We start from the raw sequence: 144,179 nt of genomic DNA on the forward strand, positions 1-144,179 counted from the left end.
GATCATTTTCCAGGGTTCTCTGCTGTCTCCCCACTGGATCCCTTATTTGCAACCCCCGTCCCCCTTTATCATCCCCCTGTAATCTCTGAAATTCTGGGGTCTGTGGTCCCTGCCACAGCTGAGGGGCTGGCCTTCTGTTGTTCTGGTAGGCTCCACCCACCATCCCAGGACTTAATAGGCTGCTCTAGTTTCAATTGGGTAGAGTGTTCTTCCTCCAGTCCAACCCTCTGCTGTTGTGTGATGCTTTTACCCTCCGGGATGGGGAAAGTGATAGGGTAGCTTTATACAGTTAGCATACAGAGTTTGTACGAAAGCACTTTGAGATGGCGGGTGGGGTATCGTTAAAGCCCGGGGCTGGGAACTCAGGAAACCTGCATTCAGTTCCTTCATCTGCTGCAGACTATTGAATGGGAATAATTATACTTCCTTTTCTCCCACGCCTCGTCTATTCAGAGTGCAAATTCTTCCACGCAAGGTCTGTCTCTTAGGGCTTGTCTCCTCGTCTGTCCCAGCGATTTATCTAAATCGATAGAAAAAATAATGTAGCCTTTTTTGCACACTAGCACCTAGAGGGATAACTAGACCCACACTAGGGGATTGCATTGACCAAAGTACACCTTCTTTCCCCCTACTGGTTTAGCTAAATTGGTACAAACCTGTGTAGCCCCATCCGAGCTCTGTATCTGAATACTGCCGATCGCAATAGGGTCCTGATCTCCGGTGGGGGCCTCCATAAATAATAATAAGCAGTGACAGGATCTAATAAGATCAAACTGGACTGATTTCAAGGAAGTCCTGTGGCCTGTGTTAAGCAGGAGGTCAGAGTAGATGATGACAGTGATCCCTTTAATTAATCTATTAATGTGTCTGGCTGACATGTGCTGTATACATCTCCAGTCTACTCTGTTATCTACTTGATTAGTTACCTCCCTCATTTCCGCATACTGATTGAGACAGTTTGGCACAGAGGCTTCCAAAAATGATCACCTGATACAGGTTTAACCAGCATGCCTTAGAATTGCTGTTTCACATTAGGACCCTGACAAACCCTGCATGACTGCAAGGATCACCCCCAGCACCTGCATGAAGCCCATTCAAGGGGGGGGGCAGGGGGCAGGTTAGAGACAACATCAGCTTTGCAAAAGCCTTGCAGACTGCTTGGGAGCTGTCTCTCTCGCTTGGCCATTGGTTGGTGATTCTGTGCCAGCATGACGAAGGGCCCCTCGCTCTTTTTGTCGCTATGGCTTTCAACGGGGCTGCGTGTCGCTCGGATCAGTTTGGAATGGAAAGTTCCTGTAAAGAAGAGTTTCATCTCTGGGTGCTTCCTCTTCCAGTAGCTGTGGGGAAAATAGGCAGTTCCGCCTCTGGCTTCACTTGAAACGCGTTTCCGTTGGCCGAGGCTGTGAAGCTGAGTTCTCACCCATATCAGCTTTTCTTGTGGTTGCGTCGGGGTTTTTTCCCCCCCCGCCCATGCAACCACGGGCTAAAGTCATGCAACCGGGTGCAAAGGCACATCTGAAGAATCACTCAGCATCAGAACTCTCTCACATGCTGCGTGCCTAATTCTGTGCAAGCGGCTTAGCGCTCCAGGCAGGGACTGGCTTTCTGAGCTGCATTTGTGCAGCACGCAGCTGGCATCTCGGCATGGGGGGGACGCAAAATAATAAATAAAAAGCGTGGCAGGCCTCCCGAGCCCAGGAAGCTAGGCCGACGTTTTCACTGCAATCTGTGGCGTTGCTTTTCAGCTGTAATTGTGACACAGTGTTTGTGGACGCTGAGGGACTTTGTTCTTGTTTAATAGGCTTGGGAGTAGTGGGTCCAGCAGTCTGCTAGGCACCGGCATCCCTGACATCTATTCGTTTTTTTCTGCAACTGACATGCTACCGTGTGTAGCCTTGGCCAGTTCATTTAGGGTTTGCTACACATTTTGCTGGAGTCTTTCCATTCATTTCTTTAGGCTTTAGATTGGGCCCTGTGCCTCAGTTTACCCATCGGTCAGGCAGTGATCATGCGGCTTGACTTCACAGCCGATGTGTGAGGTGCCGTTAATAAAGGGGCTGAGTTCTGTTCTCAGAATTGCTGGTGTCACTCTGGAGTCATGCCATGGATTTCAGTGGAATAGCTCCGGCTTTACACCACCTTATTTTAGATTGGGAGCTTGGCCCAATTTTTTGTCTGCTGTTCAAGAGCAGAATTTCCTGAGCCGGTGGGTTATGAAAACACACCGTTCTTAAATGTCTAGCACCTCAGAATTCTGCAAAGGGGGAGGTCAAAAATCAGGCCTGTAATGAGAAGCCAGTTTCCACCTGAGGTATGGACCTGTCTCAGCAACTCCGTCTTTACATAGCCTGGGACATTTCAGCTCTTTTGCGGTGCACACAAGTTTGTGTGGAGCTGAGCTATGGGCTAAAGTCACTTAAAAACCAGATTGATCTGGTCTCTCTGGCAATGCGTAGGGTCTGCTGTTTGGCATGGGGGAGATACCCCCCTAGCCCATGCGTTCTCTTGGGAGGATGGTGATAGAGAAAAAGGGGGGGTTTTCAGCACTATGCCCCGCCAGGCACGTTTCCTTGGGCGTGATTCTCTTTTCTCACCGGCATGAAGCGGGGCTGACGCCATTGGAATCAGTGTTATGTGAGTATAAAACCCATTAGGCGCAGGCCCTCTTGCGCCAGTCAGTCCACTGCATACATTCTCTGTGCGTACTCCATCCAAAGGGACGTTTAAAATAAAGGGTGTGTGTGTGTGGGGGGGCAATCTGGAGTAGAGCTTGATCACATTGGGTGCTGAGCACCCTCTGCTTTCCAATGCAAATTCAGTACAAGTAGATGCTCTGTGCCTCAGTTTCCCCATCTGTAAAATGGAGCCAATTATCCTTACACAGCCCTCAGGGTGTGAGTTAAATGCCTTAGTGGGCCAAACCTCTAGCTTGTGTAAATGAGCAGAGCTCCGACGACGAGCTGAGGACTTGCTTGTAGCTCCTCAGGGGTCAGGCACTGGGGCCAGGGGAAGCGTTGGGATTGAGTCTGTGTATTTGGACAACACTGGTGAGCAGCACGAGGAAATCGAACAGGCGGGAGGCACCGCAGAGACTTGTAACCATACATTTATTATTCCACGTGGAAAGGCCTTAAAATGATTACACAGATGCCTGACAAGATAATCACGTACATTTGATAAGAACATCGACGTTTATAATAGAAAAGCAGAACTGGCCACTTCGCTATGGCTTCTTACAAACTCGAGTCCACCTATTCACAAGATAGGCTAAGAAGAGGGGGTCTGATCCTGCGCTCGCTGAAGCTAAAAGCAGCAGACTCCTGCTAATGACTTCAGTGGGAGCAGACCCCCGCCCCTCCCCAGTGACAAGTGCTACAGGTAAAAAGATGGGTTACATATTAAATATAGGGAGTTACCTTCAAGTAGGCCTGGTATATTACACAAATAACCACATTATTTGGTGTTACTAGCATTTTTGCAATGTCCATCATAAAATTCCATTTAAACAAAACAAATCTCTGCCATCTTTAGCTACAGAAAGAGCGTCCTTCTAGTCTCATTTTTTTGGTTGTTTCTGGCTTTGACCCTGCACACACAAGTATAGGAAGCATTATTAAGAACTGGATCCTTCAACATATTTAAGAATTATATTATTCTAACAAATAAGACCAAAAAATTAGATTTTACAGTTAAATATTTCATAAGCCAGACAAAGGTTTTACTGTACAAGCGATTGTGCATTTAAAAAAAAAAACAACAAAAAAGCAAATGATAGTGCAAAGCAAATTCTTTTGGCCAGTTTTGCGACCATTTGCATAAAATTGAGGTGTCTGTATTTACACCTTCATATGACAATATGTCATAAAGGAACATAGTTGCAGATATATATATATTTTTTTGGTTTTAAATACTCCATGAACACCATTAAATTGGTATGAAGAATTCCTTATTTTCTTTGTGCTTTCTATCAGTGGAACTATTGTACTGATAAACTTGAACGCATCAGAAGACAGGCTGCCATAGTCCAGTTTGACAGACAGATAGCAATCAAGAGGCATGGGCTTGCTGTTTGCTAAGGCAAGTGGAGTTTGCAGTTTTTAAATCCATGAGTGGTCATTGCAGCTTTACAACTAAATCTAGGTACATATGATTTGATGTCCCAATCCCATATTTAAATGGTAATGCATTTTATGTCACTTGATTGCTGGAAAGATACCCACTGAGATTTGACAAGCCAACCATCTTTGCTTTAGCTGTGGTGCATAGGATGGGATTTTCAAAGGCGCTCAAGGTCTCATTGAAATTCAACCTTAACTCACTCAAACATAAGCAGCCAGATGCCAAATAATTCTCATGATAACTTAAAAAAACCCACTGAGTAGTAGGAGTTTCATAATCAGTTAAGGGAAAAAAAGGGGCAACTCTTGGCTTGTTCTACATCACCTTGCCGGAGAGATGCTTACCGCTTGGCTTGTTCTACATCACCCTGCCAGAGGGATGCTTACCGCTTGGCTTGTTCTACATCGCCCTGCCGGAGAGATGCTTACCCCCAGCCACGGGCTCTGTTAAATACTCACAGGGTTAGTATGAATTTAGAACTATGCTTCAGCATTATTATTAATATATCTCCTCTGAAGTGGCCACATAACTAGAGGAGACCTCTAGTTCACATCCTGAAGCACCCAACTCCCACGGGGTCTTCCTATTTAATAGGACTGGGAATCTAATTCTAAGCCCTGACTCTCCATCACCCTTCGCCGTGTGCAGTCATTTACACCAGTGCAAAGTGGAGGGAAAATGCTTCTGCTTTAGTAGCCTTTTGTATCCATTAACACAGGAGCAGGACCCCCCTCTGCTTAAAGTACCTCTTGCAACACACAAGTCCTGGGTTCTGTTCCCATCCCTGCCACCGGTGTGCTACATTCAGTGACCTAGAGTGGGAGCTCTTACAACCCAGCTGCCGGCTGAAGTGGCAAACTGTTATCCAGGCAAACGTACCTTATTCACAGGAGTCGTCTCATCGTCTTCAATGGAACAACTAGTGTGAGTAAGGTTATGTTAGGACCAGGCCCTAATTCCTGTTTGAAGCACAGGGAACTAATTTATGTCAGCTAGCAATGCGGAGGGGCAGCGTGGTCCAGGGAGATCCCAAGGACCCAGGAATGCTGGCTTCTAGCCCAGACTCTGCCACAGAGCTCCTGTGTGATGTCCCCTGTTTACTTCCCTACGCGTTGTCTATTTCAGTTGTAAGGTCACTGTGGAGGATAGTCACTATGTATCTGTACAGCACTCAGCACGATGGGGCGTAATCTCCGCCGAGGCCTCTAGCGGCTGCTCTGTTACCAGTGGTAAGCGTGGGTCAGGAGTGCCACTGTATGTGGCCTTCAACGAATCCCTCTACCTCAATTTACCTGTCTGTAAAATGGGGATAATAACAGTGCCCTAAATCACCACAGGGGTTGTGATACGAGGCATAATTATGCTAAGCACTTTGAGATGAGAAGTGCTATATAGTATGATTTCATTTGTCTAAAATAAAGCCAGGGGGTTACGTTTTATTTAAAATTGAGGGGTCAGTCAAATCTCAGTCAGTACTTCAAGAATCAGCCGACAATCTCTTTTCTTTAAGCACAAACGCATGGTGTGTAGAGCCACTCTGGGTGTAAAAATGGATGCGAATCATAAAATAAATACTAAGTATTGCCACAGCTGCCTGCGTTCCACCTGGAAATGAGCGAGGAGAAGCCGCTACGCTGGATTTCATATAATTCCAAAGGCTTCCGCGTCCTCTTTGCAGCAAACGTGTTTGTAAGTGCACCTCACACGCTGGATTGTCCCAAACGCCTTCTTCGTCTCGGACGCAACCATCGAGACTAACTAGAAGTAGCAAGGAATTAACGTCCAGGTCAGGACGAAAGGAAAACACATTGTGTTAAAAAATTACATCTCATGTAAACATATGGGAAGGGGATTGGGGAGGTCGTCAAGCGTGGGATCAGCCATGTTACTGTTGAAAACAAACAAACAAACAAAAATCACAATACAACCACTTTCAAAATCATATCACAGCACTTGTTCACATGGCTGATACCTGCTCACTCGCTAGCAATGTTCTTCAGAGCCTTAACTGCGTCAGCGAGAGCCAGTCACACCTGTTTTGCTGTAAACAAGACTCACGTCTCAGCTGATGCGGGCAGCTCTGGTTTGTTTGGTGATTAAAGGCCCTTTTCCGGAGGGGGCGAGTGGCTAAGGCTTCTTAGTTCGTTCTTCCTGCATTTGCAGAGAGATGGACTGGCTGATTTCTGGGGCCTTTTTAAAATTTTCTCTTAACACCTATGATTCTGCAGGAGGACAGGGGTTTTTTTGGTTAAGAGCGAGATGATGGATAGGCATTCTGAACATAGCCACAGCTGGGCAATTAACAAACATCTGATTCCACACACTCCTATATACAATCCACCCATTTCAAAGTGACCAAAGGAACCTCACTGAGTGACCAATTCAAGCCTTGTGGACGTGTGTTTTGAACTGTATACAGCTCTGGTCCATCTTTGCTTGCCAATTACCTATATTGGTGAGGGAAGGATCCTGATTTGCCTTCAGATTGGGAGACGTCCCGTGCTAGGCCTCATTTTGATCTATTTGCGATTGACAGGAGTAACACATTGATGGGCGTTTTATTTGGTTCAAGTTACACGTGCCTCCTTGAGTCCTTCCTAGTAGGGTCTCCAGACAGATTCATCCATCCTCCCGGTAGTCGTCATGGCTGTAGGCGAGTTACTGTGACTACCATCCGCATCAACGCCATCATTCTGATTAGCAAGGTTGGGATTCATTAAGTTGTTGCCCACTGAGGCACTCGTGCAGGAGGACAGCATCCTTGTGGGTGAGCGCTCACCTCCCGCCACCATGGAGAATTGGTACGATCCGGACGACGTACCGTAGTACAAATGGTAAGGGGAAGGGTTGGTTTGGAAGGGTCCACTTTGGTTCTGGGTGGAGCCAGGGTAGGGTGGCGGAAGGTAAGTGTGGTGGAAGCGGGTCGTGGTGGGCATGCTGGTCATGCTGATGCCACTGATCCCTGAGGCTGAGGGCGTCGCGGGGTAAGGGAAGGCCGCTGACATCGCGCCGGGGTAATGCATCCGGGGGTCGGAAAACCTGGTCTCGGTCAGGGTCGGCAGTGTGGGAAAGGAGCGATCAAACTGACGTGGGTCAGAGAAGGGGCTCAGATCCGACGTGCCTGTTTGCAAGAAAAAAGAACATTGGCTGGTTAGGCTTTTCCTGCTGGAAAACAAAGACCACAGCTGACGGGCGCAGCTTTAGGGTGTACTTGGGGCTGACGCTTAACGGGAGAGTGAGTGATTTGTCCAAACAGGGTCCTGTGAGCAACAAGTCCAAAGGTCTATTCCTGCCTCTGCAACAGGAAAAAAGCCACACTGATCTAAACACCTTTATACGGATAGAACTGCATCCACACCATGGGACTGCACTGACTCCATAAAGGGATTGCATCCACACTTACGGGACTGCACTGACTTAACTGTATTGGTTTCTAAACTGGGTACAAAAGTGATAGGAAAACTGGGTGCAGACCAGCCCTCGCAACCAGCATTAGGCCTATCGTTATCCTTTCTCAATGGCGAGAGGATTGCAGCCTTTACTCAAATCAATCCGTGAAACAGAAGACATTCTAACCTATGCCTCATAAATAAACAATTTAGGAATGTGAACAACAAAACACAAAGTAGGGATCTAACACCAATCAGCAGTTGCGTAACAAAGTTGTTTTGCCTAGTAGCTAGAGCACCGGACAAGGGCTTAGGAAACCTGGGTTTTATGCCTGCCTCTGGTCTGCTGAGTGATCGTGTGCAAGTTACTTCAGCTCCCTGTGCCTCAGTTTCCCTATCTATAAAATGGGGCCAATGTGCTTGGTAAAAGCTCTTTGAGTTCTACTGATGGGGAGGGTGAGGTATCTTTGCTTGTATACTCTGCACAGCACTGTATGGTACTCTACAGCATGGTTCACAGCCTGGTGTTGGTGCAGTCGTCCTTGCGTCTCCAGCACAAGAAATAAAATTCACAGTAAGAGGCACGTCCTAAATCTGCAGTTAAGCAGAGTTGTGGAAGCTACAAAAAGTCATTTGTTTAGGCCAGTCCGGTTTCCTGCCCTAAAAGCTGTTGTTTCTTATCCACGAAAGAACGGGGATAAGCTTATTTCTCTAGTGGTTTATCCGTCTCCAGCAGAAAAAAAAAAAGCTATAAACACAAAAAAATTGTTTAGCCATTGCGTGGGCTGTGTAGCAAATAAACCGGCACAGGGCCCCAGACAGCCAGTCCCTGAGCCAGTCAGTCAGGCCCCCTTGGTGTACACACACGCACAAACAGAGCCAGGGAGGGAAAGCCGGAGTCTAGGCCAGGTCGTTAAGCCTTCGTGTGGGTGGCCTGTTCAGGCTGATAGCATCAGGGGATGGAGCTGATAAACATACAGCTGAAAGCTCCCAGGCTGAGCCACCATGTCCCTGCTGCTTTTTGCCTCTGAGGGGATATAAAAAGAGTGGAAAACTTGGTCCTTCTGGCCGAAAGTCTGATGGAGGGGCAGGGAGGCCGATATAAAGGGGCGTCCCCTCTAATTCCCTCAGACATTGGGGCAGCCCCCATCTGTTTGGGGGGAGGTCAAGGAAATTGTCCACCACTGCAAACCCAAAGGATTTCCCAGGCAGACCAAGCTAGGAAAGGGAGTCCAAGATGGCATAGTTCCCAGGGGAGCACTGGTCCTTCTCATGACTGTGCCAGACTTCGGCGGCTGCCTTAAGATCTGTGGCTTCTCCCCCTGGATTCCAGCACGTCTGTGGGCTTGGGGGACCTGCTACAAAGCAAAGATGAGCCGAGGTGGTATGAGTCACTGCAAAGCCCAGGTGCTCAAGGGCCGAGTGTTGCCCACCCTGGGTTGACCCGCCTGCAGTTCATTGCGTGGGGAGGGCAAGAGTTAGCCTCATGGTTCTTGCCACAATGGTGAAAGCTGCTGCTGGGCCAGTTACAACCTCACAGCCCCTGTGGGTGGGTCAGAGAGTGGGCAAGACGTCTTCCCAGCATCTCCACTTCTGGGCCCTTGAACTATTCCTGTTCTAACCGAGCAGCAGCAGGAGAATGGAGCTGGCCAAAGGAGGTACAAGAAAGGGGCTTCCCTCAGCCCCATTCCAAACACCACCTTTGCGGGAGACTACAGTGGAAAGCAGCTCTCCTCAGACCCATGGTCTCCATGCAACATGTCCTTAGAGTCCCAGCCCGAGCCACAGGCTGGCTAGCCCCACTGCTTTCAATGGAGTGGCACCCCCTTACACCAGCTCTGAATCTGGCCCATAGGGTCAACCCTGGCTGCTCTTTCTCAATCCCTGGACCAGAACACTGTCGTTTTTTCACTGTAGCTTTTTTCTGTCATGACAAAATACAAGTGATGGGATCTTTCTCCATACACGTCTACACCGAGGGCGCTTTGTAGGTTGCACTGTATCCCTATGATATGAGCGTCCTGATCACCAAACAGTGACATGTTAATGGATTAGGAGGAGGGCAATAATACACTTAGAAGCTGTGTTTCTGATCTGCCTTACACGCGTGTGATTCGACTAACTTTTATAGCTTAACTCCTGATTTGCACTGGTCTAAGCAGCTGGTCTAAAGCTACAGCCCACAATCAGAGCTGGCCTGTGGCTTTGTATCAGAAGCAGAATTAGAACAATGAGATCCTTGCAAGCGGGTAGGAGCGGAGACTTATTTTAAAGGGGAGCAGATAGATTAGGCTACCCAGGGGTGGATGTGAGGTGCAGTGTAGGTACACTGCCTTTTTCTTAAATATGAGGCTAATAAATAAAGCCCAACCTTGATAGTGCTTTTTCAACCCAAAATGCTTTACAAATTATATGTATATATTGTAAAGCAGAACAAAATCCATCCATCCACCACCAAAATACAGCCCAGCAATGTTACTCAGCAGTTTGGGACGGGAAGTGAAGAAGAGGGTCCTGTCTTACCATGAATGCAGGGGGGGAATCTTAGGGCAGGAGAAGGGAATTATTCATGTTGGAATTTGTCCAGTATCTCCTGGCTAACACCCTTATGCTACTGGGAAAGGCACTGTGCGATTGTTAACCATTGCAAATGACCGAAGGACCTTCACTTTACATCTTATCCTAAAGGCAGGACCTCTGGCTGCACAATATCCTCCCAGGAAGCCATGAATCCACAAAAGAGATCTCCCATTCGAGCATTGGACTGTCTAGACCTGCTTAGCTTTTGACACCTGATAAGTTCCCAATACAAGAAGATGGTACGGCTGCGTAAAAGGAACCGAGCCGTTCTGCAATAAGGGGAAGAGCACCACCTATTGCATCACAGCCCGTGGGGGGCCCCCCCTCCCCATCGCTTCCTGCACATGCAATTTCATTTGTCATCTTTGGACTCTTCTCAGGGAAGCAGCCTCCAAATTTGCTACATTTCTCCCAGGGTTAGGCCATCCCTAGGAATTCAGCTTCACCCGGTCGTCCAATACAGATGGTGACCATCTCACTTCAGATGGTGAGCAGACCCACCAAGCCATGTACCACGAGCTGAGCCAAGAGGGAGTTACCTCCCTTCATTATATTTCATATACCCATAAATAACAGTCCATAAAAAGCAAATTGAAATAAAAGATAAGTTCTCAGGGCGCATTTCCCTTTGCCTCCATAATATACTCAAAAGGGGGTTATTTTTAAGCCAACTTCTTATTGGTCTATACTTGCACCGCTTGGGAATCCATACTTGCTACTATTTAGATGCAACTGTATCAAAGTGTTAATTAAAGGCCCTGTGCAGGGAGCTCTATGGAAAAGGACATGGGTAGAATATGAGGGTTGGATGGGACCTCAGGTGGTCATCTAGTCTAACCCCCTACTCAAAGCAGGACCAATCCCCAGTTTTGGGCCAGAACCCTAAATGGCTGCCTCAAGGATTGAACTCACATCCCTGGGTTTAAGCAGGCCAATGCTCAAACCACTGAGCTATCCCTCCCCCATAGATAGGTCTATGGAAACTCCTTCTACGGCATGCAAATACTGCTAGCTTTCCAGGTGTCAGCTCTTACACCTCAGAACAAGCCAGTGACACAGAGATAATGAGCCAGATGCAATGGAATTAAACCAGGGCTGAATCTGGATCGGTATGCTGCCCTCTGTACATAATGCATGCTCATTAGCATTGAGTCCTTGCATGTTAAGTAGTGGTATGAGTCTCATCTTGACTCAACTTAAACTACAATGTACACTTTGCAGGCTCGCTGCAACACACCTACGCCTCTTAGACAACTGTCTATATCTATACACCTCTGACCGCCGAAATACAGCCACCTCAGTGCCGGCATGCCACAGTGCAGAGCGGTTTAACCAGGAAGTGAAGACGCATATCTTAGCCATCTGAAACTATGGAAGGAACAGGAGGGGGCTGGACCTAACTCCTCATGCTGGAATTTAGCCAGGAGACCTGTGCTAACATCATGCTTGCAAACAGTGGTCAGGACCTGAGTTTAACGTCTTATCCGGAAGAAGGTTTCAGCTTTTACAGAGCAGCAGTAAAACTAGCCCTGATTGTTTGTTTTTTTAATTCTCATCCTTCATCTCTGGGGGCGTTGTCCTGCCAGGAAAATCCAAACAGTGGCCACGGAACAACACACCACCTCCCTGTATAATGGCATTCTTTGTGTTCTGATTCCCCACTCCCCCCCCCATCCCACCCACCTTTCTAATACAAAGGGGGGGAAATGGCGCCATCCTGGAGCTGTAGACACTTTACACCGCCAGCCAACTGGAAAGTGGGAAATATCCTTAGGGCAGATCCTGCCCAAACAGGGCAGATGGGGGAGGTTGACGGGCTGTAGGGATGGGAAAAAGTTTCCTAGTGTGCTGAATAGCAGTGTTAGCTCTGTTTATAGCCACTCTTGGGTTGTATAACAACCTCCCAGGGATCAGAACGGGTGTGCTGCGGATTAGCGCTCCCACGGAATATCCCCGACTGCTTGGGTGCCCGTTGCCTGCACTCCCGGACCGGGCAAGGCCCCGCTTTGCACAGCCACGTGTACGACTAGGTATCATCAGGCCTTTACGGCTGTGATAGCACCCATTCCAACAAGGAGTTAACACAAACTCCGGGCTTTAAGCTCAGGTTTTCTGAGGGGAAAGGCATTACCCGCCAGGCCTTACCGATTGAAGCTTTTTGTCCCTCACCGAGAGACACACTAAGGGGTAACTGAGTAAGGGACATGTGTCTATATTGCCTGCAAGCCACTGCCCCACCGTGCTAGCCAAACCCTGCCCCAGGCTGTCAAAACTGCAGCTGCTGAATGAGCGACAGCCCCTAGCGACAGAATGGGACACGGGCTGGACAGAAGTGGGGCTGGTGTAGTGAAGCTAAAGCAATGCAGGTGTAACACACCAGTGACTGCGTGCTACAGGTCCCCCCACTGTGCCACCCCACAGATAATATGAGCTGCTATGATCCGGCCCCTGCCTAGGGAACCTTGTCTCTGGTGCGCCCGATGTAGCCGCTCCTGCCTTTCGTTCCGGCAGGCTCCTGTTCAACCTGTGGTGCGTTAGCCAAAGTAAGAGTCATCCCGTAAGCCTGGCATGCGTCATGTGGCTAGACAGCCCCGTGGCTCGCACCCAGAGCCCACCCTGAGACCGAATCAGGCCTGTGCCTGGATGCTCTTCCCACGCTGCAGTGTTTGGCACCAGACCTGCCTTGCACAGGCCGCTCTGTGGACTGTGCCAAGCGGCACTCAGCCGCCAACTGATGCGATGTTGGGGTGCATCTTTGGGCCACTGTGGGGAGAGTGTTCCTACTTTCACACGGGACACTGGACTCTGGCCCCACTTGGACTTGATCAAAGGACCCTCGGCTACAAACCCTGCAGCTCTCCCATGCTGGGTGACCGGCTCTTTGTGAAGCACTAGTCGCTTTTATGTCAGGCCTCTTTTCCAAGCGGCGCCCATCAGATGGCAATACCCCTGCAAAGTGATCAACACCTGGACGAGAGCTGACATTCTGTCCGCTAGAGGGCAGTGGTGCACACAGACCCCATTCCGGACACTTTTAGACAACGACACACAGGTTGCAAGTGGAGACAAAAGATGATCTTGTGGCAAAGACACCGTCCGGGAGCTCTGGATTCACTTCCCAACTCTGCTGCAGCCTCTCTGTATCACTGTGAACACGTTATTTAGTCTCCCCCTGCCTCAGTGTCCCCCATAAAATGGAGATACTAATAATATATTATTTCCCCCATCCAGGGTCAGGCTCGTCTGTTTAGACTGTGAGCTCTGTGTGGCGGGAACTCTCTCTAAGTATGTGTACGTACAGTGCCTAGCACAATGGGACCCTGCTCTCAGTTGCGGGCTCTAGGCCCCGCTGTCATACGTATAATGGTGAACCTGTGTTTCTGCAGCATTCAGCCAACTCTATCCCACAAGAACAAACCGAACAACAGAGCCTGAAGTTTTATACAAGTAATAAGCACAATTAGTTCGCAAACGATGAACTGGAATTCATCACCAAGCTAAAATTTTCCCTACATATTTGCTGGGCATCATTGTCCTCTAATGAAATTTGGATGCATGTTCATCTTGCCCGAGTTCCTAGTCTGCTCCTGCTGCTCTCAGAAGAGTCACCCCTGACGTTCTGAATCATAATAGACTTGACAAGTTCCAAATAGAACAGCTGTATTAATTTCAGGTTTCAGAGTCACAGCCGTGTTAGTCTGTGTTCGCAAAAAAAAAAGGAGTACTTGTGGCACCTTAGAGACTAACCAGTTTATTTGAGCATAAACTTTCGTGAGCTACAGCTCACTTCATCGGATGCATACTGTGGAAAGTGTAGAAGATCTTTTTATATACACACAAAGCATGAAAAAATACCTCCTCCCACCCCACTCTCCTGCTGGTAATAGCTTATCTAAAGTGACCACTCTCCTTACAATGTGTATGATAATCAAGGTGGGCCATTTCCAGCACAAATCCAGGGTTTAACAAAAACGTCTGGGGGGGGGGTAGGAAAAAACAAGGGGAAATAGGTTACCTTGCATAATGACTTAGAGACTGGGAGTGGCTAAGTCATTATGTAAGGTAACCTATTTCCCCTTGTTTTTTCCAACCCCCCCCGCCCCCCGACGTTCTTGTTAAACCCTGGATTTGTGCTGGAAATGGCCCACCGTGATTATCATACACATTGTAAGGAGAGTGATCACTTTAGATAAGCTATTACCAGCAGGAGAGTGGGTGGGAGGAGGTATTTTTTCATGCTTTGTGTGTATATAAAAAGATCTTCTACACTTTCCACAGTATGCATCCGATGAAGTGAGCTGTAGCTCACGAAAGCTTATGCTCAAATAAATTGGTCAGTCTCTAAGGTGCCACAAGTACTCCTTTTCTTTTAGCTGTATTAATGTATTAGCTGTATTGACACGGTCTCCCACAGTATTCTTGTCAGCAAGTTAAAGAAGTACGGGCTGGATGAATGCACTATAAGGTGGGTAGAAAGCTGGCTAGATTGTCGGGCTCAACGGGTAGTGATCAATGGCTCCATGTCTAGTTGGCAGCTGGTATCAAGTGGAGTGCCCCAGGGGTCGGTCCTGGGGCCGGTTTTGTTCAATATCTTCATAAATGATCTGGAGGATGGTGTGGATTGCACTCTCAGCAAATTTGCGGATGATACTAAACTGGGAGGAGTGGTAGATACGCTGGAGGGCAGGGATAGGATACAGAGGGACCTAGACAAATTGGAGGATTGGGCCAAAAGAAATCTGATGCGGTTCAATAAGGATAAGTGCAGGGTCCTGCACTTAGGACGGAAGAACCCAATGCACAGCTACAGACTAGGGACCGACTGGCTAGGCAGCAGTTCTGCGGAAAAGGACCTGGGGTGACAGTGGACGAGAAGCTGGATATGAGTCAGCAGTGTGCCCTTGTTGCCAAGAAGGCCAATGACATTTTGGGATGTATAAGTAGGGGCATAGCAAGCAGATCGAGGGATGTGATCGTCCCCCTCTATTCGACATTGGTGAGGCCTCATCTGGAGTACTGTGTCCAGTTTTGGGCCCCACACTACAAGAAGGATGTGGATAAATTGGAAAGAGTCCAGCGAAGGGCAACAAAAATGATTAGGGGTCTGGAACACATGACTTATGAGGAGAGGCTGAGGGAACTGGGATTGTTTAGTCTGCAGAAGAGAAGAATGAGGGGGGATTTGATAGCTGCTTTCAACTACCTGAGAGGTGGTTCCAGAGAGGATGGCTCTAGACTATTCTCAGTGGTAGAAGAGGACAGGACAAGGAGTAATGGTCTCAAGTTGCAGTGGGGGAGGTTTAGGTTGGATATTAGGAAAAACTTTTTCACTAGGAGGGTGGTGAAACACTGGAATGCGTTACCTAGGGAGGTGGTGGAATCTCCTTCCTTAGAAGTTTTTAAGGTCAGGCTTGACAAAGCCATGGCTGGGATGATTTAATTGGGGATTGGTCCTGCTTTTGAGCAGGGGGTTGGACTAGATGACCTCCTGAGGTCCCTTCCAACCCTGATATTCTATGATTCTATGTGTTCCATAACCACCTATTGCAACAGCAAAAGAACCTTCTGTCACATTAAACAAGTGATCAAGGGGCAATCTAGAGTGAACATACCATTTGCACAACCAACTCAGCGCATGCCAGGAAAGTCGGAGTTAGTACCTTGTATCTACACTCTCCTCACCAGCCCTTCACTCCGTTTGAAATCAGAGCTGCTTTTTAAACTCTCTCTCTCTCTCTCACACACACACACAATCCACTGCATGCAACACACGCAGCTGCAACGCGTTGCATCTGCAAATTTACGATGGCTTGACTTGGTTTATAGCTGTCCAGCCCCTTCGCTTTTTAGACCCTGGCAATTTGAGCTTGAGTATTTCAGCTGTCCAGTTGCCAATCAAAATATTTGAAGGAAATGTTTATTTTCTTCTCGAAATCACACCAGCTGCTGCACTAACTGAATAAGCCCATTTAGATGTAAGAATTTAACCATTGTAAGATTGACTCGAGTGCCCAACTACTCCAAAATCTGACCCAGTCGCCCAGCGGAAATGTCAGTGTTTTGGATGGGAGATTGGGGAAGCGTGGAATGTGTATTAAATAAAAGCCATGGAGAGGTCAAAGCCCTGACTGCTAATGTCACTGTCTCGTAGGTGGGCTTGTTCTGGCATCGGGATGGTGTGGAGGAGCAGGCCAGCAAGACACCCTATTTTGTGCCAGTGAAATATGCATGTCTTAAAGCCCCCCCTTCCCCCCTGCTTTTGCCACGCTTCAGACAAACCAGCTTTCAAAGCCATGTAGCTCTTTTCCAGCTAAAGCAGCTGAGCCCAAGTGACAGAGTGACTTCAGTGTCCTGCCAGCTTGGGAGCCCATATAGGCCTTTTCTGGCATTGAGGAGCTAAAGGACAAGCGCTGTACCAAATGCCTGCTTATGAACGGCAGCAAAGCCCGCGTGGGTCAGCAGCGGGAGCCGCCGGCTCACGAGGCGCCCGCACGGGGACGCTTTGTGTCCCGCAGCAGGAGGGAGGTGCGTCTCTGACGCGGGGAAGAAGGTTCTGCCTCCTCACTGAAGAGCTGCTAGCTGCCCCAGGAGGGCTGGGCAACCCAAAGCCGAGCCTCGCTGCCTTTCGGGGCCTGCACCGTTCCCACTGGACCTGATCCCCTGCCGAGCAGGGACATTCTGGGGAATGGGGGGGTCCAGCCTCCACGGGGGCCTGCAGCACGCCTCGGGATACCTGCTCTGGCGTGGAAGTAGCAAGAGCCGCTAACAACAGTGAATTGCGGTGCGGTGAAGCCACAGCAGCTCGGGTCGCAGCAGCCCTGGCTAGCCACTCGACTAGCCACTGGCTAGCCCTGGCTAGCCACTCGACACGCGGCTTCCCTGCCATTGTTCTAGGGAGCTCGGGGACGTCTGCACGTGCTCCAGTCACCCCTCGGACTGAAGTGTAGCCAAAGTTCAGGGCACATGGGCCGGGGGGAGGGGCGGGGGGGAACAGGGGATCCACTAATGAATAGGTGACTGGCTTAGGTTACAAGGAGGACGGATTTATTTGGGGGCCATGGGAAGTCCCTGGGGTATAAATAATATCGGCGTACAGAGGAGGAAAGGGGGCAGAGGAAAGTGTAGGCTGAACACTAGCGAACACGTCTTACCGTGAAGGCGAAGAGCCAGTGGGAAAGCAGCGACGCTTTGCCCGGCCCGTCATCAAAAGTGCTCCATACTGTGACCGGGTAAAACTGTCAGCTTCGCCAGGAGGTGATTTAGATGCCCAAGTCCCATTTCCAAGAGTGAATTAGGCGTGGAGAGTGGCAGTCACAAGGGTCTTTAAGTGCCTAACTCCCACTGAAACATGGGCGTTAAGTGCCGCAACACTGTCGGGAATCCCACCCTGTGGTGCTTTTGAAAATTTTGCCTGCCATAAAGTGTCATGAGCCTCATTTTATAGATGGAGAAACTGAGGCACAGACAGGTAACATGTCTTCCCCAAGTAAGTCAGCAGCAAAGCACTGTATGTGTGTGTGTGTTTCCAGGCACACACATACACGTTCTGTTTTCACACATACACAACAGAGCTGATAGATATAGAGAGCGAGAGAGTCAATGGAAAACTTGATAAAGTTTTAAAAAGATTTTTTTCAGCTTGACTATAGCTGTGTGATGTGTGTATGTACATGCCTTGCAAAATTGACATGAAAAATCCAGCCCAGGGGGAAAAAAAAAACTACTTTCCTGCCATATGGCATGATGATTGATGACAATGTAAACACGAATGATATTTTACACTTCTGTATATAATGTGTGTGTGTCAAAGACAGCGAGCGGTGGGGGAGAAAACTGCATCTCTACATCTCTCTGTGCCTCTGATTCTTTTCCCCCCTGTCCCTTCTAGTTTTTGTTCTCCTTGTACCTAAATTGTCTTCCAACATTCTTCTCTCCCTGCTCTTTTGTACTTCTAATGGCTGGTCCACCTGGGCGTATGGGCAGTAGGTGGTCCACAGAGGGTCCACCTGGGCGTATGGGCAGTAGGTGGTCCACAGAGGGTCCACCTGGGCGTATGGGCAGTAGGTGGTCCACAGAGAGAGACAGTTTGTTCTCTGGAATATCAAATCCTCCTGCTTTCTAGAGAGGAGTCCAAACCCTCCCTTAAACGCCCATCCTCATGGCTACTTGTCACCTCTCACATCTGTGAGCGAGTGCATTTACTTTCAAGTCAGAGTCAACAAAGAAGGTGAGAAAAAAAATGGTGAATGTTTCTGGAAAGAAAACAGAACAGAGTTTATTTTGGGGCATTGAAAAGCCAAGGTGTGAACAGCGTCCGTTGCAACCAGCAAAGCGGTTGTTCTGTATCTGATATAACTAACTCATGAACTACATGTGATTACTTCCTCTGCTGTGTCTGAAATACCATACAGCTTATCTGAGCATCTCAGGGGTACTTGCTCGAGCGTGTAAAGAACATTTACGACTTGAAACCTTCTGTTTTTGTAAATGTCTTGAAATTTAGAGCTATATGAACACACACAGAGCCCTCCGATCTACTCACCAAAATCCACCCCCACCAGCTTCTTTGTTCCCAGGTCCTTAAATTGACACACCTCAGCTTTGCTGGGCACCGGAGCTCACATTCCCAAAGCTATTTAGGTGCCTCACTCCCATGGATCTACCATGGGAGTGAGGCACCCAGGTATCTTTGTGAATCTGGGCCTAGGCTAGCAGCATTCTAGCCCACATTTCACTATGCACCTGTATTGCAAAGAGCAGCAAAAGCCCTGACTGGCTGGTATTCGGTGAGACTGACAGCCTGCAGCCCGACTACCTCACGAGCTGTGTGTCAGGTCAAAGCTTGGAGAGGGGAGACCCCTTAAGGAACGCCATGGTGATTCAGTACGCAGCACTTAGTTTGCTCTGTGGCCCCCAAACCTGCATCAGAACACAGTAGCACAGACCTGTGCAATGAGGCAGAGACCTACCGACTGTGCAATCTTCTTCTGGGGGGGTCTGGGCTAGATGATGTCAGTGAAGCATCAAGAGCTAAGTCAGTGTGGACTGAAGGAAAACCAAGATCCTGACCACTAAAGATCCCACGACCCACCCGCAAGAGAAGAGCTGTTAACCCTAGTATCGATGCCAAATTGCAGGTGCAAACAAAGAGGGTGTTTTGTTTCACTTCATAAATTGTTGCTGGTAAACAGTTGCCATGCTCTAATCCAGTGGTGGCTGCACATCAGTGATTCCTTTGCATACTCTTTATGAAATAAAGTGCTTAAGTGCTATTATTGTGTCTCATCGTGATGCTGCATTTCTTTACTAGGTTATATTCCATCTTTAAACATTTTAAACTCGATTCATTTCAGGGAGTATTGTCCAATGTGCAAATCTAATTCACTGGCTCAGAAGAGCAATTTAAAGACAGAGGAATACTCAGAGATAGAAAGAAGGCAGGAAACCCATCTTGGTATGTTCCTTCCTTTGAGGCGAAAATTATAGCCCACATTTTATTTTCTTCCCACTAATGCTTGCCTAACTTCCTTTGGAAACAATTTAGTAGCTGCCCAAGAAACAGCTATTTTAAAGCAACTATAAGTCAATCTGGATGGGCTCCTGGAGGACGAGGGAGCAGAAATGAACAGTATTGGCTAGGTCTATAATTTAGAATTTAACCTTAGAACAGCCACATTGCGTTTCTGAGGCCAGGTCTACACTACAGTCATTGCAATGGCCCAGCGATGGCTCAGCAGCTGTGATGATGCAGGGCTGTAATGTAGACACTTGCTACCTTGCCAGAAGGAGGTTTTCCATCACTGTAGTTAATCCATCTTTCTGAGAGGCAGGAGCTAGGTCAATGGAAGAATTCGCCAGTTGACCTAGCCCCTATACACTTGGGGCGGGGAGAGGGTTAGGTTGACCTCATCACACCATTCAGAATGCAACATTTTTCATAGCCCTGAGCCATGTAGCTAGGTCAACCTAATTTTGAAATGTAGACCATGCCTGAAAAACTGGGGTACTAGCAGGCTATTCCACGAGACCTATTAAAAGTAATACAGTACTTTACAAACATAAAAAGAGGGGGAAGGAAGATTTTCTTTAAGTGAATATGGTAAAGCATTCTTCTGTGGCCTAATCTGTACTTGACAAATTGTCCTGGGTTTAACTAAATTGATCTAAAATCAACCTGGTGAGAACCCCTAATGTAGCTGCACCATGAGCGGGACTTTCAGCATTGGCTTCGCCCTCTTTCCTTTGAAGTCAATGGATGCTAGGCAGCAAAGTTAGGTTTGCAAAGTGCCCAAATAAGCCAGACTAATTTAAGCTGGAACTAAACTAGTTGAAGTGCATTTACACAAGGTGCTGCACTGGTTCTAACGAGATCAATTTAATTAAACCAGTGCAATTTTTCTAATGTAGCAGAGACCCGTGTCTCCCTGGTCCTTTCCAGGGGATTTGCAAGAAAGGTGACTTATATTTCATTTTTATTTTGGATCCTTAAAAAGCATCCTATTTGTGCACACAGGTAGTCTCTATTACCACGTCCCTCTGACTGGTATCACCGTACGCCCTGCTACAGGCGTGATATTCGCACTCCCTGACGAAACCTTGTCTTTACACTATACTGTGAACACTTCAGGCTGAGGGCTGTCTCCTTTTATGTGTTTGAACAGCACCTCGCACAACTGGGTCCCCGATCTCAACTAGAGGCTTTGGCCGCTACCGCTGTCTGCCTGAGTCTGCGGGCAGTTTGAAACAATAACTCTGTGAGCTACCCCCAGGATCCTCCCAGGGGTCTTGACTTTGAACCCTAATTTGGCTTGTTTAAAAGTCACCCTTGTTAATTATTTCGCTGCTGGCCATTTTAGGAGAACTGGCAAGCTACTAAACTATTGTTGGATGCCTGTGTTGGGGGAGCAGCTCCTGAGAGTTTCTGGGCTGGGGCATGAGGAATGCAAACTCCCCTGCACCATATTTAAAGTCGCTTCCATTCCCAACCCAAATCAGGGAAGGAAGAAGAAATGCAGCCACGTCCCCCATGTCCCAAAAGCCTCCCTTGTCCCACGGTCCCCAGGACACCAAAATGGACTCCCCTGGGGATTGAAAACCCGAAGCCCCCCTGCAGTGGTGGGCAAAACATCCTCCTTCTTCCTAGTAGCTTCTACGAGGCCGTCGTGCCTTGTCATTGCCAAACTCTGCAGCACCCTGAAAATGTGGGTGAGGTGGGGAGGGCACGTTAAATGAATTGAATAGCAACATAGAAAAATAACAGGGGACCCCGCTGGGATTGTACTGGATGAATGGGGTTGCAGGGGGTTGTGATGCTTAATCCAGGGGTCCCTGCTATGTAACGTGGGCTGCAATTGGACACAGGGCCTTGCCCAGGAGTCATTTCTAACCAGGCTACCTTCTTGGCTTACAAGTCATCACCAAGCGAATCCCACTGTGTTACCTGCCGTAGCCTGGTCTTGGGGAAGAATGGCCTTATGGATTACGCACAGCCCTGGGACTCAGGAGCCCTAGCTCCAGCACTGACTTACTGGGTGACCTTGGGCAAATCGCTACATTGCTCTGTGCCTCAGTTTCCCCAGCTATAAAATAAGGCTATTAATAAGCTTGGAAGGGACCACTCCAATTATCTACCCTGAATTCCCACCCAGCACAAGCCATTAATAGTAATGAGCTCACAGGGCTGCTTACAAGGATTGATGGGTTTACTGGCCTTCTTAAAAGTCAAGTGCTAGGTGACACAGACCCGATTCTCACGGGTGCTGAGCGGCTTCCATTGACATCAGCTGGAGCTGGGGGGAGAGGGGGCTGCTTGGTGCCTGTAAAAATCACGCCCCATCATTCTGTGGAATACCACTGGCATATGGCCGGAGCCCACACCCACCCTAGTCAACGGAAAGATTCTCATTAGCAACAATGGGATGAGAGCCGGATCAGGTTCTTCCGCATTTGGGTTCACTCCAGCAACTGGCCAGCCAACCCAGGGAAACAATTTTGAAACACCCAACAGGAAGGTGACAACGTTTCTTGTTTTCAAAGGAGCCTCCCTCCCTTTCCCCCCGCCCCACCCCCGCAACAACTGATACTAACGAGACCCATGTCAGTTATGCGGCAGTGAGTCATTCATGAAGCCCCTACAGCCCAGGGGCCCGGACGGCAGCTAGAGGAAACATGTTGCAAGTGCGTATATAAATCATGTCACACTTTGCTTTGTCACCGTCTTTGGCGCAAGGAGAAGGGCGCTTGAGGTTTGGTATATGTTTGGGTCAGATTGGCAGTTTGCAGTAAGGACGCATCTTGTCTCAATTCTAAAAAGGTAGGAAAATTCCACACACGAGAAAACCAAATTCTGCCGGTCTAAAGGCACACCGCCCCATCCACTTGTGTTACGCCATTGCTGGAAGAGACAGCAGTGTGAGTTTTTGAAATCCATCGCTCACACACACATCGTTATTTTTAAAAGCCACCATTTTGGAGTGGTTTGCTCTAAAAACAAGATGCCCTGTTCTCAGCTGCCCTCAAGGCATGGGTAGGTGGAGGTGGGCGGACGTTTGTGCCCCAGTCCCCGGGCTGATTCTGCACCGATCTGGTTCCCCAAGATGCCGATGGCCCCCAAGACCTGTTCCTGCAGCCAGGGATTGCACAAGTGCTGAGATGTCCTTTTTCCTGACCATGGTGACACATCCACAGCCAGTGGGCTGGCATAGCATACGGATATCACAGGAAGAATCCCCCATGACAGCGTAATCCTCACATCTGGATCCACTGGCTTTGAGTCTGTTTTGTGTTACTTCAGGCTTGTCCACACATGAACATTAATCCAGAATAAAGTAAAGTATGAATTTAAAGCAGATTAACTATTCCTGATTAACTCCATGTGTGGATCCTGTTGCTCAGGAATAAGAGTGCCTGATTCTGAATTATTTTAACCCAGGGATGAAGGCACTCACATTCCGGACTAAGAGCATCCACACACACAGTTAACCAGGCATAGCTGCCCCAGAATAACTCTCCATGTAGACAAACCCTTAGTACTCTAGAATGCTGGGTTGCATAGTACCTCAGGCCCTGCCCCACTCCTATTGAATCATTGGTAATGTTCCCACTGACTTCAGTAGAGCAGAACCAGGCCCATATTTTGGACAGAGAGAAAGAAAGAATCCTGGGGAAAGCTAGTCAACTATTAGGACAATTACATTTTTTCCTAGTACCACAGCTATTTGCTACCATTCAGACTGCCTTCACTGAACAACGTGACCTCAGAACAGCCTCAGGGAGTCTGACATATGTTCCTTTAACATAGCGTTTAATTTTTGGAGGCTGATCAACTATTCTAGTTAAGAGACAAAACCCGCAAGGTAAGGACCTAAGACAAATAGAAAAGAAAAAAGAAACAAAGATGGGAAATTCAGCAACACGGAGCTGTGTCTGTGCACGCCCCATAATAAGGGAAAAATTTCAAACCGTTCTAATGATAGCTTGGCATTTCACAGTGCATGGGAGAGCCAAGTTTTTAAAACCTCAGATTTCACAGGGCTTGCTCGAGAAATATTGGGCCAGATCTTCTACAGAAGTTCACTAGAATTAACTCAGCTCTGCTGAAGTCAATGGAGCTATGCTGATTTATGTACCAGAGCTGATGATCTTGCCTCGCTTATTTAACACACTGCAGAGCCAGATGCTGACCTTAGTTACTCTGGTGTAAACCGAGAGCAACCCCTTTGTCTCCAGTTGCATTTACACTGGTGCCAAGTGAAAGCAGACTGTGGCCTGACGAGGGATGGTAACAGGAGTAAACTGCAGTTGCATGCAGATATATGAAGGGCCTGATTCTCTTCTCACTAATGCTGGTGTACACCAGGACTGACCCCACTGAAATGAATGGCATTTAACGGTGTGAAACTGACGGAAGTGAGAAGACAATCAGGCGCTCTGAACTTGGGCATGGGTAAACTTTCCTTATGTGCTTCCTCACCGGCCCACCAGAAATGATCAGGTTTTTCTCTTCCTGAGAGGTTTTTCATTTTTAGATTTAACCTCAGGATGATTGTTTTACGGGGAGGGTGTGGGGGGTGGAGGAAGAGGGAGGCTATTTATAAACGCCAGGGGCTGCCTCAGTGAAAGGCTTGTGCAGAGGGTCAGATTCTGCTCTAAATTACCCCAGCGTTAACGCCAGAGTCACTCCATCAACCTCAGCTGGAAAGTAGGGTCTGGACCAGTATGTCCGTTTTCTATGCAATTTACAGACCGGAGCAGAAGCCTCGGCGGTGGCAGGCAGCGTGGAGGCAGGTGGGAGGGTTTTTCCACATGGCCAAAGCTGGAGCTGGCTCTGTCTCGGTTTGAGCAAGGCCTGGAGAATGAGGAAAAGGGTTGGCATGTACATAGGCAGGCCCAGAACACTGATCCTCCAGTGACTAGAGCAAGTGAGAGTCATAGCTCAAAAGTCCCCTATGCAACTCCAAGCAGGCATTGCCCACCCGAGGGGATTGTGTGTAGGCCCACTCAGGTTACAGTCGAATGCTGCTCTTCTAGTCCATATTGCTTCCCATTTTCTTTTGCTGGTGACGGTCACAAAACTTGCCCCACATTGCCCAGAATAGGGCCATAGCCCATAGGTGCCCATTAACAATTTATGTTCCAGAAAGAAGATTCACTCAATCCCTATTGACAATCTGCAGCGACACACATGGGTAGCCAAACTGCATCCCAGAGAAGAAGGATTTCCCAGTGGTCAGGGTGCTTGCCTAGGACTGGGAAGACCTGAGGGTGGGGGGGGGGTGTCAAATGCTGGCTCTGCCACTGATTCTCTGTATGACCTTGGGCAACTCATTTAGTCTCTCTGTGCCCCTGTTTCCCATCTAGTCCATGGGAATAATGGCACTGCCCTACCACACAGCAGTGTTGTGAGGCTAGTTTGAAGATTCTGAGCTGCTACGACAATGGGAACTGTCTAAATACCATAGATAGCTTCCAGCATCTCCCCCTTGGCCCTCCCAACCTGTGTCATCTCTTTACACTTCAGAGTGAATCGTCTTCTTATACGTGTTACCTAAGAACGTGCCAAGACATGAGAAAAATTACAGGCCTGTTAACTCTTCTATTATTCTTGGCAGGGTTGAGTTCTAATGGCCTGGGCAAAAATTACGATCGTTGTGAATCACATGTGTGTCTGTGAGGGGCTTTATAATTATTATTGGTTATAGTTTGTGTTAAGTCAAAAGGACACTCTCAAGATAAAACGTTACAAAACAGATTTAGCTCCTGCTTACACTGGAGCAAATCCAGAGTAGCTCTGTTAACTTTACTGCAGTAACGCCATGTAACTGGGCACAGAATTTGCCCCCCTGTATTTTTTTAAAGTTCCTGATACCTTAGATTATCAAAAAGGAAAGAATGTTACACACCTAATTGGCTTTTCACCATTTCTGTTGTTGCTTGGCCTTTTGCATTTCAGTGAAATTATCCTGGCCAGTTTCACTTTGATTTCGAGTCAGTATCACTACCTGATTCTCAGGCACTTGCCCAAAACCGTTATGTAGGTTTTCAACAGGGGAACATGTCAGTTTTTAAAATACATATATATGCATAAAGTGAATCTTTTTAAATCATGAAAGAGCACGATATCTATGAGGTCTCTAAAATTTCCCTCCTCTAAACAAAACTTAAACAATGGTTGTAAAACGAGTTGGCAGCATCCCTTTAATAGGCGATACTAATCTTAATTAAATTTCCCAGGAGAGCTCGTCAAAAAAAATGATAATTTCAATTAAAAGAATCTAAATAAAATTTTCACTGAATTTTAGTTGTAGTTATTTACCTGCTTTGGAGCTGGGGTATAATTTTCAAAGGTGCTTAAGTGACTTAGCCGCCTAAGTCTCATTGACTGTCAACGACGTAGGTTCCTAAAGCCCTGATCCTGAAAGATATGTAGGCTCCTAACTCCCATTGGTTTCTAAGGGAGTTTGGCACCTAACTAATTTTTAGAGTCTGGGCCTAAAAACTTAAGTCACTTTTGAAAACGGGATTTAGGGACTTTTTAAAAATTTATCCCACTAAATGAAAATGTGAAATTTCAATTTTTTCATCAAAAATTTGAATTTTGAAAAAAAAAAGTAACAAAATTATAGCTGAAAATTTAATTTTGTTTCTCATTCAACCCTTTTATTACTTTATATGTAATTTCCACTGGGAGAAAATGATGTGATTATAAATCACAGAAGTAAGAGGTGGGATAAAAAAACCGAGAACATTAAGCAAGCAAGTCTCAGGGGACGGGTCGCTGCAATGCAGGACAGTCTATTTGCAAATGCTTAGCCCAATCTAGCAATGAAATCCGAACCCTGTGCATGCTTGGAAGAACACACTGACATCTCCAGGTTAATTATCTATAGGCATAAGTAGCGATTTGTGCATTTTCACTTGCAAACACCTTGGATGCCCTCTCTCATTTAATGTGACCTTCCATCATGAGAGAATTCAAAGGGGAGCTAGAGGGAGTGCAGACCCCACCCCATCTGAAGGCGCCGCCTCTGACTTGGCTGGTGCAGTGAGAGGGAGATCTCCTCCTGTTTCAACCTCTTTTGACCCCTGCTGTCTCCTTTCTGAACTCTCAATCCTGCCATTTCCCCAACAGCAGTTTAACCCCTCCCACATGGGGACCTTAGGCCCCTCCCACATGGGGGGCAGGGTTAATACATCATCTGGCACACTCAAGGTTGGGGAGAGCGAGAGAAATTCCACCTCTCATGAACTGCACAAGGAAGATTCCTGGCAGAATCTGGGACACATTATCCAAGTCAGCCTAAGGGACTCAAGTGTCAAGGCAGGTGAGTGCTAATGAACCCAACCCGGTTACCTTGTATTGGAGTCTGAGTCTGTGACCCAAAGTGGCCTGGGGCGGTCAGGGATCCTCGGGGGTTGGGAGTTGTTGGGGTAACTCTCATAGTCTGGCGCAGACGTTCCAGTTCGCTATAGCGGTCTGTGTAGGGCTTGGCTTGGTCTTCTAGCTTTTGTCTGTGCCCTGAAACATTGTGAGAAAATCCGAGATGTAATCAATTACCCTTTGGCTAGAGAGCCCTTGTCAATAAAAAGTGAGACTAGTACAACAGGTTACAGTTTGGTCGTATTACTTGTATTGCGGTAGCATGTAGAGGACCCCAACTGAGATCAGGTCCTGTCGTGCTAGGCACTGTACGGACACATAGTAAGAGACAGTCCCTGTCCCAAAGAGTTTACAATCTAAACAGCAAGAGTGAGAGGGGAAACTGAGGCATGGGCGGAGAGGAAGTGACTTGCCCAAGGTCACCCAGCAGTCAGTGGCGGAGCTAATGGGGACTGGGGAAGGGGTGACTGCCCCCTTTAGTGGTATGTGTGGTGCCTTTTCCAGCATATTATACACAGAGGCCGCTCTAGGCATAGGCAAGTTAGGCAGTTGCCTAGGGCAGCAGATCCAAGGCAAGTTGGAGCATGAGCTATCCCGTACTAGCCTGTCACGGTGCAGAATAACTACCTGTGGGCACTGAGACGCTCTTTCACAGTTCCTTAGTGTGCTTTGATCTAGTCCTTTTTGAAACAGGACCAGATCAAGGCATGTTAACAAACTGCTAACAGGTGTCAGCAGAATGCAGACAGTTTGCATCCTGCATGCATTAACACACGCGCAGAGGCCTCGGCATGGACCATACTGCAGGAGAGGAGAGGAGAGGAGAGGAGAGGAGAGGAGAGGAGAGGAGAGGAGAGGAGAGCCGGGCCGGGCCGGGCCGGGCCGGGCCGGGCCCCAGGTGGCCCCTCCCTCTCAACATCTAGAGAAAGACTATGTCCTCTTATAAAGGCCAGCTGGGCCCTGATTGGGGAGTGGCCTCAGCTGTGGCTGTTTCCCCAATCAGCCGAGGCCTGCTGCTTTCCCTAGCAGCAGCCCTCTTGCAGCCTCAGCCCTCTCCCAGGGCTGATTTCAAGTCCTTCAGGGCAGAAGCAGGTGACCACCCCGCTACAGCCCCCAAGCTCTACCTTCACCCCCTCTGCTCCTAACCCTCCAGGATCCTGCTACCCATTTCCCCTCGTGTCTTAACCAGCCCCCACCCCCACCTTCCTGGTTGCAAAACCCAGCTCCCCGACTGCCAGGTTGAGAACAGGAAGCCAGGTCTCCTGAGTCCTGATGCCCTCCATGTTGCCCTAGTCACCAGGCCCTACAACGGCTCTTAATTCATTTGGGAAAAGAAATGGAAACAGATGCAAATGACTGTAAATGCCATTTCTTGGCACAGCCACTACACGCCTGGGAAATAAGTAAAGGACAGGCTGAATTAAAAATATCTTCATTGTCCTTGCTCATTGCACAAACGACAGAGTATTTCACTGCAGTCCCCAGGAGTCAAACTGTTCACAGAGAACTAGGAAGGAAAGATGTGATGGCTAAGCCACAGCAGTGGGAGTCTGGAGAACTGGCTTTGACACAGTCACTGTGTGCACGATCTTGGACATCCACTGTGCTGCTCTCGGCCTCAGTTTTCTCATCTGTAAAATGGGGAGAATGTTCAGCTGCTTCACTGAGGTACTGCACCAAGCAAGGAATGCTTGTAAAGTACTTTGAGATCCTCAGACAGAGGCTGCTAGGGCAGGGGGATAATCATTCAATTGATGCCAGTCAGCCTGAAGCAAAGGGAGCATGGAATGCACTTGCCACACCATTTTCACATTTGACTGTCTCAGTCAACATGAAACGTCCTCTCTCTCTCTGGGCCAGATTCCAATCTCAGTTACACCAGCGCACACCTGGAGTGACTCCAGGGAAACCAGCAGAGTTGTTTCAGATTTACATCTGCACACTCCACACGCTCTCGGGCTGAAGTATACAAGTCCGCCTGATGAACCAACACTTCGCACATCTGCAGCACATCCAAGGACCTCAAAGCGAAGATGGGTAACACGTTATCCCAGTTTCAAAGGAGGGGCAACAAAGGGGAAGGCAACACGAGGAGTTAGTAGGGGAGGATTTTTGACTCACTGCAGATCACAGCTGCACGTTATCTGATGCAACCAAATAACATAATGTACAGGGACCGAAATGCAACTTCAGCTGGCTTTTAAAAAGGGACACACTCAGCTCTTAAAGGCCCCACATTAACTGCTCCATATTTGCTCCTCCCTCCCCCCACACATACGGTTATAGTATCTCAAGTTACAATTTACAGCCAAGTAGAATGAAAGTAGTTCCCACACTTCCGCTTTACAGATCTTCTGACCACTGTCTCACTATCTTGCATTGGTTCGTCTCATCTCACTCACGTCTGCATTCTGCAGTCGCCCTGTGCCTGGATCTCCACAAGCATGTAGGTGAGGGAAGGATCCTGTTGGGGTCTGAGTGTGAGATCGGAGCCTCACTTTGTAAAGCTCATTGTAAATGTATAGTCCTACATCTCTTATTGCTCATCATAGTTATTGAACTCAAACCTCGTATTCCAAGGGACACTGTCGACTAGTTTAAAGCTCCAAATTCAGCCAATGAATAAATTTGCTGATACTTCCTCTGAAATCAGTGGGAACGGCACCAATCTATTGAAAGGCAGAAGGACCCTCCTTAGATTTGTCATAAAAGGGGCATGTGGGTGTTTTATCCATATCAGGGATAGGAACAAAATAACAACAAGAGGAATAAAAATATTTCCATTTTTTAAATCCATGTCTCTTTCCCACTTCTCTTTCTCTGCCCCCTCATTCTCCTGATGTGTTGCAGACCCAAACACAGCACCACCAGGCTAGTAATGGGAACCAGAAAGCAAAAATGGTTAAAAATGGATTCCAAGCTATGTGGAAGTGAGAAAAGCTCTATTCTAATCTGCACAGGTCCTTATACTATGCTCACCACCAAAATACTGTGGGCATCAGCTTCCAGTTGTGCATTAAGCAACAAGACTGACATCTGTCACGTTTGGTCTCTCGCTTGTCAGGGGGAGTGGCGCACGCAGTGAAGTCTCCTGTTTTGGTATTTTAGAAGTGGCTAGTGATTCTGGGTTCCTCACTTAAACATCTTAAAAAGGACTGATTTCCAGACAGTGCTGAGCACCTGCTCTCTGCAAACCTGGCCTCTTTAAGGTGTCTTGAGCTGAGCCCCCCCGGATGGAGGTGCCTAAAATCAGTAGTCACTTTTGAAAAATTGAAGCCAAGGGGCCATCTACCCTATGAAACTGACAATGGTAAAGCACGGTGACTTAGCAGAATGGAAGCCAACTCTGTTATACTGTTGTTTGGCCTGTTGACCCTGTAGCTAGGGTTTCAAAGGTGGCTTAGCGCCATTCCTATAGGCAGGGCCCAACTGTGCAAAACAAATTGAAGAAAGAAGCACATGAGTTAAAAAAAAACCCAGCCTCCACAAATAACAAGCAGATTTTTGCACACCCTGTGCTGCTGAGACTTCCTGTCGCTTTTCTCTAGAGCTGGGAACGTCAGACTATGTCATGCAAGAGCGGAGTCACTATTAATGTGCTTCTTTCATGAGAACGTCCCCAGCTTTTGATTTCTGCAGCGGCTCATTGTATTAAAGCCCTTCACCATCAAACCACACTCAACACACAGAGGAAACCCACACGGACAAATTAACATGACTGCTGCACCCTAAAGAAAAGGAAGATAGTTTCCAAGCTCTGCAAACTCTGGGCTTTGTCTGAAGCCCATTGAAGTCAGTGAGAGTCTTTCCATTGACTTCTAAGAGTCTTGGCTCAAGTCCCAAGAACCCAATCCCAAGAGGTGTTGAGTCTTTTGCATACGGAACCCATCACTGCACTGCTGGGGTGTATTTTTGCCACCAGATAGCCCGCAAGGTTATAGCATTTTGCTCTCAGATGTCACCCAGCGGTCTCTCCTCCAGCTTAGCAGTCACATTCTGAAACAAATACAAGTAAATGGTGACTCATGTCTTTACGGAAATGTTAAGTCCTGATGTAACAAAACACAGACAGCTACTGACTTGATCTGCCTCTTGTCAACAAGGAAGAAGTTTTTAAAGACAGATGCAGTTTCCCAGTCAGGTAACTTTGACATGCAGCATGATATTAACCATGACAGGTCACCTTATATCACTGATGTACTAAGATCGGTATCACTACATCAAACAAAAACAACTCCATTGAATATTTTCCATATGAAAGAATCGATGTGAATCTGACACTCTGATCAATAATAAAAAGCACGTTGGAAGTTCTGGGTGTTTCCTTGGAATGGCGACAGTGAAATACTGTACATAAGCCAATGAAACTGTAGCCCTTAAAGCTATGCTTTAAAGACATGCTTTCTGCATTAAAACATTTCAAAGGCAAAATAGGCCCTTCTCTTTCTGTTAGAACTTTGGAAACTGACAAGGCTTCAGAAACTCCCTGATTGGAACTTTTCATGTGCCTGTGTGGGGTCTCCCCATGGTTCTACACAAGCATCTCATTTCCCTAGATTGCTAAGGAGCCAAATCACCATCGTTTTGAACGTGTCTGCGCGACTGCAGAGCCTAGCTAGCACTTGACTCTGTGTTAGACCAAAGGTAGAAATAGATCCCCAGGTCCAAAATCTCCATCCGGGTTTTGAACGCTTCCAGAGTTCAGCTCTGCAGTGTTTGGTCTGGCCCATTAGGAAGATAGGAGCCATTTGCAAAATACAGCTATGCATCCCCAAGCTTGAATGCTCAGCTCAGGGGTTTTGGCCCACACCCCAGTCGAACAGTAGGTGCAGCTATCATTGTGAAGGGCAGGGAACTTTTCTTTTCTCTCAGTGACTTTGGAATTCAGATGTCACAGTCATTTAGTGCGACCTCCCCATCAACATTGGCCCTTGCACAGCGATGGTGGTCAGGGGGAGATAGTTTTTCTAAGCAAAGACTTGTCACCACTGAAGTTGGTCAGTGTAAACTCTTAAAGGTGTTTGGCTTTTTCAGGAAAGGGAGGGGCACGCGTGACTTTTGCATTTCATTTGCCTGGTTTCCGCTAAGAAGAAGGGGGTGGTAAGAAAAAAAATCCTGCTAACTTGCAATGCCCCCTTAACTAGCTTGTCCTCAGCTGAAGTGGCTTTAACTGGAGCATCATCAGTGGAAAAGTTCTTAATTCACTCATCCTTAAATGGAGACTGCGCTGAAGGAAACCCCATCAGAGGTGTTCTCATCTGAGATGCCCTTAAACAAAGGCATTGTTAAAATACCAACAGCAAATTCTAATGGTTAGACATGAAAATGGCAAAGTAAGGACCAGATTCTGCCTCTCTTACCCACCCTGGTTAGTTCCTTGTTCTATGAGACATTCTGTTGATTTCAATGGCGTTATTACACGTGGTAAGTGGTCACCGATGGATGAAATTCATTCCTGTGCAGACAGCCACTGCAAGGCTTATGTCCCACTTAACACCTTGATATAGCCCCTTCAGTGGGTCACAGATGTTGCGCTGGGCCTCTGCAGGGTGTGAACTTCACCTCGAGCTGAGCACCAGCTATACAATCAGGTTCCCAGTGTGTCCTGCGTAGACACAAGCTGGATTTGAAATGACTAGCCTCCTCCATAGGGCCTGAGTTATGTGATCTCCACAGTCTCAATCAGGACAGATGGCGAAAGAGAGTTTATTTGCGCGCTCCCATCCATTAAAAATGGCACTGCTGATTTTTACCTGCGGGCTGAGACGAAGCGTGGGAGATGCCACGTTACAAGGACTCGCGCTGAGAAAAGTATGAGCAACCGAAAGAGTTGCGGGAGGGAAAGAACGGAAATTGGAACTCAGCCTTGACCATAGCATCTGCTGTTGGAAGGAGCACACATCCGCCGTTCACACATCTGCAGCTAGGGCTCTGCCTGTCAGCCTACCTGTGCAGGATGGCGAATGGCAAGCTGTTTGGACTGGCTTTATAAAGTGAAGCCCAGACATTAAAGGGAGGGGGAAGGGAAGGACCCGTCTTTTCGCCGGCCTAACAAAGTCCACCACAGATAACTGATTATGCACATGTTTGAAGTTGGCTTGCTTACGCCATTCGGAAAGCGAATCAGTCACGCCGAGTCTTTGCTTTGGCTTCCTCCTGGCTTCTCAAGACACTGCCGCTACTGTCCTTTCCCAGCCTTGAAAGAAAGAGCAAAGTGTCGCAACACCCTTCAGCCCGCCTGATCTGTCGGAAGATTTACACTGACTTTAACAACCAAAGGAAAATAATATTGAAGGGCGGGAGGGAGAGGTTGATGATAATTTATAAAGATTTTTTAGCCTGTGGTGGTCTGTGATGAATGGCTGCCTATAAAGGGATGAAAATAAATATCCCTTTTTGAAGGAAATAGATTGGCTCCAGTCCAGCTGGCAGGGAGCAGAGAGAGATATGTTGCATTTACAGTAGGTCTTTACTGTCTGAACTCAGAACAGTGGGAGAGATGTTCATTATACACGGCCTGGTGCTGATTAGCTGAATTTAAAACCAGCCGACTGGTCCGTCGCCGCCTTACTCTCCTTTCGTGGTTGGGAAGCCCTTTAACTCTTTCTCTGCTCCTTCCAGCCTTCCCCGCCCCCACCGGGCTGACTGATGTGGCTGTTTATGGAGCAGACTCTTCTGGCTGGTTTTGTGCTGGCGGTGTTTTAGTCTATCTCCTCAGATCCAAAAACCTATTTAATACCCTGAAAAAACAGGTCCCTGCTGCAGGTGCCTGTGTGTCCACCTAGGCTGCTATTTTCAAAAGGGCCTAAGTGACATTCCATGTTCAGAAGGGATTTAGACACTTAAGAGTCTCAGTCCCATCGACTGATGACGCAAGTCAGAATAAAAGCACTTTGCTGGGGGAACTATGTGGGTGGTGTGACGAATGGGAACCTCCACCTTCAGTCTGGGCAGAGCACAGAACACCTGCCCAGTAGCTCCAGCAGCCCAGAGGCTGCCTTCGAGGTGCACTCCCACATAGGAGGCTGGGATCAGGCGGATCTGTGCAGTTCACAGACCCGCTGGCCATACCCCTGCTGTGCCATCGGAACCTGCAGGCGGCGTCTACAGCATCTCTGCTTCCTAACCCACGCAATTCCTTGATCCTGGTCTTTATGGGACGAAGAAGAGAGGCAGGTGGGGAGCCCCAGGGATTTGACACCTTATCTGCACCCCTCTCTGCGTGGTATTGATTCATGGGAAAGAGGAACACAAAATAACACAAAATCATTTTGAAGCACCTTCCTCTACCGAATACAATTTCTCTCCAGTTGGTTTCAAAGGGGGCCTCTGGTATCCTGCAGTGGAAAAGCAGGGCCCTGGGAACAACTTAATCGCACTCTGAGTCAAATTCTCTTCCTTTCTCTGCCACATCATTTGAAGTTATTGGTCAAACTGCTACACTCTTGGAAGCACAAGGGACGTGGTGCAGCCCTGAGATCTGTGATGCTCTTGTGGTTTTGTTTGATAGCACAGGCACTTGAGCTGCTGTATTCCCCGAAATGAAACCTTTCTTTTAGCAGCGACCTTTTTTCTTCTGCATTTTCACATTATCCTCTCAGATTTGCTAATCCTGCCAAACGTAAGCCGGGATAACCTTATTAGTAATTTAGGAGACACGTTCCCAAATAGGCCTGAATAATTCCCTTCAATTCTACACCAGCCTTCATTTTGGGGGCATCCCAGTGCGTTCATTACATTCTCACAACACCCTCTGAGACGTAGGTAAGTAAATACCCTGATGGGTAAACCAAGGCACAGAGACGTTGGGTCAAATTCAGACCTGGTCTTATTGAACCATCGACCCCTCTCCTCGCTCATCAGTGACACCAGTCTTGCTTGTAGGCTTCTCCCTCAAGTACCTCTGCGTTCTCCCCCTGGCATGGGAAATCTTCTCATCAAAGGCTATGTCTACGCTATGGACCTTACAGTGGCACAGTGCTCTCCTGCTGGCATAATTGGGGGAGGGATAATTGGGGGAGGGATAGCTCAGTGGTTTGAGCATTGGCCTGCTAAACCCAGGGTTGTGAGTTCAATCCTTGAGGGATCTAGGGGATCTATTTAGGGATCTAGGGCAAAAATTAGGGATTGGTCCTGCTTTGAGTAGGGGGTTGGACTAGATGAGCTCCTGAGGTCCCTTCCAACCCTGATAGTCTATGAATTAAACCATCCCTAACGAGCAGCAGTAGCTATGTCAGCAGGAGAGCATCTCCCGCTGACCCAGCGCTGTTCACACTGGTGCTTTTGTGGGTGAAACTTTTGTTGATCGGGGTGGGTTTTTTTCACACCCCCTGACCGACAAAAATTTTACCGACAAAAGCGTGAGTGCAGACTTAGCCTAAATGTGTCAAGTCACCACCTTGTGTTCCTTTAAATCCCTCCTTAACAGAATATTAGGACAGGTTGTCTGATGGAGTAGGTCAGCTATGCCAAATCACGCCAGCTGAGGATCTTGGCTGTGGGTTTCCAAAAGGCTTTCAAGCGGGAAGTGTTGCAATCAGATGGATTCCATAGAAAGATGGTTTTGTACTGCACAACTGACATTGTTTCTTCTCTCTCGTTCTGTTGTAGTGTGTTGCTTAGGATGGTAATTTTAAGTGAAATCATTTTAGTTATATGCTAGTGATTCTAAAAGGGAAGCTGGGATTTACTACATGGACTGCACGCAGCAAATGAAATACCTAGAGGGGTGAAATCACTGGAGCCCGTAACATGGTCTTTCAATATTTCTGTTAAAACTGAGATTACACCCAGGACCAGTACAATACACGTTCAGAAGAGGCCCAGTAGCACTGAGCATAGAAATAATAAACCTTTGTACCTGTAGAGCTCCTGTCACACAAAGATCTCAAAGCACACTACAAAAAACTAACTTAACTGTGGTAAGCAAATATGATTATGCCCATTTAGCAGGTGGAGAAGCTGAGGCCCATGGTCACATAACCAGTCAGTGGGAGAGCTGGGAACAGAACCCAAGAGTCCTAACACTTAATCAAGGGCCCTAAACACTAGACTGCACTTCTCTCAATGCAACGCACCTCCAAAAAAGGCAAATGGGATCTCGGATGTATGAGCGAGGAACTGGTAAGACCTCATCTGGAATACTGGGTACCGTTCTGGTCACCCATGTTCAAGAAAGAGGCATTCCAAGTGGAACAGGTCCAGAGACAAGCTCCTAGGATGACTGCGGACTGGAGGGCCTGTCTTATGAAAAGAGATTAAAAGAGCTTGGCCCGTTTAGCCAGAACAAAGGCTGAGAGGGGAATCTAATCGCTTTCTATAAATACATCGGGGGTAAGCACCAGGCTGGGTGAAATGTTATGTTAAAAGATAATGATGGCACACGCACAGATGGGTGTAAACGGGGCATGAACACCTTTAGGCTGGAAATTAGAAGAAGGTTTCTCACCATCAGAGGAATGAGGCGCAAGAACAGACTCCCAATAGGAGCTTTGGGGGCAAATACCGTCATTAGTTTTAAGAGAGAGCTGGATAAATTTCTGAGAGGGGCTGTACAGCAGTCTTGCTTATGGTGAAGAGCAGCTCTGACAGTCTCTTCCGGTGTATGTCTGACATTCCTAAAATCTCATGCTTCAGGGCTACACAGAGGTGGAAGTAAGCTGGTCCGGTCCGGCGTACCGGCAAGAGCCAGTACGCCGTGCCGGACCGGACCGGCTTCCCCAGACTGGCAATTTAAAGGGCTCAGGGCTCCCTGCAGCAGCGGGAGCCCCGGGCCCTTTAAATCACCGCCGGAGCCCTGCTGCTGCTACCCCGGGGCTCCGGCAGCCAGGCTCAGGCAGTGATTTAAAGGGCCGGGGCTCCTGCCGCTGCAGGGAGCCCCAGCCCTTTAAATCACCGCCGGAGCCCTGCCGATTTAAAGGGCCTGGAGCTCCGCTGCCCAGAGCCCCAGGCCCTTTAAATTGCCCTGACCCCTGGGGCTCCCAGCCGCCTACTCAGGACTCCGGTGTACCGGTAAATCCTTTAAGTTACTTTCACCCCTGGGGCTACAGCTGGTCACCTGCAGGGGTCAGGAAGGAGTATTTTCTCCACCAGTTTATCCTGGCCACAGCTGAAGCTGGGATCTGGAACCCACTGAACAAGTGCTCTGAGGTCGCGCCCAGCTTTCTCTCTCTCATGTGCTTAGCTTGTGGCACATAATAATTTAGTCTCCTGTGGCTGTAATTTTGGTTGCTGGGTGTAGTGTGCAGGTGCTGGGTAGTGTTGGTGGCCTGTGACATACAGGAGATCAGTCTGAATGATCAAGGGGTCCCTTCTGGCCTTACCCTCTACTTCTCTTCGCATTTCGTTACTTAGGGCTCATTTCTTGAGGTTATTGCCCTCAACTTTCCTTAAAACTGGAGGGAACTCAGCACCTTGCAGAGTCAGGCCCACAACGGGTTAAATGAATATATATGCATGGAGCCTGGACTCAGAAACATAAGAAATTAAAGGCCCATAGCAGCTAACAGAACTTCTCAAGTTACATGTATCAACAACAGTCCAAAATTACCTCTGTAGGAATACAATGCATTGTCCAGGTCAGCCACGCACGACGGTTGAGTCCCACCCGTTGGGATCGAAACACAGAAGCAATGGGACTACAAATGCAGGAATGGTCCTTTCCAGCAAGTACTGATTTGCAAGAACTTTTGTGCTAACCTGGAAGCTCCCGAAACCTAAGCTAGAGTCTCCTCTGACTTCGGTTACTCCTGATTTACACCATTGTTTTCAAGAGGAGAACCAGGCCACTACCTTTATTCCGTAACTGAGGTCCACAACAACGCAAATTGCAGATCCTCAGCAGGTGTAAATCAGCATATCTCTGTTGAAGAAAGAGCCCATTTAGGTTGATATGCCCAAGATGGTAACAGCGGCTACTCAGTAAGACCCCCTATTCAACAAAACACTTCAGCATGACTCATTTAAGCAAATGGAGTAAATAGGACTATACACATGCTTAAATTTAAGCACATGCTTAAGTACTCTGCTGGATCAGGGCCTAAAGCAGTGCAGATTTAGTGGCTAGGGCGTGTCATGATAGCAGATTTGGCCTTTGTGGGTTTCTTTATTTAAGTTTCCTACGCAGCCCATCAACCGCACAGCATCTGATGCAAATACCATGAGGAGAAGGCAGCAAAGCTCAGTCCAAGCATTCTCTTTGCCCGTCATTTGTCTTCATTAAAAGAGCAAACAGGACAGGGACGTGAGGAAGGAACTTCCAGGCCTCCATCCAGAAGAAGCACGACTGCTTAGTAAAGACATTTTGAGGCAGCCGATTTGGCTGTCAAATGCAGTCACTTTTCAAGAAAGACCTTCCCCCTTTCTTTATGCATTCTAACCCTGTCCATGAACTTCATGCCTTCTGACTAGAGTTAGTTGGAAACCTGATAAGAGAAGTTCCCATGAAAAACATCCATTGCAAAAAATCCACCATTTTTCTTGAACATTTTTCATGGAAATTTTGGCACTTTTATAAGAAAGGGGTGTTATTATTAGGGCTGTCAATTAATAGCTGTTAACTCAAGCAATTAACTCAAAATAAATTAATTTGATTAAAAAATAAATTGCGATTGAATCGCAGTTTTAATCTCACTGTTAAACAATAATAGAATATCAATTGGAATTTATTATAAATATTTGTGGATGTTTTTCTACATTTTCAAATATATTGATTTCAGTTGCAACACAGAATACAAAGTGTACAGTGCTTACTTGATATTACTATTTTTGATTACAAATATTTGCATTGTAAAAAAGATTAAACAAAAGAAATAGTATTTTTCAATTCACCTCATACAAGTACCCTAGTGCAATCACGTTAGTGAAAGTGCAACTTACAAATGTAGATTTTTTTGTTACTTAACTGCTCTGAAAAACAAAACATTGTAAAACTTTAGAGCTTACAAGTCCACTCAGTCCTACTCCTTGTTCAACCAATTGCTAAGACATACAACTTTGTTTACATTTATGGGAGATAATGTTGCCCACTTTTTATTTACAATGTCACCTGAAAGTGAGAACAGGTGTTCGCATGGCACTTTTGTAGCTGGTGTTGCAAGGTATTTACATGTCAGATATGCTAAACATTCATATGCCCCTTCATTCTTCGGCCACCATTCCAGAGGACATGCTTCTATGCTGATGACACTTGTTAAAAAAATGTGTTTAATTAAATTTGTGACTGAACTGCTTGGGGGAGAATTGCAGGTCTCCTCCTCTGTGGTTTTACACGCATTCTGTCATATATTTCATGTTATAGTAGTCTTGGATGATGACCCAGCACATGTTGTTCAATTTTAGAACACTTTCACTGCAGATCTGACAGAACTCAAAGAAGGTACCAATGTGAGATTTCTAAAGATAGCTACAGCACTCGACCCAAGGTTTAAGAATCTGAAGTGCCTTCCAAAATCTGAGAGGGACGAGGGGTGGAACATGATGTAAGAAGTTTTAAAAGAGCAACACTCCAAGGCAGAAACTGCAGAACCTGAACCACCAAAAAAGAAAATCAACCTTGTGCTGGTGGCATCTGACTCAGACGATGCAAATGAATGTGCATCAGTCCGCATTGCTTTGGATTGTTATCAAGCAGAACCCGTCATCTACATGGAAGAATGGACTACAGTACTTGTAGGAGGTGAACTGAAAAATACGATTTATTTTATCTTTTTTACAGGGCAAATATTTGAAATAAAAAATAATAATATAAAGTGAGCACGGTACACTTTGTATTCTGTCTTGTAACGGAAACCAATCTATTTGAAAATGTAGAAAATATTCAAATCCCAAAACATTTAAATAAACGGTATTCTATTATTATTTAACAGTGCAATTAAAACTGTGACGAATTGCGATTTTTAAAAAATCTCACTATTCATTTTTTTAATCATTTGACAGCTCCAGTTATTATGTTTGTTAAGGTGGAGCGGAGGAGTCTAGAGACTCAGACAGAAAAGCCTGAAGTCCCTGTTCATTTACCAGTGATTGGGAACTACTGTTACAAAAAGCACCCGACTTTTCCCCCAGTTGGCGAGAATGTGCTCTGTAATGCATTACATTCATAAAGAATGCTCCCTGGTACACAGAAAGACTGTAAAGGCTGTTTACTCTGGACAGATTTTAGTTATTAAATAAAGCAAAATACGACTTAAAAAATTAATGAAAAGAAAACCATTACCAGTGGCCTGTGAATTCAGCACTGCCTAAGCTACAACGCGAATCCCCAGAGAAAGGGGCATAGGTCAGTAGCTGTTAAAGATGGGCAACAGAATGATTGCCATGGATTTTGTTTAAAATGGGCATAACAATGATCCTGTCCCCAATATGCATGGATATGGAGAGCCCTAAACACAGCAGGGCTAGTGCTACTGTGCAATCTGGCAGATGCAGACGTAGCCCAGGAAAGCTCATGCTCTAATAAATTTGTTAGTCTCGAAGGTGCCACAAGTCCTCCTGTTCTTTTTGCGGATACAGACTAACAAGGCTGCTACGCAGAAATCTATGCACCTTAGGGTCAGTGTGAGATCAGTGCCGCAGCAGGACTCTAGGGGGCACTATGCTGCTGGGGTCCCGTCATTCAGGAGAGCTGTCAAACTGAGCTGCTGACCATGTGAAAAAGCCTCTAGCCAAATTTCAATCTACATTTTTAGATTCAACTACTCTAAAGTCTCTCTGCCATTCTGACAAATTATTCCTCTGTCCCACACCGTGGTGTAGTGCTACAATGAACTGTTGAGCCATAGCTCAGTGGTTTGAGCATTGACCTGCTAAAACCCAGGGTTGTGAGTTCAATCCTTGAGGGGGCCATCTGGGGCAAAAATTGGGGATTGGGCCTGCTTTGAGCCAGGGGTTGGACTAGATGACCTCCTGAGTTCCCTTCCAACCCTGATATTCTATGATAATATTGTGTTACACCCCAGAGATGACCGCATTTCAGTGGCGGACAAAGAGTAACAGCAGGTCTTCAGTAGTATAGCTGGTCAGGAATTTTTCTGGAGAACTGTTGTTGGGTTTTTTTGCTGAAAAATGCCAAATCGTCAAATCCAAAACTTGTTTGTGAAACAGGGTCAGTTCTGACAAATCTCCCAGCTCCAACCATTTCTGGGAAAAGGTTTCATAATTGTCAAAATGTCCTTTCTAAAGCAAAAGTTGGGGGAGGGGGGAGGGCTGGAGTGAGAAAGGACTTTTTGCTTAGAAATTTTAGTAAATGTGGCATCAAGAAAAGGTTAAAAAAGAAAAAGTTTGAAATAAGAAATGAAACATCGAATTCTAAATGAAACATTGCGATTGACCCAAATGAATTTTATTTTTATTTTTTTTTGGCTTGTCAGTTGGTGAAAATTTTCGAGCTTTTTGTTCTGATTAGAGAGGGTGAAAAAATTTCCAAATCTCAAAAAATCTTGCAAGATGGGAAAACTACTTCAGGCCCAGCTCTCTTCAACAGATGCTTTGCTTGGGTAAGAAATGAGAATCGCAACGTTCTCTCCTAACATCCTTCACCAGCGTAGCTGAGAACCTCCCAGAGTTAAGAATTAACAGGGAAGCTAGCATCTGTTATTCAAGGCTTCCTTTTCATCCTCCCCTGAGAAGAGGATGGGTCCCAACAAATGATAAATCAGCATATTTTTAAATAATTTACATACTTTAAATTAGAACCAATTGTAGCAATTTTCTATCCACAAAGAGCCGCCTGCGAAATGAAGAGTTCAGTCATTTCGTTCAATTTCATTTTGTTTGTTTGATTCCCCCCTCCCCCCCCATTTCCCGTTTTTCACAATTCTCGTCCAAACTGGGGAATGTTTTTCTCTGGCTCAGGGTACGAAGAAAAAGAAAACCCCTAATAATACCCCAAACTATAACCCCGGGGGAGCATTTCAGCAACTAGCCTGCTCTACATTATACATAAACATCTCAAGTTCAAGTTTAATTCATCCCCTTGAGAAACTATTTTTTTGCCAAGATAAAGATCTTGAAATGTACTGCCCTGGCACAATACATCCTGTATCCTGAGTCTGAAATCAGGCTTCCGAGAAGCAGCCCCCTCCTGTATTAATTATCCCGTCTTCTGGTACGGTACCAACGTGGCATAAAATTTCCTCGGGTGAAAGTGGCAGCAAATGCTCCTGATTATCACGCTATGGTTCTACGCTGTACATGGATTATGGGCATAACACGAACAGCTGGGTGTGTTCAGCAGAAAGACCCATCTTCGCCCCACCACTGACACCAACAGGAAGGCGTTAAACCGGGCGGAAAGCAACTGGGGAAGCAACTGGCACGACAGCATCCTCTCTCCCTCCTCCGGATCCACCCCAAGTCCATGGATTTGGGGCCGCACAGATCAAGGGTATCCACAGCTGGGCTGGGCAAGGACTGTTCTCTGTGGCCCCTTCAAACAATATCTTCAAACAAGCAGATATTTCCTTGTGGAAAAGCCAAGCCGCTCTTATTAGTATCATCTTTCACAAAATCCCACTCAGCACATTGATAACAACCCCTGCTCCCAGACAGGGGTGATGGAGCAGTAGCTGGGGCAGCTGGAGGAACCATGCTTCTGTGGACAGGGGAGGTGATAGGTCCATAGAGTAAAGCAAAGGCCCTAGGGCACCACTGGATTCCCCCCATGGATCTCAGGACATCCACAGGTTTTGTAGGTACCATTCCCTCCCCACTCCTGTGTGGGGTGTGATGGGGGGACAATTTGCAGGAAACTGTGAGTGAGTTCCTGGCCTTTCCACAGACTCCAGCTTGGTTCGGAATAAGCTTTCAGACTAGGATCTCTTTGGCTGGAAAAGAGAGGCTGGCAAGCTCATGCATAACACAATACACGGGATCACAGTCTACCCTAAACAGGAGGCTATTATTAAAGAAAACAGACAGAAGCCACAAAGCAGGCTTCTTCCACATGGCTTGAGTTCCAGCTTTGTCTCCCTTGTTTACCAGGAACCACACCCTGTCTAGAACTCCATACAGCATATAGAGACATCTAGTGATTGAATAATATGCTGCATGCAAAAATATTACAGTGACGACAGTCTATCCCACAGTATTTCACTACCTAGCCCAAGCCAGAAATCAGGAGTGGGGAAAACAAACAAACAAGAGCATCTCAGAACAAGGTTTAGTTTAAACACAAGTGAAGCTTCAGGGAAGTTCTTGCTCTTCCCAACAAGGACAGATTAAGGTAGGGGCTTTAGGGGCTGCAGCCCAGGGCCCCAGGTCAAGGAGGGCCCCGCAAAAATAAATCACAGGCAGAGACCTCCTACTCTGGGCTGCTAGACGTCCCGTGGTGCAGCGGGGTGCTCAGACAGGATGCGTGCATGCTGTGGCCCTACGCCGCTCCCAGAAGCAGCTGGCTGCTGTCACATCTCTGCGGCCCCTGGCGGGTGGGGGGAGGTTGCTCCACGCACTGCCCCCGCCCCCAGCACCATCCTCATAGCTCCCATTCGCCGGAAACTGGCCAATGGGAGCTACGGGGGCAGCACTTGCGGGTGTGGGCAGCTCACGGATACATGCTGTCCCCCTCCTCCCAGGGGCCACAGAGATGTGCTAGGAGCTAGCCGCTTCCGGGAGCAGCGTGGGGCTAAGCCTGCCTTAGCCCTGCTGTGCTGCTAGCCATGAGCCATCTGTGGTAAGCACCTCCCGGCCGGAGCCTGCACCTTGCACCCCTTCCTCCCCCAGATCAGAATCCCACTCCTACATCCAAACTCCCTCCCAGACCCCGCACTCCCTCCTGCACCCCAATCCCCTGCCCCAGACCCCTCCTGCACCAAACTCCCTCCCAGGAAAAAGACTTGTATACAGGGGCTCCACAAAATCTAATAGCCCCGGGCCCACAAGAGAGTTAATCTGGCCTTGCTTCCCAAACCAGTAACCCTTGCCCAGACCCCCAGGCCTAGATTCTTTGCTACAATCCTCTTATTCTCCAAGCAGCTACTTTCAGCTGTTCATTCATAAGCCACATTACTTTCCCCACATCCCAGGGATGTATAGAGATTGTTCATATCATAGAATTTATGGCCAGAAGGAGCCATTGGATCATCTAGTCGGACATCCTTTGTAACACAGGCCATGAATTGCACCAGTTTACCCTGTATTGAGCCCAGATGCTACAGGGAGAGAATCATAGAATTGCAGGACCGGAAGGGACCTCGAGAGGTCATGTAGTCCAGTCCCCTGCATTGAGTTCCGTGTCTGTTCTAAAGTTGCTTCCAACTCTAATAAAATCACTATAGAAATTACTCTGTTTTCCTTTAGGAGGAAGTGTGCTGTGGATTTATGCAAATCTGCCCGCAATGCATGTCAACGTGATAAAAATATCCTTCGATCGCCCCTCCCAAAATACTACTTGCTTGCTTCACCTGGGCTGGTGGGCAAGCAAAATATCATTAGATTGTCATCATCCCAGTCTACCCAGGGGTGGGTAGATTTTATAACTGGCCTGGTTTGTTTTAATTATTTTTGCAAGACTGCCACAGTGAGTCAATAGTCACCCAGACCTCAGTGTAAGTCAGTGAAGCTGCTTTGACTGCAATGGGGCTACACTGATTTACATCTCCCGAGGATCCAGCCCATTAAGTCTAACATGGGTTCAAGAGAGGAAAAAACACAGTTGTCTTTAATCAGAGCTGCAACATCATGTGTGGAGAAGTGGCCTTACAGTTAAGGCAGTGGCTGCTAACTCAGGCCCAAGTCTCACTTCTGCTCTGTGACTCAGTTTCCCCACCTGTAAATTGGGGGAAAATAACCTGCCTCCCAGGGGTATAGCAAGACTTCATTCATTCAATGTGAGGAGGTTTGATACTGTGGTGGAAAACAGTGCAGAACTATTCTAATAATGAACAGCTTCCTTAAAGCACTGTGAGTTCTGTAAACAGCCCCATTGAGAAATTTTCTCTACCTATTGTGTGGCTCTCAGGTCTTAGTTTCTCAAAACTGCTAGCAATTTGCCTTGAACGAAGTGCAGTTTACCAAGGGGGGGGAATGTAATGAGTGCATTCATGCACCATTTAATTTAATTGTTTGACCCCCATGCAGTCATATTTCTGAGAGGTAATTGGAACATTTCTTTTTTTTTTTTTTACACAGTGCAAATAAAGGAAGCCCTAAAAAGCTGCTCTTTGTTACTAGTAATTACCGAGGAGTCAGAAATTTGGCCAGACTTGATAATTGTTGTCGTTTCTTGAAAGAAAGAAAAAAAAAAACAAGCCCAAAGCTGGCAAAGAAACAACCAACCCTACAATTTATTAAACAAGTCGTTTCATATGTGTTATGGTGTTTAAGCCATTAAGGCATGAAAATATGAAGCTGGTCAAAGAATTATTTTGCAAGGCCTGAGCCTTTTAATAACCTCCCCAAGCCGAACTCTGGCTTTACTAGCAACACGAACAGAGTTTGGCAAGCAGGTGCCATGTGACATGGTGGAGGGCATTTGCTCTCCTGGTGTAACCAAAAGCAAACATAAAACCACATGGTGTGAAACTGATGGAGCCAAAGCCCACTGAAATCGACGGAGAGAGCATCAAGGGGCTGTGGATCAGGTGCTCTCGGGAGAGACACCAAGCAGGAATGAATCAGTGCTGAGCTCAGATTCAGAAAACAAAATTGAGATGAAAGGTCTGGAGAAAACAATGGCCCTTGTCTCCGTTCAGCATTTCCTGTCGATGTGGTGGAACGTTTGTGAGAAGGGCTAATAGATTGGGAAAGGGGTGGGGGGGGGTTATTTTTTAAAAACTCTCTCAGGTTAGAGTGAAAAAACATATAACCCCTCTTTCTTAAAAAAAGAAATGAGAACAGTCTGTAACATCTAGGGACACAGCCTGCCCAGGACCTGACCTGGAATTGTGGGGACTCAAAGAAGGGCGGGTGGCCTGTCAGCCTAGCCTGGAGCTGCAAAAATCGTGGGTTCTAATCCTGCACAAAGAGACAGCGAAGCTGTGAAAATTGCAGCAGGCAAATGGGCATGGCTTAAGAACCTGTTAGGGCTTCCCAGAAAAATTTTCCCAGGTTTCATGCTGAATCCTGGGTGGACACATGCTCAATAAAACAGATAATTATGTGCATCACTATTAAAGCTCTACCAAGTACTTAGAGGGATGAAGCTCTTCTCCAACCCCTCCCCCCAGCTCCCAGGCAGCTCCAAGTCCAAACTTCTCACCTCACTTCTACAGGCCAGTTCCTCAGCTGGTGTAAATTTAATGAGGCCAACAGTGCTAGCCTGATATACACCAACACGGATCTTTATGCAGTGCTTCATTTGTAATGAAAGCCAAGCCTACAAGTGCCGGGACTCAGCCCTGGCACAAATTAAGCACTGTCCTTGTAGGAGCTGGAACCAAAACAGGATACAAACATCCCTAAACTTCGTGGTTCATCTCTATTCAAAAGACCAACCAGCATCTCTGGCTCTAAACATCCCCCTACTCCAGAACGTTCTGTATGATGTATTGGTCAGGTGAATTTGTGCTTTGAAGCTTTTCCTCTCACCTAATCGTGTAGTTAACTTCACACTGCGTGCTTTACAATATACAAGGACTGTTTCATCAGCTGTGTACAATGCGACCCACATCCCCCACTTTACAGCACCCAAAAATCTCCCAAGTCTTTCTTTCGGTGACCCAAATCCCAGAACCCTTTGCAGCCACATAAGTCCCAGGATGGTTCCCCCTCCTAATGTGGCTCACGGAGGATCACTGCTGAACAAGACTCAGATAAGAATATTCTTTAGAAAAGTGGAATGGCCATGTTGTTTTGGGGACGGTGCCTTTAAGGGCTGAGCTTCCCACTCGGAGAGTCTGGGACATGCAGAATTTTTAAAGAAAAAATACACCTTTCAATAGCTCTTTTTAAAAAGAGACCTTTATACCAGTTCCCGAATCTCCTTCTGTATCAGGCTGGATTCTGCCCTTAGATGTGCAAGAATGGGCAAAGGAGAAGGAGCTAGAAACCTCAGTGAGGTGTTCAGATTTCATGACAATGGGTGTGGTATGAGAACCGAGATAGATAAGATAAGATACAGAGCGCGTGGGCAGCAAGAAATGAGGCGTGCCTGCCTTTGATATAAATATACGGCAGGATGGGGTGGTGTGATATAAAGGGTTTTAATCGGTATGGGTTTGGGATGGCAAAGTCACAAACTAGTTATGTAGACCATCCCAAGTGAGTGCTGATATTTAAGGAATTTAAGAAGTTTATGGTGCTATGTGCTATATCCATCCATCTGCAGGGCTAGAATGCCTTGGCTAAGCAGAGATCCCACTCCGATCCCTTCCACCGCCATACAGATAGGTATTGAAGTAACAAAGGGGCTTTTCCCAGCTGGATTTCCTATCCCTGTAGCTCTCTCTCTCGGAGTTCCTCTCTGCCTTCTATAGCCCTGAGTCAGAGCTAAAGTGACCCATCTAATCCAGCTGCCGGGGTGAGTCAGCAGAATAGCTCTGTAATCCCCTCACAGTGTTCGAAAGCTTGACCCACAGAGAGTGCCTTAAGCCACCTGAATCCAAACATACTAGTTGAAGAAGGGAGAAACTAATAATAATTTCACAAACTTCTAAAAATAGCTTTTCCATAGATCATGTCATGACTTAAAAACCCAACATGTTACTCAGGCCTGTACGCCAGGAGCTGCACGTGATGTAAGACTCAGGCTATTAGAGTGGCCATCACAAGCCATTAACAGAAACATGACCGCAAGCACAAAGTCGGTGTATTACATCCACATATTAAATCAGTGGGAGCTGCACAATATCATCACTGAATCAGGCCCATTTTACACAAATAGCCATTACTATGCATTAATTTGTTCATAATAAGAGAGAGTTCATTCCTGCCAGTGCTCCAGTGGACAAGGAAAGTGGCACAACATTAATTAATTCATTAAGTAATCATGAATATTGAATTTGCAAAGGAAACGTATTGCAACATTGACAGAAATCATTTAATCTTTCAACATGTCTGATTATTAATAGCCCCACAGTAGGTATAAATGAAGTCGTGACCTGTGGACTTTACAACAGACCTGCTGGAAGTCTGGGTGTTAGAGGAAAGATCCTTCTACAGAAGCAGAATTCTGAGCTGGAAGGATTTCATATTTTCCTCTTATATCATTTAATCCTTTACCTTTGGACCAGAATTAATAAGTAACAGAAAAGCACACCACTAAATGAAAAGAAATGAACTTCATGCATTAAAATAACATTATGGCCACTCAGACGACATTAGCCTAGAATGAGCAATGGATCACACAGAGTCTTCCCTGGGATGAATATATAGGCTGGGCCATTTTTGTGCATTTCTCATTACAGTAGCCTGCTTACTTGTCTACTCGGGTTTTTGGCTGGAGGGAGAACATCTATTTTAAACAGGTTTTCCAACTGTGACTGTAAACATTAGAAACAGGCTTGACGCTTGGAGCTGTCTTAGCCCTCACGATGCAAATAGGGAAGGCTTTGAACATTGCCTGCTCCTGTTCCTCTGGAGCAATGATCAGATCACACAGGCACTGGCTGCAAAGGGATTTGCCAAAGGTTTCTTACCCAGAAGAAACCTTTGGCAAATCCCTTTGTCCCTGTTCAAGTTCTCCTTTCAGGGCTGGAAAAGTCAATCTTCCTCGGGGTTTCTTTACCAGCCCCGTTCAGGAGGAAGGATGGTCTTGTGATAAGACACTGGGCCGGTCTCTGGGAGAGCTGGGTTCGATGGGCTCCATTAATGGTTATGATTAGCATTCATTCGTATGATCGTATTGCCTAGGAGCCCGTCATGGAACAGGACTCCATGGTGCTAGGCGCTGTACAGGCAAAGAACACAAAGACAGGCTCTGCCCCAAAGAGCTTACAACCAAAATATAAGGCAGGAGACAAAAGGTGGATACCGACAGATGGGGAAGCACAGGGAAACAATGAGACAATGTTGATCAGCATGACGGACAGCTACCTAACTGTGGTAAATCATATAGAATGATAGAACTGGAAGGGACCTTGAGAGGTCATCTAGTCCAGTCCCCTGCACTCAAGGCAAGACTAAGTATTATCTAGACCATCCCTGACAGGTGTTTTTCCAACCTGCTCTTAAAAAAATCCCCCATGATGGAGATTCCACCATCTCCCTAGGCAATTTATTCCAGTGTTTAACCACTCTGGCAGGGAGGAAGTTTTTCCTAATGTCCAACCTAAACCACCCTTGCTGCAATTTAAGCCCACTGCTTCTTGTCCTATCCTCAGAATTTAAGAAGAACAATTTTTCTCCCTCCTCCTTGTAACAACCTTTTATGTACTTGAAAACTGTTCTCATGTCCCCTCTCAGTCTTCTCTTCTCCAGACTAAACAAACCCAATTTTTTTCAATCTTCGCTCATAGGTCATGTTTTCTAGACCTTTAATCATTTTTGTTGCTCATCTCTGGACTTTCTCCAATTTGTCCACATCTTTCCTGAAATACTCCAGTTGAGGCCTAATCAGCGCGGACTAGAGCGGAAGAATTACTTCTTGTGTCTTGCTTACAATACTCCTGCTAGTACATCCCAGAATGATGTTTGCTTTTTTTGCAACAGCGTTACACTGTTGACTCATATTTAGCTTGTGATCCACTATGACCCCCAGATCCCTTTCTGCAGTACGCCTTCCTAGGCAGTCATTGCCCAGTTTGTATGTGTGCAACTGATTGTTCCTTCCTAAGTGGAGTACTTTGCATTTGTCCTTATTGAATTTCATAGAAATAGAAACAGAAATAGAAATAGAGCTGAAAAATTTTCAGGGGAACAGTTTTCTGTCAGAAAATGGAATTTTTGATGGGAAAAGGTCAAAATGAATCATTCCAGCTTTCCCGGTTCGATAACGTTGAAATTTTTTGTATATAAAGTCAAACCATTTCATTTCTCATTTTGGTTAGACTTTTAAATTATATCCCAATATTAAGATGATAGGATATTTACGTATACAATATTTAATATTAGAATGATTCAGCATGATTTGCCACTATTAAAAAAAGGTCCAAATTGGCTTTTTTTTTTTTTTTAACTTTCATTCCACAGGAAATGTCAGCTTTTCACTCCAACTCGGAACAAAAACAGATTCTGAAATGTCGGCATTTCCTGCCGAATGGAATTCCCATTTTCCAGCCAGCTAGTTGTTAAATTATTGGTTCTTTTGTGACCCAGGGCGAGTCATTTAATCTCTCTGCATCACAGTGCCTCGCCTGTAAAATGGGCATAATAACACTTACTTTCTCCCCTCCTTTCTCTGCCATGTCTATTTAGATTGTAAACGCTTCAGGGCAGGAGTTGTTGCTTATACGGTGTATGTACAATTGGAACGTGACTTTGGACAGGGCTCTAGGCACTACTGCAATGCTGGTAAATAATAACCACCACCAACCATCGTGCTGTGGAAAGCCTGTGCCAACTCTTATAGCTCAGGGGCAGAGTTCTCAAGAACAGTGGAGGCTAGTGGACAGGCAACTGGGAGACTAAAGCACCTAGACGCTAACCCTGCTCTGAAACCGACTTCCTGTGTGACCTTGAGCAAATCACTTAACGTCACCAGGCCAAGCTTGGTGACACATGTGCATGCCCACTGAAGTCAGTTGGGGTTGAGCATGCATAACTAAGAGCGGGAAGCTGGTTTTCAGTTTCTGCCCCCCTAAAAGGGGGGTGATGGTACTCATCTACCACAAAGGGCAGGCTGTGAGGATTAGATGTGGGCCCCTTTTCTACCTTCAGTTATAGCCATGTAACCTGGTGAATTGATTTGTTTTACACAGGTGACAGCATGCGCACCCATTGTATGTAAAGCTCCACCTATGGCCTATGCTTCAGGCCGATGACTCATGGCTCGGGTGAAGTGGGATTAGGGGGTACCCTCACATTGCTGAATCCACTCTGAAGGCCAGTGTCTCACACTATAAGACAATAAGGAAAGGGGGCGGGGCTTAATCATCTCCATATCCCCAAAGGGAAAATCAGGTATTCATTCACAAGGCCCTTGCATGTACCCGACCCCAAGGAAGCAACTTTGCTTGCCTCTTGGAGAAGAGCTAACCTACAGATGTTTAACATCTGTGGGGCTGGCAGTGGATGCTGAAGGGAGCTGTGCCAGGTGAGGAGGGAGGGTTTTGGTTGCTCAGAAGTGGGATCAGCTGGTGGCTTTTGGGGAGAGTTTGCTCCAGCCTCCTGCTGCGGTGTGAACTGTTCTTAATGTGACCCGCCCCTCCCCACTTGGAGTGTTTGGGTGGCGGTTGGCAATTCTGATGACATTTTACAAAAGTAAAAAAATGTCAAACGTCTCAGCTGCTCCCAAACAAACACAAACAAAAAAGTCAATGACACATGGGTCGTCTAACTCATACCAGGAGGAAGGAGTTTCCCTAAGAATAGAATTTTCAACTGAAAAAAAAAAAAATCTAAACGGGACGTTTTTTCTGCCCAGTCATGATTCTTCATGACACAATGTGATCACACGATGCAAAAAATGCATGTTGTGACACCAGGTTGCGAGATGGCGACATTTTCCCCAGCCTGAAATAGTTTACAGGCCAGCTAAACAGTGCCATGAATGGCACATGAAGAATGAGGAACTGCCCTGTTACATTTCAGACACGTGCTTGCAAAATTCAGGGTAACGGCCGCTGTCATATTTCGGCATTATGTTTTGCAGGGTAAATTAAACAATTCACTGCCTCTCCCGCTATCTAATCTTAACATCTCTCTAGGTTTTTATACCATTACCATCAACGCCCAGTCCCTGCAAAGTTTCAAAGTGATTGGTTTAAGAACAATATTATGGGCCAAATTCAGCACCGATTTAAGCAGGTACAGTGAACAGGACTGTCAATAGTAGATGTACCAATTTACTCCAGGGTTGAATTTGATGTTACTAAACAACTTCAGACTATTGATTTTTCAGTTTTCTGCCTCCCGTGGGTTGCTAGCTGCTGTGGATATTTAAAGTTCTGCACAAGAGCTGCAGTTTACCGACGTTTGGGCTCTCTCTAAATAAAGAGCTTGCAAAGAAAAAAAACAAAAAAGGAAATTCCACAGGAAGTTCAAATATTTTATTACTTCCTGTTTGAACAAGCATGTCAACACTTGGCATTTGAAGTGCAATTTGTTTAGAACTTCAGGTGTCAGCTTAAGAAATGTTATTTCCAGATCTAACCCACAACCAATTTTAGCGCAGTAATAAAAGTAATAAATGAAAAAGAAAACAACCTCAGCATTTCAGAGTAACTCTTTCCCGTTGCAAACAGCACATGATCTGGCATGCTGAGGGAGGGTACATGCTGCAAAAGCTCCCATCACGTTCGTTGAATGGCCTCTTTTTCAAAACCCACCCCATCACATTTCCCGCACACACTTTTGCACACAGGACTGATTGGTGGGGAAAACTGCAGGTGCAAATGAGAGATTTGCCCAATCCAACTTCCTGGCTGCATCTCATTAGATCAGTTACTACATTCTCTTGTTATTTGTGCCTGCCATTTGTGCAAAATTAGGGACCAGATAAAGGTCCCTCTGAAAATGAGAGCCTTGATGACTTGAATACATCGCCCTGACTCTTTTGTTCTTACGGGATTTAAACAGGTAAAGAGCAGATGAAGATACCTCCGTTGCAACATTCACCCCACAAGCTAGATTTCAACTTCCAGCCCAACCCGCGGCTCCTGGGTTTTGGTCTAACATAATGTAGATATAGGAACATACAGAAAAGGAGTACTTGTGGCACCTTAGAGACTAACCAATTTATTTGAGCACAAGCTTTCGTGAGCTATAGCTCACTTCATCGGATGCTGTAGCTCACGAAAGCTCATGCTCAAATAAATTGGTTAGTCTCTAAGGTGCCACAAGTCCTCCTTTTCTTTTTGCAAATACAGACTAACATGGCTGCTACTCTGAAACCTGTCATAGGAGCATATGTACTTATTAGAGCTCGCTGAAACACGGAATTTCAGTTCTGCTGGAAATTCTGACATTTCAAAATGTGTTTACATTCCAAATTGGAACAAAAACACTTTCACAATTTCCCATGAAATCCCCTGGATACAGATTCCTCTCCTTAAAATGCAGGGATGTTCTGATCTGGGGTTGGGATCTGACCACATCTCTAGTTTAAAGAGATGCTTGAGGATACAGGTGCAGAGACCAAAACCCAGGACAAAGCTCAATGTTCAAAAGACATGGGGGTTGGGGATGAAGAAAAAATCAAAACCTCAGTCCCAGCCTATATGCGTGGCCTCAGAGGTACTCCACACCCATTCCTGCAGGCTGGTGATGATGTTGTATACAGGGGCTGGGGTGTATTTCTGGTTGAAAACCCTACAAAAACATCTGCATGTGGACCTCTCTCCATCTCAGAAGATGATACAAATGGCTGATTCTTTTAGTACTAAAGATGGCTTTCTTTCCATACCCGGCTGGCCCAATGGCCTTCCCAGCCCTGTAACCCCGCTTCCACCACTGGCCGACGCCTGGTGCTGCAAAAGACAAAGACAAAGCTTTCTGCCAACTGTATAATGCTGGAGATGGGGCGGGTGTGGGGAGACCATTGCTACCCTTGCAGTGATCAGCTAATGGCCAGAAACAGGGGATTAATAAGAAGAAGAATACTAAGCTCTAATCAATACATCTCAAACTGCTTCACAAAGGAGGTCAATATCATTATCCTCATTCTATAGAGGGGGAAACTGAGGCATAAAGAGGTGAAGTGACTTGCCCAAGGTCACCCAGCATCAAAACTAGGAATAGAACTCGGGTCTTCTGAGTCCCCGACCATGATTCTACTCACTAGACACGACCTCCCATAGAGGAGGAGCATGACAACAAGCCATGAGTTTTACAGCAAAGTAACTGCAATGTACGTACACAAACAAACCAAGGAGAGAGGTTGCTTCTGGCTGAAGCCCATAGTAACCCAGCCGGTTAGGAAATCTTAGCCCACACACCACACAGTTACCTTCAGACCATTAAGAATCTTTAATGTAAATTCTCCATATTGAAATTCAAAGGAAGAGTGGAAATGATTCAGTTTGATTGTTGGCAAGTGCTGATTATTGGAGAAGTCAATCAAAGAAAACCAAATTGTAAAAATATGAACTATGAAAGCTTTTGTTAGAGAGGCAACGTGATACAGGGAATGGATTGTCAGAAGACCTAGGTTCTGAACCTGACGATGACCTTATCCAAACTCCTCTCCCACCTTTTGTCTATTTATATTACAAATTGTTCAGGCCGGGGCTGTTTCTTACTATGTGTATGTACATCGCCAGACACAACAGGACCCCAACTTCAGCTCGAGCACTACTGTAATAGGGAAAAACCCCATTGTTGCTTAAAAAAATTGCATCCCCTGGCCTCTGACCATTTCAAACAATAACTACCACATCAAGCCAGCCCCAACATTCAAAACCTCTGTGCTCTTGTCCAAAATTTTTTAAAAACACCACCAACGCTCCCGCCCACACGCATACAAAAACTAAACCAAGTCAAACCATTTCACACAGAGCCCTGATGCTTGTTAGGCTCTGATCCTGGTCTGGCATTAAGAGGAACATATGGCCACAGCATCAACAGAAAATATTTTCTAAAGCATATTTAGAAGGATCAAAATGTTCCCTTTTAATCTTGACACTGACAGCTCTACAGCCAAAGAGAACAAATTCTGCCTTATAGTCCAGGAGGGTAGCACTGCGTAATCCTCAATAAAGGAATGTAAGGTCTGGGCAAAGCATTCCAGTTCATTGCCAGGCAGAAAGCAGAAAGGTGGCAACTGGGAGCTAAGGAGCAGAAGAAAGGGCTTGATCTGCAAATAGGAGAAGTGATGCAAAGTAAATGGTGGGGAGGGGGTTATGCTCCTATATAGCGTTATTCAGCCAGAGACAACCCATGGGGGAGGGGGGAGGGCAGAGTGAGGGCCGTGGCTTCAGCCGATGTTACTAAGCATGCTCAGTCTGTGTGAGCATGCTCAGTACAAGCCAACTAACAAATCGGGGGTGGGGAAGCACATGACCCCACATGACACCCCCAAACACACACACACGCATCACCTCTGCACACACGGTTCATGACTGGGGCTCCTTGGTGCTACCGCAGTACAAATAAATAATAATGCTGGAAGAATTCTTCCAACTGATTAACGCAGAGGACTTTCCCGGCGCTCCTAAATCCAGCGGAGCAGCCATGCAAATCTAGGAAGGCCCAAACCAGCTCGGTTCAAGTCATGTGGGGCAGGCAAATTTGAGATGCCCTCAACTCAGCTCTGTCCAGAATTTACATTTGATCAAAACAAAACCTAAAAGCAACAAAGGTGGTTCCATGACTGAGCAGTGCGGAGAGTTTGAAACAAACGGACAGCACATGCCAACCAAACGCTGCAGTGCTGGGAACCTGAAAGCGAAACTGACTGGGAACGAAAGAGGGCAACTGGCTTCAGTGCTTTGCATGACTCTGATGGAGAGAAATGCATAGAGAAAATGAACCATGAAAAGGAAACGGGACTTAGAAAGCCCTTTCTGTTTTAATAATCTCAGAAAAACATGTAAAGAAATGGGCTTGCTTAGGGTCCGACTACTAAGCGGCGGTGGGCACCATTGGCTTCAATGAGACAGCTCAGGATTTGCGCCAGTGGTTATTTTTTAAGCCGACAGCATTTGCCTGCATCCCGATGGCTATCAGGGACTGAGCAGTAAAACCATATCCCACCAATCATATTCACAGTGCTACTTGCGTAAGCACACAGGGTTGTATACAGGCAGCTTTCAACACACATATTCAGCGTGTGCTTACAGCATTCACCATCTCAAAGAAACCCTGCACATGCTGCAAATCATCCTCTCTTACGAGCGCTCTCATGACATGCCAGCACTGGCGTGCACTTTAATCAATAAAAAGGCCAGCACTTTGTGCCAACCTGCACCGTAACCACCTGACTGGGCTGTGCGCTGGCAAGGAAGCATCTTTCACATACATATACGCGGTAATGTCAGCCTGGTCCACACACACACTCCTACTCACCCACTTCCAAATAAAATACATAACTTACTTCTTGGCTCCCGGGGTCCATCCACAGTCACTTTAATGGCTCGGTGATAGGTAGCGACTTGTGTGGGGTTTGTGAACACTGTGATCGTCAATGTAAAGCTTTTTCCTAAAGGGGGAGAGAGAAAAAGAGGAGAGGCAATGCACCTGGGTTGATTTCTTCAGTAAGCAGAGTGCGGTCTTAGGCCTGGAAAGCCTAGGCCCGGATTTCAGAAATGATCATGAAGCCGCAAATGCTGCTGTACAAATGAAACTAAGGGATTCATATATTTAAATTTGCGAGGCTCCCTTTGTTGCTGGCAGGTACCAAGAAATTGACCTTGGTCCCACTGGAGTCAACGGCAAACCTCCCACTGAGAGACCTGGGCCCATTTCAGAATCAAAGCCAGAGCCCTCTTTGGTGCATTATAACATTGTACATTATTTCCCCCCTCTACCTAGAACAGCTTCCTTCTTCCCATGTGCCAGGGCATTTCCTCCTCCCCATGCACATCCAATCCTCGAAACCCAATGCTGTCAGCTCACTTCCCGTCATTACTCGCAGACCTGGAGCTCTCTGCTCCCCAGTGGCTGGGCACCGAGGGCCCGACTGTGCAACCATTGTTCGTGCCACCGGTCCCAGAAAGAGCTCAGGGCATGAGCAAACTTCTCCGCATGAGTCAGGGTTCCAGAATTGGGCCCATAAAAACAAAGTATTTTTCAAATGCTAGATACATACATTTGGATGATAAGGATAGATAGATAGATAGATAGATAGATAGATAGATAGATAGATAGATAGATAGATAGATAGATAGATAGATAGTAAAGACCTGATTGTGCAAACACTTACTACCAAGAGTAGTACTTACTACCATGTGTAATTCTATTAACTTCATTGGCACTGCACCCAGTAGTCAATATTTGCATGATGAAGCCCTGATTCTTTTTGAATTTACTGTCACGAACGTCCTTCTCTGAGCAGACCGCTCTTGCCTCTTGTTTTCTGTTCTTCCCCACCCTCCCTCCCTTCTTTGTTCTGTTGTCGTTCTTCGCCTCATTATCTGGAGACAGGGGCCAAAAGAGCTGAACCCTTCATCTGAACGGCCCCGAACTTTGGGAGCAAAGATAAAAAGGAAACAGGATCCAGACCAATCCCCTTGCTTTCAGTTTTGCAAAACCAAAAGCAGACCAATGAGGGTTTGAGGCTCTGATGATCTGCCTTATTCAGACTGTGGGTTCGTACTCATTTGCTTACTTGTCTGTACAGCACTAAGCTGTACTGGGGTGAGGGACCTAGATCAAGAGACAAGCTGACAGAAAAATGATTTAAAATACCAGTCTTAGGGATGAGGGGTTAAATTACATTTTTCAAGTTAATAGCGTTTATTTTTAGATAGGGACAATGTGAAACGGCCCGAGGAGCATCTGTGTCTTTGTTAATAATGCAGTAGCAATATTTTGCACTGATATAGACACACTTTGTTTCACCCAGAGCTCTGAAAGAACTTTGCCAAGGGGGGCGCTATCCTTATCCTTGTTTTACCGAGGGGGAAACAGAGACACAGAGAAGCTAAATGACTTGGCCAAGGTCACGGGGTGACTCAACAACAGTAGAACCAGGAACGGAAATGAGGTCTCCAAACTCCTCCCCCATCATTCCAACCACTAGACAATACTCTTCTCTACAACCAAGAATACAACCCAAAGGACAGATCCTCAGCGGGTGGGAACTGCCATAGCTGACACCAGCTGAAGATGTGTCTCCAAGAATCTTGCCTCCCGACTGCCTTCTCTGACTGCTAGACTATATTCTCTCAGAGCTTGGAAGAGAAAACCAGGAGTCCTGATTCCAGGCCCTACGCCCTAACCATTAGATCACAGCTGCCCTTCTGGATTGGACTATGCTCAGCACCAGTGTTGGCTCATTGGTATTATCACCAGACTCACTGTCTAGCCTGAATGCAGGATTTAACAAAACCATTCTTATAATGGACACTACTCTTGCCAGCTCTCTGGACTGCTTGTGTTATGAGTTTGTAGCTGTTTCACCTTGACTACCAGCCACAAAGCATTTTTGCTACCATATATCTCGTCTGGACAAATCCCATTTTACAGCCCTTAGGTCCTTGTGCATTCATTACACACACACACACACTCACGTTTTCACTGGTTGTCATGAACTATAGCTGAGCAAACACTGTACAGAAAAAAAATCATTCCAATATCATTTTTTAGATGTCTACAATAATTTTAAAGGGATGCCCTATCCAAAAACTTTATGCACCCCAGACACCAGTGACAGAAACAAACGTTATAATTAAAATGATTTATTCATCTAAAATCAAATAGAAATTTAAAAAAACGGAGTCTCTCCCCGTGGGTTAACGTTCCAACATCTGTTCTACTGAAAATATTTCCTTGCAGGATAATGGAAAATGGCTAATTTTAAGTGGATACTAGAGAATATTCATGTAAAGGGTGACATTCACCTTGATGCAGAGAGCCAGCACAGAGTTTAAGATCTCAGATTAGGACTTAAATGGAGCAAATACCTTGTACTGGCTTTCTGCATAGAGGTGAATTTTCCCCAAAGTAAATTTCAGTATCAAATGCAAAGTATTTGCACTCACATCCTATGTTTAAGAGTTCTATTTATGCAGGCTAGGAAACACAAATAACGTGACGTGACCTTTGCATCCAATCAGAACTAGCCAACACAGTGAGAACATCCCATAGCAAAATACTCTCAGTGAAACAATTTACAGATCAGGAATTATTAGCAGAATTTATTCATGGAGCAAGTTCAAATATAGGCAATACGATTAGAGACAATTTCTGTCTGTTTGCGTGCAATTCGCAAACAGAACAGGAGGAAAAAGTCTTCCAGTACATTATTTGTTACAAAGCTTAGCACAAATACATGAACAATAACGTTCAGATTATCAGTCTGGTCTAATGCATAGCCTGGACATTTAGGAGATTTAAACCCTGGGTTCTATTCCCTGCTCTGCCTATTTTACGCAAATTACTTGACTTCTCTGAATTTCAGTTTCACCCTCTGTAACACAGGGTTCATAATAACACTTTCCTCCCTCACTGGGGGCATTGTCTTCAGTGGGAGCAACCTGTATTCTTCTTATAACAATATGTGATGCTTAGTGTTTCTAAAGCACAGTAGCAATCCTCAGATTAATTGCATTATACAGAGCAAATTATTATTATTATTATTACTCAGCATCAATTTATTCATTGCCATCCTTCTTTGGTGACAGACTAGAACAAGTACAACTTGAGTAATGTCAACCCATCTCCCTCCCCAAACATACCACTATGCACATCAATCATTCTAGGCAGTCTGACTGCATAAGAAGGCCTCAGTTCAAGTCCCAAGCTTCCTACTTTGGGCAAATTGCTAATTATGGGCCAGATTCCAAACGCTCTTACTCACATTGAATAGTACCTTACTCCATAAGGAGTTCTACTGATTTCAATGGGGCCGCTCCCAGAGCAAGATAATGTTCAATGGATCTTTGTGCAAGTCATTCAATCTCTCTGTACCTCTGTTCTCCATCTGTAAAATGGGGCTAAAAATATTTTTCTTCTCCCCCCCACTCTTTGTCTCGTCTATGATTGTAAACTCTTTGGGGCAGGGACTTTTTCTTGCTATGTGTTTGTGCAGCTCATGGAATAATGGGGCACCGATCTCAGTTGGTGCCTATCAGTGTTACCTTAATAACAATAATAATATACCAGAATCTAGTATGATGAGATCTTGGAGTAGATTCTAATCGGGTTTTACACATACAATTTATGCATCTATATATAGCTGATATGGAAATATATATGAATCAGAGGCCCAAATTCGGCTCGTGTACAACATTCCAAATTTCTGTTGGTGTAGACAAGTGCAGAATCTGGCCCTCTTAGAGATTTAAAAGCTCAAACAGGAGGAAGCAATGTGTGACAGAGAAAGCAGAAACCTGACGGAAATCATTTCTATCACTAATTTTTTAAAAAAGATATTTGGCCAAATTCTGCTTTCAGCCTCGCTATTCAGAAAAGCGCTTAAGCATGGTGCTCAATTTTAGCCGCATGTTTAAAGTTAAGCATGTACGTAGGTACTTTCACATACCTACAGATAAGTGATGTATAGATAAATTAGAAAACAGACACACATTCCAGTGCAGATTCCAAGTAACTCCATTGAGCTCAGCTGAGTTATTTTAGATCGAAGAGAGAAGAATTTGGACCATTGGGCCCAGGTTGTGCATTCTTGCCCCCCAAACTCCTATTGACTTCCTTGCTGCTCAAGGAAAGCAGGATTGTCCCCATTATTCAGCACAAGATGAACTTGTTAGGGTCCAGTCTTGACATAGGCCTAAGTCATAAGTGCACGTGGGGCCTGATCCAAAGTCCATTGAAGCCAATGGGTGTCTTTCCACTGATTTTCATGGGCTTTGATCACGTCCATGATTTGGGAGACAGACTGTACACCTAAGTGCTTTCAAGAGACAGTGAACTCCTGATGTTTCCAAGCATGAACATGGGGACCCAGGGGAGGAAAGTTAATAATGAATTCAAGAGTCATGCTGAGATTGGGTTAGATTCATAGGGCAAGAAGGATCCTCCAGTCTGACCTCATGCACATCCCAGGCCACAGAACCTCACCCACTCGCTCCTGTAATAGGCCCCTAACCTCTGGCTGAGCTACTGAAGTCCTCAAACCTTTATTTTAAAAACTTCAAGTTACAGAGAATCCACCATTTACTCATTTGGGTTGGAAATTTGTGCAAGAAAGACGGAAAAAAGAGAGTGCCTCAGAGAATAATTGACTACAGAAATGAAAGCTGTTTTCATAAAAGAAAAACATTTTCCATCCATCAACCTGCAACCAGTTAAGTGGAGAGTTTTAAAGAAAATCTGCAACTTGGAAAAGGAGCCAACAGGAAAACGGAAATGTCTGAAAGAATGTAAACTATTCAGGTTTCATAAAGAGTAACAAGTAAACAATTATTACATGCAAATAATTTTTAACATCACTGGTTTTAATTAATGCCAAGAAGTCAAACTATCTTTGACATTTGTATGTATTCATTTGAAAAGTTAGAGAAAACACTGCCACTAAAATATTGGGTTTAACTTTTTGAGACGAACGAACTGCTTAAATCTGCAATGATGAAATTTTAAAATTTGATGTCAAATATGGCTGTAATGAATAATGCATGACGGTAAGGGATATAATACTTGCCTTCAAAAGTTGTCTGGCCTGCAGTATAGATAAGGGGATTCACAGTAGAACTGTAGATAGTGATATAGCACAATGTCATTTCATTGATGGTTGTTTTGAAAAGTTGGCTTGTACGTCTGCTGCATTATGATTCGTTTAAGGTTAAATTATCGTGTCATAGCTTTTTAAGACCAGAAGGGATCATTAGATCATCTAGTTTCACCTTTTGTATATCACAGGCCATAGAATATCCCATTAGTCCTGCATTAAGACCAATAACATGCTGGACTAAAGTATATCTTCTATGCAATCTTGCTCTGAAGACTTCCCTTCGTAGTTTGTTCCAATGGTAAATCACCCTCCCAGTTAAAAAGTTGTGCCTTATTTCTAATTTGAACTTGTCTTGCTTTAATGTCCTATAACTATTCAATTTAACAAATTAGTTTAGTCTCACACCTTTAGAATATGACACTATGTCAAGGTATATACTTCACTCTGGAATTTCTTCTCACAAAAGAGTTTCAAATCTTTTTTTGTTTAACTCGTCTCCTAATAAGTGTATCATTTAACCTGGAAAGACCGTAAATGGATTATAATAGTCAATGATATATTTTACTCATAACTTCTTTTTCTCTGAGGGGTGAGGGTCGGGTAGGGGAATAGTATTAGTCACACTTCAATCTCTCCATCTACAAACGCTAGTAATAGTTATAAGCTTGTGCTGACGATGTCCAGTCACTGAAAATATTTACTTCCCTTCTTATAAATCCTGAACAGATGTAGTATAAGTGACTGTTTAAAGTGGTACTGAAGAGACATTTGGACCTTTATGCTGCTATCCATTTAGGGATTAATCCAATGGGGATCTTTTCATAGATTTTAATGGGCTTTGCATCAGGCCTGCAGTCTGTAAAAATGGATACGTGTCTTTTTGTGCAATTTTAGTGTGAAAGAGTGAGAGACAAAAGAGAGCAGATTTAGGTTACAATAATCCACACCTTTGTATGTTAAAAATAGATTATTTTCCCTCTTCACTTATGACGTTTGTGCATAAATGTAGGTAAAGCCCAAAAGAATAGCTGTAATGCAAACCAGTGGAATCCAGCATTTACTGACCCTAATAATAATTGAATGGGCCCAACTCTGATTCCATTGAAAGCAGTGGCAAAACCTCCATTGACTTCATCGGAAGCATGATCAAGTCCCGCATCACTCATTTCAAAAGCTGGCAATTGTGGTGCCTCTCATGAAATTACACATAGTTATCAATCATTTCCCCTCCTCCCCACGCTTTAGGAGGCCATTCCACTTCTACAAAGACATCTCCACGCTGATTTGCAGTTGCTTTAAAATCAAAGCACCGTACAGTTACGTCGGTGACAGTTACCTACCTCTGCCACTTCGCCCAACAAATCTCAGGTCATTAAACCTTGCCACTTGATTTTTCATGACTGCGGAGGCATTTCTGAGCTCTGCAGAATAATTCTCATCGTTTCCAGCCATGACCGTTACTACAGTCCCATCAGGTACATCTCCAAGGGCTACCACCTAGGGATCAGTGCAACAAGGTTATTTTATACTATTCGTTATTCGTAATATTATTATTAAGCTGATCAAAGCAGGCTCATCATTCTGCAACCAGACATGAGGAATTGTCATTCTGAGTAGAAAAAAGTATTGATTTTTTTAAAAAAAATTTAAACTGAAAAATATTTCTTTAAGAAAATTCAAAAGAATTCTAGTTCCTTTCCAAATTCTAGTTCCAAATAAATCTGGCAAATTATGTCCTGATAGCTGAATGATCCCCCTGTTTTCTTAATTGGCATATTTGTATATTTTGAAATCCCTGGGTTGTTGTTTTGGTTTTTTTTAAAGTCAAAGTCGAAATATTGTTAAAATGCGAACAATTTTCAGTGGAAATTTTGCCTATGTAAAAATGGTAGGATTTCTCTCGTAAGAGATCGATCTCTATATAATCCACCTGCACTGGTCGCTAATAGCATTACCCGAGAATAGAAGAGAATTACACGTCAAGAATTTCATGGTATATCACGCAGTTACAGACTCTAGGATTTCATCTTTAACTTCCACTTCAGAAGCTAAGCTCCCGATTATACACGCCACAACACACGCAGCTGCAGCAGAAAATTCCACAGAATCATTGCAAATATTGTCAAGACTTCATTCTTTAAAAGGGCCAGGTGCAGCTGTTATTCTAAACAGCTACGGAAGCCAACACAAACTATCCTCCTCAGTCCTACGACATACAGCCGGGCCTGTATTCGTTTCCAAATAATTGCTAAAGGGAGTCTTCCTGCCCCCACGCTAGTTGATATAAATACCTGTTTGTAAAAGGGGTCAAATAAACCGCTGGAGCTGAAGAATGTTTTAAAAGCCCTTGAATGTAGGGGCTGCAACATCCTGAAAGCCTCAAGCGAAGAGGGCTCACTTTTGCTATTCTGCAGAGACAGTTTCCCTCTAACCACTTTGGATCGAAACCTACCAGGGTTCTCCTTTGATTTCAGCTGCGGGCGGGGAGTTGGATGTAGCGCTCTTAAGCTTTAGAATTTTGGCAAACGGAGACTCTCAGAAATGAAGGAACTCGTATTTCCCCATCGACTTTCCAGATTTGTCCTTTAAGATCTTCTGTAGTGAGAGATCTCCCTACTATTTAAGACCATCGGGGTTTTTTTAAGCAGGGATTTTTGTTTTCGTTGTCAGCCTTTTCTTGGTTTGAGAGGGGAGACAACATTCAAAAGTTATATTTACACTCCTATCGCTGAAATGTATCTTCTTACTTTGATCCTTTCCCCGGGCTTATTTGCTCAACGTTTGTGCTCTTAAAAGATCATCTGCACCAATGGCGTCAAGCCCCTTTAGGTTTATCTCCTGGTCTTGCTCAGTCTGCTTTCTTGCAGATCTATCATTTGAGCAAAAGAAATTAAACTCGAGTTTTAAAATAGCATTCATCACTTCCCTCCGCCCCCGAAATACAGCAACACCGCTCTGAATGTGCTGGGTTTGGTTTTCAGTTTCTTTATATCATTTTTATATTAACTCCCTTCCCCATACGTTCAGATCAGATACATTTTCTAGTCACACCTCCCTAACACACACACAGAGTTACTTTTTGCAATACATTCTGTATAGTGTGCATAGCCAAAAAATTTACAGATGTGTCCCCCATAAAGAAACTTTCTTCTGTCGCCTTTCCTCTGTCGCCTTTCCTTAGCTAGCTCTGCAAGACTTTCGTCCTTCTTTATTAATTCCAGCCTTCAGTTCCTGGTTTGTTTGTTTTTTCCCGTGTCTACAGTTTAACACCCATTCTTCCTAAGAAACCGAAGAGAAACTCCATAAATCCCTAAAGGATTCGCGTTCAAGTTGACCACGAACGATTTATGTTCGCCTTTATTGTTTGGCCTGATCATGAATCCAGAATAAGGGAAAATATTTTTTTTCCGTTGTCAGACTTGTGTGGCTTCTTAGTTTGGATCCGTGGGGAAAGCTCGCCTGGATCTGTGTAAGGTGACTGTCACTTATTTTTGCGATCTTTCTTCCTCGGATAGTTTTTCCTCCGTTCAGTCTATACCTCCAGACACAGAAACCCGCTCGATTTTTAATGTTTAAATATCCCACAGGACCTAACTGACTGAGTTAATTACAACCGGGACAAAAGCAACGAGGAAGCAACATGGAAAGGAAAGAAGCTGCTCTTTAATGTAGCCCAGTTGTCTCTGCAGTTCACTTCTTCCCTTTATTATTTCAGAGCAGATCTTCCCCCTGCCACTTAGGTAATTAGCCTCTACTCTCATTAAACTTCAAAGTTCCCTGAGAGCTCCTAACCCTATGTTATATCGGAGATGTTATAACCGCAGGGCAAAGCAAAAGCTTGATTAAAAATAAATACGCGCACTGAAAGTGAAGGCAGAACTGATTTAAAATGAAACGGGGGGGGGGTGAGCTGGGGTGTCAATATTAAGGTTTATTTTCGTGGGTGAGTTTCTCCCCACATATCCTCCCCACTAAAAAAAAGCCTCTCATCCTTCTCCTCCCGTCCCCAGCCGTTGCACAGGGGGATCAGACAGGGTTTTAGCTCATCCCTTTGGAAGAAGCCACATCTGGCTGGTCTGGAAACATCCCCCCCGCCCCTCCCAGCCCCTTGGCTTACCTTGAAGGCCACCGGCAGGGTCTTGTTGCATCGCCAGTGTGAAGGCAGCACCGAGCACAAGAAGTTGGGGCTGTCTGTCCGCACCAGCTCGCCCGCGTGGTCCGCCAGCACGTCCACCACCGAGCGCACCTCGGGCCGACTTCGGGAGCCCGGCGCCGGCGCGCTCAGCGCCCCGCTGTTCTCGCCCATCTTACCGCAGGGGAAGGCCGTGGAGGGAGGTGTGAAGCGCCTGCTGGTGCTGGGGTCTACGGGAATACGCATCACAACAGCGGGCGTTAGAGAGCCGGCGAGCGAGGGGCGCGGAGCTGCGGAGAGGCGCCCGGAGCGCGGAGCTGCCCCTCTCCAAGCCAGGGGCCGGCCGGGTCCGATGCAGCTTCTGGGGCAGCGCTGTACAGAGAGCAGGGAAAGAAGCAGCGGCCCAGGGAGCCGGGGTGTGACCTGCGCTCAGGAAACGCGCCTCCGCCGCGGCCTGGGACCCGCAGACCAAAGGAGCCGGGGGACAAGGTCGAGTCACAGCTGGGGCGAAGGGGGACCCCAGATCCTGAGGGTCACCCGTGGGCTCCGGCGCCGTCCCCAGTCACTTGGCCGCTCCCCGGAGAGCGCTGCCCCGGGCTGGCGTCGCGTGGAGGCAGGGCTCGGGTGGCGAGCTCCTGGGCTCTCTCCTCCCTCCCTGCCCGCAGCAGCCGGCCCTGGAGTCAGGCAGCGAGTCCCCCTCTTTGCCGGCTCGGGGCGATTCGGGACACACACAGAGCCTGGGCGCGCCCGGGTCCCTTGGCAGGGGGCAGGTCTCCGTGCAGCTGGCCGGAGCCCACGCTGGGTCCCGGGAGGTTTCCTTCCTCTCTGGTGCTGAAGCCGCTTTGCCAAGCGGGGCGCGCTGGCGGGGCCTGTCCTCCAGCCAAACTCCTGCCCGCGGAGCTGCGCGAGTTGACACCCGGGGGCCCGGCCACCCAGTCTGGGAGGAGACGCGCCCCCACCAGCCCCCCCCCGGCCCCGCGCAGGAGGGGATGCCAAGCGGGTCCCAGCGACAGCGCCGACGTCCTCTCCTGCCCGTTCCCAACACAGTCCTCGCCGGCTGCGGGGCGCCAATCCTGACCAGTGCCCGGACCCCCAAAGCTTGGCTCCCCCACCCCCACTTCTGTGGCTCCCAGGTGGTGGTGGTGGTTTGGAACGGCAGACGCGGCCCCCTGTCACCAGAGAGCCCTGCGGAGCTCTGACACCAACCCAAAGTGTCCGCAGCAGGCTCTGAGATACCCTATTTACTCAAAGCAGCCATGGGGCGGAGCTGTCCGCTGACTGACGGGGAGGAGCGCCAATGGAGAGGACCAGGACGGGCTGGGGACCCCCCCCCCGTCCCCCCTATTTGCACACGTTGCCTGGGAAAGCGATAGAAGCAAGGGGAGGAGGGGGCGGAGCCAGGAAGAGAGGGAGGCGGGATCTCAGCGGGAAGCCCCGCCCCCAAGCCCCAGACTGGGAGGAGGACGCACCTAGCGGACCGGTGGCATATTAAAAACACGCACAGACAGAGCGCTCCATTCAGCGGGGCTTCATTAAGTGGCTGGAGCCAATTAAAACGTTGCTTTGCGGCCTCACCTATTGCGGGACGCAGCACAGTGCGAAAGAGCCAACAAGGACGCCACAGGCGGCAGTTGTCCCTGATTCTCCCCAAACTTTCACACGCTGCAGAGACACATGGCTCTTAACCTGAGAGTTCTTCTAGATGTCCGCCTGAATACGCGGCTTCTAGGCAGCTAAATGGCGGCCCCCACCAGCTCGACGTGTCTGAAGCCGAGACGCAGCCCTGCCGCCTCGGAAAGGGTCCAGCAATTCCAAAAATAAATGGTCAAAATAAGAACCGACCTCGCCAAGACACCGCAGAGCGATGCCATCCCATGTACCTTCGCAAAGCGCTAGCGAGGTGGCAGGGAGGCTGACAGATTTGCTAGGAGTTTTTAAAATGGTCCAGCCTCAGAAGGGGGGGGGGGGAGAGATCTAGGGATTAGTGACTACTTATCAACTAACCGCTGTGTATCAAAAGATCCCAACCGACAGCCCTCATGATTAGTCTAATACCTGCAACAAGTCGGATAGCTTTAGCCACTGTGTAATGTATTTTCAGAGGGAAATTGACACCTGACCCTAAGAATACAGTGTGCAAAGGAGTTTGGGGGGCTTTCATTTTATTAACATGCTGCCTCCGCCGTCTTACTTTCCCAAAATGAAATGGACAGAGGCACAGATAGAAATGCCGATCGTTTCAGAACAAAGTCCTGTTTACTATTATCATTTTTTTTAAAAAAATGTCTATTTTAGCAACTCTTAAACCAGTCATGATCCTTCCCAAAGCGTTTGTTTGGATTTAAAACCAGGGAAACACGTGTTTTCAAAATGGAATTTTAACAAGAAAATCTGTAGGGGGCAAAGTGATACTGATTCTGCGAGAATAAAATTAATTGATCGTTTGTAGTTTTTGTTTCATGTTTGCATACAATTTTGTTTTACAGATGAGTCGTCTTTCTAATAAAATATAAAAACCGATACAACGAAATGCACCGCAGAATGGTCTATAAAATCAAAGAGTGTTTTTGTCACATTTTTAACATAAATATTACCAACGGGTCTAATGGAAATGGAGGCACCGTCGCACACAGTTTAACTGCTGACTTATTTCTAAAAGGAAGTTATTTTTCTGCACCATCATGTCCAGGGAGGTGGATCGATTGCTTTACTTCAACAGCTTCGCTGGTCGGTTTTACAAATTCCTTTATGGGACATGGCATGTTCTGTATAGCAAGCCATTCAGTCTACACCAGATCAGAAACTGTTTAGATTCTGGGCTGGGTAAATCGTTCGTTGGACTATGTAAAAAAAAATACCCCATAATAAATAAACACAGGTTATGAGACACTTTTCTTTTGAGGTCGTAGATCCTGAAAGAAGGTTGAGGTTGCGGCACATTGAACTCTATTAGGGGCTTTTGTCTTCCAAATCCCTCCAGTTTCTATCTGTTCCCTGGAACTTTTTAGCAATATCATTTTATAGGGTTGTTTACTTTGATCCTTCCCTACAGAATTCTAATCTAGGAAATTGACGAAGGAGCCAACATTGCAATGTTTGTTAAACAGAAGAAACCCATGTCAATTTCACTAAGCTTAACGTTTTTTCCCCTTGTGCTTTCCAAGCCGATTTATGATTTTTCAATAACCAAATATCTGTGAATGGTTTGGTGATGTATTAAAACGGATCCAAACATGCTTATGATGAAAGTTGCTTTTCTGTGCGTGTGTGTGTGTTTAGACTCCTCCGTAATGAAAATTAAATGAAAAGAAACCTCAAACTTAGACCGTCTTGAAACACAATAATGGAAAATAATGGGGGAGGGGGGAGGACGGGGGAGAGGGGAAGGAACAGGGCGGACGGCTGGATGAAATCACAAAGGGAGAAATCCAGAATAACAGATTTCTATTTATCTCACAGCTGTGATTTTAATGTATGTGTGTGTGTGTCTAGTAAACTCTTAACAATGCTGCAATCCTTCCCTTTTTAGGTGAAAGTCTGAGGACCGTAGAATCATTCCTATTCTTTTCCACAACAAAAGAGATCGACATAGCCATGTTCCACGGAAAGCACCAATGTCTGGTTATACTTACACACAGTAACTGGGGAGAGGTTTGAAAACAGGGAAGAATACAGCCCTGGCAGCAGGGCGCGGATAGATGGGACCCAATTGCTCTATCTCTTGGAAAGATTTTTTTAGAAGGGGTATCTTCAAACGAAGCCAAGTTCCTCCCTGGCTCCACTTAAAGGGCGTGTTTTGGGTGGGGGTGGGGGCTCACAGATGTTGGGAGGGGGGTTGTCACCCCCCCCACCCACGCTTGCGCGTTGGAAAACCTGGAGGGACGGCTTAGCCACACCCAAGCTGAACGGCCGAGGAAGTGAAGTGATGCGACTCAGCCGCTAGTTGGCGCTTTAGCCACGTCTCTGAGCGGCCCTTTGGTGCGATCGGTGCAAAGAGAAAAGGGACCCGGACAGCTGGGAGCTGCTTTGCCGGCTTGGGGCTGCTCCGGTTTCTATCTTGCGCAGAATCAGAGCACCCCGTTTGCTCCCCCCCCACACCCACACATGCACCTTCACGTCTCCCCAACAATCCCTCCCCTCCCAACCTGGCTCCCTCGATTAGACCCATCAAAATAACCACAGGATGATTGTTACATTCCGCAGCCAGGGGGTTCCCATTGTACCCAGCCAGCTTTGTTCAGACGCCGGGCTTTAAAAGCAACGTGCTCCCCAAAGATCCGGCGGTGCGGCCCGGGAAAGGTACGTCTGTTACCGACCCCTTCCTCCCCATTGAGGAGATACTGAGGAGTCTCCCTTTCACCTCAAGGGAAGCATCTGCCGGTTGAAAGCTTCCATCGACTTCCCAAAGGGGAACTTCGCGTTACAGGCTGTCTGTGTCACGAGCTTTGGGAGCAAGCTCACGGGAGGGGAAATCCAGGAACGCTCCTAGGGTTTCAGAATTTATTGTGACATGTAAACTCGATTTGCCTGGGGTTTTTTGTTTGTTTGTTTTTGTTTTTAAGTTAAACTAGATACATTTACCCCTCCCCCCCGATTTATTCCTGGGTAATGTGATGAGAAGGAGATGGGGGTCTCTTTACAGAGAGCTGAGCTGCTTTCTTAACAGGAATTTTTTGATCAGGCCAGGTTTGACCTCACAGAAGTTGCCAGATGGTCAAAATCTCACTCCGCAGCTGCCAGGGGACAATCGTTGACTGGTTTATTTAGCTGCCTAAATAGAAGCCGGGTTCTTTGGAGCACCTGGTTTTTAGAGACTAAAGCAAAAAATAAATGTCTAACATTTCCATCTTTTCCCAGTGATCGAACTCTGCTACTTTTAAACTCCTCGCGTCAAAAGGAAGCGGGTTAAAATGGCCGGTACAACCTGGGAACGACCTGTCAGTGGAAACGGATTCGAAGGATCCAGATCTAAAGTGGCGTGAATCACAAACGATCGCGGATATTTTCACTGATTGTGACCGGCTCTGATCTGCTAATCTGAGCAAATAAAAGTTGCCAGGGGATTGACTACGCCGAATCTCACAGCTAAACTTTCCCAATGCCAGCCCCAGGGCATTCCCGAATTCAACAGCTCAAAAGTTTGGCTGCACTTTAACTTCACGCCTAAAATAAAATAATAAAAAAAGATAAGCTACCCCAGACTCTCGGGTGTAATTTTTTCTATACACTTGCAGCTCAAGAGAATTTCACCAGGGGTTTAAAGCACCTGAATGGAGAAGCCAGAGATAAATGCTGGTTTTCTCTCTCTGTAATCCATACACAATATGGTGTGTGCGTGTAGACACACAGAGAGTTCGCCAGACTGCACTGCATACAAAACAGGGCAGACTGCTCTTACATACAACATCCCCAAATGGCAAACAACGCAGATAGTCAGTTGCAGGGAGCAATTTTTCCAGTGATCCCGCTTGTTCCAGCATTTCTCGGTTGCTCCACCGCTTTATCCCGGCTAACGGAGGCTTTCACCAAAGTATTTCCCACCCAAATTGCAATCCCGACCCCCTTTCTGCTTGGGGAGCAAATATTCTTTGCGATCTACCCCTCCAGCCGCCTTTGGGGCAGACGGTTGCTCACTTTTTATCTCTGCAGGAGCCACGGTGCTAAACGGTGCTAAACCCAGTACATGCCAGGGGTGTTTTGAGAAGGACTGAAAGTGAAAGGGGGAGGGGAGGACGAAATAATGGCCTCCATATTCCCCCAAAGCAACCTGGACACCACCGACATTCTTGTATACGAGTATGAAATAAACACAGAGCTGCTTTCCCCCGAGCCAGATCTTATAGTGTTTAAAGTTTCTCCCCCCCCCCCCGGTTTATTAAAATGCCCTATGGACTGAAATCACCTTCATCCCCTTACGTTACCACGTCCATGGCAAAAGCCAAAGCGATTTCCCCTGACCCCTGCAACCAGACACATTCTTCGCCCACCCCTTTTGTTTCATTCCTAACTCTGTAGTTCCCCTGCCCGTGCGCATCATTGTCTTTCTCCGAGTTGCAACGCTTGGCGTGGCGATCCAGTTTGTAGCCGTGCGATCTGCAAATGTGGGATGGTTCATCTTGTATGGTTTGATCGCCAATTATACACCCCCTCCTCACCCCCCCCCCCCCGCCAACTCCTTCAGGCAACGCGTTCCTTAAGCAGCACGTATTTATGGAGAAATAATGTAATACAAATCAGACCCCCCCCAAGAATAAATGTAGCATGAAAACAATTTTCTATTCAGTAACAAGTTGCTGCATACCGAATGCACCATTATTGTTTAAAATAAAGAGGTTGGCTTATTCTGCAACCGAAATCAACATATTGGCCATCATCTTGATACTCGCGACAGGGGAAATTCTTGAATTTATTTGGCCGTTTACATAATGCACCTCTTGCAGGCCGCCTCTACCGGTTGCATGCTGGCATTAAATACACACATGGGGTTCGATTAAACCGAATGATCTGTTTATACGGTATTCAGTCCAGTTCGGAATTAGACCCATCGGGAGTTTCATTTCGTTGATTCGGTCCTGTTGCTTGGCTATCGAGGAATGCACTCGATGGATTTTATTTTCAGGTAAGGAGCGATTTAGAAGTATCTTGGCGTTAACAAGAGTTTAGAGTTTAAACAGTTTTTTTTTTTTTCAAAAAACGATCTCTGTGGGTAAGTTGCTTGAAGGTGGGTAGGTGGGAGCCTGATGGGTTTTATAGATGGGAAGGTATTTAGATGAAATCACTGATTTTAGCTAAACCCATCCAGGGCTGTAGGTTCTGATCGGTTTGAAAGATTCTTTTCCAAGGTGCAAACGTGGTTGGGTCAGTTACACTGACAGATTAGTCAGGCGTTTTCTGCCCAGTGCACAAATCCCCCTCTCCACCCCCATGAAGAGACTCTAGCAGAGGGTGTGTCTTGCTTTAGGCCCGGTTGGTGGAGGGCTGGCCTGGCTGACCGCAGAGATGGAAGCCCTCAGTGTCTCTGGGCCTTTTCATTGGCTGTTTTTTGAAAGCCTCCAGCCTGTAATATCTCAGAGAGAGCTGATTAAATTCAGTACAGATACTAACCAATTTATTTGAGCATAAGCTTTGGTGAGCTACAGCTCACTTCATCGGATGCATACTGTCCATACCATACTGAAGTGAGCTGTAGCTCAGGAGAGTTTATGCTCAAATAAATTGGTTAGTCTCTAAGGTGCCACAAGTCCTCCTTTTCTTTTTGGGAATACAGACTAACACGGCTGTTACTCTGAAACCTGTCAGTATAGATAGACAGACATCTTAAAGGTGCAATTCCCTGAGCTCTAGGACTCATCTGTGCATGATCCTTTTAGAGAAACAGATTTGTTTTATTGTGCGTAATGTATAAACCCTTATTTTAACACTGAACCTCATAGATCAACCCCCAAAATAGCCAGGAAGGGGCTGCCTCTGGACTGGTTGATATTGACCTGAAGAAGAGCTCTGGGTAGCTCCAAAGCTTGTCTCTTTCACCAACAGGTGGTGGTCCAATGAAAGATATTACCTCCCCCACCTTTTCTCTTTGACTTTGTGTTTGGTTTAAAGATCTTAAATCATTGCTTCCACACTGCAGTCAGGTTTGTATTCCTTTGTCATGCTGCATGCTTACACTGTGAAGCTTTAAAAGACGCTCAAAGTTTAATCAGAAGATGCCAGTCCCATTGAAGTTAATGGCAAAAGGACCATGATTTGACAGAGAACAGGGTAAGAGCTGTTGAGCTCAGGTAAAATTATGCAGATACAAATCCCAATTACCCAGCCAAGTTAAATAACTTATTAAAAAAATATTAGTTGCCCTTTATTGGTGATTTCAACGGTGGTCACTATATGAAAATTAAGGTTGAGTGTGCACTATCAAATATTGTATCATCTAGTTTTAAAATAATATTTACCCTTAAGAATGAAGGTCTATTTTAAAACTTTAAGGACATCAGCAGAGATATCATTGGATTGTGCTGGGTGAATGGTAAAGCTAAAGAAAAAAATCGTGGCATTTAGAGTCCATCTATAAAGGAGCTTAGCTCACATTTAGGCCTCTAAACCAGTGGTTAGATTTTCAAAAGACCAGAACACCTTGGGGGGATGTTGAGTGCTGAGCACATTTGATAATCTGTCTTCTATTGTGGGTGCTTGAAAACCTGACCATTAAAGCCTGTTCAGCATTTCCAGAAGAAAAATTAGTAGATTAGAATTTTAAAAGGTGTCTGTTTATCTGATTCAGAAGTAAAATCCTGATATTTGAGGTTTATTTGATTGTTTTAAATTCCCTTCTGTTTTCTTTAAAGGCAAGTTGCCGCTAATAATGTAAAGGGATTATTCCTAAAATGTGACACACACAGACAAAAAGCCAAAACAAACCAACAACATATACAAACCACTCCACCCTAGAAGACATAAAGTATAACCAAAAGGTCACCAGTTCTGTTTTCCGGTTTACAGACGCTACAAGGGACAGGGCCGTTCATTTTGCACAACCACGACCATATTGTTGAGAACACACATGAAATAAGCGTGATGAACAGAGCTGTTTATCAGGTTTCATGGGCACATGCAGAATTAAGGAAGTAGGAGCTCAGAGAGCAAGTGGAAAGGCAAGGTGGCTTCTGTGGGGAGATTAAAAGGAAACTTGCAAAATGAAAGCAGAGAAGCACCTTGAAAATAGCCTCCAGATTCCTAACTTTGGACCAGGTGATCCCACAGACCAATCTACCATAGAAAGAAATGGGAGTTATGCCTATGGACTGTAGGGCAATGGGCTACCTTCTGTCCATAGTTACAAATGGGATGCAGTAAATGTTTAGCTTGTAAATTCTCGGTTCTGCATTTGTTCAACACCTAACCCAATGGGTGTCATGGTCCATGACTGAGCATCAGAGTTGCTGCCACCATCTAAATAATAAACAACAATAGGGTTTTCATTGGAAGTGTATTGGTACTTTATTGATTTAGCTTTATGCAAATGCTAAAAAGGGCACCTAACCATATGCTCTAGGAGTTCCTAATGCAACTTGTAAATACGTCACAAACATACCCTGAGGGCAACAGAACAATTTAACATACCCCGGTGCTAGCAAGACATGCAACTCAAAACGCTCAAAGCCTCCTCCCACTTCAACAGGTCCCCTCTCTGGTTTCCTGTCCCTTCTCCCCCTTGTTTTCAACTGCTTGGGGTAAAAAGATGAGCTATGCAGCCTGTCTAGAAAAGCAGCAAATTCAAGTTATTTCAAATCAGTGGCTTTTGGTCCTTTACCCTGAGACCCTATGGAGTCAGTTCTAGACTTACATGCAGAACTGAGATGGTGACATTTGATTTGCACCTGTGTAACTGAGGGCAGACGTGGGTCCCAGGAGCCTAATTCACCATTGCCCTGCACCTTATGTCTTGATTTGCACCCATGCCAAGTCAGTGCACCAGGGTGTCAAATGCTCTGGCTCTGATCTGGGAGCCTTTTACACACAGGTTGCCCTGGTCTGAATGATGACACAAAGTGCAAAACAGTGCAGGATCAGGCCCAGAGATCGACAACATGGCCAGTGGATCTGGGTGCCCATCCTGAGACACGCAGCGCCCAGTTCATGGTAGTCTGGTGGCTCCTTTTGCAAAGGAGATGCAAAGCAAACACCCAACCCAGAGAATACCCCTGGCACAACAGACCCTCAGCACTGAAAGAAGCTTAGAGGCTTGATTCCCTTTCCACTCACAAGAGCATGTCCTCATTCTTTTCAGTGGAGTTACTCCCAATTTATACCAGTGGAAGTGGGAGGAAAATCAGGCCCCATGTGTGTTTTACAGTGGGGAGAAATTTACACAGCTTTCATAAACTCAGCCTAGTCCTTCCTTTTGCAAGGGAAAACTGAATTTTCCAAGCTCTCTTTCTTGAGGCTGTGGTGGGAATGGCAGGAATGGAGCCACAACACCTGACCTATCACAGACCTTGTTTAGTCTCTGATCTTAGCTCTCCTCTGAGCACATTCTTTATTCCTTTGCAAATCAGTAAGTACCGACTGGTGGGAAATAGGTTTTAGAGCTCTTAATAGTTAAGCTTTCCCCTTTGGTAGTGAGTGCATTTTAGAAAAGGTTAATAGTGAATAAACCCTAGGATTTGCATGTGCCTCTTCTAAAATACTTAATACTTTAAAGCTACTGTTCCTGTGTCAGGGAGGTCAGCAGGCCCTTAAATCACTGCTTGCTGGGATTACTTCACTTACAATATCCTCTGTAGTTTTTAATTCAATTGAGCTGGTATTTAGCAACAGATCCATTCGCTTTAACATCAAGGAAGTAAATGCATGGTCTATAGGAAGCTTTCTATTAAAAATTCATTGCAAACTGTGTCTCAAAGCTCTCAGGAGCAACCATCTCTCAGCAGGGCCATTCGGGTGTCTGGATCTGTTTTGCAGTTAAGGGACGGGATCTGAGAGCAGCATGTGGGGAAAGGGACGTGCCATTCATTCATAAATCAAACAACAGAGGCTGGGCCCAATGGGGAACAGGCTGTGACATTTTATAATCCCAGAGTGCCTCTCTCTTTGAAAGATCAGATACTGTTAACATTCGTATTGTGGAAGTGCCTAAGAGCTCCAGGGATGGATCAGAACCTCACTTTGCCAGGTGCTACCTAAACACAGAATTAAAAGATGGTCCCTGCCCCCAGCAAAAGTCAATGAGAGTTTGTCTAAGCAAGGCAAACAATAAGAAATCAGCTCTTGGGCTGGGATTAGCTCCATGTACAACTCCACTGACTCAGTGAACTTGTATGGTGCTCAGAAACTGCAGTGATGCATTTGTCCCAAAGAGTCTTAATCGGCTTGACCGTGAGTGTTTGTGTGATTGATTACACCTGAAAACATGCTGACGTGGGAATGGTCCTTTTTTCATGCATCGGGCCTGCTTTTCTGACAATCAAAACCAAGTCTTTGCTCCCATTAGCCCTTCAGAAGCCAGCAGGCCTCTGAGAGAGTGAACTCAGTTCCATTTTGCTGGGTGCATTGTCAACAGAATCGTAAGCCAGGCTCCAAATGAAGGATTTTTACAATTAGCAGCAGTGTGAGAAGCAGGAGGACTCCCTCCAGCTGGAATTTAAGATCATAGGGGTGAAATCCTGGCCCCAAAAGTAAATGGCAAAATTCCCATTGACTTCAGCGGAGCCAGAATTTCACCACTGGTGTTTGCAAGACCAGTAGGCCTTCTTTGGTCTAGTGGTTAAAATGTGTGTCTGGGAGCCAGAAGAATCACTTTCTATTCTTTATTGTGCTTATACACTAGCTTTGTGTCCCTGGGCCTGGTTCTCCTCCCATTTACACCAGTGTAATTCCATGGATTTCAGTGGAGCTACTGCTGATTTACACCCACGGCAGTGACAGAAGAATCAGGTACACGTATACACACGTGCCTATTTGGGACCCAATTCTTTACTCACAGACACTGGTATAAATCAGGAGTAACTCCACAGAAGTCAGGTGATGTGTAAAATAAGGGCGAAGAGAATTGGGCCCAGAATGTGCCACTTTCTTCACACCGGTAACATGAATGAGCATTCCGCCTTTTGCCCTAGAATGAATGTTTAAGATTATCTGAAACCCAATCAAAATGGATGATCGTTTTGGCGGGATTTTCAAAAGCATCAAAGTGACTTAGAAGCCTAAGTTCCACTACTTGAGACTTGTGCTTTTAAGTCAGTTAGGGCCCGGTCATCATAACTACCCTCCCCCTTTACTACATAACAATTAAGGTTATACTCTGTGTACAACTGACAGTGAGGTTGAGGGGTTTTTTGAGTGTGGGTCCCATCTGCTTCTTCCACTCTTTTTTAAAAGACCCTAATGACTGTCAGTCCCTTTTTAGTTCTTAATTAATTTCAGAGTTCAATTGCAAATAGGAAACAAGGCAGCTTTTGCCCTTACGCACATGAATATTACTGTTCCATTTAATGTGGTTACGTGTGGAATGCTGTTATCCATTCCTGCCTGCAATAAAAGCCACATGTTTTTAAAATTTTGCACTTGAAAAAACTTTTAGGAAAGGAATCAAGTATGTTTTGTATGCATGGCATGAGATAAAAACTAGTAATAAATATTCAAAGAACAGTTAGAGCTTTATGCTTGATTTAAACAAGTGAGCGCAGGGCTAAGGCCGTTCAAATAATGAAAGAATGAAATCCCAACTTTCTTTTAGGAATGTGCTTATGAAGAGAAAATGAACTATTTGTGTTGAAGGGTTATAAAGCACCAAAAGACAGAACAGCCCCTTCAAAAGCGATCAAGATTTGCTAATGGAAATGGGAATTTAGGGGCTGATCCAAAGCCCAGTGAAGTCAATGGGTGTCTTTCCCTATGGATTTAAGTGGAATTTAACTGGTGCATAAGGTCTTGAGCTGGGCCCTATGTGAAAGCGGTGAATTTCATGACTGGGTGGAGACTCCATTTGCCTCAAAGGTTTATCATAAATAACACCGCATTCTAACCCGAAATGCACATGCCATTTTTTCTCTCAGGTACACTGGTGTAAGTCCAGTATCCTTGAAATGCACACTGTGATATGTCTGACTCTCAGATACATCTTTCAGAGTAACAGCCGTGTTAGTCTGTATTCGCAAAAAGAAAAGGAGTACTTGTGGCACCTTAGAGACTAACCAATTTATTTGAGCATAAGCTTTCGTGAGCTACAGCTCACTTCATCGGATGCATAAAAGTGGAAAATGCAGTGAGGATGTTTTTATACACACAGACCATGAAAATAATGGGTGTTTATCACTTCAAAAGGTTTTCTCCCCCCACCCCACTCTCCTGCTGGTAATAGCTTATCTAAAGCGATCACTCTCCTTACAATGTGTATGATAATCAAGGTGGGCCATTTCCAGCACAAATCCAGGTTCTCTCTCCCCCCACATCTGAGTATCAAAAAGAAAAGGAGGACTTGTGGCACCTTAGAGACTAACCAATTTATTTGAGCGTAGGCTTTCGTGAGCTCCAGCTCACTTCATCGGATGCTGTAGCTCACGAAAGCTCACGCTCAAATAAATTGGTTAGTCTCTAAGGTGCCACAAGTACTCCTTTTCTTTTTGCGAATACAGACTAACACGGCTGCTACTCTGAAACCTGAGTATCAGTGACTCTGGATGCAGTCAAGGTTGTATCAAATCCCCCGCCATTACAATCACTTTGTAGGATGCTAGTGTCAACCAGCCACTGGCCTTTGGAACCCAGTGAGGTCTAGCTCTGTTCACAGCAGGTGTGGTCGACCCAACAGTCAACTCACCGGCAGCCAGGCTATATTAGTGCTTCCAGGGTTGCTAGCACTGGAAGTCGAGCCATGCTGGGAGATGTCCCTAAAATCCACACTGTAGACGAGGACCTGTGATGCTGCAAAGGCAATATGCTGAGCCCTCCAAAAAGCGCAAGAAAGAAAAATTCCAAAGGAAAGAAAAAGGGGAAACGTCTGGATGACGGAAAGGGAAGTGAAAGTCACATGGCAACGAAAAAGTACAGCAGAGTCAAAACAAACAGCGTTATAGTTTATTATTTATAATCTGGTAGCACGAAGGAGCTCCCATCACGTATCAGGATCCCATTGTGATAGGTGCCATAGCAACACAGATCAAAAAGTCTGTGCCCCTGGCATCCAGTGCAGCAGAGGGGCAAGATCTCGGGCCACCATTTGGGGCTGATGTGGAAATCTGTTGTCCTAGCACAATGAGGTCCTGGTCTATAACTAGGGCTCCTGGGGGCTACGCTAATACGAATAAATAATGGTAATAATCTTGGACGCAGAAAGGACACCTAAAGCCAACTTTTGTACAAGGTGGTCCCTATGGCTTTCAGGACACTGTCCTGGCACAGGTACCTTGGATGCTATCCACCAGCAGAACATCTGCTACCAGCGCCTGCAGCCATCTCCAATAGACGGTGATCTCGTCAGAGGGCACAAGTCAGGCAGGATTGGGCTGGGTCATTACTTAGTCAGGTGACCCTCAAGGAACACCAAGGTGCTGCAATGACAATTGTTGGTCATTTAGTTGGGGGTGCCCTCCCCTGTGATTCTGCACTGAGCCAGCACCCCAGGATGCACAAGGGGCTGTGGCAGACGTCGTCTGTCAGCTGTAACAGTGATTTGCACTTACATGTCACCTTTTGCCAGAAGATCTCCCATAGCCACACAAAGCTACTCCAGTGCCATTAGCCTCATCTGCCAGATTAGGGAAACAGAGGCTCAGAAAACTGCAGGGATTTACCCAGGATTCTACAACAAATTAATGGCAGCCTCCATGCCCCTGATTCCCCATCCCCAGCTCTAATCACCAGGCAATCCTGCCACGTTATGTCCATAATGGGAGGTAAAAACCAGGCTCCTGCCTGTGTGGGATCATTGCACACTCAGTGGCCCTTTTCCTAAGAGCAATGGGAGTTAATCCCAGTGTTCTGGCCAAATTCCAATTGAATAATCCCATTCTGCCTCCCCAAATCCCCCCCACAGTTTCCACGGGACACGGCGTTCTTTACAGCCTGCTCTAAACTGTTGCACGGGAACAATTTATAGAGCGTGGGTGCTGAGAGACATTGAACCAACTGTCAACCCTGTATGTGATGGAAACCGCTTTAAGCCAGGGGATGCAGCAGCACCCCCAGAACCCCTAGGTCCAGCACCTACGCTGTTGCATGGTGTTACTGCCTACTAACCAGTTGCCATATTTCGTCCCAGAGGTGGCTACACTGCAGTGGCGTAGGGAGGGACCCCTGTGGGCGGTCTGAAGCTTGGAAAGCCCTTGGGGACGAAAGCTCCTCTAGACCAGATTATCAACACGTATAGTAATAGAATACATTGTTCTTCATTCATAGTAACATCACCGAGCTGACAGGGCGAGGGAAGAGAACGTGGAAGGACTAAGGAAACCAGCGCTAGCGAGAAACCGTGCCTCAGTGTCTACCAATGACTCATTCTCATCCAGGTCACAGGACAAGTCTGGGATTGCATCATAGACCACCGTCCGCTCCCTATAGATGCATTGATTTCACATTCATCCTGACCAGACAGTGAACTCTGAGAGAGTCATTCGTGCATGGCGAGAAAGTAAATACCAGTGCAAATCATCTAGGCTCCTATGCAACCCTCCGTATGACCAAGATTTGGAGATGCGACCGGTGTTCTTGTGTGGCTTCGGCTTGGGTTCCGAACTTGACATACCTGAAAAGGGGCCTGAATTTCAGTGAATGTTAAGCACCCATCTTCTTAAAAATCAGGCTCCCTTGAGGTGTTTCAAGTGGGTCACCCCACAACGGAGGCTTCTGAAATCACTAGTTACTTCTGAAAACCTTGGCTCGGGTTTGTGGTAACCTGCTGCCGTTATTAGTATCGAACAGGAAACTCAAATAACTCATGATGTTATAGTTTAATACGGCATCTCGAACATATGTTGTGGCCTCTTCATTGTGGTATTTGTACAGCACAGAACCAACAAAACCAGCTATGCAACCATGTGTGAATACACCATATTCACATAACTAGTCTGTGGATGACAGGACACTTAAAAGTCAGAACCACCCAAGAAATGTTTCAGCGAGCTTGCAAAGCAACTTCTGATGGGTTCAGCCAAAATTATGCAGCTGCCAACGCACCATCAGAGCCAAAAATGAGGAAACAAAACCCATACCTTGCTCTTGCAATATCATACAAAAGTCTTTGATATGCAAGTTAACAACAATTCAGTCCCCAGCATCCTAATCTAGATGTTTGAAATTTTGAGTAGAAAGGAGACAGGAAAGAAGTGTCCTAAATTACAGGTATTCTCAGATTATTTAGAACCACCACTTGGGTAAATCAGCTCTCAAAAGGGGACGCTATCATACCAGATCTGGGCAAGGATGTTTCTGGGAAAGGCATTTTAGGATCCGACAGTAATTGGATCCAATACTACAAATCAGAAGTCTTGATGGGGAGAGGAGAGATGGGATTTCAGGGGAAAGGATGACTGCAGCATCAGTGGGTAGCAGAAGAGTGAATATCAATACATCCAACCTTCCTGTCAGTCATCAAAACACCCCCATAGTCAGAAACAGTCATCATTTTCAAAGCCATGTGGGTGCTAAAAGGGAAGCTGTGTGAAACTCAGCCATTTTGGACTCCTAAGAAGGAAGGCATCAGGTTCCATTAACATAGGTACAGGGTAAGGAATAAGAAGAAGTAAATTTTATTCCCAGCTCCACCACCAACCTGCTGTGTGACTTTGGGCAAATCAGTTAACCTTGCCGTGCCTCAGTTTCCCCCATCCATAAAATGAGGACAAGAATATTTTCACTCTTTTGTAGGCACTTTGAGATCTACAGCTGGAATGTGCCAATTGTAAGTATTATTTATTGCTCAATAGGGATTCATATCTCGTAAGTTTTGCTTTAAGTGTGGAGTTAGGATAAAACCACAGTTGAATACTAAGACTATTTTGAATTTATATTGCCCCTTTCAGCAAAGGGTCGCATGGATTTTTTCCCCAAACCCTAAAATGCAACAGAGACCACCGAGGAGCAGGTCCAGAATCACATGGGCCCCAATTCAGGAAAACACTTAAGCAAGTGTTCAGTGTTTAGCATGTGCTTAAGCCCCATTGAAGTCAATGAGATTCAAGCAGGTGCTCAAGTGCTTTCCCAAACTGAGGCCTAGTTACTCATTCCCCCATCAGCTGTCACAAACATTCACAAGCTTTTCAGCCAGTGCTGGGTCTGTAACAAAACCTTGGACCAAGCAAAGTTTCAAGGTTTCATTACAAAAATTTTGCTCACCTCTAACCATTATGCATATAGCGATTGAAGCCAGAGCTAGCTAGATGGATACAGAGAGCGAGAGAGCGGAAGCTCACTAGCTGGCACTTATCGTTACAGGAGTGCTCTGTTCCTGTATAGCTGTAAATAGTTTGTTAATAGATAAGGTCTCATGAGCTGGTTTTCAAGTCTGTGTAGCTCAGTTCCTGGGCTTAGCAGGATCAATAAAACTTGTTCTGCACTTAAGTTGCTACCTCTTGCAGCTCTGTACATCAGCTCTGAACACGAACGACACAGAGACCCATTGCCAATTGCTGTTATGTGTGAATGGGAAGCACACGCTCAGCTGATGGGCCCTGTGCTGAACAAGGGCCAGTGCAGAGCCAGAAGTGGGAGATCATTTTTATACAAGCAGTAGAGTTTTCTCATTGCACTGATGATGAGCACGGCATAAGAAGCCTATAGATAACTAAACATCTCATGCCCTGTGGATTCTGCAAGATCAGTCTCTACCTTGTGGATATTGCTGGATGATATTGACCCCTGGATGTGCCAGAATGATCTGGCCCTACAGTAACAGAAGCAGCTATTATAAGGATATTGTCACTTCTGTCAAGTCCCTATGTCCCCCCCTCGGCCAGTGTGTATGATGTGCTCCCCTCTGTGCCCAATCCAGAGGATGTGGGTCCATTCCAGACCCTGGCTATAGAGGCTGGCTCTGTAGCCCAAGCAGGAGAAGCTCATGCTTGGAATTCTTTGGTTCAATTAATCCCGGGTGCGAAGACCAAGAGAAGAGACTTATTGAGAGCTTAAGGACCTTGGGCGAAACGCTGACCTCGCTGACATCAATGGGAGTTTTGCCATTGACATCCTTGACATGTATTTTTGCCCAGATACTGCTTGCCCTTTAAAAACCCATCAATGTGTCTTCAGGACGTGGACCCAGTTTCTCTATGATATTTAGGTACCTAACTCTCATTGATTCCTAAGTATCTTTGAGGGTCTGGGCCATGGTCCTTGGAGCTGAGGTGAAGCTAACTAGTGTTATACCTCTCAAGACCCCAAGACAGCAGCCAATCAAGCTCAGGGGTGAGTCGACCACTCCCTCTTGACATCTGTATCAGCCCAACTCGCCCCACATTAAAACCACTCCTACTACCCCCTTGATTTGGGGGCCACAGGCCCCCATATTTTTTCCCTTCCACTCCCATCCCCTTCCCTCCTGCATTGGACTCCACTGGATTAATCTCCTCTGTTGTTTACAGAGGGTGGTTTCTATTAACATGGTTACGTTGTTTTAACGCCTTTGAACCGTTGTGCAGAACCCTGAGCACCTCCGCGAGGACTGGGGGGAGGGGAAAGGGAGTGGAAGGGGTGTTGTATAAATAACAATGAGTTTATTATTGGTATATGTGGTTTGTCACATCACCCAGCCTATGAGCACTAATCTGTGGGAGGTTTCAGAGTAACAGCCGTGTTAGTCTGTAGGTTTTTCAGCATTTCCTTTAAATTCAGATAAAGTTTACAATGCAACAGGGATTTCGGGTCAGCTGGTATTTCTTCTGCAGAGGAAGGACCGGTAGAGAACTTGCAAACTGACACTTACAGGCAAAAATCTGTGCTCTGGTTCATCCTAGAAAGGAGGAAGAGAAAGAATGGAGAGAAAATGGCACAAGAACAAGGCAAGCTGTAGGACCAAAATGAGCCATTCCGGGCTAGATCTTCTCCTTTGCACTGCGATAGTGCTTAGTCACTCGTCTCAGAGACCCAGCCCGGGTGCAATATAAGCGCAGAACAAAAAGATAGAATGTAAAATGACTGACGGACTCCAAAAGCAACCCTAGAGGAATTAGGAGACCCAAGATAGCCCAGACCCACACTAGGGATTGCTTGCATAGAGAGCGTTTCAAATGCACTTGGTTCACTTTGCTGCACAGATCTCTGGGCCATTCTGCTGGAGCAAGGAATGGGTCACTGGGCCAGGAGCGCGCGTGTGTGTGTGTGGCGAGGTGCCTTCTACTGAAAAAATACCATGAGAGCAGATGTTGTGTATGTGTCATTGTCATTGACCCCTGTGATATTTAATGTGAGAGCCGGTGAGTAGGATGGAGTGGGGAAATTGATCTAAACAGAGTGGGGATGTGGGGAAAGGGACTGGAATAAGGGAGGTGAAAAGGTAGAGAACCAAGGAGAGGAGATGAAGGCAAAGCCGGGGCCGAGAGGGGTAACATCAATGGAGTTTGTATTCAAAGGGAATAGGGCACTGCCCCACTTTGACAAATATAGTCACTGTGAGAGGACATGTGTCTTCATCCCAATTCTACGCACTGTTCTCAGCTGTTAAAGGAACCTCCTCCTTCATCTTCTGGATGAAAGACCCATCCTGGGGGAAGCCTTCTAAGTGCCCCAGACTGTGAAACCCATTCAAGTGCAGATTGCAAAGAGGCAGTGAGTAACCAAGACCCATAATTAACCAGGAGGAAGTTAAACGAGTCCCCATTCAGATATGGGGGACGGCCGTGCTGCGGGTGGCATAAGAGAGGAGGGAAATAAGGCAGAGAAAGAATGAGAAACCAAGAAGCAGAAAAGACCGCACAGGTTGATCCAAAAGAGAAATGAATGAGAGAATGGGAAAATAAAGGAAAAGAAAAGAGAGAGAGAGAGAGAGAGAGAGAGAGAGAACTCAGCAGCATGGGCGAATGGGGCGGTCCTGAATGGACAGAGACTTGACGGAAGAGAGCGTTGCTGCTTGGATCGGAGACAATTCTAACTGGCCTTCCTTGGTGTTTTAACCCACAAGACCCATTTGTCGTTAGTATCTGATGCTCACACACATGCTCCAGGTGTAGGAATAAAGGTGGGATTTTATTCCTGGTCACTGTGACATGGGATCAGCACCCACTCTGGAAGGACAGGCTGCACCCGCAGAGGCCAGAGCAAAGCCTCCGGAAGGGAGTAGCACTGAGTGTCCAGAATTCTACAGTGTGTGGCAAAATGGAAAGAGATACTTGACAGCCTGCCACAAAACACACAGAGATCAATGGCAAGCCTCCAGTTGACTTTAACGAGCTTTGGATCAGGCCTTTGGGGCAGGCAGGAAGGGAGAAGGACTGGGATTCTGATGCAAAAGTCTTGCCCAGTTTCAACAGGATAGCCTGCATTTACTGTAAGTTTAGAACACAGGGTAAATCTAACCTAGCTCCAGTCGGGGCTGGACACGCTGCCTGACTCACAGACAGCAGAATTCCCACTTGATGCCATTGAAGGCAGCTGCATTTTTATCGAAGGGCAACATGTGGCCATAAAACTCTCCAGGGCACAAGGGGCTCCTCTAAATTCCCCTTAGCCAACGTTTCCCACTTGCACTGGTCCTGGATGGGGTTCCTGCATTTCAGATTCTAAGGCCAGATGGAACCGTTGCGAACCTGTATAACCCGGGCCAGAGCACTTCCCTGAATGAATTCCTGTTTGAACTAGAGCAGGTCATTAAAAAAACCCCAAAAAAACATCCAAACTTGATTTTAAAATCGACAGTGAAGGAGAATCCACCCCAGCCCTTCGGAAGTTGTTCCAATGGTAAATCACCTTCTCTGTTGAAGATCTGAGCCTTCTAGCAGAGTAACCATACTTCCTACTTTGGGTGTAAACTTGTTGCCACACATGTCTGGAAGGAATTTGTGGCCCCACGTTTAGCATTGTGCAATTGGCTAGATGCATTATTGAGGGGTCACAGGCAGGGTAGCTGGCTTGTGGGATCAGTGATCAGTGGGCTGAACAGGTCTTCCCCTTCACTAACTGCAATGGGCCAATTCAGATGCCCTTACCTTACACTGATTAGTAAGGTTTCAGAGGAGCAGCCGTGTTAGTATTCGCAAAAAGAAAAGGAGGACTTGTGGCACCTTAGAGACTAACCAATTTATTTGAGCATAAGCTTTCGTGAGCTACAGCCCACTTCATCGGATGCTCACGAAAGCTTATGCTCAAATAAATTGGTTAGTCTCTAAGGTTCCATAAGTCCTCCTTTTCTTTTTACTGATTAGTAAGTATCTTACTCATTGAAATCAGTGGGACTAGCTGCCGAGAGCTACTACTCAGTGTGAGTCAAGATGAAAGATTCTGCCCCCCCCGCCCCCACCCAAAGTCTCAGATCAGTAGCTACACCTGTGAGGAAAGCAATCAGGAACCTGCATCTGGTTCCGTGTCCCAGGGCATGAGCAGACTGTATGTGCACCAAGACTCACTGTTTTCTTCCAGGCACTCAATGGTCACACAAGTTACAAATTAAAGCATGAAATCACCAGCAAACACAGCTCATTAACTCTGCCTAAAAGCACAAGGCAGAAAGAGCTAAATAAAGTCATTAGTTAGGCCCGGCTGGGAAACCATTTTCCAGCACCCTGGCCCTGTAACCACAGTAGATTCCACTGCCAGCGTGTCACTTACTGTAACTGATTGGTCCTTTTTCACACTTAAAAATAAAATCTCCATTTTTAAATAAAGCTTGCTCTGCTCAGGAGTCCTGCTTGATTTCCTTTTGTGCACAGAGTTCCTGTCCAAATAGCTGATTTCGACTAACAGATCGCAACATAGCAGCTCAAGGCCGTGGTTAATCGGGACCTTAACAGTGACTAGAGCATGGAGGGTTAACAGGCAATTTGTCACCAAACGCCTTTCACTGATGTAGGCATAAATAAAACTAAGGTTTGTGCAAAAACGAGGTACGGCTTTGCTTTGAAACTGAACAGACCACGTTTCCAATGGGCATAATTTGAATCCTTACCCATGTGTACAGGCCAAGACCTGCGGGTATGTGCAATAGGGCACAGCTCACCTAATCGATTCCCTGCCATTGCAGGGGCCACTCTCAGGCACTAGTAATCAGTATCTATTGTTTTCTGCCTGTGGCACACAACAGTGTAATCTCCTGAAGACTGAACTACTTTAACTAAAGCCATTGGGATCCGTACAGGGGTATCTGGGTGAAGTGTAATGGCCTGTGCTAGACAGGAGGTCAAACGAGAGGAACTAACTGTCTCTTCCGGCCTTAAACTCTAGGAAAAAATACCGTAGGAGGTTGGGTGACATGGATGGCTCAGGGGAATGGGATCGGGAGTCTCCTGGTTAGGCGGCCTGCTCAAATCCAGCCCTAGTCAATAGTGACCCCGAATTGTTACCATCACGTGGCCTTTGTGAAATGTGTTTGGTGGGGGTCAGGCCCAGCTCATAGTGCCCACGCTACAGACGCAACTGGAACCAAATGTTGGCAACGTCCACAGAATGGCCCCAAAATGACTGGGCCAGGGAGAGCTTCTCATCCCAGAAGATGGCTTCTCCAGGTCAGGAGCAAGGCACATTGGAAAAGCAGTCTTTTGGGGCCTTTTTCTTTCGGTGCTAAGCCCCCTGTGACTCTCAGTCATTGTATTGGCGAGGGACAGTGCACGCCAGGTATACAGTTACATAACAAGTCCTCCTTTGTTGCCAGTAAGGATAGCCCCTGGAATCTTCAGCACAACAAGCAGCCCCCTCCCACTCAAGCTAGAGGAGCAACTCCATTAGCTGCCTGGTAGCAGTAGTAGGCTCTTAGTCTCTGGGTGCACCAGCCAGTAGAGGGGAATATGACACACTTAGCCAGCATGTTCCACGTGCAACTTTTGAAATGACTAGTTATTTATAGGCCACGGCTGTCTGACAGTTTGCATTGATAGGAACAGCAGAGATCCCTTTTGTAAGAACATCACACAGAGGTCAAGCGGTTTCAGTTTCACATGAAAACCTAGCGCGAGCTGCCAGCAGTAAGTGTGTCCTGAGCACACAAAAGTTGCTGTGGCAGCTGCTAGTTGACGGAGCACTCCCCAGATGTCTGACTCAGTTCATCCATCCTCCCCTTTTAAACCACAGGGGGAAAAACTTTTTCAGAAGGGATTTCTATTGCCGACACTTGGCTCTTCTCGAGCATCACCTCTCGGAGAGCCTCCAAGAGCCAGATTCTGACATCCTTTCTCAACCTGAGTACTGCCTTACCCTGTGAACACTGCCACAGGTTTGCTCCTTCTAGCATATTTGCTTGTGAATGAATCATCTCTGCACTGGAAACACCTTTTTCCAGATAAATATTCAACAACTGGGCATAGCCCAAAGGGAAAGGCAGTGTTGTCTAGTGGATAGAACACTTGTCTGCGATTCAGGAGACCTCGGTTTCATTCCTGGCTGTGCCACTGACCTGCTGGGTGATCTTGTGCAAATTACTTCCAGTCACTGTCTGTCTTGCCTATTTAGATTGTAAGATCTTCAGGCAAAGACCGTCTCTTGCTATGCATATGTACAGCACCTAGCACCCTGGGTCCCCAATCTCACTGGGGTACTCCAGACACTAGCCTAATACATAGAAATAATAATAAATTACCTTTCCAATGACACATGGAATGATCTTCAACTCCTAAAAGAGCTCAGTGAAGGAACTCACAGGGAATTTATTTGACACAATTAGCCTCTTTTTCTGGTTGTAAATTGTCTTCCCACTGCTTCAGATTTTTTGATTGATTTGTTTTTTGGAATTATTGACCAGCTTCATTTCTATGAATAATTCTTGGCTTGCAGATTTTTTACCGGCATTCAAAGTTTGAGCAGTATCTTGCGTTTTGACTAGGCAGAGGTCACATGGTGTTGCTTCTGATCCCTGACTGGATGAATTTATTTCTTAGTATCCGGTTACCGGTACAAATGCTCACATTTACCATTCAAAAGTTGTTATGCTCTAAATGCTCCCTAAAGAGAGCTGGTTCAGCAAACACCCGTGCCAGCAAGCTTGGTTGCTCTAAAATATTTGTGGAAAGCAATTGCACAGGGGACTCAAGCCACTCTCTAACACAGCACTTATGCATCCATTGAAGCACAGAAATGTTTCCATTGACCTCAGACTCGAGGAGCAATTCACATGCTTGAAGTTACGCGTGCGAATAAGTGTTTTGGTGGCTTTGAACACAGACAAATCAAATGCACAGCTACTTAGTGAACACTCATTAATCAATTTTGTTTTGTTTACCCAGCTCTAACTAATAGTGTAAAGAGGGATTCAGGTCTGTCTGTTCCATTCAAAGTTCCCAAGCCCTGTGATCATCTGATTGGATGAACTCATTTTGCAGAAGTTTCTCATAAAGTTTGTGTGCAAACAGGAGGCGTCTGTCTGCCTTGGTCAGCTGTCTGAGACGACGGCTAAAACTCAGACTCCCAGCCTCAGCCTAGACAGGGGGCTAGGGCTGGAGCGGATAGAAATGGAGAACTTGTCCAGACCAAATGGTAGTGGCTTTTTTGGTCTAGCGTGAGCACTGTGACGCCGCGGTAAGAGTTTGCATCTTATCTGTAAAGTACAGCCTCAGCTGGTTCCTGGGTTCTCAAGCTGAGTTTTGTATCTGTCTGAAGTTCTCGTCTGAACCTCAAAAGCTGGAAGCGATAATGTGGTTTTTGAGGATATTTTGAGATTTTCTACTAAAACTGAAGGGGGGGGGTGCTCCCTGTGAGGAAGGTGAGGAAACTGGCAGAGGTTATGCCCACACTGCAGGCGGGAGGCGTGACTGCAGCTCATGTAGATACACCTGACCCAGTGTAACTCGCTAGTTCTAGTAACCAGAGCAGCGAAGCAGCATGGGCAGCGGCCACTCAAGTATGTACTCCGGCTCTTGGCCAGGTGGGGCTAGCCTGGGCAGCCCCCTGTGCTGCCCCAATACCACTGCTATTGTTACGCACGCTGGATCAAAGCTCGCTTGGATACGTCTCCTTGCGCTGCCATCACACTTCCGGCCTGCAGTCTCAACAGACCTAGGGACTCAGGAGGTCTGGGTCCAATTTGCAGCTCTTCTGTAGACTTCCCAAGGACTCTGTGCCTCAATTCCCCACCCCCCTGTAAAGCTACCAGGACAATATTTCTCTTGTCTATCGATTGCTGCAAGCTCTTCAAAGCAAGGCCAGCTTAGGGTGTGTCCACACTCCAGAATTCGTTGGCGTGATCTGCCCTCGAGTTACTTCCCACACAACAGTGTGTACAATGGAACCCTGATCTCAGTGGGGGACTCTGGGCATTAGGTTCACAGAACTTTACAGTGTTCAAGATAGGCCATGCTTACATTCTTGACATTTCAATTCCCGGGATGATGAAACTAAAACATTTCAGAGCCCTCTCTGCCAGACCCTGAACTTCACTTCCACTTCCACTTCAGTCAGTGGGAAGTTGAGTTTCCTAGATTCTCACAGGATTGGGCCCTGTATCTATAAATAGACAGGAATTGCTTTGCACACCGCTGAAATGCTGTCTTCCTCATTCAAACCTCAGCAGCTACAGGTCAGTTCTACCGAAGCCACTGGGGGAGTTTAGACAGACAGACCGTCATTCCCAATTTATAGAATTTGGCCAGGACACCTGAGTTAACATCCCCACTCTTGTGAAAAATGACATATTCAGTGTCAAACCCATGGTGCAGTATTTCTGGAGATGCCACCCTTCAGATTAAACCAAAGGGTCTTCTGACAAACACCTGTCATGGATGGTCTAGGAATACTTCAATGGATGTATGAATGGTCTAGGAATACTTCATCCTGCCTCAGTGCTGGGGAATGGACTCTTGAATGGACGCTTGCTATGATTCTGTAATATCCACTAGCTGTCCAGGTGGAAAACAGAAATCCCAGAATGCTTTTCAAAATGAATAGGGGATCACCCTAGGGTCCTGATCAATATTCCTCCTGCAAGTTGCAATGTTCCAGGTGGCACATGAGCTATTGCTGAGTGCACCATGTATGGGGGCAGCCTTGCATTTTGTCGAACCAATCCCTGCATTAGGTTCATTGAATTCACTGCTCTGAGCCACCTAGACACTGGTCTGAACTAAAACTCCGGATCCAAACACCTCCAATACTTGTGGGTGTTCAAAATCTGAACCCAGATCTAGATTCAAATTTTGCAGCGGGCTCCCTAACTTGAAAGGGGTCCAAACCATCCCTCTCTCTTCAGCCCCCAGATCTAAACACCACCAAGCATTGGGGTGATGGAAATGTGGCTCTAGATTTTTAAAGCTTAAGCCCATCTCTGATTCTCACCAGTCTGAGGCCAAACCAGACAAGCTCTGGTAGCAGGTCAAATCACAGGAAAACCTAGGTCTTGTCTGCACTGGGGATTAGCCCCAGTTCCAGACACTGACATAGCTGGCCCAGTGCACAATGAAGACAAGGTAAGCCATGATTTGCATCCCTGCTCAATACTGGGGCAAGCTCCATCACTGAAGATCACAGTGTTCCTGGTCTACATTGGAGGTTTGCACTGGTCCAGCTACACCAACATGTGCCCAGTTTTAGCTGGGATGGGAAAAAATTGCCCATGGAGAAGAGGCCCTTATACCAGATCAACACACACCCACGAGCAGCTGTAGGGAAAGCAAATTCTTGCTCTGTTTGAAGTGGAGAAAAAGAGATTTTTTGACAGCTGGGGTAAGAGCTTTGCTCTCAAAGAAAGCGTTTGCATTTTTTAGCTGAATGCTAGGTTGCTTCAGAATGTACACATGAGAAAGTTTGGGGTCTAGCCATAAAATCCTAATCTCCTTCTAATAAATTCAAACAGCATTTTTGCATTACCCTAATGTTCTATAACGTTCTTTCAGAATGAACAGAGATGATCCTTGATTACCTCTAGAACTGAGCTTAGAGGGATTAAGGCAGGGGAGTTTAAACCCAACATACAGGTTTTGATTTCAAAAAGTTACCATATTTGGGACTAACCCTGAAAAACTTTCACTCAAACAAGTTGTTCCATTAACTTCAGTCATGCAAGAAAGGAACATTTCTGAAAGGGTTGCAGGACCGGGCCCATTGCTCTCCAGTGTCCCTCCTTTCAAGAGACATCACTAATTTTCGTCCCAAAGTTCCACACGGTGGTGGCATCCCTTCATTTTTGTCATTGAAAATTATTTGCATCAGAAATAAAGACACATGAAACTGAGATTTCAGAAAGAGCCATTTATGTGAAATGAAGGCATACCCACAGCATCTGAAGTTTCTTGTATGAATAATTTTTTTAATGTCCCTCATTCTGGGGCTTTGTCACACTTGGGGTTAGAGTTTCATCTGGGTTGAACTGGTTCAGCTTCACTGATTTAAACAAGAGTTTTGCCAATTTGCACCAGCTAACCATCAGGCGCAATGACTGTGCCCTTCATTTAGATTTTAGCAGGTTGAGAGGCATGACTGAGTCCGTCCTTCCAAATGTCTCCCAGACATTTTTTCAAAACACAGTTTCAGTTAAAACAATTTAAAAAAACAGATTAAACAGTCCCTTCTGATGTTTGCAACCTAAACATGGCAGCATCAAGCTGTACCACAGGAGAACCAGGAAGGTGAAACTGACAAGAAACCCTAATGTGAAACTGACAAAAAGCAGAAAAGTGAAACCTACTGATCCAGCTTCATTGCCCAAACTAGATGCAAAAAGAAAATAAACTACATTAAAAATGACAAGTAAATCAGATTCTGAAAATTCTTGCAGTTTAAAAGGTGCCTATTAATACACAGATAAGGAAGTTTTAAAATATGTTCATGGGATTATTAATAAGGGTCTAACACACTCTGATATGGGTATGTAGCTATAACATACAGACACCCATCTGATGTTAGAAAGGTGTGCAGAGAATAACTGCTCTGTGTGCCATATACCAGATGAATCTTTATGGCAAAGTCCCTAGCAATGAGACCAGGCATATTTAAAGCCTCTGGGCCTGGTTCCCACTGAAATTGGTGGGTGTTCTACCATTGACTTCAATGGAAGCAGGAGTTGGGGCCATTGCTGGTTCTCTGAAGGTTGGCAGCTTTGCTGAGTTTTATGGAGAAATGGAGGGCTCATTCCCTGGGCGAGATTTTCCAAACCTACCCAGCCCTAATAAAAAAAGGTGTTTAATTACAGGGTTCAATGCGAATGGGCACAAAAGCGGCCAATAAAACCCAGCATTGTACAAAGGAGCTGAGTGTAAGGGTTTAATTTTGGAACGGCACATCTGATTTATTCGTCACGCTTTTTGGCTAGTGCTGTCCCTACCTCCTCCTAATGAGGGAAAATGGCAGCGGTATTTCAGGAATCTCCACTAAGTAGTTTACTCTCAACTTATAGTTAGTGAAATCACAGCCCTGTGTTCTGTCCTTAAATTATCTCCAGGCATATGCTTTGAGTTTAAAGAGAACTGCACACTCTGTGCAGGCAATTTAACATCTGCCAGTCTGCATTTGTCTATACCAGACATTTGGAGAGTAAGGCCAGGGCTGCTTTCGTTGGTGAAAAGGGGTTTGAAAATCTCTGCTATGAAAAGTTGGATTTTACGTACAAGTCTGATGCTGGGGGTTGAGGGTGCTCAACACTTCACAGGCCCAGACCCACAGTAACTTGGACACATCCGAATTCTGTAGATAACATAACCAGAATGAACTCCCTCTGTCTTTCCAGGGAGTTAGGCACCAAAATGCCTTTGAGGGTCTGGGCCACCTTGAATTGCAATTTACAGCTCTGGTTACAGTTCCTGATCCTACAAACAGGCACATGCATAATTTTATTTAGTCCCATTGACTCATGTACATTTGCAGCACTGAGCTTGTAGGGAGACATGTGGAGAAGGGGTCTGAGCAGAGACCTAGGACCTAGGTGTTCCTACCTTCTGATCTTGATTCCCTATACTGCCTCTGGCATCACATAACCTCTGTGTAAGGAAACACAGGAGGGCTAGGAAAGATCAATGGTTAGTTCCAGTCACATGTCATGAGGCAGGGGTACAAAACGTTGACCCCATGTCACATGGCGGAGGTCAGCCTCTACTTGGTACAACCCGTGCCTCAGTTTCCCCAGCAGCAAAATGGGGGAGAACCCTCCTTACTAACTGACATGGAGGCTTGTGAAGACATTAAGTACTCAAGGATGCAAAGTGCTGGAGCAGTGCGAGGGTGTTATTATTCCTAAACGAAGATTAGCATGTATTTCCGTTTTTATTCATTTGTACGAGTATTTTAATATTTGTATTAAATGGATTCCCCTCCCCCCCATTTTCATTATTTTTTGTTCCTTTTTTTCCTGGTGATCATGGAAAGCCTCTTCCCCAGTCAGATTCATCCCATTAATAAGGCTTAACTTTTCTTCCTAGAGCATTATTCATTTCCTTGAGGGGACTGTTTAGGGATCTGGAGCAAAAATTGGGGATTGGTCCTGCTTCAAGCAGGGGATTGGACTAGATGATCTCCTGAGGTCCCTTCCAACCCTAACCTTCTATGAATCTATGAATCTATTTCAACCTTGTGCACCATAGGTATACAATAAAATGGCAAATCCTTGAGCTTATTAATTATCTTGTCGCCCCTCTGCCGAGCAGTAGCAGATTTTGGAGCAGTGTAGGTTGTCTCTTCATTGGAGAAGAAATCAGTGACACACAATCCGGGTGTATTCTTAGAACAACTTGTTTTAGACTGCATACAGCTGTCCTTGAACAGGGATGGTCACAAACAGCATTCAGGCAATGCCTTCTTTCAAGAATCTCAGCCAAAACACTGATGCCCAGTTTCCAGGGAGCAAGAATTGACTCTAAAGAGATTAAGGCAGAGATCAAACTTCCCTACTGCTTGCCACAGCTTCCCAAAAAGAAACAAAATCACAAAACTGACAACAACGCAAGCATTTCTTCAAAACCCAATCAGTGCACCAACATTAAGAACTTGGAAGACCTATGTTTAACAGCGCCACCCGGTAAGTCCCATCATAACAGTGTTTACATAGTAACCAAAGCCAGCCTAGCATTTTACAGACATATGAAAGACACAATCTCGCCTCCAAGCAACTTACAAACTCAGTCCTGCATTGTGAACCACACAGGTGGTCCCCTGCACCTGTGTAGACCCTCACTGAACTCTGGGTCTAGGCCCTGTGGTGCTCTATGCAAGGGCACAAGAGACAGCCCTCCTATGAATAATGTTAATAACGTCAAGGCTGGGTTTGCAAGCTCAGGCTGTACAAGCCCAACCTTGCTCCCACTGGAGGGAAAACTTTGACTGACTTCAGTGGAAGCAGGATCAGGCCTCCCATACATGTATGCTCTTCTTGGCACCATCCAGCACACAGCAGTATTATTAAGCCCCTTGTGTTTATTTTGATCCCATCACTGTAGTGGTAATTGTAATGTTTCAAGAGGGCTGGAGAGTACCCCAAGCACTCCCTGAAGGCTTACTCTCAGATAGAGAGGATCTGGCAGGGAGGGTTCACCAATAAACAGCTGAAAACAGAAATTAACGGCTATTCCAGCAAATTAATCCATATAAACTATCAGCTACTTCGGTGTTTTCTTACCTCCCCCTCAGGAGCATTGTGAGGACTAATTAGGGAAGGTTGTAAATCTGTAAGAGCCCCAGGTACTGTATTACACATCTTGGAAAGGAGTGGAGTGCTCAGTTCTCAGTTGCTCTGCTTATTAGATCCTGTGCCCACAGGGAGCACTTTTCCTGGATCTCAAACTACTTTTCCAGATATGACACTCCTGCAACACAGGTCAGTACAATCACCCCCATTTTTCATATGAGGAACGGTAAGTGATCCGTCCCAAAGAACAGAGTGAGACAGAAGCAAGGCTGGGAACAGACCCCAGAGAAGGACGGCAGCGTCTTGCAGCTATGCAATAGCCATGAACTACAGCAGTCGTCATTAGTACTGTGCTGTGAAATATCCATAGCATGTATGGTACTTTACAGCTGAGCATAGATAAGGGGCCTGATTCTGATCTCCCTGGCACTGGTGGTTTTCCACAGGTATAACTTTGATGGAGTTACTTTGAATTTACACCAGTGTAAGTAGTAGGAGATCTGGGCCCTAGACAGGCAAAAAGCCTGGAAAACAGGATGCAGCAAGAAGGAGACTCAGGCCCTGCGGATGTGGAGTAAGCAGACCGAGGATGTGTAAGTCAGAGTCGAGTCTGGTCTATTACCATAGCTCTTATCACTCCCACCAGTCGGTTTTGATTTTTGTAAGTTATTTTCTTAACGATAGCCACGTTTTGTTGTGAGATCACATCCCCATACAGCTAACATCACAGGCCACTTACCAAATAACCCATGAAGCCCCAGGATTACGAGGCAGCATAACCTCTCAGGCGTGCCTGCTCCTGAGGGATGTCATTTCTTTTCGTGTCAAAACTGCCTGCACTCCACCCCAAAGCAGCCTCTTCTTCTCTTTTATTGTGGAGAAGAAATTTACATCAGAAGGAATCATGAAACTGATGTTAGGGAGAGAGTCGCTCGAGCTAAACGAACAAATCCCCGCAGCATCTGAAAGTCTCCCCACATGAATAATTTTTATCTCCCTCATTCTGAGGGGTTGTCACACGCTGGGTCAGCTGGTGTGAATCGGCAGAGCTCCACTGACATACAAGGAGCTACACCAGTTTACATCAGCTGAGAATCTGGCCCAGTGATTGTATCCCTCACTTGCGTACCGGGAAGTTGAGGGGTATGGAGACTATAAGCCAGCTGACTGGAGAGTGCATCAAAAATCACTCCCACCATCAGCAATAGTTTATGCCCTTCTCTTCAGGGTTGAGTTTTATTTATCTAAAATCAAAACAATTCAGCGCTACATAAATCAAACTGGTAAATCAGGCCCTGTCTCCGCTGGAGTCCTCCTGCTCCCTGCAGGTATCACTCTTATCTAAGCTCCAGCCTCTCAGGTTATGTCCACACTGCAATAAGAAATCCACGGCACCAAGTCTCAGAGCCCAGGTCAGCTGACTTGGGCTCATGGGGCTTGGGTTGCAGGGCTAATGTAGACAATCAGGCTCAGGCTGGAGCCTGGGCTCTGAGATCCGCTGTCCTCGCTGACCTGAGCCAGCTGCTGCTGGTCTTTTATTGCAGCATTGACCTACCCTCACTGGGCACAAACTCATCACTTGGGAGGCAGCTAGTCAATTGCAAAAGGGGTGGAGACAAAGCCCAATTCCCTTAAAGGGCCGTTCTGCCTTGTGGCAGAGGGTAATGTTGAATGAGGCTAATTTTTCAGTATCTCCCTTCATGGTCTATTTCAATAAAACACTTTTTGCCTTCCCCCACTCCATGTTGGTTGTTTTTATATTTTCTTTTATTTAATAAAAACTCAAGTAATACATTCCTCATGCTCCCACTGTGCTCACTTCTTCCCGGGAGAATGGAAAACAATTTATTCATTTCTAAATGTGTTTATATTATGGAAAATTGTAGACGCTTTGACTGTCCCATTCCCTTCAAAAATCATGTTTTTAAAAAAGGCAAGGAAGGAATGGAGAGGAAGGAGAGCCTAGTGGTAAAAACACTGGACTGGATTCAGGACTAGAGCAGGCTGAAATATTTTGGCCGAAACTTTTTGTCCACTGAAGAATGCAGATTTGGGTTGATCAAAACATTTTGCAATGTCATATCGAATTGGCTGGCTTGTTTTGGTTGAAAAAGCAACCAACCAACCAATCATCCCCAACAAGTCAAAATGTTTTAATGTTCCTATTCAAAACAACTTACCATTTCAAAATTTGCTTCTATTTTATTTTTTAACCAATTAAAAAACTCAAAAAGGAAACCAAACATTTAATTTTGAGTTGAGCAAAACATTTCATTCAGTCTGAGACATTTTCCCCCCCCAGGATTTCAGATTGGGCAGTGAACCAAAAAAATTAGTTTTTAGTACAGCTGTACTCAGAAGCTCTAGGTTCAAACCTGGTTCTGCCAGACTCCCTGAGACTCCCTGTAATCAGTTTGCTTGTCTCGTTAGATGGTAAGCTCTTTGGGACAAGGGATTGTCTCTTACTGTCTATCTGTACAGCACCTGACATTAGGAGACCCCCATCCTGGTCACTACATATTGCTGTGATTTATTTGCACTAATGATCCCATAAGTTCCTGTCTTGTTTCTTTCAGTATAATCCATCCCCCTCATTACTAATTCACACTATTGTCTCTCTCTTGTTTTTCCCGATGTTTATGCTAAACTTTAAAATCGCAAGGGGGATATATCTGGAATCAAAATGGCAGAGAGTTCTTATCCCAGCTTCAGTGAGAGCTTACCTGGGTAACTGTCACCCCGCGAAGAGCAGTCATCCACATTTTAAGGCCAACAGTTTCAAAACTGGCCATTCATTTGGGGGTACAGAAGGCCTTCGTTTTCAGGAGTCCAACTCGACACACCTTGCTTTGATTTCAAGAGGTGTTGAGAAAGTATGGAGCACGGGGTCTTCAGCAACTCTAGAAATTAGGTCCTGAGGCATCTCAAGATGAGGCACCCAAAATTAATGGATTCTTCTGAAACCTTGGCCGTAGCCTTTTAAACCCACGTTAGAGTAGACCCAGAAGAGCGAGTCAAAGTAGTTGATGGAGCAGGAGCAGGGACGGCAGTTGAGCGTCGGGATTTATAGCCAAGAAGTAGCGCAAGTGAGAAATCTACCCTGATAGGGCTTTAAAGGGCTAAGGCCAAGTTTTCAAAAGAGCCCACTAATTAAGGGTGGATCAAATTTTGCAGCCTCTGTGGGAAAGGAACTGATGGGAAGAAGGCGGGGGAGAGGAACAGGTACAGGAGAACAGCCATGGGACTTATTGCTCAGAAGTAGCACAACTGAGACACGCCCCCTTCCTCTCCAAAACAGGCTTGCAAACACTGAGCTACAGTCAGGCACCGGCAATAACAGTAAACGACGATATCACACCTTGGTTATTCAGTGCTGACCACTATTTGACACCCAGCAACTCCCTTTTCCCTCTCCCGTTGTGAGGTGTCCATAAATGGCTACCTTGCTGCTTGGTTCCCTGCTTGGCCCATTGTGCGGTGACCCAGATCCTCAGAGGTGTTTAGGCACCTAATTTCCATTGAAATCAATGGGAGAGAGATGCCTAAATATCTTTGAGCATCGGGGTCTGATGAGCAAAGCCAGGTGTAGCCTGTAGCTCCCCTCCGCTACCTGCCTAACCCCAGGTCTTTGGCCTGACACTCAGAGGCTTTAACAGATTTCTCAGACCTCCACGATCTCGAGACTTTTAGCTGCATTGCAACTGTGCAAATGACATTAACCAGAACGTAGCAGGAAGAGAGCGATGGATCGTCTCCAAAGGGCAGAAACCAAAGGGACTGGGCTGAGAGGAAATTCTAACGCTTTGCAAATTCCTGTTATTTACTACGCTTGTGTGGGTGATTTGTGTAACTGACCAAATCAGTGCAAACTACAAATAGTCCAGTTGACTAGACAATGGTGCAGTGTTGGTTAGCTTCCTACATCATCCAGTCAGGGAAAACGAGTTTTCTTCTTATAGCAGATGTACACTTAGTTCCCTGGGTTCTCAAAGGGCCACCCAGAATGGCAGATCAAAGTTGTCAGTCAAATTGGATCATTAGTCTGGAGTCATATTCTTAATAGATAGGCTCTTGAGGGAAAGAGGTTGTTTTGGGGCTAACACTCTCAAAACTTGGGGCGGGGGTGGTTTCAAAATCCAGATCCTAATTTTGCAACCAGAATTAGATCCCCACCTTGCAAACATTGCTGTACTTAAATTTACTACTAAGAGTAGTAACTTCTTTGCAGGATCAGCGCCTACCTTTCATTATTATTTATCTAGTGCCTTTGATGGGCATCACACATTACACAAACATAGAAGAAGACTCAGTCCCCACCCTTACGAGTTTACAGTATAAGACCTGGCTCCAGCAAACCCTTACACATATGTTTAACGTTAAGCGTATTAGTGTGTGCAGGATTGAGACCTAACAGCATGACTGCTGTTCCCATTGGAATCAGTGGGAGTTTATCACTGATTTCAGTGGTGGCAATATCATACCTTACATCAACTGATCATTCACCAAGGAATGGCAATAGGCCCAAATGAGCAGAGTGAAGGGGAAGAGAGGCGGTAGTAAATAATGGGAGTGCCCATTAAATAACAATATCTGGAGTGGATTGTATATGTCACTGGATGGGAGGCCTTACACTACAGACATGCACATAGAATCATAGAATCTCAGGGTTGGAAGGGACCCCTGAAGGTCATCTAGTCCAACCCCCTGCTCGAAGCAGGACCAATTCCCAGTTAAATCATCCCAGCCAGGGCTTTGTCAAGCCTGACCTTAAAAACCTCTAAGGAAGGAGATTCTACCACCTCCCTAGGTAACGCATTCCAGTGTTTCACCACCCTCTTAGTGAAAAAGTTTTTCCTAATATCCAATCTAAACCTCCCCCACTGCAACTTGAGACCATTACTCCTCGTTCTGTCATCTGCTACCATTGAGAACAGTCTAGAGCCATCCTCTTTGGAACCCGCTTTCAGGTAGTTGAAAGCAGCTATCAAATCCCCCCTCATTCTTCTCTTCTGCAGGCTAAACAATCCCAGCTCCCTCAGCCCCTCCTCATAAGTCATGTGTTCTAGACCCCTAATCATTTTTGTTGCCCTTCGCTGGACTCTCTCCAATTTATCCACATCCTTCTTGTAGTGTGGGGCCCAAAACTGGACACAGTACTCCAGATGAGGCCTCACCAATGTCGAATAGAGGGGAACGATCACGTCCCTCGATCTGCTCGCTATGCCCCTACTTATACATCCCAAAATGCCATTGGCCTTCTTGGCAACAAGGGCACACTGCTGACTCATATCCAGCTTCTCGTCCACTGTCACCCCTAGGTCCTTTTCCGCAGAACTGCTGCCTAGCCAGTCGGTCCCTAGTCTGTAGCGGTGCATTGGATTCTTCCATCCTAAGTGCAGGACCCTGCACTTATCCTTATTGAACCTCATCAGATTTCTTTTGGCCCAATCCTCCAATTTGTCTAGGTCCTTCTGTATCCTATCCCTCCCCTCCAGCGTATCTACCACTCCTCCCAGTTTAGTATCATCCGCAAATTTGCTGAGAGTGCAATCCACACCATCCTCCAGATCATTTATGAAGATATTGAACAAAACCGGCCCCAGGACCGACCCTTGGGGCACTCCACTTGATACCGGCTGCCAACTAGACATGGAGCCATTGATCACTACCCGTTGAGCCCGACAATCTAGCTAGCTTTCTACCCACCTTATAGTGCATTCATCCAGCCCATACTTCCTTAACTTGCTGACAAGAATACTGTGGGAGACCGTGTCAAAAGCTTTGCTAAAGTCAAGAAACAATACATCCACTGCTTTCCCTTCATCCACAGAACCAGTAATCTCATCATAAAAGGCGATCAGATTAGTCAGGCATGACCTTCCCTTGGTGAATCCATGCTGGCTGTTCCTGATCACTTTCCTCTCATGCAAGTGCATCAGGATTGATTCTTTGAGGACCTGCTCCATGATTTTTCCAGGGACTGAGGTGAGGCTGACTGGCCTGTAGTTCCCAGGATCCTCCTTCTTCCCTTTTTTAAAATTGGCACTACATTAGCCTTTTTCCAGTCATCCGGGACTTCCCCGGTTCGCCACGAGTTTTCAAAGATAATGGCCAATGGCTCTGCAATCACAGCCGCCAATTCCTTCAGCACTCTCGGATGCAACTCGTCCGGCCCCATGGACTTGTGCACGTCCAGCTTTTCTAAATAGTCCCTAACCGCCTCTATCTCCACAGAGGGCTGGCCATCTATTCCCCATTTTGTGATGCCCAGTGCAGCAGTCTGGGAGCTGACCTTGTTAGTGAAGACAGAGGCAAAAAAAGCATTGAGTACATTAGCTTCTTCCACATCCTCTGTCACTAGGTTGCCTCCCTCATTCAGTAAGGGGCCCACACTTTCCTTGGCTTTCTTCTTGTTGCCAACATACCTGAAGAAACCCTTCTTGTTACTCTTGACATCTCTTGCTAGCTGCAGCTCCAGGTGCGATTTGGCCCTCCTGATATCATTCCTACATGCCCGAGCAATATTTTTATACTCTTCCCTGATCATATGTCCAACCTTCCACTTCTTGTAAGCTTCTTTTTTATGTTTAAGATCCGCTAGGATTTCACCATCCGCTAGGATTTTCACCAGAGCGGTTTAGCAGGCAAGAGTCCCTTCTTGCCTGCTAAACCGCTCTGCTGCTTGTGTCTTTAGAGCAAGAAGCAACGCAGATTTAATGAACGGGGATTCAACGTGCGGCTCTAATATTGCCAAAGCCTATGAGCCACAAAGCCTGCAGCACTTACTCCTGGAGCTTAGTATAAAACAGAGTCAGCTCACAACAAGGGAGCCATGTGGTGAGTGTCAAGAACCAACCATTCAGAGCAAACCTTATATTTGTGGCTTCGTTCTCTTCCAGGCACAAACCAAAGTACCTGCAAGTGGTTCTATAGCAATTGTAAAAAAAAAAAAAAAAAAAAGACAAAAGCCACCCGCTGCGAATGCTGAAGTTATTGCAGCAAAACCCTTCTAAAAGACACGTTCTCGTTCAACCACAAGTTACTGGGCTAGACGCAGAAGTCTGGGTAGAGTCTCTGGCCTGTGTTATGCAGGAGTTCAGACTAGACAGTCATAATGGTCCCTCCTGGCCTTAAGAGAGACGAGCCAAATTCTATTCTCTTGCTGATCTACTCTGGTGTAACTCTACTGGTTTCAATGGGTTTACACCAGAGTGAAATCAGACTCAGGCCCTATGAATTCCTAACATTATTGGAGTCAATGAGCCACATGCATTCATCCGGGCAGCAGGTTTTGGGCCTTTATAGAGAGCATTCCAAATACAAGGCTACTCAGGAATGGGCTAGACAGAGGATTCTCCACGAGGCCATAAATCACCTTAAATTAGGGAAGTTTGGACTGGTTTTCAGGTGGGAAGAAAAATTCCCGGTTCAGCTTTCGGCCGGGACAGCGATGCCCTTGCTGAACTTAGGGGGGATTCCCGACTTGAGCAATGAACAATGCCAGGAGTTAGCCACCCTGTTGTTTTTCTCAGAACCCAGTATAAGTGGAGTTTTTCAATATCCTGTGTGGGAGTCGTGTGCAACAGAAATAAAAAAACCCAACACCTGGGTTTTCAGACGGCCCCTTCTTCCCATCTGCTGTTCTCACACTGTCTGCTTCTCCTGTGAGAGACTGATGTGTGAACTGCTCAATCAGAAGGAAGCCTGACCTGTGTGTACATGGGACCTATTCTGAGAACTTTCACATCGTTCCCATTGACTGGGAAACCACTTCCTCTGTCTGCAAGAGCAGCTACCTCATTTGGAAAGTTACTCTTGCACACGATACCGTGTTCTTTCCTCATTGGCTTGTCTGACTTGTGAACTGGGACTGGGAGGGAGGGAAAACAGAGGAGACAAATTTACCAAACAGGTGAGACAAGAGAGAAACATTTCCAGAGTATCGATTGGTAACATTTTGACAGCCCTCTCTCTGTGGGGAGGGGGTGTGAAAATCATGTTTGTAACAGAGATCAGAGCAGGACCCTACATTTTATAGAGCTGGACCCTAAAGCCCTTTGAGTTTTTATCTAGTCTTTACTCTGGCAATTTTGGTAAACTGAGGCACAGAAAGGCTAAGGGACTTGCCCAGGGTCACACCGGAAGTCTGTGCACAGCAGGGACTTGAACACAAGATTCTGGCTAGGGTCCTAACCACTGGACCATCCTTCCTCCCACAGACTTCCTCTTCCATTGATTTTGTCTGGTGTCTTGCCCGGGCATGGACTGCAGGCTCTGGTCCACAGGTTTAAATGTTCCTGATCCATAACAGGACCTCACTCATTCTCCTTTTTTTCATTCACCCCATGGCAACGAGCCTGGCTTTGGCCATCTTTAGGACACGCTGCAAGGCACATCTGTATCCCCAGGCTTTCTCTGGGGTCAGAGCTGTGTGGAAGGAGCGGGGTCGAGGATGACATCTATGTGGAGAGACTGATTAAAAGAATATTTGTATTTACAGAGCAGTAGCACTCAGGAAGTGCTTGGCGCTTTGCAGACAGCAGGGAAGAGACAGTCTCTGCATCAAAAAGAGGAAGGATGGTTCAGTGGTTAGGGCCCTAGCCTCAGACCTAGGTTCAATTCCCTGCTCTGCTACAGACTTCCAGTGCGACCTTGGGCAAGTCATTTAGTCTCTCTGGGCTTCAGTGCCTCGTCTGTAGAACAGGGATGACAGCACTGCCCTACCTCACAGGGGTACTGTGATGACAAAGACATTAATGAGAGTAAGGCCCCAGGATATGACATAGTGGCGGGGTCATCTACACGCCGTAGACAGACAGACTGAGCTCTGGACAGGCAGTGCTGTGGATTGAAGGGCCTCTATCCTGGGAATCTTTTGGAAATTTCAGGCCCAATTCTTTGTGGCCATGCCCCTTGGGGAGCCATTTATGCCGATGCAAAGTGAGCGTGAAACACCCCCACACCACTTTGCACTGATGTTAACTGCTGCAGATGGAACGGGGCAACACTGGACTGGGCCCTTGGACTAAGATTTTCAAAAGCGACGAGTGATTTTGGGAGCCTCCATTTAGAGCCCAACTTCAAGGACCCTGACTTTCAGAAAGGGCTTAACACCGGTTCTTCTGGGGTGTGGTTAGCTGGGCACTCCAAAGCAGTTGGCCCTTTTGAAAATCTCAGCCTTTGTAGATGGAGTGTTTTTGTAAGAAGTTACACCTCCAATATCTCCTGTTCATGACATGCTTTGGGTGTGAGACAGTGGGCCGATGCCACAGGGATTGGCAGGGCAGAAAACCCTGGAGGGGTAGGTCAGACGTGAAGGAGGTGAAAGCCAAAATAACTTTTCATTTCTATTTATTTATTATTATTCAGCTCTGCCCAGAGCTCAGTCTGTCTGTGGTACATATTTGGCACCCGTCACTGTGTCATCTCTTAGGGCCTTACCATTATTAATATATTTGTCAACACAAAACTCCTGTGAGGTAGAGAACAACGCAATATTCCTGTGTCACAGATGAGAAACCAAGACACAGAGAGACTAAATGACTTGCCCGAGGACACACTGGAAGTCTACAGCAGTGGTTCTCAACCAGGGGTTCACGTATTATTCCTGGTGGTACGCAGAGATCTTCCAATGGGTACAGCAACTCATCTAGATACTTGCCTAGTTTTACAACAGGCTCCATAAAAAGCACTAGCGAAGTCAGTGCAAACTAAAATTTCATGCAGACAATGACTTGTTTATACTGCTGTATACACAATACACTGAAATGTCAGTACAATATTTATATCCCAATTGATTTTATAATTATACGGTAACAATGAGAAAGTCAGCAACACGTCCGTAATAGTGTGCTGTGACACTTCTGTATTTATATGTCTGATTTTGTAAGTAAGTAGTTTTTAAGCGAGGTGAAACTTGAGGTACGCCAGACAAATCAGACTCCTGAAAGGGGTACAGTAGCCAGGAAGGGTTGAGAGCCACAGCAGGGCGGAGAGATGTTTAAAAGTCCTGAGCGTTGACCTAACTCTGTCCCCATTGAAGTTAATTGTAAAAAGCCCAATGAGTTCAGTGGGAGCAGTTAGACCAATGCTGAGTGCATCCCACCCATATTGTCCATTCTAATATATATTGATCATATATGTAGCAGTAAATATATATACTGTAATTTTAGTAACATGTAAGGTTGATGATATTTGCAATGGGTAAAAATATGCTGGCGGTATAATTTAGAAGATATTTTGTATAATATATACAATGGAAATATGTTGCATAGGGTGAAAATGATTAGCGTCTCTACTGAACTAGCTAGAGTCACCCATTGTGCTGTCCATGATGGAGCCAGGTCTGCTCAGCTATGCATCAGAGCCTCTACACTGCAAGCAGTTAATGGAGAGTCTCCTTTGACCCAGCTAGTTGGGTTTTGATGTGATGAGGTAAGATGTCTGGATCCAGAGCCAGATCTGACTTTCCAGGGAGTTTAGATGCTGGAGGCTCCAATTCATGCCTGTCTCTAATAACAACGCTCTCAAATCACGCTCTAAAGATGTGCACTGAATCCAGGCTAGGGGTAGTTACTTCAGGTCTTCTGCCTGCCTTGTACACGTTATTTTCATAGAATCATAGGACTGGAAGGGACCTTGAGAGGTCATCTAGTCCAGTCCCCTGCACTCATGGCAGGACTAAGTATTATCTTGACCATCCCTGAGAGGTGTTTGTCCAACCTGCTCTTAAAAATCCCCAATGATGGAGATATCACAACCTCCCTAGGCAATTTATTCCAGTGCTTAACCACCCTGACAGTTAGGAAGTTTTTCCTAATGTCCAACCTAAACCTCCCTTACTACAATTTAAGCCCATTGCTTCTGGTCTGGTCCTCAGAGGTTAAGAAGAACAATTTTTCTCCCTCCTCCTTGTAACAACCTTTTATGTACTTGAAAACTGTTCTCATGTCCCCTCTCAGTCTTCTCTTCTCCAGACTAAACAAACCCAATTTTTTCAATCTTCCCTGATAGGTCATGTTTTCTCGACTTTTACGATAACATGGCTTCCAGGTAACATGGTAGCATCCGTTAGGCATGAAGAAGCAGGCAAGGTTAAAGAGAATTGATTCACTGACCACAGTCTGAGCTTTTATCCTCGGCTGAGTCATTTGCTGAAGGTATTTTGCCTCTCAGACCATTTTCATTAGCTTACTGGCTAAGGTTCTGCCTGTCTATATCCCCTTTTGTAACATGCACACAGCAAGCAGCTCGTACTGTCTGCATGATGCGAAACACAAAGCTGGCGTGTCTCAGGCTGTGTTAAGCAGCAGACAGAGTGGTTACATTTCAGTGAGGTTGGCGTTAAAGGAACTAGTACAATTTATTATCCATAAAATCATTGTAGAAACCTAAATGAAATCTGAATGCCTCCTGGGCAGATTTTACCCAGGGAAAGGACCATGCCTCTGATGAGATGACACTGCTTCCCTGGCCTAACAATATCATGATAGAATATTATGATGTGTGAAATTCAAAACGTCCCTCAAATCCCTCTTTAGTACTCCCATCTGACATGCAGCCTAATGCAGGCAGAAGTGAGCTACGTTGTGCATGCAAAGAGAAATGTAGCAACATGTCTGCACTACTGCAGTCACGGCCTGCCTTCTTCCCATCAGTTATTTATCTTATCCACCTGTTGCATCTTGTCATTAACCAAGATTGTATGCCCATTGAGGCAGGGCCTCTCTTTTTACTACATGTTTGTCCAGCACCCGGCACCAAGGGGTCCAAATCACGGACTCAGGCCTTTAGGATCTTCTGTAAATAATAACCAGATCAGTTTCTTCTTTAACAGCAGCTCCCGGTAGCAAAATACCCTACACTTTATCCATTGTGATGTTGATTGTATCTGGTTTCTAAAGACCCATCTGTGGCTGGGACTTAAAACCAGGAAGCTGGCCATAATAATTAAAGATCACATGGGCCTCTTGTTAAAAAACAACTAGATATTAGCTCTACTGCCCTAGCCAAAACACACGTCAGGGGGCTCCGAAACGATCTGTAAATTTGAGTCGAATCTGACTAATAATTTTGGCCAAAAAAAAAAAGAGACCCCCCCGAAACATCAAAATAGTTCATTAAAAAAAAATTACCATGAGTCCTCTTGAGAATGTCGACTCGATTCAACCTTCCAAACATCTTGCCTCAAACCGAATGGATTTTGGATTTTCATTTCAGCGAGAGAATTGAAAACGTTCCATTTCTGTTTGAAATGAAACGGGGTTTTGTTGTTGTTGTGGTTGTTTTTCAGTTTGGCCCACCATTCTGAAAGTTCAATTATTTGCTCAGCTCTTGTTAGGAGTCAGCGGTGGGGGATTTGATTCAAATGGGCGGGTCCCCCAAATTGAAGGCGGATTGTGCAAATTGCCTTTTGAATACTTTCACTCTTGTTTGTCCCGGGAACGTGCCCTGGACACCAGTAGAGTGGCGTTATTCATGGGCCATTTGCCCTGCATGACTGGTTGATCTTCCTCGGGTTTGATGTCACGATCCCCTGCCCCACTTGCTGTCTGACCTCAGTCTCTCAAACACTCTGTGTCTCTGTGTCACCCTCTGTAAAATGGAGGAGGCACCAGTCTTTGTTGAGCATTTTCCAAGCCTCCGATGAAAGGAACTACAGGCATGCAAGTGAGTGACCTCTCCTTCTCTGCCCTTTGCCCCATGAGTGACCGGCCCATGCAAGGTTTACGAGAGCAGTAGCCCGTCTGGGAATTGCATTAAAGAGATAAGGTAGGTGAGGTAATTAATATCTTTTACTGGATCAACTTGTTGCTGTGAGAGACGAGCTTTTGAGCTGACACAGAACTCACAGAGCTTCAGGACCTGAAGAAGAGCTCTGTGTAAGCTCGAAAGCTTGTCCCTCTCACCAGCAGAAGTTGGTCCAGTAAAAGATATTCCCTCCCCAACCTTGTCTCTCTAATATCCTGGGACCAACATTGCTACAGCAACACTGCATACCACAATGGGAGCTGCATTGTCATTTAAGGGATTGTTCATGTCAGATGAATGTTTGTTTCATGAAAGCTTTCACAGCAAGTAGCTGTTTGGCATGCATGGCAGTCAGTGAAGGGTTAAACCACCACTCTAGGCATGTTCCCTGCCTCTGCTCTCATTAATCACAAGTGGAAAACTCAACTAGACACACGCAGCCAGGGGGCTGGAACAGTTTGTATAGTGGGGGTGCTGAGACCCATTGAACCAAACTGCAAACCCTGGATATAATGGAAACCACTTTCCAGTAGCTATACTCACAGCTGGCCTGTGCCAGACAGTTTGGGCTCTTGGGGCTTGGGGCTTGGGCTGCAGGACTGTATCATTGCATTGTAGACTTCCAGGATCGGGCTCTGGGACCCTCCCACCCCTTAGCACTAAGGGCCTGATCCTCCACTGTTGACATCAATAGGAGTAGGAATGGGACCCCATGGCGCCTTAGTGAACACCCCAGTTTTTCCTCCTCCTTTCTCCAAATCTAGCTCAGTTTCCAGGCAAAAATCTTCTCTCTGATCTGCCTCCCAGATTGCTAAATGCCTGAGGCAGTCCTGTGTGTGCAGTGACCCCAGGATGTGCAATTAGATTCCCATCAGCTTCACACTGACTTCAATATGTCTGCTGATGGTCTAAGAATTAAGGACATGCTTAAGTACTTTGCTGAATCAGGGCCTTAGATTCGTTCATCCCAAAGAGCGTTACAACCTACACATTGGAGTCATTTTGCCCAACACTGAATTGCAACCACCTCTACCTTGAAACCCAGTAACTTTTTGCATCGTATGTGCTGTCTTCACTGCTATTGTTCCCTGAGCTAGCTCAGGGGAGCTACTCGTACACAGCTTTTGCAGTCTAGACATACCCTTTGTTAAACAAACAGCAAAGACTTCAAGATGCGGCCCACTGAATTAGTCTTTGGTAGCATGGTATCAAAACATACATTTGGGCTCTGTCATTTAAAGAGTTCCCCACTTCTTTTGTGACCTTGGGCAAATCATTTAATCTCTCAGTGCCTCAGGAGCTGTAAAATGGGGATAACACTCCTTTTGTCTTGTCTATTTAGATTATGAACTCTTCATGACAAGGACTGTGTCTCATTACGTGTCTGTACAGAACCTAGCACAAGGGGGCCTGATCTCAGTTGTGGCCGCGAGGTGCTATTGTAAGACTAATAAATATTGCCCATGGGGATCAGATTTCAGGACTGGGGCCTTTGATTGTAAGTGCCTCAGATCCAGGAATGCCTGTCTCCTTCTGCTCTTAGTTGGGACCTCTAAGTGCAACCACAGTAAAATAATAAACAATGCTTTCCAGGATTTTAGGACATAAATTAAACAAGAAGAGAAAAGGGACCAGTTTAGCTCTGCCACATGAGGAGATTAATGTAGGTACTATTTAGAATGTGGAAAAATATTCTCCTTTCTTTTAGTTCACGGAAATACTCCAGAAAGACTGGATCAAACCACAGACATTTTCGCCTGGAATCTACTCCTATCGTACACTGCATTATAGATGAGTCATTCCTACACTCCCATCTTCCTTCACTTTGAGATGTGGCGTTTCACATAACACGGCAGAAGAGAGAGAAAGAGAGAGAGAGCGAAATATTGTCAGGGTTACAGTTTTCCGTGGTTAAAAAGCAACACAGAAATCCATTAAAAGGAAAAGTTTGTAGAGCGGGAATCCTGAGGTGGTGAATTACGAGAAGATTAAAATACGAAACCTCTGCTTGCGTGGAAGTGGACATTCCCTCCAGCCTACAACAAATGAGACAAGTGGGGCATTTTATTACAGTGCCCGTCCCATGAAACTGGAAAGAGTTCTGTTCAAAACAAGCAACCACTCAGCTAGACTTGGCTTGGGGAATAGGGCGGTACGCTGGCATGGGAAGGAGAGAGGTTCTGCAATGACCTTGGGAGCCCGGTAGCTTGTTGGCCCATCGGGAGAAGAAGAATGGCCTTGGTAAGGCACTGGAGTGTGAGTCAGGAGATCTCCCTTTGCCACAGACCCCTTGCATACGTTGGGACAAGACACTTCCCCTCCCTGAGCCTCAGTTTGCCATCTCTAAAATGAGGCTCATCAGTCTTGTTTGCTCAGATTGTAGGGACTGTCTGTTACTAGGTTCATGGACAAAGCAACTGACATGGGGGGGCCCATCTTGGCACAAGGACCATACCAATGCATGGTTATTATGGGACTTCCTAGAGAGTTAAGGATGCTCATCATTGCCCATGCTAGGGCCTATAATGAATGCTGATTGGTATCTTCCTCCATCGTTTCCTAGTTTGGATCTGGAGCGCGGTTTGGCCTATGGACTGTTTTCTAGCCCCTGAATGCAGCGGTTTTTAAAGTGTCCTTTCAGGTGGACCTTGGTGCTTGTGATAGGCTGTGCTGCCTGGATACACCTTGAGAATGATATCGTGTCTATCCGAGGCTGGGGGAAGGGAGCAAAGCCTGAGTCCACCCGAACCCCACCACCCTGGGCTAGGGGACAAAAGCCCAACCCCCACTGCCCTGGGCCACGGGGGGTAATAACTGAAGTCCAAGGGCATCAGCCCCAGGCGGGGGGCCTGTAACCTGAGCCCTGCCACCCAGGGCTGAAGCCCTTGGGCTTTGATTTCGGCTCCCAGCAAGTCCAACGCCAGCCCTGATGACCCCATTAAAACCGGGTCACAACCCACTTCGGGGTCACGACCCACAGTTTGAGAACCGCTGTTTTATAGGCATTATTGGTTCCTGGCTCTGCCTTTGGTTTGCCACCAAAAATGGACGGGCTAAAATTTCATCCACGGGAACATTACAGAGAATCGCTGTCATCTCTACCTGTGCATGGCCTTCCCATTGCTTTCCTGGGCTTTACAATTCTGCCCTTTTGCGACACCCACACGGATACTGCTCTGACGTCTCCAAGGAGACTCTGGACTGAGTTGCACGCAACGACCCAGGGCTCAAGTCTGCTCATCGTTACCACAGTAGAAATCCACAGGAGCACGGCTGGAGTCAGCGAAGTTACTCTGGATTTACATCCCATGTAACTGAGAGCAGGATGTGGCCCAAACCATGTGGCACATTGGCCTACAAGTGTTTACTGAATGACCGAGACCACAATCTCTAGAAAACAGTCATTGTGAAACCTCTGACTAATCTGCTCTGGTCTGTTCCTTGGTGTAATTCCAAGTTCAGTGACATTTCTGAACTTGCAGAGAAAAGAAGAAGAAATAATGGCTCATCTTGGTGCTTTCGGTTGTACCTGTTCCCAAGGGAAGGGAATGAACGAGCATGCTAATATATTGCTAACACAAGAGAGACCTGAGCTGTGGAAGTCAGATCTGGCTTTGAATCTGAAATTGAATCTGAAACGTAGGGGCATTTGCTTTGGATGTTCCAATCTGGGTAATTATAGAGCTAGGCTTGTACTACAAAGCGGATCCAGATCTGGATCTGCAGCTAAAACTGCTGCAAAGTTTCATCAGCTGCAGACCCATTGCTCCATTTCAGACTCATCTCTGGCAGCTAGCAATACAGCTGACTTATGCTCCTGGGGGCTTGTTGCTATTTGCTGCCTCAGCAGTCCTGTCTCCTTGTATTTTAATGAAACCACAGAAATTAGAGATAGAAAAGACCTATCAGGTCATCTGATAGGTCCTTCTTCCAAGCAAGTGCAGAATCGCTTTATTGTACAATGGGGTTTCCCTGACTTCCTTGGGGGGCTATTCCAGAGTCGAGTAGATTTTGTTGTAAGGAAGTTTTTTTTTCCTGATCAGAGTCATCAGTGGGGAAGATCTGGTGGCGAGATGTTCAGGGGGTCTAGCAAAGTCAGTTCTTTTATTTGAGTCACTGAGTTGGATAGCTGCTCAAGAACTGTCTCGTCTTCTAGCCTCAGTTATGGGGAAGACAATTTTTTTGGAACAGTTCCAGAAAATGCTCCTGAAAATGTCAAGAATGCTTTGTGCAGGGCTGGAGCCAGTGCCTTCGGACTTCCTCGGGCAAGGGATAAAACAGATCAAGACAGCAAAATCAAGATATTTTTGGGCACCACTCACACTTCAAAAAAAAATTGCAAATGTTTCCTGGCCTGGGCAGGAGAAGTTGCTTGGAAGCAGATCAAAACTGGCTGCCCATTTGATCTGTTCCTGTCAGATCCTTCTGGTGGGTCGTGATTTTTTGTGCCTGTTGCTCTGTGGTCTCCCCAAGGCATAACCTTCGCATTTCATAAGGATAAGGCAGTTAAGGGAGGTCGCTCTTGTTCTCTCCTGAGGCATTTGACATAGAGCCCTAGTTGTTTACAGATGTGTTGAGAGGGAGGAAGTGTTCATGCTAACGCAAGAGACTCAGCCAGGATTGTGGTGAACAGAGTGATCACAAGGAATATTACAGTTCTGCACCTTCTCCCCCCTGCCCAGGGTAGTGGCTTTGGTCAAATAGGGTGGTCTTTCAGCTTGGACAATTTAGAAGCCGTTTAGAAATAAAATCAACAAGCAGTTATTAGATTCAGGGCCAGAGTTTTAAATTGCTGAGGTTTTTGATTGGGGGAGGGTGTTGGAGGGGGGAGCTTCTCAAGCTTCTCTTAGGGCCAGCATGTTGCTGGAGTCTGGAACCAATTTACTGGCTTTCAAGTGGTCTCCTTTCAGAATAGCAGCAGACCAGAAACGCTGGGGACACCTTGGTAAGACATGCCTGTGAGGAAGTCAGTTGCCTCTTTGTCCCAGGGGCTCACTCACCTTTGGTTCTCTCCATTTCTTTCTACAGAGAAAAGGGTTTTAACCCCTAGGTGACCAACGCTAACAGCTGGCGATGGGGTCGGTGGGAGTGGAAGAGGAGCCTGCATGCCTAGATTGCTTTGCAGTGGGTTTTACTGTCAAACAGATGTGACTGGAAGGAGTCTCCCTAACACAGAGTCAGCAGGGCTTCCCTCAGCCCAAGTCTGCAGTAAAAGAGGGGAAAGGGCCAGTTTGTTTCAGCTAAGGGAAAAATGAAGATCTAAAGCATGATTCAAAGTTCCAGGTAGGAAGAAGAACCAAAGACCCTTTCTCCTGGTTCTCCTCTCTCAGCTCCAACCTTCTTCCCAGCGGCCAGCCTTCCCTAATGCCTGCAATGGTATGCAGCTTCCCACAGCACACCCAGCGGGGATTAATTCCCCAGCCCTGCCATCCTACAGCCAAGGCAGGCATCACTGAGCCTTTCTCTAGCCAGAGGGAAAGGATTAGCCCCTTCTCTGCCAATCTGTGTGTAATAAAAGTGTGACACACAGGATTGACAGTAAAAGACTGAGATCTTGGTTTCCTGGCTTCAGTCACATGACATGGGACACGGTTGCTAAGAAGTCTCTGATCTCTATCATATGACAGGGTTGAGCACACACTAACCTCTGGAGCACGGTGGTTGGGGTACACCCAACCCATCACACAGAGCATGCAGTCTGTTTTTGGATTATCACTCTCTGCAGCAAGCGCTGGCTCATGGAGGGTGTTCCACTTCTCCCAGGTTAGACAGGACATTTTAATGGATAATACTTTAGAGGGTGGGTAGGACTTGTAAGTCTCTGGAAAACCAGAGCCACATAAACTAGGAATGCAGCGTGAGAAATATCACTGGAGCTGGAGACAGGGGTGAAAGGAGGCATGTGTTATCTTCTGGTTTGGGGCGTGCCCTGATTGTAAAGGGTTGTCCTAGCCTAGGGAGTTAATCAGAGTGGACCTTCCCATTTGACCAGGAGATGGTCCAAGGAGATGGATGCAACAGTCTTAGAGTAGGAAGTTCTCTGTACCGAATATCATGCTGTGTCTCCTGTAGTCCTGCATTTCTTCTCTGCTTTAAGCTCTGTGTCTATCTAGGTATCTATTTAGCATCAGAACATCCCTACAAGCTCAGTCAGTATTAGGCCCATTTTGCAGACGGGGAACTAAAGCCCAAAGAGATTATTAAGGAACTTGTCAAGGTCAAACAGGAAGTTTGAAAATTGCACCCTCATCTCCTGATCCCTGCCTCCCTCTTGTTGGCTGCTGTATTTTTAAGAGCTCTGTTGTACGGCACTGCTGATGACTCTTATTGATATGACAGGAGCAGCTAGAGGCCTCTCCCTAGATCATGGCCCCATTGTGCTAGGTGATGCACATACATAAAGTAAAACACATCCCTGCCCTGAAGATCTGGCAATATAAATAGACACAGGTGGGAAGAGAAACAGGCGCAGAATGGAGAAATGTCTTATGCAAGATCAATGGCTGAGCAGGGAGTAGGACCCAACTCTTCTAAGGCCCTACCCACTAGACCACGTTGTCTCAGCTAATGTTGAAATTTTGCATAGGTTTGATTGCGTAGATAAAACCCAGCCTTAAACTCCCAGCAGAGGACCCTATCCGCCTTCCTCACACAGGCAGACCTCCCATTGAAACTGAAGTCACAGAGAGTTTCCCGGGGAAAAGCAGTAGGACTGGGCCTGCGGTGTAGAAGGAACCAAGGTAAGCCACAATATGTTGCTGAGACGTAGTAGACTCACTGAGGGGCATGTGGCAGCTGTGGATGATGATGGAAAGGAAAATCATAATTTTCTTTTCACTGGGAAATGTACAGATGGAAGCGTTTGACAAGCCACTCCTTTGCGTTACTAGATTTACGGGGCCCAAGTGGCATTTACTGGAAAAATATAAAATGTCAGTGATCGGAAACCCAAGCCTGTTCGTGAACTCAGGATCATCCTAGATGGCTTGCAACAGAGCATGCTGCAGAGATACCATGCTCGGAGCTGGGCGGCTTGGAAGCCAAGGATGGCAGGCAGCCACTGGGTCAATAATACGTAGAGCTACTGACAATTTTGTGAGCTAAGAAGAAACAGCGTGAATAAGCACATTCCTGACATCCTTGAAGTCAGCACTCACGAGCGACCACAGGCAAACTCTGGCCTCAAGCACCTGTTTTAAAGTATCCATAAGGACTTCTCGTATACTACAGTTTCGTGTGTGCTGCGGTCATGCCAGCTTCCGTAAATCCTATTTCACAAGTTAGGCTAGTTAAGTACTTGGATGGGAGACCTATAAGCAACATCTCCAGGATGAGGTGTCAGTTACCATTAATAATTAGGAGCATGGAAATACTGAGAGACCCCAATGGAGATCAGAGCCATGAGGTACTGTACAAACACACAGAAAGAGACAGGCCCTGCCTCCTTCAAGTAAATAGGCAAGACATAGGAGATGAAGTGACCAGCCGCACAGCATGGGGCAGAGCCAAGAATAGAACCCAGGTCTCCTCAGTTCTAGTGAGGAGTCCCAGCTACTAGACCACACAGCTCAGCAAGAGAGAATCTCCTCAGTGAGACAGTACCTGACCAGCAGGGTGCTAGGGGTAATACTTGAATTAGGGGAGAAAGTTTATCCTTTTTCAGGTGAAAAGTTGGAGTCTGGCAAAACCATCCTCACCAAATTAAAGCACTGGGGATGAGGATGTGTCTGCTAGTGTCCTTGTGGCCCTTAAAGATCCCATTGTATTTTTTGAAACAGCAGGGGTGCTAAACCCCTTGCCCTGGCCCAATTTCAACCCAGGTAATTTCATTCCATCTCTCTAAGTTCCCTTCCCAATTGGATCTCCAGTGAAAGGTCTGATTAAGGATAGAGTGAAATTGACTACCTTTAAGACCCGTCTCTGTGAAGCAATGGAGTTTTGCCGGCCCCATGGACGATTGCTTATGACCCGTTTCGCTGTCTATATTTAAACTGCCCGGTGGGCACTAATTCCATTGAAGTTCTTGTGGAGTTGAGGGTGCTTGGGAAGAAATTAGGCCCAGGTGATCATTTCTCAAGCCTTGGCTGGCATGACACAAGCTAGGTTAATGAATGTGACGTTTGTGGTTCAATGAGCTATGCTCAGAGAGGTAGACTGAGCTGCCAACGGGATAGAATCATAGAATCTCAGGGTTGGAAGGGACCTCAGGAGGTCATCTAGTCCAGCCCCCTGCTCAAAGCAGGACCAATCCCCAACTAAATCATCCCAGCCAGGGCTTTGTCAAGCCTGACCTAATGGCTCTACTTCAAGCAGTTTCAAGAGCAAATTACAGTGGGCAACAGTTCTTGCAACCAGCCACAGTCCTCAGTGTCAACGGCCTTGATGAGTAACATAGATTGGAGAAAGATTCCCTCCAGCACAGTTCAATAACTCCTCTTCTTCACGGAAGACATGGAAAATACTCTGTGATCATGTGATGCCTATGGAAGAGAATGTATCTGTGGGGGCGAAGAAATCCAGTCTTCCCCGTATGCCCTCACCTCCCTTTGTTTCCCTGGGAGCTTTGATTATTCATGGTGTGCAGGAATGAAGCATTAAGCACTAGACATCAGTGGGGTCACTCCCAACTTAAATCAGCAAATTTAGGAGCAGAATTTGGCCCTGTAGTATTGGTCAGATTTTCAAGATAGCCCAACGTCTCACTTATTTTGGTGATTGTGTGGGAGCTGAGGCTCAGATGCTCAGAGGTATGTAAGAGCCTAACACCTATTGAAATCAGTGGGCATTTGAGGCTCTTGGTACCAGGACACTTACGAAAATTTGGCTGTATCTCTCCTACATGCGTACTCCTCCCTTCTAAGCAAGAGTGAGGCATTCTATGACTTTGTAGGAGTGTTCTGCACCTTCATTACATTTCACTCTGCATTTATGTGAAGAGCTGGGAGAATTATTTGTAGGCAAAGAGTTTCTCCTATATAGTCAGTCATTTTCTGGTCTCAAATTCCCCTCAAACAGCCCATTTTTCTAAATTAGATTTTATATCCAAAATTGTTCACTTTATGCAATTACATTTCAGCCTCTGCCAGTTACTTGGATTGTGATTGGTCATCCTAAATCACATGGCATTGCTTCTGCTTCATGATTGGGTAAGTGAAAAATACTGCAAAAAAGGACGGGGGAAGCATTTCCAGTCTGAAGAATGAATAGCTTTTGGATTTGTTTGTTTCATTCCTTAAATATTTGTGCAAACAAATAGCCATTTGCATGGACAGGCACAGAAAAGCAATCACAATATGAATGTAGTTGAATTAGAAAGCTATTTGGAATTCAAATGAAAACAGTAATCACCCAGATCCAGCTATGCACCCAACTGCACTGGAAAAGACACATCTAATCTCTTAAAGAAACAAGGATTTCTTGTCCTAATTGTAAACAAATGTTTCCCAATTTAGCCATTCTTCATCTTCAGTGTAATCTTTTTTCTCTCCCCCCCTTTTAATAAAATTATGTCTGAAACAGAAATGTTTATTACTTTTATAAGTTCCTATTTGTATGGAAATTGAATTCAAGATGTGATATTTCTGTCTCTCTTTTTTCTTATGACCAATCCTCAGCATTTCTTCATCTGGCTTGTGGCGGGAAAAGCACAGATTAAAAAGAACTGTGCAAATGTTTTTTATAAACTTCTCTTATTTTCTTGCCATAGGACTGCCTTTAATTAGCTCTGTGGAGTACAAAGGATGCATAATGACACCATCTCATAGCGGAGGATATAAAGATCTACTGTATTTATTGATGAATATTCACACTGTACTTCAGTACTTTGATAAGTGCCAACCTTGGACTAGGTTCCATTCTCATTTACACCGTTGTAAATCCTGAGTAACTCTGCTGAAGTCAAGGAAACTACTTTGGATTTACACCAATGTAACTAAAAATAGAATTTGGCTCATTATTCTCACTTTCCAACACACTCCGCTCAGAAGAAAATTCAAATACATAAATATACTGGGACAGAATTAATCATGTTAATCCATTTAATATCATGTAACCTTTTGGATTGTTGAACACTACGCCAAATTCTGGTCTCTGACACTGGTAAAACCCTGATATGGTCCAGTAACTTCTGTAGTATTTTGCTAATTCTAGATAACATTCAACTTAAGATTTATCCCCAATCATTTTAGTAGATGGGTATCAAGTTGATTGATTTTGACACCGTTTTCTTTCATCCATTTAGTTTCAGTATATTGTGTTAAGTTGCTATTTGAGAATTCTTTTTTTTTTTTATGCTTTTTCTTAGGAATCAGCTTGAATGTTTTATCTTGTTTTGGAAATACAGCTACAAAACAAGTACAAAAAAATCCAACAAACCCCCACAAGTTACAGTGTTCTGGCATACCTGTAGTACTCTCATGTTAAGGTCTAATCCTGCATTCCTGAGGCGTCTTCAACTCCCAGGGAATTAATGAGGGATCATTTGGATTGCGCAAGAAATGAAAGATCGAGTCCATCCTGGTTTTCATTCAAATGTTTTAGAACTGAGAACATGCCAAGCTCCCCAGTTCAAAATAAGTCAGTGAGAAGACCATCTGCACATTCTTTATGTCCTGATGAGTTGCGTTTTTAAAGTATTCTGTAACCAGCCTCCCAGACAATAGGACTTGCAATAGCACAAATTGATTTTGTGCAGTTTACTGGATTTACAAAAGCAGGTAATGCTGAGAAACACCCCCGATTTTAGCAATATGTCACAGAGCACGAGGTGGTCCCTCTACACCAATCGGTTGAAAAAATGGCACAGTCCCAGTTTGCAGTATTCTCCCAAGTAACAGAGCGACAGAATGGTATTCTGGAGCCTGCTTCCACACTGATGCACTGCAGAAAAAGGTGCCTTCCCCATACAGCAAAACATAAATGCAGTCTAGTTTTTAAATTCATTGGGTCAAACCCTAGGTGCTGTGCTTTATTTTTACGCAGGCAAAAGTGCTGAGTAAAAATGAAGTGAGGGCACTCAGATTCAAGCAACAGTTTTCACACTCTGACTCTTTTGCTGGTAATAGCTCACCTTACATAATCACTCTTGTTACAGTCTGTACGGTAACACTCATTGTTTCATGTTCTCTGTGTATATAAAATCTCCCCACTGTATTTTCCACTGCATGCATCCGATGAAGTGAGCTGTAGCTCACGAAAGCTTATGCTCAGATAAATTTGTTAGTCTCTAAGGTGCCACAAGTCCTCCTTTTCTTTTTGCGGATACAGACTAACACGGCTGCTACTCTGAAACCAGACTCTTTTGGATGTTAGTACTGAAATTTACAAATAAAACGTTCATTGTGTGGCCTAGTAAAGCTTTCAACTCAGTTGTGGTCCCCAGTTTATATCGATACAGAAAAAAAGAGAGCGGAAAATGATCCGACGTTTGCTCTCTGTAAACAAGACCCAATTCAGCTATGCTCTAGGACGGAGCTAAACATCCATGCTGAATGTCAGAAGTGTAAGGTTCCTCTGTGATAACAGGAAGATATAAAGTCTCATCTTTGTGCATTTGCTGCAGGGTTGGAGCAGAAAGAGTAGGTGGAATAAACTTTGTCCAAAGCAATTACATTTCTGAAGTGCCTTTCAACAGTGAAACACTAGATGCTCACACACACTATAGCAAAGTCTTTCAAGCCTACCTTTAAAGCAACCATCCTCAAACCCTCTTGTGCCCTGGAAAGCTAGCTTCCCCCTTAGAAATGGAAAATGTTGAGTGCTATTAACTTTTGCAGTTCTTACCTGATGACTTAAGTTCTTTCCTTTCACCTGCTGGCTGTGCCTATTCTAAGGCATCCATCCCCACAGTGCCTGGATACTAGCTACTTTGGCTCACATGGGGCTATGCAGGCAGAATAGGACTGAAAGAAATATAGCATATATCTAGCACCAAGCAATGCCCTCTGGACAAATTACCACTCAGTTAATGTTCATGGTCCTACAACCGATTTCATGCCACACCTGGTGAGTCAACAACCGTGTGAAAAAGTCACCCTGAAGGAAAAGGCAGGGCCTGGACAGAAGAACCGAGACGATCCAGAAGCTCATCATTTCACACAGCAATGGAGTGCTCTAAGCCTGGGTCACACGCACAACAGAAAACTCATTCCATGACAGCCCCCCTGTGTGAGCAGCTAGCATGCAACTGAAGATATGCCAGCGACGTTATTAAAATAGGCCGCTCTTCAGCGACAAACAACAACGTTTCCTGCCTTGAAGGAGATGAAAACAAGGGTTCTACTCACCACGGAGGAAGGTGGGTGAATAGGTTGTGAACGAGTCAAAGATGCTGTTGGAAGCCATGACCCCAGCCCAAGATGATTCCTCGGCCAGTCCTTGCGGTTTGTTTATATTCCCCCCGCTAGTCTTGAAGAAATAAGTTTGAACTGAAATACAAAAGAGAGAGAGAGAGAAATCCACAAGGAAGCTAAGTGCCTGTTTGTAACCAAGAATCTGGCTTTGCCGTGCCACAGGAATGCTTAGCCACAAGGTTTTCAACAGAAGCATATGCACGCTGGATCATTAGTACGAAAGGGGGGGGAAGAAAACAGGGATTGCAAAGAGATAGACAGAGGGTGGCGTAAGGTATGGAGAGCAAAATGAATGAATGAATGGAACTTACCCTAGACAGACAAAAATACAGCTGGTGTTAACAACTGGGGTAGGGGGGAAAAACCTCCTCGCTGAGGTACAGGTACTCTTCTAAATTGGAGATTGCAGTTTGCTTGTGGTTCTGTGGTCGCCTATGAGGCCTGAAAGAGTGTTAACTCAACCCCGGTTCTGAGACAGAAAAGACTCCAGCTAGTCATTCACTGAGTGGAAGAGGAGAGTCAGCTGACCCGTGATGTCAACGGGGCATGAAACATCTTTGTGGCTTCTTCTTCTTTTTTTTTTTTTTTTTTATGGTTTATATTTATTAGTTCATGGGAGGCCTGGTTGATTCTCCCGGACCCTATGGTGAATGACATACAGAAGCAGAACTTAGACGCATTCAGACATTTCCTTTTAATTAATTATATTGTTGCCCTAGAAGAGACAGAAGAGAGACTTCAGATTTCTAATTGGTTGATTGAAGTAATAACCCATTTACATTCAGTGGTTTTCTCCTTTTAACTGCCTTTTCTCCCACATTTACCACTTGTCTGTATCATAATTTTTAGCTGTTCATAGCTTTCTAACTCCCAGCTCTCTTGGATGATTATTGTTACTGCGTGTCGAGACTATTTCCATATGTGTAGATGGGTGGCTCTTCTTCACTGGGATTTTATGTGAATTAGTATTAAGCAAGACACAAAGCACATGCTGCAGAATAAACACTGCTAGCTGAAGAGGAGGAACCACAGCCATCCATCATTCTTTAAAGGTGCAGAATCACATTCCAGGGAGAAGAAGGCCATCAAACTTGCAGGCTCCTGAGTCTGAAGCCTTTGCTCATGCTGGGTAGTGCTTATTCATTGGGGTCAATGTGAGTGTTGCCTGGGTAAAACAGCAGGGACTGGCACCTTGTTTTTCAGGAGTAATAGTCACCAGCTGATTATTAATGACAATGCTTTGATATCCATGGGTGGGTACGTGCAAAGGGCCAGATTTTCAAAGGTATTTAGGCATCGAAGCAGGTTTGGTGCCCAACCCACTTTGGTCCTTTTTGAAATCCCACTAGGTGCCTATCTTCATCTTTAGGTGCCTACATACCTTTGAGGATCTGGCTACGTGGCCCTCAAAATAAGGCTTAAATGGGACATAGACTTTATACTGGCCTTCTCCAAGGGGTAAATTTCCCCTGGTCAGGAAATAAACCTCACAACATTCCTGGGAGATGCACGTTGGGCCATCACTTTTTAAGCAAACTTCCCCAATGGTTTCCCAGGGAAGTTCTGCATAAAATCCTGTGGCACTAGATGGTGCAGGGTTATTAGTAAAAATATGGAGGTATTTTTACTAATGGAGGTAAAGGATCTTTAAGGTATGCTCTCCATACCTTAAAGATCCTTCTGAACTGGTAACGTCAACATCTGCAAGGCCTTCAAATCCCTCCTTAAAACGCTCCTTTGCCTTGATGCCTACAGAAAATTTGACAACGATGAGGCAGCTGGTGCACGAAGACCACCGCCAGTCATGCTGACCAATATTGTCTCCCAGTTTCCCTGTGCTCCAGTGTTGGTCTGTCTGTATCCATCTGGTGTCTCTTGTCTTAGATTTACATTATAAGCTCTTTGGGACAGGGACCGTCTTCTAGTTCTGTGTTTGAATAACCCCTAGTGCAAGGGGGCCTGGTTCCTGACTGGGACTCTAAAGAGCTACTACCTTACAAATAACTAATTTTCCACTTACACTTGTAAGTTTTGGGCTTACCTTTTTCCTTACTCACAGTGAGTAGTATTGACTCATGTGAGTAGTTATTGAGGATTTGGCCCAATACACATGCCCACGCCAAAGGTGAAAAACACACACACCCCAAACTGAAGTAATGACACATCACTTAGAAATTCCGCCCAGAGAATCCTAGAAATCAGAGATGAGAAAGACCAATCTTAGGTCATCTAGTTCACTCCCTTGCCAGTGTCCGATTGGTGCCTACAGTCCATTTCCCAATCCTTTGAACAGCACGATTTTTAACTACCACAAGTGCTTGAACCGCAGGGGGACCTGATAACAGTCTTCAGATATGTTAAGGGTTGTTACAAAGAAAACGGTGCTCGATTGCACTCACTGTCCAGTGAAGGCAGGACAAGAGGTAATGGGCTTACTCAGCAGCAAGGGAGATTGAGGTTAGATATTAGGAAAAGCTTTCTAATTATGAGGGTAGTTAAGCTCTGGAATAGCCTTCCCAGGGGGTTGTGGAATCCCCATCAAGAACTGGTTAGACAAACACCTGTCAAGAATGGTCTAGGGTCCTGCCTCAGCATGGTGGGATGTACGACATGACCTCTCAAGGTCTCTTCCCACCCTAGATTTCTATGATTCTACTCACTTCCCTTGGAAGATCATCCCACTTTAACTGTTCTCAGGGTCAGGAAACTTCCTGATATTGAACCTAAATTTCCCTCTCATGCTCTCCTCTTTGCCCTCAGTCAATCCCCCATATTATTACTGGTTTCCAGTAATGTCCCCACTGTACACACCCAGACAAAGGCCCCTTGTACCAACCTTAATATTTCCTGTTTCTTCTTAGTGTTTACACCCTTCAGGTATTCCCAATTGGTTATTAGGTCCCTCCATGTTAGTGGTCAGTTAGTCAATGTTAACCAGATTCTGTTCTCACTGGCAGCAGTATAAATCCAGAATAACTCCATTCACATCAGATTCTGCTCTCTTTAATCAGGCAAAAATCCCATTGGGTCAAATTCGGTTCTCCACTACACTGGTATACTAAATTCACAGTAACCGATGGATTTCCTCCATATTTATCCCAGTCTAGGGGTCTCATCCAAGGCCCAATGAAGTCAGTGGGGGTTTTGCTGTTGGTTTGAAAGAGGTTTTAGTTTGGGCCTTACATGAGAACAGAATTTGGCCCTTTATTTTTCTGAGTCATCATTAGTTTCTAGAACCAAGTTGACGAAAGGCTGGTATTATGCCTATAGTCCGCAGTGTTATCTGGTGGGCACATGTGATCATGTCCTGGTGATAATCACCATTCAAATATTATCCTTTCTCTGTGTGTTTTTTGCAGAGACCTACTCACTATCATGTCAGGTTAAGAATTAGTTTCATTGGGGCCCTATAGGTGGAGAAGTGACTAACTAAAACGCGGAGAGATTTTTCTTCCAAAAAAAGGCATTTGAGGAAGTGAAACTCATAGTAAATTAAGTCTGAATGAAATCTGCAGGCAAAAAGTACCAAGGTTTGTGGTATTTCCAGGGCATACAAGTATGATACAATAGCATTTATACAGTCCGGTGTTCACCACATTTTGCTGCGCGTACCTGCGGGCCCCAGTCTTGGCTTTCACATAAGAGTGCAGCGGTATTGGACGTATTAGACATTATGGACTCCCGGAATATTAATACTGAGATGTGTAAGAGCTGATCTCATTTACTGTGGCTCAAAACCCTGGGACTCTGTTTGCCCTTCATAAAAGTGGCCATACTCGGTCAGACCAATGGTCCATCTAGTCCAATATCTCATCTTCTGACAGCAGCCAGTGCCTGATCCATTTCTGACTAATAAAAGAACCCCTGTCTCCAGGGTGATAACACAAAGTTGCAGGGAGGGGAAGGTATGCTGATCGTTTTGCAGCACAAAAGGAAGGGGGAAATATCAAATGATCTTTTAAAAGTTTCAACGCAAGCCATCATCTGCAGGGCCTGTGGAGTAAGGACAATGTATCGCCTTGTATTTTTTCAGACCACAATGTCAACACGCTCCCCTTTCCCCAGACCCCACTTCTCCACATTTTGCCAGCTGGCCCTGCAGTGCTATAAGCGTGCAAAGCTCCAGGACCGCTGGCCATTTTCACGAGTCCTTTGACAGGGCTTACGTCAGGGTCTATGGTGAACTGGAGGGGACAGAAGATTCCTCAAACCTTGCCCCGCTTTATAAAGCAGGGATTTCGTCTCCTCTCTCTACACATGCCTTGATCTTACTGAAGTCATTGATGCATGTGCAAAAGGTGGATAATAGACTTATTTTTCCTATAGTGCAACATTTTTCATGTTTGACACAGCAAGACTAAAAGTACGTGGCATGAACGTGTGCCATGGTATCATTCAGATTTTATGCTATTTTTTGATTCCTTGGCCCCCATCCTTCATTGAGGAAAAAGGACTGGGAGTTTCAAAACCACTGAATTCGTGCAAAGCAGAGTTAGGCCAAGGAGGCACACTCTGGAAAACCCTGCCCACTGACCACACAGTGCAATTTAGAAAGTGGAGACAAGGAACAGAGATGACTTAAGCCCCCTTCCTTATCCCTGATCCTTGTGTGCTGGGCTGGACCCCTGACGCAGCTGCTCGGATTTACACCAACTACAAATGTCCCCTAAGGTAATTAGGCCAGCTGGGGATCACTAAGGTGCAGAGAAAAGTGGTCACACCTCCTTTTCCTGGGCCACACCCCCTAACTCACCAGCCAAGGTGGAGCAGAAGCTGCTACCCCAGGTTTACTCTACTCTGCACTGCGTTAATCCTCCCGGGGCACAGATAAGTTGGCTTTACAATTGCTTTGCTCCAGCAGGGGTGCAAAGCAACCTAAGTGTAGCCAAGGCTCCTGCCCCTGAGTGCTTTCCTTGTTATACTCATCTCTGAAATTATCCCCAGCTGTTTTCTTTATGATAAAATTCCCCCTGCTTTAAATTGCTGCATTTTTCCCATGGGTGTGTCTCTAAATCTAAATACTCCAATTTTGTTCATGCAGTCAAATGCAAGGGCTCATTATGTGGTCTAGAAATTGATGGGTATTCCATGTGTTATCTATATACTGTACCAGAAGCTTACAGTGTGTTTCAAGGAAATTAACAACTAGTTTAGGCATTGCATTTCATTATGTACATTCATATGCATCTATGAGTGTGTAACGGATAGGCTGATATATTTTATTTATTTATGACTATTTACACATGGAAATATGAAGCACCTATCCCACATTCTAAGAACTTCTGACAAACTTCAGAAGACAAAAAAGTATTAGATCCGTTTACGAACGGTTGGGTGGGGGAGGAGGTTGTTAGCTTAGGAGCTGTGAAGTGAAATGGAGCCAAAATTGGGTAAAACAGTGAGCTCATAAAAAGTACAAAAGAATCTAAAATTATTCCTTTGTTTTAAATTGGATTTTTGGTTTGAGACTCAGCCATCATTAAGGGTATGTACATGTGCCCAAAGTCTGGTGGAATGGGTGTATTTAAAAAAAAACAGTTATAGATGTCCATGCTAATAACTGTTAGATCAAACAACTCACCCAATAGAGAGAGATACGTCTAGCTATATAGATATTATATACACCTACATGAGCACATTTCTTCAGGCCAGAGACCACGTCTCACAGGTGTTGGTTCAGTGCATAGGACCATGGGGTCCCACTTCTGATTAGTCTCTCTGGATGCTGTTGCAATATGAATATTTAGTAACAGCTCCTCTAGGATTGCTCCTCAGAAGATTGCTACAGCTATCTTCATTAGTGGACACACAGTTTGAGATTTTAAACACTTCTGGGAGACTCGGATGAAAAGGGATCTGCATTTGTTTTTTCTTTAGTTGAACCCATTAAATAGCTGCACTGTATTGCAGTCACCGAGGCCATGGATATTTGATCCAAACTGAAGCTGATTTTGAGAAATGCTGGGCACCCCCCGGTCCCACTTACTTCAGGTGGAACCCTGGATGCTCCCCACCTTTGAAATGTGTTGGATCCTAAGCCCGGTGAAGTCAAATGTTTCCAAGTTCTCCAGCAGGCTTCAGATCAGGCCTCTTTCTGGTGTTACAAAAGTTGGAGCCCCAAAAACCCTCAAAACCAGCGAATGCATTTGGAGATGGTAGACTGTGGGGTTGGGACAGTTTTTTGTTCTGTATTTGTACAGCCCCAGCACAAACGGTCCATGACTGGGGCTCCTAGGGGCTACGATTATACAAATAAAAATAACAACAAGCCGACTTTGGAAAACCAATTGCACAAGCCTATCGATTGCTGGCAGCAGGAAAAGATGCAAAGGCCCCTGTTCTCTGCCCTCACTTATACTTTGTGCATCATCGAGCTGCATTTACCAGCTCTAGCCCCATTCACACACTGAAAAAACCACCTTCCCTGGGGGGAGGGGAGATCTGAAGAGAACCCCACAGCCTCTTGGAGGTCTGCAGTTACCCACAGGCTGCACGCAGCCTTTAAAGAGCTGACAATGCCCTTCAGGAGCGGGCTGTCTGAAAGAAGCAATTTTTTATGCATTCTCCTCCGGCGAGCAAAAAAACAGAACAATGTCGTCCTGTCAGAAAACCAGGCAAGTCAAGTCACAGGCTGCTGCAGGGCAGCTCAGAAGCAGGCAGTTTGGCGAGGCTGCCATCAGACCCAGTGCGCCACAGGAAACCACTAACTCTAAACATGAGACAAACGCTAGGCCATGCGCGCCCACCCCTGCTTCCACGAGTGGAGAGGAGTCAGATGCAGCAGAGCGCGGTGGCGTGTCTGTGTGTTGGGGCCAGCTCTGCAGCATGTTCGCTCATCTCCATCCACAAGAGAGCCAGAGGAGCCTTCCTCTGGGCCTGCGTTTCTGCAGGGAGTGGAGTGGGTGGAACCAAAGAGCTGAATTCTGGGACTTGGTCCTCTTTGTACGTTTCCCGGCTCATGCCAATGAAGAGCTCAGGAAGTTGGATGTGGCTTATTAGTACCTCCGCGCTGCTTTTGTGAACTGGCGACGGACCCATCACAATTAGGCCATGCTTTGCCCCTGAAGACATCCAGCTGAACACATAGAGGGGCAAAGCAGACTGGGAGGACGCTGGCAGCGTCAAATAGGGTGAAGTCGGCAAAGGCAGTGGTGAGGAGTAGGGATCAGAATGCATTACTACTGCTGTTCACAGTGAGCATGTGGCAGCTGGACTTGTATCAGATGGGGAGTGCCAACAGTAGCAATTAGTATGGGCTAGCTAAGTCGGCACTGGCCTGAGCATCAGAAGACCTGTGTTCTCGTCCCATGTGACCTTGGGCAAGTCACTTCCTCTGTTTTCCTACCCACCTTGTGTCTATCTTGGCCGTTTAGCCCCTGGTGCCCAACCTTATTACACAGGAGGGCCACATAAACTTAAGCACAACCTTATGGGGGTCAAAGAGATTCTACATATTTTAATAAGATTTAAAGTCACCTGTTTTTATTTATATTTTAAGTTCAGCTTGTTTCGTATATATTTAGATAGGTTGTTTCTTTGTACAGTGTTCTCTACTTATACACTTGGGTAAGCTAAAAAGATGACAACATGACGGCAAAACGCTAATGAATCGGCCACCAGTATATTGTGATGAAGCAAGCCACAGGCCTTATCAAATGCCCTAGTGAGCCATGAACGGCCTGTTGGCCGTAGGTTGGGCACTGCTGATTGAGACTATATGCTCTTGGGCACAGGGACTGTCTCTCTGTGTTCATATCCCTCCCCAGCCTGCTCAGCTGGAGCGTCTGTGTGCTACCAAAACAAATTATTAATTATTATTATTATTGAGGAAACAGACAGGAGATGCATCTGTCGTGCCCTTTATATTGCAATCATCACATGAAGCCTCACAGAAAGCTTGTACCGGGAGGTGTTCTCTGTGAAGCTCTTCTCCCTGAGAGGGTGGGGCTATTTTTCAATACCGGGGGGTGGGGGGTGGGTGGGTTACCTGTGTCAAGGTTCGATGGCATCCACTATTAGGGCATGTTCCTTCACCCCCGTTTTGGAAAGGTGGCTTTGGGTGGGTCTACAGGTTTTTTAAGGCACAGCCAGAATGTGGCCTGTAATGAGACATGGCAAAACGAAGGGACAAATACATTAAAGGGGGACATTTGTATAGTCAAAAGACAGGTTTTCCCTTATTGCCATATGGAGGAATTCCCCCTCAGCCCTGAAGGTAGGGTGGCAGCACAAGAGAGTGGCAATGGGCCATCGGCCTAGTCCTGGCTTGGTGACCGCACAAACAGGGGGAGTTGGCCCTCTGCACGCCGGTGAATTTCTCCCCTACGTGGTTAATTCAGATGACGTATCACCAGCAACTGTCGGGTGGATCCATGAAACAGGCTCACTCCACCCCTGCCCTACCCCCACACGCTCGCTGGCCCTCCTCCTTCAGACTCCCCCCTCAGCCTTTGTCTTCTCACTCCCCCCCCCCCAAATTGGCCCTCCACATGATCCACTCCCATGCTGAGGGGCAGGGCCAAGTGACAACAATGTACATGACCAGCCAGCCTCTCCCCAGGGCAGTCGTCTCTTCCCTTGGTTTGCTTTTGCCTCTCACCCACCTGCCCACGCTGTGGCCTGTGTTATGCTGACAACAGGGGTCCCCTGTCGCCTTGCAATCTATGACTCCACAAACCACCCCTACAGGCTGGTCTATTGGGTGAGCTCTATCGATCTCCTTCTGCTGATAAACTCCTCATGACATCTCCTGCCACATCCAATTCTATCTCCCCAGCATCCCATTGGAGGCTCCCCAGCATCACGCTAGGAGGCTATGCCATCTCCTCAGCCCCCAGAGAAGGAAGCCGGGCCTGGAACCGAGAGCGCTCACCCACTGCAAAGGACGAAGGTACTGCAAGCAGCAGACAGGTGCAAAAGGGAGTTTTAGGGCCATGCAGGTTTGGCTCTGCCCTATTTAAAGGCCCAGCCTGAGAAAAGCATGATGGGGGAAAAAAAGATCCTATAAGAGGATAGGCCCTGCAAGGAGGGCAGGGTTAGCAAGGAACAGTCACAAAGGAAAGAACGGGGCAAGAGAACACCTCTACATCAGTTTCACTTTCAGCCTTCCTTCCCTCCTCTGTCCCCTCTCACTTCGAATTCTCTGCCTGAGGTTCCTTTCTAGCTCTCATGTGGCCCACTACATTGGAACAGTTCCCTGTTCTTGCTCACCAGCCTCCCCACCTTCAAAGCCACGCCCACACACACACACACTTTTAAAATAATCCTTCCTACCTCCTTCTCTTGCTATGAATTCCCCATGCTGCCCCTTTCCTGGAATATTTCTCCCGTATCTGTTGGCCTTACCTGCCCCGGAATGCCGGGCCTTTGCCCGGGTCTCACTGTACATTTATAAAGCACCGTCTCATTTTAGGGGCTGTACGTGATTTATAAGAATAGTGACAATGGCGGTGCACCCTGACCACCGAAAGGGTTAAACAAACGAGCCAAGCATGTACTCCCCATCTGACAAGCCATATAAGGCAGGCAGTGCCGAGCCAGAACTAACCCCAGCAGATCATAATGCAGCCCACAGATATTTATGTGGAGGTTGGAGAAAATATGAAGCTGACCACTGTGCTCGGCGAAGATGTTAGGAGGATATTCAGTGAAGATGAAATTGCTCCTTCCGTTCTGGGGACTTCTTGGCTCAGGGCGAATTACAGGCCCTGCTGGAAATAGAAAGAACCAAATTCTGCATTCACCTCCACACAGGCAACTCCTGTTGACTTCCATGGGAGGTAGGCAGGCAGATCTGAGAGCTGAGTTTGTTCCAGAAGCAACAGAACTGCTCCTGGTAGTGGAAGTAAACATCCTTTTACTTGATGTTGTACGCTGCAGGCCCGTTCCTATTGAAAACAACAGCAAACCCTCCATTCGCGTCAACAGGAGCAGGACCAGCTCCCTGTATGCAGCCCTGATCCTGCAGTGAGATGCACTCAGGCAGACCCCTGCACCCATGAAGAGCTACGTGGCGCTCTGTGTAGGGGAAGGGGGTCCACCTACATGCATCTCATTGCAGCATCAGGGACTTAGCCACGTCATGTCTAGTGTGTTATGGTACCAATTTCTCGTGGCTGGCAGAAAAGATGCCCACTCATCTTATTGACCATGGACAACAATTTGAGCCCCGGGTTTCACCTGTCACGGCTTTTGATGCCCCTTCTCTTTTCTCATGAAATTAACATTACACAAGATTGTAATTCTCCAGAGTGGCCTTTCATTATTGAAACATCACTGATGGTTTTTAAGTCACTGCACCACAATCTGGGCTTGGGCACCTCAAGCTCCTTCAGCATTTCAGGGTTTCAAAAGGAAGAACAAAAGAGACTTTTCGATGGTTTTTTTTTTTGGCATCACCCACAGGTTTCCTCCAGGCTACATCACTTATATGGCGTGGATGAATATTATTCCATACAGTGAAGTGAAACTGTCTCCCTCAATGACCCAAAATATTCTCATTCAAAAAGACGCCATTTCCCGCAGTGGATGTTAATGGCTGGTTTTCAGATATGCTGAATGCCCCCGACTCCACTGAAGCAAAGAGGTAGTTCAGATGCTCAGTGGCTTTGAAAATCAGGCCATGAATGCACTGAAAAGTCCTCTGCTATATATATAGTAAGTCCTACTCTATTGATTTATGTTACTTACTATACATAGTCCCAAGGTCTACTTGTTGGGGTTAGAATGGCCTAATGGCTAAAGCAGTGGCCTAGGAATCAGGAGACCTGGATTCTGTTCCTGGCTCTGCCACTGAGCACCTGCTGGACATTGGGCAAGTCACTTCCCCTACCACCCTTCATCTTTTCTATTACATTGTAAGCTCCTCAGGGCAGGGACAGTCTTTAACAGTGTTTGTATAATGCCTATCCAGGCACCACTGTAACAATAACAAGGTCCCCTATTTAGGTCCCCATCCTGTAATAAGCTCCACACAGGGAATACAATGGCTGGAACCTCCATGAGAGCACAAGGATCCACTTGTGTGGAGATTCCTGCAGGATCAAGGCCTTAATTCTGCACCCACAGAAAATGAAACAAATGAGACTAGGATGCTGTTAAATCCAATGCTTTAACTGTTGCTTAGGCCGGTGGCTCTCAACCTTTCCGAACTACTGTACCCCTTTCAGGTGTCTGATTTTTCTTGCGTACGCCAAGTTTCACCTCACTTAAAAACTATTTATTTACAAAATCAGACATAAAATACAAAAGTGTCACAGCACACAATTACTGAAAAATTGCTGACTTTCTTATTTTTACCATATAATCCTAAAATAAATCAACTGGAATATAAATATTGTACTTACATTTCAGTGGATAATATATACAGCAGTATAAACAAGTCCTATGAAATTTTAGTTTGTATTGACTTTGCTCGTGCTTTTTATGGAGCCCATTGTAAAACTAGTAGGCAACTATCTAGATGAGTTGATGCACCCCTCCTGGAAGACCTCTGCGTACCCCAGGGGTACGTGTACCCTTGTTGAGAACCACTGGCTTAGGACATACAGGAGCACTGGCTTCACTCCACCTCCAGGGCACGGCAGGGCATGAAGAGGCAGGAGAAAGTCATATATAAAAATATCACTGAGACGTGTTCCCTGTCCCTAAAAATACAGTCAAAAAATTCTGTATATGGAGTAGTCTAGCTCTCTGATTTCTGTACCATAAAGTATTCAAATAACTGTCTGTGCTTTTCCTGTCTAGGAGTGGTATCAAACAGCTAGCAAGAACAATCTTATTACTCTCAGTAATAAACATTTTTTGAAAGAAAGAAAGAAAGAAAGAAAGAAAGAAAGAAAGAAAGAAAGAAAGAAAGAAAGAAAGAAAGAAAGAAAGAAAGAAAGAAAGAAAGAAAGAAAGAAAATCTCATGTTAACTGGCAACTCTGGAATAAATTATTTTTAGTATAAGGGAGGCAAAATTGCTAAAAAAGAAGCAGGGTTTTATGGATAATTTCAACTTCCCACAATGTACTGCAACAAAAACACAGCCACTTAGAACTGCTCATCTGTCCCTCTGTGGTAAGCTATGGCCAGTCAGAACCTCACACCGGCAGCAACTCAGGTCTACCTGCTCTAGCCAAAGGACAGCCCCTACTAGAGATGAGCAGTACAGGGGTTGTGATACCCAGCTGATCATTTCAGATCGCCACGAGTAAAGGACAGTGCCTCCCCATCCACCCACCCACATATCTATATGAACCGAATGAGGCATGGGGTCCTGGGGAAAAACTAGTATGTGATCATGGAATTAAAGACTGTGCACAAAGGGGAGGAAATAAAGTTGTGGCATTTCCTAACTTTTGAGGGCTTGACTTTGCAACCTTAATAACATGATTTTAATGTAGCATTTGTGTACACACACACGCGCGCGTGCAAGCACACTATTCTCATTCACCAAAATGCAATGACACAACTCCCCAAGGATGTTTACTTCCACTTCCCCATTACATGTATTTTGCCTTTGGTTCAACTGGATGCAAAGTGAAGTAGACATAAATTGAGCACTCAGACCTGGGGTGCCCTGCACTGCATGCTCGTTATCACTACATGCTTATACTATTAGCCAGAAGTATTAGAGTAGATAACTGCTGTGCCTCGAGAACCGAAGAGGCTGGTTGTGCTGCCATCCAGTGACTGCAAAAGCAACCTGGGAGCTAAAGCCAAGGGAATTTGAAATTAATTCCAGGCTCCAAGGAATTATCCACTGAAGTGACTAGAGCCTAAGGCACATACTGTACGACCGAAAAATGAATAGGCAGCTCTATCATAGAATCATAGAATCATAGAATATCAGGGTTAGAAGGGACCTCAGGAGGTCATCTAGTCCAACCCCCTGCTCAAAAGCAGGACCCATACCCAATTAAATCATCCCAGCCAGGGCTTTGTCAAGCCTGACCTTAAAAACTTCTAAGGAAGGAGATTCCACCACCTCCCTAGGCAACGCATGCCAGTGTTTCACCACCCTCCTAGTGAAAAAGTTTTTCCTAATATCCAACCTAAACCTCCCCCACTGCAACTTGGACCTGAAACGATCAATACAGGGATGATGATAAAATCCTTGGAGAGCAGATTATTGCCTTTGATTTTACCTTTCTGGATCATAACACTCAACACTGAGGCGCGGAGCTCAGGCTGTGGGGCTATAAAACTGCAGTGTAGACATTTGGGCTTGGGCTGGAGCCCAGCTTCTGAAACCCCACAAAGGGCCGGAGGGAGCTCAGAGCCCTGGTGCCAGTCCAAGTGGGAACGTCGACACTACAATTTGATAGCCCCACGGCCCGAGTCAGCTGACCCAGGCTCTGTGACGCAGTGCTGCGGGGTTTTCACGCACCCTAAGTGACCACTTGTCACTTCCAAAGCTCTTTGCAACAGTCCTTTCAGCCCTGAGAGGCAGGGGAGTCTGATCACCACCATTTCACAGATGGTGAAACAGAGGCAGGGAGAGGTGAAGAGACTTGCCCAAGGCCACAGAGGGAGTTGGTGTCAGAGCCAGAATTAAAACTCAGAAGCTGAATCATCCTGGGAGATGCTTGTTTCAGGTCCTAGGTCTGTGCTCAGATCACATGGTGCTCAGTAACTCTTGACCTTGTCCCATAACCCTGAATTTCGATTGGACTCTAGAATCAGAGTCAGAGCCATATAGCAGGGCGAGCGTGAGGTCTAGTGAGAGCCAGGACTCCTGGGTTCTAACCTTGGCACTGCCATGGACTAGTTCTGTGACCTTGGGAAAGTCTACAAAGTGGGTACAGGTAATGCCTCCCCCTCAACAGGAGTGCTGTGAAAATGAAGTAAGTTTTGTAACTTGCTACATAGCCCCTTAGCCATTACACAGCCCGCATCCTCTGAAGATCTCAAAGTGCTTTGCTAAGATGGCTAAGCCTCAGTTTCCCCCTTTCAAAGAGCTCTCACTTTCCATGGCACCTTATCAAGCTGAGAATATGGTCTAGTCTTTAGTACAGGCATCTGGGTTCTGCACTTTGTCCCACTGGCTCTTGCACCCACTGTCTCACTGAATGAGTCAGTTATATCTCAGATTCTGCACCTGGCACATGTGCCATATGATTTTACAGATAAGAGCAATGCGAAGCCATGGACAGCCTGGTAGAGCTAAGAGAGAGGCCAGGCAAGCCAGGAGCCACGATGCATCTCACACACCCACTGCCTTTTGGTTTAGGGTTACAACGCATCTACTGCTGCCAGATTTCAAACCCCCGTGTTTGAGTGTCTTGGCGCTGGGGGTTTGGCAGATGGGGTCTGTTCTTGGGAGCCTGGGTTTCTGTTCAGAGCCATCTCTAGTTGTTTGGGTGAGTCTGGCAGATTTCAGAGACCTCCACTGCCAAACCAGAATTGATGCCCAATGATCCATCACGCCACCCAGCACCAGCCTGGAGTTCTTCCTCAGTGGATAGCTCCATCCTTTCCCCAGGCAGCTGCAGGTTTTGCCCCTGGTAGTCCCTGCCTGCCCATACTGCTTTACCCATCACCCTTTTCACGTCTCCCGACACCATCCGCCTCACACCCAAAACTAACCCAAAGCCTTCCACAGACACTGCCATCAGCACAAATCTCTCTCTCTCTCCCCTGCCTCCCACCCCACTCTTCTAGCCCCAGCTTTCACATTGTCCCCTCACGCAATCTTGCCCTGTTTCAGCAAGAGACTTCTCCTCTGCAGCTCCTGCCGCCTGTTTGAAACACAGGTCAGCCATGGGTCAACACGCAAGCATCAACCCTTTGCCTCAAAACCCCTCCTAAGGATCCTGAATGGGGTGACACGTGAGTTTCATTTTCACTTAGCCCAGGGAGGTTTTGCTGCTGCTGACACAGATTTCAGCTGAGGCCAAAAGAAGTGCAAAACCAGAAAGGCAACCCAGGACTCCTTCCCAGGACAGTGAGCATTTCCCCACGGCTGCATTGCTGAGCTCAGTGCCCCCAGAGTGACCTAGCTGAGCAGAAGCCCAGTCTTGCTGCACTGCAGCCTCTTGGTCCTGACCTCAGTTCTGTTTCACCTGGCATTTGAGAAGTTACCATGCATGCACCACCGAGCACATTACACATACCTTTAAACCAGGGCTGAATTCAAAGCAGCACATTCACCCCGAACCCTCAGACACCACGGAAATAGGCGTGGTGTAAACACAGAGAGAGCAAGATTAGCTAGAACTGTCCCTCCAAACTCTGAGGAAGGGCAGATTTGGATCCAGATGCAGACTTAACTTGGACCTATGACCAGATTCACGAGAGTATTATTCATCTAGCACCACGAAGGAAAAGGACATGCTACGAGACACATAGAAGGAGATAAGAAGGCATCTAAGCACAGGTCAGAAAACAGAACAGGGCAGCAATTCAGGTGCAGGAGGTTGTGGGGAGATCTTTGGTGATGAGAATGGGGTAGGTTTTGAGGAGTAAGGTGGCAATGGGCCATCAAGAAATGCAAAGCTGCTGTGCATGAAGGATGGCACCAGGCTGAGCAGGAGAATGATACTGTTGCCTGGGAGCAGTTTAAATGCTACAATAATAGGGGCAACAATAGACCCCAGTGAGTATGTAGACAGGGAGTGACATTAAGGGAGAAGCAAGTGGTTTGGGAGGAGTCCAAGAAAGGGAGATAGAGACTGGGGGGGAGGTTATGCAGCAAGGAGCCTGGGTACACAGAACTAGACAAGACACAATAGTCAAGAAGTCCCACTGACTTCTTGAGACTTTGTTTCCTGTTGCCCCAAACCATTAATAAGAGCCTGGGATGCGCACAAGGTCCCATAGACACAAAGGGTCAAATCCAAAGTGGATTCCAATGGAGATGCACACCTCCTTCCCTCCACTTCCCTCCCCTCCTCCCACAGCAATCCAATGTGAATCTGGCCCATAGAGAGAGAGTCTGAAAATAACCCAAACCTCAGCTCATCCCTGGAGGGGTCAGAAATTCTCATTCCACTTTCAGTTCTAAAAAATCTGCCCATTCTAAAAAACCAGGGGAATATATAATAATCACCCATCCATTTTAACTATAGCCCTTGCTAACAGCGATGCAAAAACAAACAACAATTTATGGCAAGCAGCAGGGATTTTTGTGTCTGGTCTGTGGTCTCAGGGAGTGTGCTATCCAAGGACAGTGTTCCAAGCAAGCCAGGAAAACCCAGAATATTACTGGTGCGCCCTCGTTTGACTGATCTCCCTTGGAGGCGACCAAATTATAAATCAGTCAAAGAAGCCTGATTTAAAGGAAGCCTGTATCTTTCCCACACTTTTTCTTGTTTGTATTAAAGGCCCCAGCTGAGACTGGAGCCCCATGGTGCTTGCCCCTGGATAAACCCTTACGCCGGGTCTAGACACAGGTTTTGTACTATGTCAGTTAGGGGTATGTTAGACCAGTACATCCCCTAGTGTGGACGCAATTATATTGGTGTCTTATACTGGTATGGCTTATTTCCCATCCAGTGTGGGAATAGCTCTTCCACTCTAAGCACGTGTGTAGCATTATAACTGTATCCAAACTGGGGAGGGGAGATAGGTGCCCGTTAACTATGCTCATAGTGTTAAAGCCAGGCAATGTTTGTGTGTAGAGAAGGCCCTGTCCCACAGGGCAGGGAGTGAAACCAGAAGTGCCCAGGGAGCCAGAAAGCAGTCCAGTATAAAACCCAGGTTTCCAGATTCCCAGTGCAGCACCCGATCCACTAGGCCACAGTGCAGGGTACCTGCCCGTTTTATGTGGCCTTTCGGGGTTCATTCAAAACCAACACACTTGTTTGGCTTCAGTTCTCTGCCCTTCCTCCAGAAGTTTGGCAGCAATCTCATCCGTCTCCAGCCCTCCAGTCCATTGCCTCAGCCCACTCGGTCTGGTAATGTCACGCACTGAATTGTGGGATGGGGGGCGGCCGGGAGTGAGTGCCCAGCTGTTGGCCCTGGGACACCTGGCTGCTAACCCCAGAGTCCTCGGTTAACGTGCTCTGCTCTCATTAGGCGTCCTGTGGTGGGAGCATCCTCCTCCCTCTCCTGCCTCACCGGGGGTCTTCAGAAAACAGCTTGGGATCGGCCATGGAAAGCTCACGCTAGCCCCGCAAGGTGCTGTGATTGTCAACGGGGGACTACAGCTGCTGAGAACAGTCAGGTACAGTAGAATCAACAAGTGCCACTCACCGCTCTGAGCCAGGACCGAATCAGACCCCACCCAAGCTCATTTGCTTCTCCCAGCCTGCCCCACCCCCCTTCACCTACTCTGCCCTCTATGCTGGGAACACACCACTCATTCCAATCCGCCTCGTCTCGTTCTTGAGCAGCCTCCTAACCATCACCATCCTCCCTTCTTAGCAATAATCCTCACCCCCTCCCTTGCCCGAACCATTGCCCGGTGTGCTGACTGCCTTAGACCCCCCCAAGCCTACGGCCCACTGTGCACATACACAACGAATTTTCAGGGTCGGAGCCTTAGAACATAAGTGATTTGGAGCAGGGAGTGTTAGGATTAGTCTATGTAAATATGTCAATAGGGTTAATCTATGTAAAATGGCTCAGAAATATACGATGATCTAAAGGCATTGTTTGGAATAATGAACCAAATAATACTTTATATGTCTTTAATTTTCACCACCTAGCCAGTATGTAACTGCTAGGCAGTGGGCTTGATTGTTTCTATGCTGCATGGTGTAGCTGTCTTGTCCTGTGACTCTTTGGTTACATCTGTTGTATCGAAATGTTAAAACTAATAATATTCAGTCAAAATGCAACAGCTCTGCCAGCATGTGTAGGTGAGCTGAGCCCCTGCTCTGCATCGAGGCTGGTGGGGGATGATGTTTCCTGGTTTGGTTTGGAGTCCCGGCGGGAGGATTTGAAGGCTGCGTGTCAGTGGCTTGGGACGAAGGCAAAACACTTGGTCAGGACTGGAAGGCAGACACATGAGTCTGACTTGCCAGCCCTGAGAGCACCATGTATGTCGAGCCGGTTGTTTGATAAGTGCCTTTGATGATGGGGAAACACAGCCAAAGAGCACACAGACTGGAGAGACCATCAAAGAGATACAATCATGACCAAAAGTCTGACTGTAGGTGAGAAATCCGACTGGGGAGTGCATTGACACAGCTTGAGATTGTGGCGATAAGAAGGGAGGAAATAAGCATTGAGAGAAATTGCACATTATCAGCATCCTGTAGTGGAGAAGGCAAAATTCTTTATATTTGTTTCTTTTTCTGTCGGCGGAATATGGTGCCGCATTTTCTTTACCAGACCAAGGCCCAAGAGACGTCTTGTGAGCATGAGCCTAGAGCTCTTTTCCGATGACCAGGGTTCTTTTCGCAGCTCTGTCACTAATTCACTCTGTGTTCTCAAGCAAGCCACTTCCCCGCCCCATGCCTCAGTTTACCAGTCCATATAAAAGGGGCAACAATACTCATCTCCCAAGTGGGGCTTGTGCGACTTAATTCGGTGGGGTGGGCTCTTTGAGGTGCTCACACGGATGGTGAGTATTCTTAATGAATGGGATGCTGACAGCTAGTTTAAATAAGCCCCAACATGGATTTCTGTCAAATAATCAACCTGTTTTACGAAACGTTTTATTTTCACTTTTGAAGAAAATGAAGTGTCAGTGCAAAAGGGTTTCAAATATAGATATGTTTGTGCTGTGCTGAAAGCCCCAACAATGCCCCAGCTGCACCCTGACAGCACGCTCTGCCTTGGGTTAAACTAAGGCCCCCATCCTGCAATGTGCTCCATGCAGGACGGATTCCTTGTTAACGTCAATGGGACGTGATGCATGCACAGATCCTCAGCTGGTGCAAACTGGAACAATCAATTGAAACTGGTATAGCCATTGAAGTCAATGGAGCTACACTGATTTACACCTGCTCCATATCTGGGCCTGTTTTTAATTCTCTGTCGTGCAGCCCTCATTCTAATGGAACTGCCACATCCTCGGGGTCACTGGGTGTGGCTGTAATACGAATAATAAAGATAATTAGAATAGCCTATAAAGAAAAGGAGGACTTGTGGCACCTTAGAGACTAACCAATTTATTTACTGATGCATCCGATGAAGTGAGCTGTAGCTCACGAAAGCTCATGCTCAAATAAATTGGTTAGTCTCTAAGGTGCCACAAGTCCTCCTTTTCTTTTTGCGAAGACAGACTAACACGGCTGTTACTCTGAAACCTGTCATTGTAAGGAGAGTGATCACTTTAGATAAGCTATTACCAGCAGGAGAGTGGAGTGGGGGGAGGTATTTTTTTCATGCTTCGTGTGTATAAAAAGATCTTCTACACTTTCCACAGTATGCATGCCATGAAGTGAGCTGTAGCTCACGAAAGCTTTTGCTCAAATAAATTGGTGAGTCTCTAAGGTGCCACAAGTCCTCCTTTTCTTTTTGCGAAGACAGACTAACACGGCTGTTACTCTGAAACCTAGAATAGCCTATGAGACCCCAGAAGTGAAACTAACTAAAAACAGAAGCCCGGTTTGAACTGAAGTGAAAAAACTAAACAAAGATGAGACAAACATGGTGAAGGGTAGGGTTGATTTTGTAAATTCTTACTAATCTAAGGAGTTTTTAGTAACACAGATCATGAATTTTTAATGCCATCTTTTATCTTGGTAATGTCACTCCACCTATCAGCAACTATCATGTTTACTTATTTTTTCGCAACAGAAGAAACAGTTTTGATCATTATCTTATCTGACAACTGCAATGTGTTCTCAATTCAGCTGCAAATCAGGGGTGTGAAAATATGCAGGATCAGAGCCTCAGCTGGTGTAAATCAGCATGGCTCTACTGAAGTCAATGGTGCTGTGATGTACAGATCAGGCCCACAGAACGTGTTCCAAAAAGCAGAAGCAAGCAATGTTGGTACAGAATCGCCCCAACACTTCAGCCTCTGTTGTAAAAGTAGGACATCAGACATCTTAAAATGTGTGAGTTCAAAAGATCTTGGGTTTCATATAGATCCAGACACTTTGGCCAACAGTAAAGTGGCTCCGTTTGGGATTTGTATCGTGTAAATCTGTAAAGGCTGGTGAAAAGGGCACCGCTTTATTGATCCAACAGCATCATCTTTTTGGAAAGCAGATATGTTTATCAAAAAATGAAATCAATAGGTCTGAGTTGGACAGCTGACCTAGTGTGCGGAAGACAAGAGGTAGCTAGAGTCTTGCTCAGCTTCAGGAATAAAGCAGCTGTCTCTTTTGCCTTTTAAAACCTGGGATGCAAATGTACCACTGTCAAATGCCAAGTCACCACGTGGTTTGTCCCAGCTGCATCCCCTAAACAAGGGGATCAGGTTTTCTGTAGCAGCTGTGCTGGCTTTAATATGCTTTTCAATGATATTTAATAATTGTTAGCCCTTCTATAGTGCTTTTTATCCTTAGATCTCAACAGATCTTACAAAGCAGCATTCATATCATTATCCCTTACTTTACAGATAGAGAAACTGAGGCAGAAAGAGGGGACGGCCCAGATCCCGTGATTTCAATGGAAGTTAGGCGCTTAAATACCTGTTAGGATCTGGGCTGAAGTGACTTAACCAAGGTCACGCAGCGAGTCAGTGGCAGAACTAGTGCCTTAGCTATAGAACCATGTTGCCTCCTCTTTACAAAATGAGATGGGCCCTCTGGAGGCAGGCCACAGAGACAATCTGTGATCAGCAGAGAGGATGGATCTCTAGGCTCAGTCCCTAGGTCTACCACAGACTCCCTAAGTGACCTTGGGTGAGTCTGTTGTGTCTGGAGACCTGTTCTCCCTTGAATCCTCTATCTGCTACTGTACTAAAATCCTCAAGCCCTAGGGTACCTGGGGTATATTTTCTGGATTTAAAAGAAAAATAGCACTGATGTATTTTTTCCCCTTTCTTTTTTATGGGGAGGGAAATCTCAAGAGTTTCAATTTCACAGGTCTTCACCTCTGAGACAGGATCCTCTTGTGTGGCCATTTGAATCACAAGTTCCCTGGGCAGGTTTGCAAGTAGAGGACTATGACGTGTTTTGGTTTGTTTTCTGTTTCACAGTTTTGGGAAAAGGATTGGCTTTTATTTCTCTTTGTTTTGAAGCGTGTGATACATGAGAACAAATGTGGGCTGCAGTTTGCTATCAGGGAGCCTTTGAAGTGGTTAAAAAAATGAGCATTATCCCCACAGCCTGTGGGCAGAGGTGGATTCGGAGACTTTTTCCACCATTAAAAAAGAAAAATCACACCCGTACATGCACACACACACTCCACCCACGTTCCAGTTTCACTGAGCCACATTACAGGTCAGTCTCGAGGAAAGCAGTAGGGGCTAGGTATAAAGTACAGAGGAGATTCTTTCCCTTCGACCTGTAGAAATTCAGGCTGTTTTATGGAAGGGACACAGAGCTATAGGGCCTGATTCTCTTCCCATTTCCACTAGCATTGATTTCAACGGGGTTACTCCTGGGTGAGAGAACAGTCAAGCCCAGAGACTGATATATGGGAAAGCCCAGATTCTCCAGGGTATTTAGGTACCTAACCCCCATCGATTTCACTGGGAGTTAGGCACCTAAATCCCTTTGAGGTATACCTATCTAAGTATTTATGCCACACTCGTCCTTGTGGTATCTGATTGCCTAGTTTGTGGGTTCAGGCCCCAATCCAGCAAAGCACTTTAAATATGCTAGTACACCCATTGGGTGCAACTGAAACACTTACAGGGACGGTTTCATTGTCGCCATCTCTCACCATTTTATCATGAGGCTTGCAATGGTTGGGTTTTTCCCTTAAAGCCCCAGCTCCTGGAGTCAGGTGTTTACGTGAGACACTCAGGCTCTGGCCCTCATGGTTGGGGAGAAAAGATTGAAAACATGAACCCTAAAAGCTCAAAACCCAGAAGGCCAGTAAAAATAACCCAAATACAGCATGATGGTGAGGTATTATTTTGCAGGCAAGACCCAGCCCATAATTTTTTAACATTTGGGGCTCTAATGAGGTGCCCAACCTCCATTAGCTGTCAAATTGCCCTTTGAAAATCTCATTTCACATGCTTAAAGTTAAGCAGCTGCTTAAGTGCTTTGCTAGATGAGAGCTCAAGACTAGGGCAAGGATTAGATTGGAGTTTGGGTTAAGGAATCCTTTTACTCAGTTTCAAGTCTAAACAATGGGTTCTTCTATCAAGAACAGAATTAAACCCTTTTGACATTCAAGTTCCATTTGGCTCTAGCAAAATATGAGTTCCTGGCCAATGCACTTTTTCTGTTCCTGTTGCTTTTTTAAATTTCCTTGGCTTTCTTAGAAGCATGGCAGATTTCAAACAAGGAGTACCTCACAAGTTTCTATTCCATATCAAATACATGTTGGTATATTTATATTAAATACAAAGGAACAATGGTTTGTGGAACTCTCTTTGTAATTATAAAATATATCTGCCAACAGAAATCTAATTAATTCTATAGGTTTCAAAACATCACTGGATTTGCCCCTCCCATTTAGGATTTACATTCAAACTTTAGGCTTATTGCCTGACATTTACAGAACTTTTTACCATCAAGCTGCTTTACAAATATTACGAACTAACAGAAGGGGTTGAACATTTTTCATCAAAATATTTTTTTCAATGAAAAATAGCTTGTTTGACCAAACTGGAAATTTTCATTCTGACTGAAATTTTCTGGGTCGGTTTGTTTTGATGTTTTTTAAAAAAAAAAAAACACAAAAATCTCTCCCGTTTTGCTGTAAAATGTTCCAGGTTTCATTTTTTGGAAAAAAAATTTGTACTGAAAACTGAAAAAATAATGGGTTTGTTCTCCCCCCCCCCCCCCCCGCAAAAAAACCCCAACAAATAATTGCGGATTTCTTTTTTTAATAAAATTTCCCCTGAAAAATAACTGACATTTTTCAACCAGCTGCACTAATCAACCTACTAATCAACTACTAATCTATTTACGAATCTACCTACTACCCATTTGTGAGAGCAATATTATTAACCCCCATAGTATAGATTGGGAAACTGAGGCACAGAGAACAAGAGACAGCGTCACAGAGTGAGTCATTTTCTGGGCCAGTTGCTGGAACTTAGGAGTCCCTTGCGCCAAACCCTTGTTTCAGACCCTCAAGACTACAGCAGAGTGGGATGGCACTGTGAAAACTGGGACTTCTCCATGGGCTGTGCTGCCTTATTAAAGACTAAAGCCCCCTACAATTCACCCACTGGCAAATGAATTAGATGTGCTCTCCAGGCTGCAGGCTGCTTAGCAGTATGATCATTGGCTGTACACTGCCTAGCCTCCCACTCTGTATTAGGCAGAGGAGATTTTTAAAGCCAGATTGCACTGTTGTGAAACGGGCGCTTGTATTTTTATAGGAAACGTTATTCAATATTTTTTTTTAAACCACCTACTGTAAAAAAAAAAATCTTTCCCTTTTTGTTTTCTCTCAGTCTAGATAGGGTCAGTTTGGTTTTGCTCGCATTCCCTTCTAACTACACCAGTGTCAGTGGAACATTTAATAAGCATACG

At 45.9% G+C, this 144,179-nt stretch overlaps 1 protein-coding gene across 1 annotated transcript; it reads right to left on the minus strand.

Moving 5' to 3' along the window:
- Positions 1–3,107: 3,107 nt before the first annotated feature.
- RUNX3 (RUNX family transcription factor 3) lies at positions 3,108–121,035 on the minus strand. The gene is made up of 7 exons (XM_084652584.1): positions 121,004–121,035; positions 120,627–120,767; positions 65,406–65,650; positions 62,629–62,785; positions 56,033–56,137; positions 26,941–27,105; positions 3,108–7,240 (listed from the first exon to the last, which is right to left on the minus strand). Exons 2-7 carry the CDS (start codon positions 120,682–120,684, stop codon positions 6,717–6,719), a joined length of 1,254 nt encoding a protein of 417 aa, XP_084508710.1. The 5' UTR covers positions 120,685–120,767; positions 121,004–121,035; the 3' UTR covers positions 3,108–6,716.
- Between the last annotated feature and the right edge of the window lie 23,144 nt (positions 121,036–144,179).

This window comes from Lepidochelys olivacea (genome assembly GCF_965140295.1).
Source record: "Lepidochelys olivacea isolate rLepOli2 genome assembly, chromosome: 19".
Taxonomy (NCBI): Eukaryota; Metazoa; Chordata; order Testudines; family Cheloniidae; genus Lepidochelys; species Lepidochelys olivacea.

Bases quoted from the DNA above. Each gene is read 5' to 3' on its own strand.
- RUNX3 (XM_084652584.1), bottom strand. From the start codon at position 120,684: ATGGCTTCCAACAGCATCTTTGACTCGTTCACAACCTATTCACCCACC. The intron at 56,138-62,628 runs GTAGGTAACTGT...CTCCCCCTTTAG, and splicing joins TGTTGGGCGAAGTGGCAGAG to GAAAAAGCTTTACATTGACG. The intron at 7,241-26,940 runs GTAACCGGGTTG...TCTTGCAAACAG, and splicing joins GACTCAGACTCCAATACAAG to GCACGTCGGATCTGAGCCCC.